The sequence below is a fragment of the Pelobates fuscus genome, chromosome 8 (assembly GCF_036172605.1).
Source record: "Pelobates fuscus isolate aPelFus1 chromosome 8, aPelFus1.pri, whole genome shotgun sequence".
Taxonomy (NCBI): Eukaryota; Metazoa; Chordata; class Amphibia; order Anura; family Pelobatidae; genus Pelobates; species Pelobates fuscus.
This window is the reverse complement of record NC_086324.1, coordinates 162704722-162846602: the sequence shown is the minus strand read 5'-3', so window position 1 is coordinate 162846602 and position 141881 is coordinate 162704722. Positions and strand designations below refer to the sequence as shown.

At 42.1% G+C, this 141881-nt stretch overlaps 3 protein-coding genes across 4 annotated transcripts; 1 reads left to right on the top strand and 2 right to left on the bottom strand.

Annotated features, from left to right (window-relative positions):
* The first annotated feature begins 35845 nt into the window (after window positions 1-35845).
* Window positions 35846-110943, top strand: IFT140 (intraflagellar transport 140). Its single transcript, XM_063430603.1, has 30 exons — window positions 35846-35958; window positions 38228-38401; window positions 40793-41017; window positions 42556-42677; window positions 42906-43048; window positions 44531-44706; window positions 46007-46098; window positions 47251-47357; window positions 48031-48179; window positions 49468-49671; window positions 50681-50753; window positions 52344-52435; window positions 52626-52753; window positions 54171-54288; window positions 57504-57625; window positions 58100-58268; window positions 60416-60547; window positions 63043-63242; window positions 89019-89196; window positions 92730-92920; window positions 94037-94132; window positions 94375-94507; window positions 94726-94869; window positions 95010-95138; window positions 96034-96216; window positions 96308-96514; window positions 96755-96967; window positions 97358-97524; window positions 109491-109632; window positions 110174-110943. The coding sequence occupies exons 2-30, from the start codon at window positions 38258-38260 to the stop codon at window positions 110375-110377; spliced, it is 4383 nt and encodes a 1460-aa protein (XP_063286673.1). The 5' UTR covers window positions 35846-35958; window positions 38228-38257; the 3' UTR covers window positions 110378-110943.
* Window positions 69234-78113, bottom strand: TMEM204 (transmembrane protein 204). Its single transcript, XM_063430601.1, has 3 exons — window positions 77208-78113; window positions 72773-72928; window positions 69234-71603 (listed from the first exon to the last, which is right to left on the bottom strand). The coding sequence occupies exons 1-3, from the start codon at window positions 77476-77478 to the stop codon at window positions 71359-71361; spliced, it is 672 nt and encodes a 223-aa protein (XP_063286671.1). The 5' UTR covers window positions 77479-78113; the 3' UTR covers window positions 69234-71358.
* A 3749-nt stretch (window positions 110944-114692) lies between the features above and the next one.
* On the bottom strand, window positions 114693-134907 carry TELO2 (telomere maintenance 2). Of its 2 annotated transcripts, XM_063430599.1 has the most exons (21): window positions 134801-134907; window positions 130635-130968; window positions 122951-123231; window positions 122445-122513; window positions 122192-122339; window positions 121947-122049; window positions 121763-121831; window positions 121480-121621; window positions 121235-121365; window positions 120672-120772; window positions 120291-120383; window positions 119825-119913; window positions 119236-119324; window positions 118998-119111; window positions 118750-118821; window positions 118430-118609; window positions 117722-117813; window positions 117006-117105; window positions 116359-116423; window positions 116146-116261; window positions 114693-115259 (listed from the first exon to the last, which is right to left on the bottom strand). In XM_063430599.1, exons 1-21 carry the CDS (start codon window positions 134835-134837, stop codon window positions 115153-115155), a joined length of 2532 nt encoding a protein of 843 aa, XP_063286669.1. In that variant the 5' UTR covers window positions 134838-134907; the 3' UTR covers window positions 114693-115152. The 2 variants fall into 2 exon arrangements, with proteins under 2 accessions (XP_063286669.1, XP_063286670.1); XM_063430600.1 differs by lacking the exon at window positions 120291-120383.
* Window positions 134908-141881: the final 6974 nt, after the last annotated feature.

Below are 141881 nucleotides of genomic sequence, written 5' to 3'. Positions count from 1 at the left end.
ATTACTGACACAATTTGTGATGTTTTGACCAGGGCTGCCATCAGAAATTTTGGGGCCCCTGACACAGCTCAAGGTCTGGGCCCCCTGGCGCCTGCACCCGAGTCCCCCCCCCCGAGTCTGCCCACAGGGATGCAGTGTCTGCAGGGCCGGTGCAAGGATTTTTGCCGCCCTAGGCAAAAGTAAAGTTTGCCGGCCCCCATGTGACATCAGTGCCCCACCCATATGATCTGCCATGTTAACTAACACAGTGCTGCAGTGCCGCCGTGTTTACAATAAAAGGCCTGCAGGGACAGGCTATAGACACCAGAACCACTACATTAAGATGCAGTGGTTCTGGGGACTATAGTGTCCCTTTAATGTGAGGTAAATTAAAGATTAGTGCCACGAATAATATACTAGATTGCCTACTTACAACCAGATGAGGATGATGATGGGCTTCAGCTGCCGTCTGGCTCCACTGGTCTGGTGTAGAACAGGCTCTCTGGAGGCGGTTTGTAACTGTGGTCACAAAAATCAATGTTCTGGGAGAACGGGAAGCAGCTCCATTTTTTGAGGGCCCTTTACACAGCTCAAGGTCTGGGTCCCAGGGTCCACCTTCATGTTCCACGAATGGGTTTGTTCACAGGGGTGTGTGGGGGGGGGGGGGGGGGGATGTCCTGATGTGTGTAAGGAATGCATTGTGTGAATCTGTGTTTGTATGTGTAAGGGCTGCAAGGTGAGTTTGTGTATGTGATGTGGAATTATTAAAAATCTTTATTGTGCTTGTATTGAATTATTGTACTAACTCCATTTTAACTTTATACTGTGACTTCGTCCTCCATTTTGTCCTCCTAACCTGACTTCTTCAATCCTCCATTTTGTCCTCATGACTTAACTTGTTCATTTTAAAACTACATTACGTGACTGAACTTCTCAACCCAATTAATACAGTAGACAAAGACCGTGTTTCCTTCAAGGACAAGTACCAGGAGGTGCTGGCTACTCCTTAAGACTTGCTGGCTACTCCTTAAGAGCTTGTAAGATAGTATAGTTTGAAGGCCACAGAACACAGTAGTAATGAAATGTTCTATTCATAAGAGACCTTGCACCTGGACATAAAGCCTGATATCACTGACCGTGTAAAATGACGCTTAGGACCCCCTTGTCCCCCACCCGTGTCCAGAATAATCCCACCTCTGATGGGTGGGCACGGGACTAACCTCTTAATTTTACTAACCAATAGGTAAGACACTAACTCCGTCACTTAACAATTAATCCAATTGATGATGTCTATTTGCTGATATTCTAATAATCAATGATGACGCAAAATGCCTCTTAAAAGGGCCTGCGCGCCCGCTTTTACTCACTTGCCAATAAACTTTCTCGAAGTTATTTTAACCTGAACCTCGTGTGTCAGACTTAATTACTTCAGCGTATATACGCAATTTAATTTTATTGATTTGGACAGGAACAGATAGACTCTGAACATTTTGGTTTACTTTCAAAAAGTACCATAACAACTTGGCGCCCAACGTGGGGCACCGGGCTATGTCTGGCCGGTGAGCCGTCCTAAGGAAGACAAGGGTGGACGGAGGAATCCAGGGGGAAGGAAGGGAGACTGATCACCTCCAGATACACGGTAGAGACTTCTGCAGAGCCACCGGTACGTTCCAGCCCCTTTGATTGACCCGTCCACGTGTCTGTGACTGCTTCCCGGGAGGACATCAAAGACAGGTAATATCTTGCCCGGTGTCTCGTTACTCACTTGTTTACCTGCATTTTAGTCTATCTGTTGCCTGGGTGTGTTTGAATTGTTTGCCTGTTTCCCCATTTTGAGATAAAGGGGGGGTGGACCTGCAGGGGATTTGCCTGGGGTTCTGTCTTGCTTGTTTTCCCCTTTTTGGGATAAAGGGGGGTGGACCTGAGGGGACTTGCCTGGGTCTTCAGTGTGTCTGTCTGTTTGTATTTTACCTCTTTTGGGATAAAGGGGGGTTGACCCGTGGATGTGTTCCTGGGGGGTCTTCTGTTGCCTGTTTTACCTCTTTTAGGAACCACGGTGCTGTGGTTGTAAGGAAAAAGAGGGGTTGACCCGTGGATGTGTTCCTGGGGGGTCTTCTTTGCCTGTTTACTTCTTTTAGGAGCCTCGTGGCTGTGGCTGTAAGGAAAAAGAAGTTTGTGGAACTGTGGGATCTGTGTAGAATCACAGTTTCCCTGTGATCCCGTTTTGTGTCACTTTGATAGCCTAGCTAGCTTCACTGTGCGCGTTCGGACTATCCAGCTCTGGTTGAGTTGGGGACGTCCTGACCCGGACCATCCAGCTCTAGTTGAGTTGGGGACGTCCTGACCCGGACCCTTCGGCTCTAGTTGAGCTGAGGGCCCACCGATTATTTAATTGTGGTAGGAGACCTAGCCTTGTGGCAGGGGACTTTGTTTCCTGGGGGAATTCAGGCAGGTATTGCTTGTTTTTCGCATCACGTAGTAGTGAGACTTATAAAGTGGGATTTATAGGGGCACTACGGGAGTGAGGATAGACGTGGCCACATTCTTGTGGACTGCAGAGTAGAGGGAGGCTGGAAAGGATTTCGGACCGGTGTTAGCTGTTATCCTTGGCCGCTGGTAGTGAGACTTATGAAAGTCGTTCTCCGAGCGGGGACACTACGAGGTTGAGAAAGGTGACTTTGGAGTAAGCACATGTAGAAGGAAAGGGATTATTGCTGATTTTATTTGAACTGTAATGCATGCACTGTATTTCAATTGTATTGTTGTCTTGTCTGTTTTATTAGGAGTCTCATGAACTCCTGTGTCTGTCTCTAAGGATTTTTCCTTACCTTTCATCTTTTCTAAACTTCCTATATTATTATACTGTCCACTCCCATTTCTCTTGAAAGAGAAGTGATTGGTCACACACTTCTCACCTCGCTCCAATCCGTGTCTACCACCCCGGGTAGGCGGATTCAGTGACTAGTCTACGTTTTGGGAAGACGCACCTGAGAAAATCCCACGATTCTCGGGTGGCAGTCGAGCATTGTAGACGTTCTTGTTCAGTTTTCCTTCTCTCTCCCTATATCTAGGACGCTGGTATAGGGGTAAAGGGATTATGGGACAGGATTTAAACAAGCCCAGTAAGGGCTGGTTAGCATGTGATTTAGTCGAAGACAGAGAGGGTGAGGAAATGGTTAAAGGTGTTGAAAAGATTGCAAAAGTATGTAAAATTGCTGTACCGACATGTGGAAGATTGCAACCAGAAAGTTGGCGTAGGTTACTGACAGAAAAGAAAGGCAAGCTTACAGATAATGGTTTATTAAAAACTGCTGAAGCATGGTATAGAGTAGCGAAGGCTATTCAGCTAGAAGGTTGGGTTGAGGAAGAGATAAATCACAAAGGTGTGAAATTGTTTGTGTATCATAATAATTGTGTTGCTGGGGTCTACCCTCAGCCAGCGCCCAAAACCGGCGCCCAGGGAATGTCTATCCCCAAGGTTCAGTCAGCCATAAGTGATAGCCAGCTGACTATGTTCCCCACTCCCAATCCTCCTAACACCCATCCCATTACCTCCCCTGTCTGCCCGGTCCTGAATTCTGATGGATCTTTCTTTTCCCCTTCCCCATCTTTGACATTCCCATCATCCTCATCCATCCCTACGCTACCTGCTATACCTTCCCCTACCATTTCATCTGCCATCCCTTCCCTACAATCCCTCTCCATTAATGATCCCCTCCCCTCTGCATCCGCCCAGCCAACCACCTCGTCCACCCTCACCCCGGCTCCTCCCTCTACACCCACCCCTACCAATCCCTCTCCGTCCCCTCCCATCTCCGCCCCAGCCCAATACCCCACCTCCTTTCCCTCCCCAGCCTGGCCCTACCCCTTCCCTTATCCCATGGCCCTGCCCTATCCCGGATATCCACTACCCCTTCCACAAGCCACTCCCCAAGTTCCGGTTATGCCCAGTCCGGCACAGGTTGCTCCGGGTGTGCCCACATCTAACATGGCCGCCACTCCTTCCCTTAACCCTAATGTAACACCTTTTCCGGCCACCAATATGGCGGCCCCCAGTTCGGCCCTGATGCCGGTAATTCCCGGTGACTACCTATCCCCAGGTTATGACTCGCTAGCCACCCCTGCATCCGGGGCTCGTTCCCAACCACCGACCCTTTCACCTCATGCGGGCCCTGCACCGCGTAAAAGAGCCAATATCATAGAATTCGATGATGACGAGATGGACAGGGTGTCCCATGTCTCATCGGAACTTGCCGCGGGAGCCCCAACTCATCGTTCTATCGATGACCCCTTTGGCCACAAGGGTCGGGGAGAACAGGCCCCTCCTAAATATGTTGCTTTTAATCCCACTCAAGCTAGTGCTCTAATGAAATCACTCCCTGACCCAGAAAAGCAGCCTATGCCCTTCTACCGAGGGATAGTTCAAATTCAAAAGACTTATTCCGCCGCATGGCGTGATTTACTGAGCATTTGTGCTATCAAAGCAGGGGATGCGTATTGGCCAAGTATGGCCCGACACCTCAGTACAGATCTGCTCAGCAGTGATGTTGATTACCCCTCTGGAGTAACTTTTTGCACCCAATTAAGAGAATGGGCTAAGGACAAACTTGCAGATCAGGCTGCTGGCCTTACTGATGTTATTCAAGATAAAGGAGAATCAGTGGAAAGGTTTCATGCAAGACTGTATCAAATGTTCACAGATTTGGGGTTTGATCTTACAGATAAGATTCATTCACAAATGCTGTCAGGTGCGTTTGTCCAAGGTGTTAAAGACTCTATACGCAAAGGAATCATTGCTGCACGTCCTGAATACAAGGTTGTTCCCTTGGATACCCTGCTTTTAGTTGCTAGAGGTCTGGAATCTGTTCAGACCCCAAGAAGACCCAATCCAGCTCCACTCATGGTGGCCCGCGCTACCCCCATCACCTCTGGCACCAGGGGTGCCAGGTTAGAGGATGTAACTTGTTTTAATTGTGGGGCTCAGGGACACTACAGAAGTGATTGTCCGGAACCTAAAAAGGAACCCGGGGCACCCAGAAAGTTCTCTAAGCCTGCCCCAGGCCCCAAGACCGAGAAAAAGATTCCAATTATTGAAGAACCAGATGATTAGGAAACTGGCAAGCCTGTGTCTGTAACCCCTATAATGGCAGCGTCTATAGGGGATAAGGGAGGGCCACTTGCCACAGTGACTTTGCCCATTGAAGACCATCCTACTACATTTCTAGTTGACACAGGTGCAGCCCGTAGTGTTCTACGAGAACAAGACCTGCCAGACCCATCCTTCCTGTCCAGTATTGATGTCTCTTGTGTTGGAGTGGATGGCCAGCCAAGACGTAGCCCTTTAACAACTCCACTACGAGTTGGCTCTAGCCTGCTTGCTCGCTTTGTAGTATCCTCCACATGCCCCATTAACCTGTTAGGTGCTGATGTTCTCTCACGCCTGCAAGCATCCATCACTTTTACCCCGGATGGGCAGGTAGAAATGTTTACACCTCTGTCTGTATCAGACACTTCAGCCCTATGCTCTTTGCCTCTGATGCTGCATTTAGAAAAGCCCCGTGAGGAGGCAGCAGAATTAAGGTCTAATTTCCCAGAGGAATTAAAAACACAGGTGCCCGCTAAGTTATGGTCCTCAGGCCCAGAGGACATAGGTCACCTAAATGTTCCCCCTGTAGTGGTAAAGCTTATTTCAGGAGCTAAGTTACCAAGGAAACCACAATATCCATTAAAACCAGCACAGTCCGCTGCAATTTCTGTCCACATCAAGGCACTCTTGGAGAAGGGTGCCCTGGTAAAATGTAAATCTGAATGCAATACCCCGTTATTTCCTGTGAAAAAGAAAACTCCAAAGGGTGAACCAGAGAAGTACAGGATGGTCCAGGACCTCCGTGCTGTTAATGAAGCTACCGTCCTGGACACCCCTCTTGTACCAAATCCTCATACTCTGCTCTCTGGAGTCCCACCATCTGCAAAATTCTTTACAGTTATTGACCTGGCCAATGCCTTTTTCAGTGTCCCACTGGACCCATCCTGTCAATACCTGTTTGCTTTCACTCATGAAATGCAACAGTATACCTGGACTGTCATGCCCCAAGGGGCACAAAATTCTCCAAGTCAGTTTGCTAAGGCCATGGGCACCATCCTTGACCCATGGCAAGCTGAGCACCCAGAAGTTGTCCTGCTTCAGTATGTGGATGATCTCTTGCTATGTGGAGATGATGTACCCACTACTGAAAGGTGTTCACTTAGTCTCCTTTGCTATTTGGCAGAACAAGGATGCAAAGCTTCACTCATCAAGCTACAATTCTGTCAATCTTCAGTGATCTTCCTTGGACATTGCCTATCCCAAGGTACCAGACATCTTACTCGGGACCGGGTGAGAGCTGTTTTGGACATTCCACCTCCAAGGACTTCAAAGTCTCTTCATGCCTTCCTAGGCCTCATTTCCTACTGCAGAGCATGGATCCCTGAAGCCTCTCTGCTTATGCAACCTCTCTATGATGCTCTTAAGTCTGACCCGTTCTGTCTGACCAATGAAGCCCTGGCCAATTTCGATGCTTTAAAACGGGCCATTGCTTCTGCTCCTGCCTTGGGCCTACCTGACTACTCCAAACCCTTTAAATTGTTTGTCTCTGAAAGACAAGGCCACGCAACAGGAGTACTCACCCAAACTAATGACTTAAGAGGTCGCCAGAGGCCTATTGGATATTTCTCATGTCAACTGGACATTGTGGCCAGAGGGACTCCTTCCTGTCTCAGGGCTGTTTTTGCTGCAAGAGAACTCATTGAAAGGACCTCAGACCTGGTCCTTGGCCACCCTCTGGTTGTTTTGGCCCCTCATGACATCTCTGCCATCGTCAACCAAGTCCAGCTCAAGCACGTGTCTCCAGCCAGACATCTGCGCTTACAGTGTCATCTTCTTTTGCCTGACAACATTTCCATCCAAAGATGTCAAGTGCTTAATCCGTCCACTCTTCTTCCACTCCCTGAGGGGGGTATCTATTATGGATTTATCACGGATGAAACCTACATTCACCTGCTCTGTGGATGTATCAAGAAAGTCATGCATCCACATTTGACATTTTATGAAGGCGAAAAACCTCTCTGTGAAGGCCCGGATTACGCCTTCTGCACCATGTGGTACAAACCGAACATTACTCCTGAACCTTGCTATGAAGATGAGCTTTACCACCGGACCGATGTAAAGCTCACTGCACAAGACTTCTATTGTGACTCTGAAGGCAATAGCATGGTCTTGATCCAGCTACCTCAACAACTTAACTACCTTTACCGTCATTGGGATACTGCTATCCCACATATTCCTGTTACCAAGTTGAAGACAAGGTCATGGAATGATCTTGGGCCTATGGCAAAACTATGGGCCACCATGAACGAAGAACAGCTACAGGAAAATGGTATTGTCAAATACCCAACAACTGACCTTCTAGAAGCATGGCCACGCCATTTCCTGGAGAAGGAATTCCAAGATCTAGTCATAAAGAATGATTATGACCCAGAAACACCTCATGACTGTTTTGAACAGATGAAAATGGAAACAGTGCACTTACCAACTGTGCATGAGAACCCATTACCAGATCCGGATTTTACCCTGTTTGTGGACGGATCGAGATATGCCGATGAAGGAGGAACATATCACACAGGATATGCCGTAACCACAACAGATGAAGTCATTAAATCATCATCCTTACCGCCAGCAATGTCTGCGCAAGAAGCTGAATTACAGGCTCTGACTTCAGCATGCAAAATTTCCGAAGGAAAACGTGCTAACATCTATACAGATTCAAGATATGCTCTGGGTGTGGCACATGACTTCGGCCTTATTTGGAAGACTAGAGGATTTCTTACCACCGCCGGTACACCAGTCAAACACTGCACTGCAATCAAGGAGCTAATGGATGCCCTCCTACTCCCCAAAGAGGTGGCCGTTTTGAAAGTCAAGGCCCATGGGAAATTGGATACAGATGAAGCAAAGGGCAACCATTTGGCTGATCAAGCTGCTAAGTTAGCGGCCAGGGATTTGCAGGAAGTGGATGAAGAAGTGTCCGGACAGGAAGAAGAAGAAGAAGAAGAAGAAGTCCCTATTTTTGCTTTGCAAACTCTTCCTACTGATTTGCGAATCTTACAAGAACAACAAGCTGCAGTCACTCCTGAGGAAATCCAGAAATGGAAAAAGAAAGGAGCTGTCCAAAAGGACGGAATATATTACAACAACTTCAAATTTTGTCTTCCCAGAAATTTATACCCAGCAGTGGTCCAATGGGCACATGGGCCTGCGCACCTGTCAAAAGAATTGATGGCCGCCCTCATACAGAAGTATTATGAAGCACCTGGAATCACAACATTGATCAATAGCTTTTGCAAGGCCTGTGTCATCTGTGCAAAATGCAATCCAGGAAGACCAATTAAGGTGCCTGCGAAACACCTGGCAAAGCCCATGTACCCCTTCCAACGAATTCAAATTGACCACATCCAAATGCCCAAGAGTGGGCCCCATGAATATGCACTAGTCATAGTGGACATGTTCTCAGGATGGCCAGAGGCATACCCAGTGGCCAATATCACTGCAAAAACAACCGCAAAGCGCCTACTTACAGATATTGTATGTAGATTCGGACTCCCAGAAGTTATTGAGAGTGATCAAGGCCCAGCCTTTACAGCAACTGTGACTAAAGAAATTTGGACTGCTCTAGGGGTGACTCTAGCCTTCCATACCCCTTACCACCCACAAAGTAGTGGTAAAGTGGAGCGCATGAATGGCACTCTAAAAACCAGAATGTTAAAAATGTCACAAGAAACAAAGATGCCCTGGCCAGAAAGCCTACCAATAGCTCTATTTAGTGTTAGACACACACCTAGAGGGAAGCATTCACTGTCCCCATATGAGGTTCTATTTGGGACAGCACCCAGACTAGGTTGTTATTATCCGCAGCAGTTGCAACTCCAATCAGATGTTTTAGTAGACTATGTAACTGAACTTGCAAATGTCCTAAACAAAATACATGCCCAAGTTTTCTCTTCAATTCCAGATCCCGAATTGGATACAGGTTCCCATAACCTACTCCCCGGAGATTGGGTCCTGGTTAAGAAGTTTGTGCGGAAAAATACCCTAGAACCGAGATTTGACGGTCCATTCCAAGTTCTCCTGATTACCGCAACCTCCGTCAAATTGGCCGGTAGGCCAAATTGGATCCACGCTTCCCACTGCAAGAAATCTCCTGCCCCAGAGGAAGCGAATATCGCACAAACATGTATCTCTGGTACATCTTCTCCTTAATTAGCCTCATGAAAGCCCAGCAAGTAGCCATTACCAAAGACATTAGTGGGTACACCTTCTGGTATAATTCATCATGCACCCAGGTGGCTACTTATACCTTTGACTATTGTGATATTGTAGAATGCCCATTTCCCACACCACAAATCCAGAGCATCTATAGAGATATCCCTCATTCGAAAGACCCATATGTTTGTGTAGTTGACAAACAATGGGGGCACAATTGTGACCATTGGGGGGCGGCGGGGTGGAATGCCGGGCCTGCCTGGGGTTACAAACCAAAAAGTGCCGTAGCTAAAGTAGATGATCATGGTAGATCGCTCCTCCAGAGAATGACTTTGAGAAAGCCTGGGGGGAGTACACCAATGAAATTAATCCTTAACATTGAGCATCCAAGTCCAACAGATGCAGACCAGTATGTGATGGGAATGTATTGGAAAAAGGGTTCCTACCAAAAGTTAGGGCATTTCTACCTTAAAGATATGTGCAACTCTTCTGAGTGGCAAGGGGCCACCCATATGGTCCCTAACCCATTAAAACCTCATATCCAGACCTTTCAAGACATGATGGCCATTGCTAACCCCACTTTTGAAGATACCATGGCCGCTGAAACAGGTTTTAATGATGTAAATTTATGGTTAGAATGGATGAAATATAACGCTAATAAGCATAATAGAACTGCATGTTACGTGTGTGGAGGTGCCCGGCCTCACCTGGGTACCGTACCTTTAATCCTACCTGTAGATATAGAAGAATGTATTTTAAGCCTTTTTGCCTATCACTATAATTTTAACAGGTCCATATGTATTGCATGGACAAAGGAGTATCCTCTCCTAGCCAACGATGTCAAACCCCCTGATGGTATTACCGTATATAAAGGTAATTACACTTGCTATGCCATGTACGATGGTATTGGTAAATTTGTGGGTAACTTTTCCAAAGGCTATTGTGCTACATACAGAACTGTCCCTGTACGTCTGCTGCAACATCACACTAGGTCACTAGGGGACATTTATTGGTTGTGTGGGGATTTACAGCTAAGATCCAGAATGGACACAGAATGGTGGGGAGAGTGTACTTTGACTAAGGCCATTATGCCTATACATATTATTTCTGACACACACCTCAACACCCATGAGTTCAGCCACACTAAGGTTAAACGTGACGCCCCAGTGAAAGGAAGTTTTGATCCTCATGTATATATTGATGCCATTGGAGTGCCCAGGGGGGTGCCCAATGAGTTTAAAGCTGGGGATGAAGTTGCTGCAGGATTTGAATCAATTTTTACCATAGTTACCGCAAACAAGAATCTAAATTGGATAAATTACATTTATTATAATCAACAGCGTTTTGTCAATTACACCAGAGACGCCCTCCAGGGGTTGGCCGAACAGTTGCAGGCCACATCCCAAATGACTTTCCAGAATAGAATGGCCCTAGATATGATCTTAGCCGAAAAAGGAGGGGTTTGTAAGATTTTACCCGACACTATGACATGTTGTACCTACATCCCAGAAAACACAGGCCCTAATGGTAAAGTCACACTAGCTATAGAAAAATTAAATGACTTGTCTGAAGAGTTAAAAAGGAATTCTGGGATAAAAGATCCCTGGGAAAGATGGTTTGGTTGGATGACAGGATGGCAAAAGGCTTTAATGCAGATTGGTATGGCTATACTAATTTTTCTTTTTATTTTTGCTCTTCTCTTTTGTTGTGTCCTCCCATGTCTGAGAAAATCCCTCATGAAGACTGTTGACCAAGCAGCACCCACTTTGACCCATCTCGAAGTTGATGACCAAGAATTCCAAGACATCAACTCACCCTGTCTGCCGCTGCAAACATTCCCTTTTGTCGATAAAGTGCAGGAATTCTAGGAAGGGACTAGCTCAGGGACAGCATCTGTCAGTGAATGGTAAAGGCCCCATGTGGAGAAGTGGTGGGTTAGCTGCCATGGGATACCCTTGGGTGTGAAGCGTTCGAGAGCCATACTGACGGATGGTTAGCCTATTAGGGTCAGACCTAGGGACAGCCTTGCACTTTGCATTAACACCTAGCTAGCGGCCACGGGGTTTCTGTGCCTTTGGGTTAACACGTCTTCTGATACTAATATAATAAAGTTTTATCTCTTAGAATCTAACATTTCATAGGGGGGACTGATGTGGAATTATTAAAAATCTTTATTGTGCTTGTATTGAATTATTGTACTAACTCCATTTTAACTTTATACTGTGACTGCGTCCTCCATTTTGTCCTCCTAACCTGACTTCTTCAATCCTCCATTTTGTCCTCATGACTTAACTTGTTCATTTTAAAACTACATTACGTGACTGAACTTCTCAACCCAATTAATACAGTAGACAAAGACCGTGTTTCCTTCAAGGACAAGTACCAGGAGGTGCTGGCTACTCCTTAAGACTTGCTGGCTACTCCTTAAGAGCTTGTAAGATAGTATAGTTTGAAGGCCACAGAACACAGTAGTAATGAAATGTTCTATTCATAAGAGACCTTGCACCTGGACATAAAGCCTGATATCACTGACCGTGTAAAATGACGCTTAGGACCCCCTTGTCCCCCACCCGTGTCCAGAATAATCCCACCTCTGATGGGTGGGCACGGGACTAACCTCTTAATTTTACTAACCAATAGGTAAGACACTAACTCCGTCACTTAACAATTAATCCAATTGATGATGTCTATTTGCTGATATTCTAATAATCAATGATGACGCAAAATGCCTCTTAAAAGGGCCTGCGCGCCCGCTTTTACTCACTTGCCAATAAACTTTCTCGAAGTTATTTTAACCTGAACCTCGTGTGTCAGACTTAATTACTTCAGCGTATATACGCAATTTAATTTTATTGATTTGGACAGGAACAGATAGACTCTGAACATTTTGGTTTACTTTCAAAAAGTACCATAACATATGTATGGGATGCAGTGTGTGTGTCTGTAAGGGATGCACTGAGTGTGTGGAAGGGGTGCATTGTGTGTTGCTGTGTGTAAGGGATGCATTGCTTGTGTATGTGTGTTTTTCTGTGTGCAAGGGGTGCATTGTGTGTGTGTGTGTGATGGATGTCAATCTCTCCCCCTACCCCCGTTGTTATGTATTGAGGTTTATGCAGTCCACCTTCCAGTAGATGGCAGCATAGTGAAGTTATGCACTTGTTCTGTTGTGTTTAGTCTCTCTTGTGTTATGTCATTATGTGCGTGTACTGAAGTAAAGAGAAGTTCTATTTTACTACAATGTCTGAGAGGCATTTGTGAATATATAACATGCTAATACACTAAACTGGCGACGAGGATGGGATCATAATAAATGGACACTGCAGAATATATATAAAGGAAATGAAATCAGCCTGAGTGAGGAAGTAAAACTTTTTTTTTGGAATTCTTTTATCTACAAATATTTCCAGCATGGCTTCTCTGGGACACATGGAGGAATTTGATCTGGCTAATCCAGCCTCATGGGACTCATATGCTGACAGGTTAGTGTTTTTCCTGGAAGCTAATAAGGTGGTGGATGCTATTCAGAAGAGAGCTGTGTTACTGAGTGTTATTGGATCCAAAACATTTGATATTGTCCGCTCACTGATATCTCCTGCTAAACCACAAGACTACTCATTTGAAGAAATACTGGCACTGTTAAAACATCATTTAGCACCCACCCCATCTGAAACAGTGAGGCGTTTCAATAGAAGAAATCAGAAACCAGGTGAAAGCATTGCAGCATACATTGCAGGACTGCGCAGGCTGTCTGAAAATTGCAATTTTGGTACCAGCTTAGAATCCTTGTTAAGGGACAGGCTTGTGTGTGGGGTGCAAGATGAAGCACTGCAGAGGAGACTGCTTGCAAGACAGAATTTAACTTTTATTATTGCACAAGAGGAAGCGCTCGCAAATGAGGCTGCATATGTCCATTCAAAAGAGATACAATTCTCCAGCAAAGATAACTCACCTGAAGTAAATCTAGTGAAGAAGACTGATGTTAAATCAAAACCCTGTTCACCACACACTGATGTCACAGCTCCATTTAAAGGAACTTGTTATAGTTGCGGTGGAAAACACAGGCGTAATACATGTCGTTTTCGAAATGCAGTTTGCCACACATGTAAACGTACAGGTCACATACAGACAGTTTGCCAAAGTCAAGCCAGTGGAATTCAGACCAAATATAAGAATGTGAATAAAATACAAACCACAGCGCACTCTTTTAATACTCCACAAACTGTTTCAGATAGTGAAATGACTGCAGGTGTTTACTCAAATGACTATGTGAATAAAGTGGAAAATTCACCATCAGGACTGAAGATTTACACTGAAATTGTGCTTCAAGATGTTCTGTGCAAAATGGAAGTAGATTCTGGGTGCGCATATTCTTTGATTTCAGAAGAGACATTTACATTGTTATGGCCTCATAATTCTCCTTCAATAGTACCTTGTGATATTCATCTCGTGGACTACAACAAACAGGCTGTGGATGTTAAAGGGGTTTGTTTTATACCAGTAAAATATGGTAAATTCAGAGGACATTTACGTTTAATAATTACTAAGGGACAAAGAGCAAGTTTGCTAGGTAGAGAGTGGTTTGAACCCTTAGGAATTTCATTAACTGGAGTTAATAATGTATCCACAGATATTCTACAGAATGTGATTGATAAATTTAGTGCAGTTTTTGAAGAAGGTCTTGGCATGTTTAAAGGCCCTCCTGTTTATTTTGTATTAGATTCAAAAGTACCCCCAATTCGTATGAAGCCTCGCAAAATTGCATTAGCTCTCAGACCAAAAATAGATGCTGAGATTACACGTCTTGTGGAACAAGGCATACTTGAACCCATAACACACCCAAAGTGGTGTACACCCATAGTTCCGGTCATGAAACCAAATGGGGATGTCAGAATCTGTGCTGACTACAAATGTACAATAAATAAAGCGTTGCAAGAGCATCCCTATCAAATTCCAGCTGTTAATCAAATTCTTACTACTTTGGCAAAAGGAAAAGTATTTGCCAAGTTGGATATGGCTCAAGCCTACCAGCAGTTACCTGTGGATGATGAGGCTGCTGATGCACAAACGATAATAACACACAAAGGAGCTTTCCGAGCAAGACGTTTGCAGTTTGGAGTTTCCATTGCTCCTGGCATATTCCAGAATTTAATGGAGGACCTCTTAAATGGACTTCCAGGTGTAGTGCCTTATTTTGATGACGTTCTTATTGGAGCAGATTCTATACAGTCATTGGCTGCACAGCTACAACTTGTTTTACAACGTTTTCTTGATGCTGGTCTAAAACTTAAAAAAGAAAAGTGTGTTTTTGGTGTAAGCAGCGTGGATTTCCTTGGTTACCGAGTTGACGCACAGGGCATTCATCCAACTGATTCTAAGGTTGAAGCTATCCATAGAGCTCCGGTTCCAACAAACAAACAAGAACTGCAAGCTTTCCTAGGGTTGCTTAATTTTTACCATTCTTTTCTGCCTGATAAAGCCACTGTTGCTGAACCTCTGCATCGTCTACTAGATAAAGATGCTCCATGGAAGTGGACTGACGTTCATACTACCGCTTTCAGCGCTGCTAAAAAACTGTTGTCTTCTGACAGTTTGCTTGTACACTATGATTTGGAGAAACCGCTCAACCTCACCTGCGATGCTTCTCCATATGGCATAGGGGCAGTATTGAGCCACACTTTGAGAAATGGGGTTGAGGCTCCTATTGCATTTTATTCACGGACTTTATCTACTACAGAGAGGAATTACGCCCAAATTGACAAGGAGGCTTTAGCTATTGTGTCCGGTGTAAAAAAGTTTCATGACTATTTGTATGGGCGGAGGTTTACTATTATAACAGATCATAAACCTTTACTGGGTCTGTTCACCAGCAATACTCCCACTCCTCAAATAATTTCACCACGCATGCTCATGTGGTCCCTTCTGCTGAATGCCTATGATTGTGAGTTCAAGTATCGTCCTGGCAAGGATATCACACATGCTGATGGATTAAGCCGATTACCTTTGCCTTCTCCTGACTTCCTTGTTCCTCCTATGTCTGAGGTCCTCATGTTGGAATCCATTCCAAACCCTCCGTTACATGCAAGTGACATTGCTTGTATGTCTGCCAAGGATCCTTTGCTGTCCCGTGTGCTCAACTGGGTTTGGAGGGGGTGGCCAAAATCAAAAGTAGAAGACAAGTTCAAACCATTTGTAGTGCACCAACATGAACTATCTGCCTATAAAGGGTGCCTATTATGGGGAAACAGAGTGGTAATTCCAAATGCAGGACAAGCTCGAGTATTGCATGCTCTTCATGAAGGACATCCTGGAATAGTTCGCATGAAAGCTTTAGCCAGAAGTTATGTTTGGTGGCCTAAAATGGATGAAGTTATTGAAAAGTGGGTGAAGAACTGTGTACCATGCCAATCTACTCGTCATGCTCCACCTAAAGCCTCAGTACATCCTTGGGAAGTGACTAGGTCACCTTGGTCCCGTTTACAGATAGATTTTGCTGGCCCTTTTCACGGACAGATGTTTTTTTTAGTTGTTGACTCCTTTTCAAAATGGTTAGAAGTTGTTCCAGTTACATCTGCTACCTCAGTCACAGTCATAAAGATTCTAAGGAGGTTGTTTGCTACACATGGGTTGCCAGATACAATTGTGTCTGATAATGGAACACAATTTACCTCATCAGAATTCAAGATGTTCATGGCAAGTAATCTTATTCGACATGTTACTATTGCACCATTTCACCCATCATCAAATGGTCAAGCTGAGCGTATGGTTCAGACTACCAAAGACTCATTAAAGAGAATTATTGAAGGAGATTGGAATCGTAGACTTGCAAATTTCCTTCTGCAACAACATGTGACACCTTGCTCAAGCACCGGTAGTAGTCCAGCAGAGCTCCTTATGAACCGGCGTCTTAAAACTTGTTTGGATCGTTTACATCCTGATTTGACAACTGAGTTACAAGAGAAGCAAGAATTGCAATTCAATAAGAACTATAATGCTTCTACTGTCAGAGTATTTGCACCTGACAGTGATGTCTATGTCAGGAACTATGTTTCTGGGCCTAAATGGATACCTGCAAAAGTACTTATGGCCACAGGACCTTTGTCATACAAAGTACGAATTCCTGATGGTAGAATATTACGAAGGCATGTCGATCAGATTCGGGAACGGAGTGATGAGATTGTGCCTGCTGCCGGTCCCAGTCATACTGGGTTTTCTGTGATACCAAATGATGTGGAACCACTGGATGATACAGGTCTCAGTTCTCCAGGAGTTGTTATTGAAGAACCAGTTCTGTGTGGTCCATCTGACAGAGCACAGGAAGAAGGGATGGGCACAACTGAAGGTCCAGGTGAAGCAGTTCCAAACACGGTTTTGGGGCGCCCAAGACGAAATATTAAGCCTCCCAGTTATCTCAAAGACTTTGAGGTCTAGGGGGGAGGAGTGTTATGTATTGAGGTTTATGCAGTCCACCTTCCAGTAGATGGCAGCATAGTGAAGTTATGCACTTGTTCTGTTGTGTTTAGTCTCTCTTGTGTTATGTCATTATGTGCGTGTACTGAAGTAAAGAGAAGTTCTATTTTACTACAATGTCTGAGAGGCATTTGTGAATATATAACATGCTAATACACTAAACCCGTCAATTTCCTTCTTCCCCCCCCCTCCAATTTCCTTCTTTTCCCCCTCCCTCTCATTGCCTTCTCCCTCCTCCAATTTTCTTCCTTCTCCCCCTCCAATTTCCTTCCTTCTCCCCCCTCCAATTTCCTTCCTCTCCCCCCTCCAATTTCCTTCCTCTCCCCCCTCTAATTTCCTCCCTCCCCCCTCAAATTTCCTTCCTCCCTCCCCCCTCAAATTTCCTTCCTCCCTCCCCCCTCAAATTTCCTTCCTCCCTCCCCCCTCAAATTTCCTTCCTCCCTCCCCCCTCAAATTTCCTTCCTCTCCCCCTCCCTCAAATTTCCTTCCTCTCCCCCCTCCCTCAAATTTCCTTCCTCTCCCCCCTCCTTCAAATTTCCTTCCTCTCCCCCCTCCTTCAAATTTCCTTCCTCTCCCCCTCCCTCAAATTTCCTTCCTCTCCCCCTCCCTCAAATTTCCTTCCTCTCCCCCCTCCCTCAAATTTCCTTCCTCTCCCCCTCCCCTCAAATTTCCTTCCTCTCCCCCTCCCCTCAAATTTCCTTCCTCTCCCCCTCCCCTCAAATTTCCTTCCTCTCCCCCTCCCCTCAAATTTCCTTCCTCTCCCCCTCCCTCAAATTTCCTTCCTCTCCCCCCTCCCTCAAATTTCCTTCCTCTCCCCCCTCCCTCAAATTTCCTTCCTCCCCCCCATCAAATTTCCTCCCTTCCTCTCCCCCCCCTCAAATGTCCTCCCTTCCTCTCCCCCTCCCTCAAATTTCCTTCCTCTCCCCCCTCCCTCAAATTTCCTTCCTCTCCCCCCTCCATCAAATTTCCTTCCTCTCCCCCCCCTGAAATTTCCTTCCTCTCCCCCTCCCTCAAATTTCCTTCCTCTCCCCCTCCCTCAAATTTCCTTCCTCTCCCCCTCCCTCAAATTTCCTTCCTCTCCCCCCCCTCAAATTTCCTTCCTCTCCCCCTGTCACGTCTAAACATTTGTTATGAAGGAACATAACTGCAGATTTCGTATAGTTTGAATATTTATTATAAAAAGTAAAAGGTATTGACTTTAATTCCAATTTACAGGTACTGTAGTTTTAAGTAATAAACGATAACTGAAGTCCACAATTATGAGCACTGTAGCTTTAAGTAGTAAATGATAACTGAAGTCCACAATTACAGGCACTGTAGCTTTAAGTAGTAAATGATAACTGAAGTCCACAATTACAGGCACTGTAGCTTTAAGTAGTAAATGATAACTGAAGTCCACAATTACAGGCACTGTAGCTTTAAGTAGTAAATGATAACTGAAGTCCACAATTACAGGCACTGTAGCTTTAAGGAGTAAACGATAGTAAATTGCAGACACTGAATCAATAAAGAGTCTCTTAGTAGAATCAACGGTTTAGGTGATAAGCAGTCACAATAGCTGTTCCATAGACTTTAACCGAAGCAAGACAGATGCAGCTAACTGAGATAAAGTATGAGTTGAAGTTAGCTGTAACGGTTTTGTATTATCGAAGGATTTTGGAGACAGGAAATAACAGCTTGAGATGCAATGCTTATCACAGAGGTTTTACTTAGCTTCCGGCACATAGAACACTGGTTCCCGAGATCTCCTCAGAGACGTTTATCCTGGATGGAGAGTGTTAAGCTTTTAGTTATGGATTAGGAGAGGTGAAGGGAACTTGCAGAGTCTTTCAGTCCGGTCTGGTAACAGAGGTTGTCACAACGAAGTTGTAGCCGGGTTGTGAGTAAGGAACGTAGTTCAATAATCCAGCCTAGATCAGCTGGTGCAGTCAGATTAAATAGGCAGACCGTGTCATAAAGGGGTGTGGCTAGGCTCCGTGGAACCAGGAAGTAAGAGGATACCATAGTTAAGGCATGACACCCCCCCCAAATTTCCTTCCTCTCCCCCCCATCAAATTTCCTCCCTTCCTCTCCCCCCCCACACCCTCAAATTTCCTCCCTTCCCTCCCTCTCCCCCCCACTCATTCAAATCCCCCCCCCCAACCCCCACTCCCTCAAATTTCCTCCCTCTCCCCCCACTCATTCATATTTCCTCCCTCCCCCCCTCCCTCTTTCCTCCCTTCCCTCTCCCCCCCACCCCACCCCCACTCACTCAAATTTCCTGACACCCGGCGGGCGCGCGAGGGAGCACTCTCCTCTGAGTGCTTCCTCTTCAGCTCCCTCGCGCGCCGCGTACTGATGCCGGAGCCGGAAGATGACGTCATCTTCCGGCTCCGGCATCAGTACGGTGCGCGAGGGAGCTGAAGAGGAAGCACTCAGAGGAGAGTGCTCCCTCGCGCGCCCGCCGGGTGTCAGCAGGGCCAGCCTCTGGGGGGCCCTGAGGTGACCGGCTGCTGGGCCCCCCAGGAGAAGAGGCTGGCCCAGTGGGAACATACCGGGGTCGCAGGGCCCCCTGCGACCCGGTATGTTCCCACTGAATGTGGGGCCCGGACGACCTGAGCAGTCCGGGCCCCCCAGGACCGCCGGGCCCATGACAACCGTTGCGGTTGTCATGCCCTGATGGCGGCCCTGGTTTTGACCACTTGCATGAATGGGATACCCTAATACACAAACCTAAAGGAAATAGTTAAGGAACACGTTCCGGTCCTTAAAGTGGCCGAGCTAGTGCCTAAGACAGATTAAGGAAATGTCCGCCAGCAGACAGAGAATAAACGAGAGACAGGCTGAGGTCTAGGATAACAGAGATACACAGAATTGATAGTGTGGCCAAGGTCAGGAAAACAGAGAGCAAGAATGGTCAAACTTGCCGAGGTCAGAAAACAGTACATCCAATAAACATTATAAATGTGCGTTTCCCTCCAGCACCACAGCTATCAAATACATGACGCTTGGGAAGTATGACTGTTTTCGTGTTTTCTGTCGATAAGAAATTTGTAATTAGGTCCTATTGCAATTGTCAGCATCAAGCCCAATGACTTCTTAATCCGTCCCTGCAACATGAAGTAATAATAATAATTGAAAGGCATTAATTGGCTAAGTTGGTCCGATGACATGCTCAACCAATGAATGGCTTTGAAATGTGAACAAAATTAATGTTTCTTATTTAACAGGAGATCAGGCTGTGAGCTCCTCAGGGATCCCCAGTATTGGACAAAAATCAGTAAGACCAGGGGGGCGGGGCCTGAGCTTCATGGCGGCTGGATGTGCCTCGTGCGAGCTCCGTGCTCAACACACTTTCCAAGCCAGCAAAACCTATCCTAGCCAGCCGAAAATCTACCACAAACACCGGAACTTTAAGCAGACAAACCCCAGAAGCCAAATAGGAATAAGAGCTGCGCCTAATAAAAATAAATAAGATAATAAACAGATAGTCCAAATATAAAATAAAAAATAAAAAATAAATATATATAGATATATAAAAAAAAAAAAAGTCTTAGCTAAATCGATCTGATGTGGTCGTCTGGTACATCAATGTTCAGTCCGTAATATTATTCCTTGTTTAATTCTTCCTTGTGGATCCACTCATATGTAAAAGACAAAGGGTATATAAAGGAAGCCAGATAGTGTAGTATTGTTAAAAATAAAGGGAATAAAAATGGATAAAACTCTAGAATGCAAACTCACATTTAAAAGAGCAAAAACCTGCTCTGGTGTAGAGGGCGTGCAGCGGTTTGGATCCCCGCTTGTGGGATATGCAGTAGGTGTCCTCCGTCTTAGGTGTGTTTTCTTCGCCCTTTGTATGGCAAACACTCGGGTAGAGAGAGACAACCAATAGTGTACACTGGATATAAAACTATGGTTAAATGAAAGAAATAAAATGGGTACTCACAATGGGGGAGCAGGTACACTGCTCCTTTAAAATAGCGCTGGTGGTATTATCCCCACCTAGGATTTCTTGGAGTCCGAAGTGATGATAAAATGCCAGGTAAGGAAATAATAAATGTATATAAAAAATACAGTAAAAAGTGATAAAATATACTTTAATATTAAAAAATACACAATATTATAACCATAAACGCGTTTCGCCAATACGGCGTTATCAATATGGGGAAAGCCAGCTGAGGTGCCCCGAGCCTGCCGCCCGTGGGTGCACGAAGTGACCATCGGGAGTGAGGCCTAGCAGTATCGCCGGACGGGTGAGGCGGCCAATCCCCTGATCCGTGCGACCTAGTGCCCTCCCAAGTGAGTTACACAGCCCTGTCCCCCCCCCCCCTCTGGACCGGTGGGGGAGATCCCGGTCCACCCCAGCTTGTAACTGGCACCTCATGAAGGCCATCTCACAGCCTTAACCAACCGAGCCTCTGCCCCAGCAGCCACACACAAGATGGCGGCCCGACTTACCCTGCAAGACAACCATTCCCAGCATCCCGAGCCTGAACCACTGAGCCCAGCACAGATCACTCACAGGAGGCTGGATGAAATTTTTAACCGCTTCTGGGCCGAGCTGGAGGCACGCCAATCAGCGGCTGAGAGCACCGTGAGAGCACAACGTCCCAGACACCCTCCGCAGAAGCGGTGGAGCGGGCCTCACACAAACCGACCGACCGCCAAGAGCCTCTCGGATTCCCCGGAGGCCGCAACCAATGGCCGTCCCACATGCCTTCCTAGGCCGAAGACCACCCGGAGCAAAACTCCGAGACACCGACCACAACGCCGAAGGCTTGGCCGCTGCGGGCAGCGGCAGAACACCCAAGCTACTATCGGCGCCCAAAGAAGGGAAGACCCGGCCTCGTTGAGACACCGAGTCAGTGGAAAGCAGGTGCAGGCCTTCACAACGACCTGGGACTGGCTGATGGCCATCAAACACCGGCATCCCGCTACCACCCTGTGGACTCACCCGGATGAGGGTATCACCTTACCTAGCAAGGGCATCGGCTGATCATGGACTCTCAGCCCCAAGGGCACTAAACGGTTAGACCGGCAGAGATCAAACCGTCCTACCGAGCGTGTAACTTACTGTATGGACTTAACCCTATGCTCTTATATCTAGATTGTATTACCAGTTTTAAGACCGTGCCTGCTTACGACCCTTATGCATGTTATTTTACGCACTTGCAGCACCGGGCATGGCTTGCATATTCCAGCCATACTAACTGGCTTTACATAGCTACCCCTTTTGCACCACATAAGTTTGAATGCTGTTATAATGTTGGCTAGGCCTTGCACCACGGATATAAGCGGGGTATGTACTGGTACGTTATTTTATTGTCTTATTACGCTCGCATATACTGCCCTTGATACATAGCCTGTTAATGACCAACACGTTAAACCCACGAACACGCCATGTTGACCACAGAATAGCCTTAACTTCCCAGCCGCCCTACCTGGGCTAGGCTGAAAAGCCACTGAAACTACTATAAATAAGCTGATCTTGTTAATAATCGTCTAGTTTGTTCACATGGTACCACATGAGACAGCCCTGCATAGAAGACGTTATACTGTGTCACTGTTCAGCTTGTGTATTTTGCCTTTACTCAACTCTGTTACCTTAGCATAGTCCTAGCATGTGTTTAAATATTCTGCAACTGATTAACCGTCTGACACAACCTTACTACTATAAACATAAAATGAGGCTAGCACCATCTAGAGATGATTTAACTTGCATTGTATTACTCCCGACTTGTTTGAAACTTTATTGTCTCCCTTCTTACATTCTGTATCCACATACCTTTATGCCTCAATAAAAAAGAGATTTACAAAAAAAAAAAAAAATCAGTAAGACCAAGAACCGGAGGACGAGGGCTGAAGTTTAATGGCACCATGACCACTACACTGGCATGTGTAATGCTCAATAGTGTAAATCAGTCCATTCACTACTTCCTACTACTGGTGATTGAAAGGACTTGCTGCAATTATGTACTATTTGGCCACTTCCCTAACAATTTGTTCAGATTCTCATTATAACTGTGTGTATTTATTGTGGAGTGTGAGTTTAAACAAAATTCATCGCTCCAAAGAGCAGTGTTAGGAGAATATTGCTTTGACGTTCATTTCCCAGAAGAGTTCGCTGCGCCTGCAGCTCTTATATTTCTTTAGTTTCCTCCTTAGAGGATACTATCTGTTATCTGCTTAGGTAATCATGGCTCAAAGGATAAATAGATCAATACATAGAGAAAGGATAGATAGATAGATAGATAGACAGAGAAAGGATAGATTGATAGACAGATAGATAGATAGATACATACATACATGCATACATACATAGAGAAAGGATGAATAGATAGATAGATAGATAGATAGACAGAGAAAGGATAGCTTGATAGACAGATAGATAGATACATACTGTTGCGGTCACCGGCCCGCCGAGCCTCACGGTCGTGCCCGACCGGCACGACCGCTCCGACTACACGAGCTTACCTGCTCGTCGGCGAGCCGGGAACCGCGCGTGTAGTTCTTCTGGGCATCACGCCCGAATCCAATATGGCGCCGACCACGTGGTCGCGTCTATGGATAGCCCCGCCCCCGAGAATTATACTAACGTGTGCGTGACGTCACGACGTCAACGCACACGTACGTTCTGGGGTCAGAGGTCGCCCTCTGACCAATCATAGCTTAGAGAGGGGTATTTAAACCCCTAATTCACCCTAGTACTTTGCCATGTCGTGGTTTCAGTTTCCTGGTTTCCTGAAAGTGCTAGTTTCGTGTTTCTGATTTCCTGGTATCCTGATCCTTGGCGTTTCCCTGGTTATTCTGATCTCTGGTTTCCCTGACTTGGCTTGTCTTATCGGTATTGAGTATTTTCTGGCTTCCTTGACCTCGGCTTTCCCTTTGACCATTCTCTGTCTCTAGCGTATTAGTCCGGCCATTCTAAGGTCCGGTTTACGCTCTGTCCTGTTATTTTTCCTTTTCTGACTTGTATATGTTTACATAGATTCTGCGTGCTGGACCACATTACTAGTCGTGACATTACGACATGGCCATGGATCCTGCAGAACTATGCAAACATATGATCGCCTGTGAAAATAGGGTGGAGGATATGGACCACAGGTTAGACCAATTTGCTCAGGCATTTCAGACCTTGCTCCAGAGGACTGCCTATTTAGAGGTCCCTCCTGTACCACCTGTGGTTCCGCCACCTGTAGTGGTTCCCGTACCACATAAACCACCGTCCATAACTTTGTCACCACCCCCTCGTTATGGAGGTGATTCTAAGGAATTTAGAGGTTTTTTAAACCAAATAGAATACCACTTTGAGGCCTCCCCAGGTTCATTCCCAACAGATAGATCTAAAATAGGCTATCTGATGAACCAATTAACTGGAAAAGCCTTGACTTGGGCTAACCCCTTATGGGAAAGTGGTGACGCAATAGCCCGTGATTACAGTACCTTTCTTACGGCCTTTAAGGCTACATTTGAACCTAAAGGCAGGGAGAAGAACGCTGCCAAAGCCCTTATGAGAATCAGGCAAGGCAATCGTTCTGTAGCCGATTATGCAATAGAGTTCAGGACATTAGCGTCTGAGGTTGATTGGACCAATAGCGGTCTGGTGGCTGCTTTCTCTGAAGGTTTAGCTGAGAATATACAAGATGAAACTGCAGCTAGAGACCTTCCGGTTAGTCTTAATGAGTTTATTGCCTACATGATAAACATTGATAACCGGCTCAGAGAGAGAGAGAAAAACAAACAACGTAACAGACGTTCTAATTTGTCCATAGCTCCTCGTTTCTCTAACCCAGTGGTGAGTAGCCAAACGCCTCTTCCAGAACCTGAACCCATGCAATTGGGTAGTGCTAAACTCACTGAGGCAGAGAGACAACACAGACGTAACGAGGGGTTATGTATGTATTGTGGCAAGAAGGGACATCTAAGATCGTCATGCCCGGTTCGGCCGGAAAACTTGCACACCTAAAGCACGTACGGGGACCGACCTTAGGTGTGATGTATATGTCCCCTAAATTGACTAAGAACCGTTTCCTGGTCAAAGTAACCTTATCTTTCGAGAACACTACTGTTCAGTGTGAGGCTATGATTGACTCTGGGGCAGCGGAGAATTTCCTAGACAAAGAGTTCTCTGCTAAACATCTCCTGCCCTTAAGACATAAAGAGAAACCTATAGCAGTCGAGGCCATTGATGGAAGGCCTCTTACCCAGCCTTTCATCACACACAAAACTCTGCCAATCACTGTTTCAGTGGGTATTCTCCACTCTGAAGAAATTACCTTTCAAATCATATCTTCACCTACAGTTCCGATAATACTCGGTTTCCCTTGGCTCCTGAAACACAATCCACGTTTAGATTGGATTGAAGGAGAGATTGTGAGTTGGGGTGAGAGATGCAAAGGTGTTTGCTTTAAGCAAATCCCACAACCTATTGGCACCATTAATGTTCCTGTTACACCTCCCTTGACCACACAAATTCCTCAGCAGTATATGGATTTGAAAGAGGTATTTAACAAGGTCCAGTCAGAAGGGTTACCTCCTCATAGACCTTATGACTGTACTATAAACTTATTACCAGGGACTATGCCTCCCAAGGGAGGAGTCTATGCCTTGTCCCCCCAGGAAAATCTTTGTTTGGAGGAATATATTAAGGATGCTCTCAGAAAGGGTCATATCCGTAGGTCCTCCTCACCAGCCGGGGCTGGATTCTTCTTTGTCTCTAAAAAAGAAGGAGACCTACGCCCTTGTATTGATTATAGGGGTTTGAATAGGATTACCATAAAAAATGCCTACCCTATTCCCCTTATATCAGAGCTATTCGACAGATTAAAGGGAGCTCGAGTCTTTACCAAGCTCGATCTCCGAAGTGCCTACAATCTAGTCAGAATTAAGGACGGTCACGAATGGAAGACCGCATTTAACACCAGAATGGGACATTACGAATACCTGGTTATGCCGTTTGGATTATGTAACGCTCCAGCGGTATTCCAGGATTTTATCAACGATGTCCTAAGAGAGTACCTTCACATGTTCGTTCTAGTGTATTTGGACGACATTCTCATCTATTCCCCAGACCTAGAGACACATCACGAACATGTGAGAATTGTACTGAAAACCCTGTTACAGAACGGCCTTTACTGTAAACTGGAGAAATGCCAGTTTGACCAAACGGAGATACAATTCCTTGGATACGTTATATCTCCGTCTGGTTTCCAGATGGATCCTCGTAAACTGGAGGCAGTCTTACAGTGGCCATTACCCAAGGGCCTTAAAGCTACTCAACGCTTTATAGGTTTTGCGAATTACTACCGCAAATTCATAAGGGGATTTTCCTCCGTGATTTCCCCTATAACCAATTTAACAAAAAAAGGAGCAAATTGTATATCTTGGCCCAAAGAAGCAAGAGAGGCATTTGAACGATTAAAATCTTTATTTTCCTCAGCACCTGTCCTGACCCATCCTGATCCATCCAAACCATTTATCCTAGAGGTGGATGCATCAGAGACAGGAGTTGGAGCCATTCTGTCTCAAAGAGAGAGTCCTGATACGCCTTTACATCCCTGTGGATTTTACTCTCGCAAACTCACACCTGCAGAGAGGAATTACGACATAGGGAATAGGGAACTTTTGGCCATTGTACTTGCCCTTAAGGAATGGAGGCATCTCTTGGAAGGTTCCAAAGAGCCACTTTTGATCTTTACTGATCATAAGAATTTGGCTTATATTGGGGACGCTAAGAGACTGTCCTCTCGTCAGGCTAGGTGGTCATTGTTCCTCTCCCGATTCAATTTCGTAATTACATACAGACCTGGTACTAAAAACACCAAGGCAGATGCACTTTCTCGGCAGTTTGAGACAGATGAAGTTCCGGAACAGGTGATATATCCTATTGTACCTCCTGAATGCCTCATTGCCACTACAGTTTCCGAAGTGTCTTCTCCACTCTTCTGTGCCATAATAGCAGATCAAACTCAGGCACCTGTGGGAAAACCTCCGGACAAACTGTATGTGTCACCTCAGTTTCAAAAGAAGGTACTAGATTTGTTCCATGACAGCCTCACAGCGGGCCATCCTGGAGTCCATAAAACTCTCTCTGCCATCTCCAGGAGATTTTGGTGGCCTGCTCTTAGAAACGATGTCAAAGATTATGTTGGGGCATGTCAAATATGTGCTGTTTCTAAAGTTCCTCCCAGGTCACCTCCTGGACTATTACAACCACTGCCCATACCTAGTGCTCCATGGACCCACTTGGCCATGGATTTCATTGTGGATCTACCCAGTTCAAACGGGTTTAATACAGTCCTTATGGTCATTGATAGATTCACGAAGATGGCACATTTCGTCCCACTTAAAAAATTACCATCTGCTCAAGATCTAGTTCAAATATTCTTGAGAGAGATCTTTCGGTTGCACGGTGTACCCAAAAGCATAGTATCTGACAGAGGTACCCAGTTTGTTTCTAGGTTTTGGCGTTCCTTTTGCAAACAATTGGGCATCGAACTCTCCTTTTCGTCAGCATATCACCCTCAAACAAATGGAGCAGCAGAGAGGGCGAATCAGTCTTTAGAAGCCTATTTACGTTGCTTTATAAATGCCAATCAATCTAACTGGTACGAGCTCTTACCCATGGCTGAGTTCGCCAGAAACAACGCCACTCATGAATCTTCTAATCACAGTCCATTCTTTGTTAATCAGGGTTATCACCCCACTGTTTTTCCTTCTGCATTCTCAGACACAGAAATCCCCGCTTTGAACACCCGTTTAGATTCGATTCATGATACTTGGGATTCCGTCCATTCAGCTCTGCAAAAAGCCTCATTACGAGCGAAGGTCCAAGCTGACAAGAAACGGGGCGCTAATCCTGTCTATATTCCAGGTGACAGGGTGTGGCTCTCCACAAGACATATCAAGCTTAAGGTCCCGTCCATGAAATTTGCCCCTCGGTACATTGGTCCCTTTCGAGTTACCCAACGTATTAATCCAGTGACCTATACTTTGGCACTACCGGCTCATATGAGAATAGCGAATACTTTCCATGTGTCTCTGCTCAAGCCCCTTACTTGCAATCGCTACACAAGGGTATCCACTCCTCCTCCGCCCTTGGTAGTGGGTGATCAAGAGGAATACGAAGTCCGTTCTATCATGGACTCCAAATTATCCAGAGGTGTCTTGTCCTATCTCGTTGACTGGAAGGGTTATGGTCCCGAGGAACGTTGTTGGGTTCCTGCTGACCGGGTCCATGCGCCCCGTCTTATCCGGTCATTTCACAACCGCTTTCCTCTTAAGCCGGGTCCTTCCCGCTCGGTGCGCGGTCTTCGAGTGGGGGGTACTGTTGCGGTCACCGGCCCGCCGAGCCTCACGGTCGTGCCCGACCGGCACGACCGCTCCGACTACACGAGCTTACCTGCTCGTCGGCGAGCCGGGAACCGCGCGTGTAGTTCTTCCGGGCATCACGCCCGAATCCAATATGGCGCCGACCACGTGGTCGCGTCTATGGATAGCCCCGCCCCCGAGAATTATACTAACGTGTGCGTGACGTCACGACGTCAACGCACACGTACGTTCTGGGGTCAGAGGTCGCCCTCTGACCAATCATAGCTTAGAGAGGGGTATTTAAACCCCTAATTCACCCTAGTACTTTGCCATGTCGTGGTTTCAGTTTCCTGGTTTCCTGAAAGTGCTAGTTTCGTGTTTCTGATTTCCTGGTATCCTGATCCTTGGCGTTTCCCTGGTTATTCTGATCTCTGGTTTCCCTGACTTGGCTTGTCTTATCGGTATTGAGTATTTTCTGGCTTCCTTGACCTCGGCTTTCCCTTTGACCATTCTCTGTCTCTAGCGTATTAGTCCGGCCATTCTAAGGTCCGGTTTACGCTCTGTCCTGTTATTTTTCCTTTTCTGACTTGTATATGTTTACATAGATTCTGCGTGCTGGACCACATTACTAGTCGTGACACATACATAGAGAAAGGATAGATCGATAGATAGATAGAGAAAGGATAGATAGATTGATACATACACACATACATAGAGAAAGGATGAATAGATAGAGTGCACCTGTCCCGTTTTCCCTTCTCTTCCTTTCATCAGTCCCCCACTCATCAGTCCCTTTCATCAGTCCCTTTCTTCTTCATTTCTTCCTCTTTTTATACCTAAAAACTGCACTGGACATACAAAAAGCACCACCAGCACCCATTCATACATATGTACTCACTCTTTGAACTCTGGCCCTGAACCCATTCAATGTAGAATCCAAAAAGAATAATGTCCAACACGCATCAATGGGTGGAAAGCACTCACGATTTATTGAGGTCCCCATTGCTAGCTGGACAATGTTTTCACTAAACAAAATATGTCTTTCTATTGAGAAATGTTGTGCATCCTGCTCTGGGGACCTCATCCAATCTGGAGTGCTTTTTCACCCATTGATGTGAGCTGGACATTTTTTTTCTGGATTCTAAAACTTGCACTGATTGGCTCAGCAGAGCGATTCTGTACTTTACATGATCACAGAGTTGCTATGACTCACCTCACATATTTTACGGAATTTGTTTTGTTAATTTATATTTTATTTCTAAACTTCTATGGAGTCATATTTGCCCATCGTCACTTTTTTTGTTGTATATATAAAAAAAATAATAATAAAAAAATTAAAAAAAATAAAGATTGTCAACAAAACAAAACCCAAACAAACCGAAAAAACAACAACCCACACATACTTCCACGGTAGATGTGTACCCCATGATGCTCTGGCACACTCACTTGCCATTTAGGCATCACCCCCCCCAAAAAAAGCTTCCTTTACAGATGAGTCCACTGAGTTGGCCTTGCTACATCCTGACCAGGGGCAGAGCTGTTCTTAGGTGATAATCACAACTTAGACAACTAAAATGTAATGTAAAGAGCAATGTATGCTATTTACACAGACTGATTTCTAAATACATTTATTGTAGTTTAAAGACACATTACTGGGAGTATTATTACTGTGGATCTCTGTTATACACTCAGACACATTACTGGGAGTATTATTGCTGTGGATCTCTGTTATACACCCAGACACATTACTGGGAGTATTATTACTGTGGATCTCTGTGATACACTCAGACACATTACTGGGAGTATTATTGCTGTGGATCTCTGTTATACACCCAGACACATTACTGGGAGTATTATTGCTGTGGGGCTCTGTTATACGCTCAGACACATTACTGGGACTATTATTGCTGTAGAGCTCTGTTATACACTCAGACACATTACTGGGAATATTATTGCTGTGGAGCTCTGCTATACACTCAGACACATTACTGGGAGTATTATTGCTGTGGGGCTCTGTTATACACTCAGACACATTACTGGGAGTATTATTGCTGTGGGGCTCTGTTATACGCTCAGACACATTACTGGGAATATTATTGCTGTGGAGCTCTGCTATACACTCAGACACATTACTGGGAGTATTATTGTTGTGGAGCTCTGTTATACACTCAGACACATTACTGGGAGTATTATTGCTGTGGGGCTCTGTTATACGCTCAGACACATTACTGGGAGTATTATTGCTGTGGGGCTCTGTTATACGCTCAGACACATTACTGGGAGTATTATTGCTGTGGGGCTCTGTTATACACTCAGGCACATTACTGGGAGTATTATTGCTGTGGAGCTCTGTTATACACTCACACACATTGCTGGGAGTATTATTACTGTGTAGCTCTGTTATACACTCAGACACATTACTGGGAATATTATTGCTGTGGAGCTCTGTTATACACTCAGACACATTACTGGGAGTATTATTGCTGTGGAGCTCTGCTATACACTCAGACACATTACTGGGAGTATTATTGCTGTGGAGCTCTGTTATACACTCACACACATTGCTGGGAGTATTATTACTGTGTAGCTCTGTTATACACTCAGACACATTACTGGGAATATTATTGCTGTGGAGCTCTGTTATACACTCAGACACATTACTGGGAGTATTATTGCTGTGGAGCTCTGCTATACACTCAGACACATTACTGGGAGTATTATTGCTGTGGAGCTCTGTTATACACTCACACACATTGCTGGGAGTATTATTACTGTGTAGCTCTGTTATACACTCAGACACATTACTGGGAATATTATTGCTGTGGAGCTCTGTTATACACTCAGACACATTACTGGGAGTATTATTGCTGTGGAGCTCTGTTATACACTCAGACACATTACTGGGAGTATTATTGCTGTGGAGCTCTGTTATACACTCACACACATTGCTGGGAGTATTATTGCTGTGGAGCTCTGTTATACACTCAGACACATTACTGGGAGTATTATTACTGTGTAGCTCTGTTATACACTCAGACACATTACTGGGAATATTATTGCTGTGGAGCTCTGTTATACACTCAGACACATTACTGGGAGTATTATTGCTGTGGAGCTCTGCTATACACTCAGACACATTACTGGGAGTATTATTGCTGTGGAGCTCCGTTATACACTCAGACACATTACTGGGAGTAATATTGCTGTGGAGCTCTGTTATACACTCAGACACATTACTGGGAGTATTATTGATGTGGAGCTCCGTTATACACTCAGACACATTACTGGGAGTAATATTGCTGTGGAGCTCTGTTATACACTCAGACACATTACTGGGAGTATTATTGCTGGGAGCCCTGTTATACACTCAGGCACATTACTGGGAGTATTATTGCTGTGGAGCTCTGTTATACACTCAGACACATTACTGGGAGTATTATTGCTGTGGAGCTCTGTTATACACTCAGACACATTACTGGGAGTATTATTGCTGTGGAGCTCTGTTATACACTCAGACACATTACTGGGAGTATTATTGATGTGGAGCTCTGTTATACACTCAGACACCAACAATATGGAGCTCCTAGAAAAGAGGGAGTGTTAGGATAGAAAAGAAGGACAGAGAGATTTGGGTTCAAAATAGGGACTGTTCCTCCTAAATAAGGGCACTTGAGAGCTTTACATCCTCCAGCAGCGGTTCGCTTTTTCCTAGTGTACCCACAGCAATAGCCCTTTTCTCTGATCAAAACGTAACAGATATCTATAGTAACTGAACAGAAACCATTGTGTGTTGGCTCTGCCTGCATCACCTTTTACCAGTATCAATGAGCGCATAGCTTAAAGGAAGACTCTATAAATGTTAAAAAATAAATATAATGTGTTACTTATATTTTCAACTTTCGATAATTGGTCGATAATTGGTGAATCCAACTCTGAGCTTGTGGCATTTAGCGTCATCATGCTGTACGCAATGACCCTAAATGCAAAGATCTTAAAAAATCTCTGACAGACACAAAGTCCATGTTTCCCCCATCTTTCAGGTGATCCCATGCAGTACCTTATTTCTTATTACCTTAAAATTAACATAAACAGGGTTTACTTGAGGATCAAAGAAGAATTAGTCACCATATGCTCATTTTATTGCAGGAAACTTTTCACAGTGATGAAAGGAATGACCGTCCCACCCTCCTCCCCCGTCTCACGTTATAAGTTGTCATACTCAGTCATAGGAGTACCTAAAAGAAAGCTCACACTTGATTATTCACACACATAACACCATCCTTAAATATTGCCTTGATTTCCAACACCAAGATTGAACCCCAATAATCTTGATTACTTTCGGGGTCTTGTTATGTTATGTGCAGACCTTGCATATCCCACTAGGGATGTCATATGTTCTGGTACTGGTGGGGGTCAATAGGGGTGTTACACCATGAGTCCCTGCACCAGGTGACACCAACCCTAGTGTCGGCACTGCTTACATGTAGGCGTTACAAAATAACAAACACACAGATGCTATATTATATGTAATCATATTTCATCATTATTAATTATTGAACACAAGGACAGTTTTCTTTTATAGTTTATTGATGTTTAAAAGAAAAACTGCAATTTTTCTTTTGGGGACAGTTTAATTTCTCTTAACCACGGTGATTGCAATTAAATGGTTTATGGAGTTAAGGTGTCATACATTCCTACTGTACAAAACTGGAAGATTTATTATTCCTCCATCCTGGGTCAACTTGTAGTGCCATATCCTTGAAATACTGTGTACAAAGAACATCATTATCCCATGACTACCTCTACATCTAGAGTTACAGGCCATGTGGAAAGAATCATGGGACATTTTTTTTAATTTGCATGGTATGCCATGCCGTGCCTACATAACTGGTTGTTCTTTTCAGATCAAAATATAATACTGACATATTTTTTGTAAGTAAAAGCAAAACTAATAGCTAAATTGAAGTAAACTATTACAATGTGCCTGTACTAACGACGTAACAGGCCCGGTTCAAAGGGATTGACAACACAATAAATAAAATAGCTTATTATAGTGGTTATGGTGCTAAAACACTATGGGTACAGAATCTTTCAGCGCTGAGGTTTTCCAGCATTTTGCCAAATCCACATCACCAAAACTCTACTGCCCTAACCGCCTCTGCTGAAAAGCAAAAGTCTGAATTCCCCATTAACCCTTACAGATTCCTGTTCATCAAGGGCAGTCAGTGTAAGTCAGTCTAATGGACTTGCTGGGGATTTGCCCGCCCGCTAGATTCGCCCCTCTTTAATTCAGCCAACGTAATATGAAAGAATCCATTGTTAAAGTGAACATCATGAAGACATTATCTGGAGCCACAAGATTTGCAATAACATTCCATCTATACATTTGACTAGCCAAATATTACTGGTATGCACCCTGAATTTTGTATTATTATTTATTTTATATAAAAAGCAAACTATCATTGTATGCTCGATCATACGAGTCCTATGAGTCCTATTCAGAAAGTAATATACAGCTGTTCTTATTAATTTTAATTACTTTTTTAAATGTTCTAAAAATTAAAATGGTAAAGTGGCACAGTTAAAAATGAAGAAGAAACAAATATATTATTGCAGTTACAGGGCAGGGGCAGAGAGGTGCCTACTCAGCATACCTCCCAACATTTCAAATGGACAAAGACGGACACGTTCATTTTAAGGGTGTGATTGGGGGTGTGACCAGAGGCGGGGCTGTTACGTGATGCTTAAGTGACTTGCTAATAACAATTTACGCAACTAAAATGTAATTTAGAACAATAACTATGTATCTTATTTACACAGACTGATTTCTAAACACAGTTATTGTAGTTTAAAGACACATTACTGGGAGTATTATTGCTGTGGAGCTCTGTTATACACTCAGACACATTACTGGGAGTATTGTTGCTGTGGAGCTCTGTTATACACCCAGACACATTACTGGGAGTATTATTACTGTGGATCTCTGTGATACACTCAGACACATTACTGGGAGTATTATTGCTGTGGAGCTCTGTTATACACTCAGACACATTACTGGGAGTATTATTGCTGTGGAGCTCTGTTATACACTCAGACATAAATTAAAATAGAAACAAGGGATTTGGGTCCAGAATAGGGACTGTCCCTCCTAAAAAGGGTCACTGGGGAGGTATGCTATTGGCAAATCCAGTCTTCAATTATGCTCACTATTCCTTAACTGTACATCTATAGATGCGAGACATAAAATGCGCCAGAACTCAGATATTTTAACTGGTATCTCAGACTAGAGCAGGAAGGGACGGGGGCTGGCTTTTTGATCAAACTGTATTTTGTGCTGATAAAATGGACCTTGATCTCAAGATTAAAAAAACTGCAGTACCAGACCCTGTCACTGACAAGGCAGTTGAATAAGTAGTTACTTCAGTTTCCTACACCTATGTACCACCGATGACTTAGTCTGGGAGGAATCCATGGAGAAGCTGTCTATTGCCAGATTCGATAGAGTGGGAATCTGGATTCTCCTGAAAATGATTAACGTCACAATTTATAAAACAATCTTATACTAGTCATGATAACGATATGCATTAGGGCCGTAACCCTATGAAATCTTTCTTTATTTGCCCATGTCCCTGAAAATTTAATTTCCCCTTGAAGGGCCATTTAGCTGTAATGGATTTCCCAAATGAGCCACATTCTAGTCATTTGTTCTATGTGCTGTTGGTAGGCGCAGGAATAGTTCTACTTGGCTGTATGTAGAATTAATACGATGCCAGTAGAATACAAGAATACAGCTATTTTAATATGGTTGTCTCTACAGTGAATTAATTGGCATGTGGAATTTGAGCTATCCTGGGCATGGTGAAATTTTAACGTGGAACTGTCTAACAAAGCCTAGTCTGTTTTATGATTTGTATGTACACATTCTCTTGTCAAGCATTCCAGCCCTAATACTAAAAGTTTTTTTTTTTTTTATGTATTTGAGAGAATGGGTGTAGAGGAGACAACAATAAAAAATGATTTACATAGCGCCAACAGTTCTGGTTTATTTACTGACGGGATTATTTCCTATAGTGATCGTTCAAAGTGAATTTCAAATCTAAGTCCAAAGTAGCCGGACTACCAGACTAGCTTATTTAGAGAAAGTTTACGGTTTGATTAATTTGAACTTAAATTTGAAATTCACTTTGGAATCTGACTTTAGCGAATAACCCTGTAAATATAAAACTGTATTGAATACAAAAAAAAAAAAACCTTGCAAATGCAAATTATCGGTAGACCGATAATGTAAATATAAATTATTTGGAGAACTTTTCAAAAATCAGATTTTTCTTTTTTAAATCTCATTTTTGCCAATTCTGTGAAGTGTGAATTGTGAGGAATTGAAAGTAAAATGACTTCATACATGCAGCCTAAATGTGTCTGGATAAAGTGCTCCCTCTATACAGTTTTTGTTCAGCAAACCAGCAATAAAACAGTTAATGTAATGATATTAGTATAATTTGATAATTAGCATTCAGTGCTATTTCTTATTATACAAACAGCAGGGTGTGGTGGTTGTTTATGTACAATTAACCCTTGCAGGACCATATCCCATTGAGGACTTAAGGGGAACTTTCACAGCTGGGCATTTATTTATTTTTAAAAACATTAGCTGCGGTCTGGGCTTTCTATGGTGTAATTAAGAAAACACACAATAGTCTGGATGAGGATCATGGGAAACGTAGTCCATTGCTGCGTTTCACATGGTATTTTCGGAAACATTCGGCAGTTTCCGGAGTGCACTCGGCTCTCCCTCGGCCGCTGTTGGCGAAGGGTTGTCACGTGATGCTCCCGGCCCGTTGTCAGGGGTAACGGGAAGCGAAGCGGCCTGCGGTGCAGCTTGGAGCCTCACCAGAGCAGCCAAGGGGGATTAACGGAGGAGGGTAAGACCAGACCCGGACTAACCGAGGGGTTACACGGGGAGAGCCTAGCTGGAGGGGTACAGGGGCCGGTACTAGACATGCATTGAGCCCACCCATGGCACAGTCAGTGATCTCAGCCATGGCTGCCATTGGGATGCTGTGTTCAGGAGAAGAGATACCCCCCCCTAAGGTTGCAGGTCCACCATGTTCCCCTGGACACATCTCACTCTTACTGTTGATGTGCAGAACATGACAAGTGTATTCCTGCAGTATGCACTGTTCATATGCTGCATCCTTGCTCAATGACATGGGTTTCATCCAGCAGCATATTTATTCTACATACTGCCCACCCTACATAGCGCCCACCCTACATAGCGCCCACCTTACATACCGCCCACCTTACATACCGCCCACCCTACATACCGCCCGTCATACATACTGCCCACTCTACATACTGCCCACCCTACATACCGCCCGTCATACATACTGCCCACTTTACATACTGCCCATCCTATAAACTGCCCACTCTACATACTGCCCGTCATACATACTGCCCACCCTACATACCGCCCGTCATACATACTGCCCACCCTACATACCGCCCGTCGTACATACTGCCCACCCTACATACCGCCCGTCGTACATACTGCCCACCCTACATACCGCCCGTCATACATACTGCCCACCCTACATACTGCCCATCCTATATACTGCCCACTCTACATACTGCCCGTCATACATGCTGCCCACCCTACATACTGCCAATCCTATATAATGTCCATCCTACGTACTGCCCACTCTACATACTGCCCACCCTACATACCACCCATCCAACACACCACCCACCTTACATTCCGCCCACCCTACATACCGCCCATCCTACATACCGCCCATCCTACATGCCGCCCATTCTACATGCTGCCCATCATACATACTGCCCATCTTATATACTGCCCATTCTACAAGCTGCCCATCTTATATACCATCCTAGATGCTGCCCATTCTACATACTGCCCATCCTACATATCACTCATTCTACATACCGCCTATCCTACAAACTGCCCATCCTACATATTATTATTATTATTATAATGATTAGTATTTATATAGCGCCAGCTTATTCTGCAGCGCTTTACAATAAGAGGGGGATTTACCAAATGAGACAATAACAAAATGTAACAGGAACAATAGGTAGTTGAGGACCCTGCTGAAATGAGCTTACAGTCTAGAGGAGACTGCCCATCCTACAGACTGCCCATCCTACAGACTGCCCATCCTACAGACTGCCCATCCTACAGACTGCCCATCCTACAGACTGCCCATCTTACATACTGCCCATCTTACATACTGCCCATCTTACATACTGCCCATCTTACATACTGCCCATCTTACATACTGCCCATCTTACATACTGCCCATCTTACATACTGTACATTTTACATGTGCTGCCCCTCTATGTGTATAAGTGCTGGGTGTCCAGGATAACATGATGGGTCTAGCTGCCCTAACTAGGCTAGGGATGGCCAATTGGTAACCGCCCCCTGCTGTCTTAGAATTACAACCCTATGATACTCCGCCAGTCAAACGTCCTATAGTGTCTTCAAGGGGGCAAACTGATCTGAAACCGAAAATTAATAGGGGCGGACCTCGTTTACGCTATCCTCACCACTAAAATAAGGCTTGGTCATTTTGTATAATCTGTCACCACCATCTGCCACTACCATCTAAAAACAATGCATGGATCACATAAAGAAAATACGTTTTATCTCTTGTTGTGCTGCTGCAGAAATAAAAACCCTGATAAACTGCTAAATTGTTTGTATTACGTTTTTATCACAGTCTGATATTCAATACAAATCCAGGTTAATAAGATTAAATTAAATACATCTCTAACTGTGATGCTATCTAACATGAGTGCTTAATTCGTAGTCCTTTCCTGACAGTTCTTCTGGGATTCCCCTATCAGTAATGGACTCCTATACACATGTTCTGCCATAAAAAAATATCCAGAAGCACTTTGTCAGCAAGTATGCACACAGATGTCCACAGATACACAGAGATATATGCACACTGACAGATATACACACACACAAATAAAGAATGAAAACACATATTTCTAGGCACCTTTCTGTGGGCCCTGGACCAGTGACATTGGCTGTACCCCTGGCTGCTGGGACATGAACCCAAAACATGGAACTGTCACAGCAAATTTGAGACAGTTATGAATTATGCAAATATAGAACAGAAGAATATTCAAACAATGATAACTGATTTCTGTTTGTAAAAAAAGGTTGGTCCATGATAGAGAGAGCATCTCACAATGGCTGTGTACTTTGACCATCGAATAGAGCCTCAGGATGCTGAATCATCTCCATCCAATATCTCCTGGCACCGTCACCACGCAATGCTGGCTGTGGCCTCCAGTTCAACAGCCGGGGGCCGTGTGGATATATACAGTGAATTGGTAAGATGCTTTCACATTTCCAAGATAGAGCTTAACCCCTTAAGGACCAAACTTCTGGAATAAAAGGGAATCATGATAAAAACTATGTGTATTTCTACATTTTAATTGTATTTTGTCATACCTCACAAACACATATTTGCTAAATATAGGAGATAAGTAAATATACTATTTCCCCCTTTGAGTTGCAATAAAGACTACCCCCCCCCCCCCCCCCTTTACTAGAAATTAGCTTTAATCTAGATTATGATGTTCCACCGCACCATCTCCAGTAGCTTACACCTGGCTTTCAGAGACCACGCACACTTGTGCATCCTAATCTCTCAGTGTGCCATGACATTTGGAAATCAATAAACATATCTAATTTTCTTTGTAAGGTTTGACCTATTTATAGCTTCATAGAAAACAGTATATTTTTAATGATCCTTACCTCCAAGGAATCACATTCCTGCTTTGGGACCCCCTTCCTACTTTGGCGCCCTCTAAGACCTTTTAGAATTTTTAAAGGGGAGCTCTAAGTGATATAACCACTACAGTTCATTGCGCATGGTATAGTTTGAAGAGCCTTTAGGTTTCTTGTTTATTTTTCTCCCACCCAGCACCTAAAGACCAGCCTCTCACATGGAGATCTGATAATGTGGACGTTATTCTTCTGCATTACCGTTCCAACTTGGATGGCTATGGTTGGCTGCAAGTGTTGGGTGGGATTTGCTTACTCATATTATTGTGCACTGTTTATCAGTATCACCTTAGTAACCAGCAATGTTTACGGGTATATAACATATTCACGGCAATATAGCTCACAATATGTGTTTCAACTGTAACAATAATGTTTATTTTGTATAAATAAAAAATGTTTCATATTTCCATGAATGCTAGGTACCAGGAAATATCCCTTAAAGCGGCACTGTCATGGCCGAATCCCATTTTTTTTAACCCCCCTCCCGACTCCACTACATCTAACTGACCCCCTAGTCGCCCCAAATGCCCCATAAGTCCCCCATATTACCTATTTTTAAACTTTATTTTCTGCCCCGATCTATATTCTGGGCGCCACCATCTTTGTGTGGGTAGAGGAAGTCCCTGTGGGACACGTCATCTGCCCACACTAGATAACGCTGTGAGATTCCCACACATGCCCAGTGAAATATTTGGGCATGCGAATGGGAATTTAATCTATTCATTCTTTCGTCAGAATAGTTTTTAAAAAAAAAAAATTTACATTTTTTTTTCTGTTTACTAGACATGTCCCTACTCGCGGTATAGCGAGTAGGGGCTGAATTTACTAATACTAAGTAATCTTTACTTAGTATTAGTAAATGTGGCTGAAAGACCAATTTAGGTCTTTCAGCCTTTTGGTAGATAGCTCCCTAATACTGTGGGAATTAGGGAGTTATCTACTAAGTGGCTGCAAGATGCAGCCACAGCACGAATAGGATCGGAGTTTCATTCATTCAAATGAAATTGCGATCCGAACAAAGTCCCGAATTGCGTTCTAACACGAATGGAGAAACTGTTCTCATTCTGTTAGGACGCAATTCAGCAGTTTTGCCGGCGTTATGTCTAAGTGACAGGACGTTCGGCAATACTGACAGGGAGGAAAGCTAAGGATTATGGGAAAATTGCTCTGACCACCGGAAACGAAGCACACTTTGCTCCTCCGCTGGCCATAGCTGGTCATGGTGTAGGAAACCTCCAGAAGAGAAATAGTCCCTACTTTGTCTTAATTTTTAAAGAAAGCTAGAGCAGACAGGAAGAAATGAAGAACAGATCCTGAGAGAGGGAAAGAAGAGGAATCGATTAAGGAAAGGTAAATTCGGCATTACAGTGCCGCTTTAATAGTTAGAGATGCTGATATTGACAAACTCAAGAAGTCTTTTGTAACAGTTTAATTATTGTGTCACAATTGTCACTGCATTCTTTTTATTGCAAAGTATTTCTTCAAACCATCAATAAAAAACTGGTTTATGTAAAAAAAGGACAAATTTGTCTAATTGATAAGTTCCGTTCACAGTATAATTTATATAGGCTGAAAAAGCGTCAAAAGAGGCTTTTTTATTTTTTTATTTTTTAAATTGAAGCGATACTGTTTTGTTTCTAAAAGAGAAAAAAAAAATCCTCCTTGAGTCCTGCCTATCAAATGTTTCCTTGGATCAACTAACTGTTTATAATGTCTTTCATGTTTATTTACTAATGTGAAAATTTCAAGATTTTTCAGATTGAAGGCCAGACTAGCCAAACTAAAAGCAAAGCTGAATTTTTAAGTTTTGGCTATTTTAAATGTGATTTACCCCATTTATAATAATGACCGCCTCAATAAGTTAGTGCCATAAAGCTTTGCTAAGAATCTTTTTTATTTAAATCTGTTACTAAACCTTTTTTTGTCTCGTGCAGGGTGAACATAGAAATGACGCACATATTGAAAGGTCCTATCAGCCTACCATACTCAGCTGGCATCCAACGAGATGTATCCTGGCTGTGGGCTGGTATACAGGAGAATTGGTGGTTTTCAATGAACAGGAGAAGGAGCAGTATGCTATGCCACCCTTACATGGGGCCGAGGTCACCATGCTCGAATGGAGTAATAATAACAACAACCACTTAATCTCAGGAGACCAGGTAACTGCATATGATGTGTCTCACCTAACACTGCTGCTGGGAGTCTTACAGAGAGATTCTTGGTGGGCAGTGGGCATGTCCTGCATTTTAGAAACATGAGTACGTGATGGAGAAGAAAATTCAACGTTTCTTTTATTCCAAGCTCCAGTTTAATTCACTTATTATCAAGAAAGAAAAAAGTTACCGGCGCTCTTTCCACATCCCTATGTATTTTTAAACAAATGGAGGTTTTTAGTTATTTACTTATTATCATGATCAGCATTTGACATGGTCATTACTATTAGTTTAATGCTGTTTTTTTTTTTTTTTCTTTTCCAAACATGGAAAATTGCGGTCTAAGGAGCGTACACCCTCAGTGTGGTGGTAAAAGATAATAGGTGAATTCAAGGTTCCCTAGTCAATGCAGTGGAGTTTATAACTGATACTGCAAGTGCACTTTGGGGGATCCATAGAAACATAGAATGTGACGGCAGATAAGAACCATTCGGCCCATCTAGTCTTCCCAATTTTCTAAATACTTTCATTAGTCTCTGGCCTTATCTTATAGTTAGGATAGCCTTATGCCTATCCCACGCATGCTTAAACTCCTTTACTGTGTTAACCTCTACCACTTCAGCTGGAAGGCTTTTCCATGCATCCACTACCCTCTCAGTAAAGTAATACTTCCTGATATTATTTTTAAACCTTTGTCCCTCTAATTTTAGACTATGTCCTCTGGTTGTGGTAGTTTTTCTTATTTTAAATATAGTCTCCTCCTTTACTGTGTTGATTCCCTTTATGTATTTAAATGTTTCTATCATATCCCCCCTGTCTCGTCTTTCCTCCAAGCTATACATGTTAAGATCCTTTAACCTTTCCTGGTAAGTTTTATCCTGCACTCCATGAACCAGTTTAGTAGCCCTTCTCTGAACTCTCTCTAAGGTATCAATATCCTTCTGAAGATACGGTCTCCAGTACTGTGTACAGTACTCCAAGTGAGGTCTCACCAGTGTTCTGTACAATGGCATGTGCACTTCCCTCTTTCTACTGCTAATACCTCTCCCTATACAATCCACTGACTAACTATGTGTTTCAAGAGTGAGACCAAAAATAATAAAACAGAGTTGATGTTCAAGGTTTAGGGCAAGCAACAAAGATATCTTGGTTAAGGTCAGGGCAGCAAACATATTCAGGAATGGTGTAAAAACCAAAAGGTCAGGGAAGGAAGAGCAAATTAAGGAACAAACAAAACACAAGACGATATAGGGAGGGGAAGTGTGACAATTATGGAAAAATGGTTAAATAAAAGTCTAGCACAATGTTGAAGAAATATACTTTGTGTTTCATTGTAGCAAGATAGTTCCATTGTCACTGGACTTGAATCTACTTGTTTTTTTTTTTTAAATTTTCACGTAATCTTTAAGTATCGCACATTACTCACTAACCATTCATTATGGTTGTCTTTCAATAATTACTGAATAACTTGAAAGATCGTTCTTTATTGTGTTTCCTTTTCTGCGTTGGGTGGATACTTTATTTTATTTCTTGTATTGTTATAGCTTGGCGTGTTAGTGGTATGGAAGTTGGACCAGCGTGGACGTGTTCAAGGGATGCCTTTATTGAAGCATGAGTATCGCAAACCTCTGACTCACTGCCTTTTCAAACCTTTAGCTCCTGATGAGTAAGTGCCAGTTGTTCGGTTTATGACCTAAACAGATTTCAACCTACAACAATAGTATGTTTCCATTTCCATGCATCTTTTTCTTGTTTTGCATCGACCAGTGGAAATTATAATTTTTTTAATGTGGACTTAATGGCCATAACATTATCACTTCCTTGGAAGTCTTCCATAATTATATTTCTCATAGTTATTTTTCACCTCTTAATTTGCTCCCTCCTCCTTGTGCAGGGACCTGGCTCAGTTAGCCAAGGCAGCAGTCAGTGGGGATGAGCGAGCTCTGGACATGTTTAACTGGAAGAGATCTGAAAAGGGTTCTCCCTCTAAGGCAAGATCTCAACAGGAGTTCTCCTTTTTTGTCACAACAGGAGATGGTAAGATGGATTCTGAGCTGTGCATGTGTGTATACTTGCTCTGTAATGGCTATATACACCGATCAGTCACAACATTAAAACCACTGACAGGTGAAGTGAATAACATTATTATATTGTTACAATTGCACCTGTCAAGGGATGGGGGATATATTAGGCCGCAAGTGAACAGCCAGTTCTTGAATCTCATGTGTTGGAACTAGGAAAAATGGGTGTAAAGATCTGAGTGATTTTGACTAGATAACTGGGTCAGTGCATCTCCAAAACGACAAGTCTTGTGGGGTTTTCCCAGTTTGCAGTGGTTAGTATCTACCAAAAGTGGTGCAAGGAAGGACAACCAATGAACAGACTTCAGGATCATGTGTGCCTTGGGGAGCAAAGGCTAGCCGGTCAAAGGGATCCACTGCCCACCATTGATAGTGCCTCCAGTGGGGACGTGAGCTTCAGAACTGGACCATGGAGCAATGGAAGAAGGTTCTCTGGTCTGATGAATCACATTTTCTTTTAAATCAGGTAGATGGCTGTGTGTGTGTGTGTGTGTCATTTGCCTGGGGAAGAGATTGCAGCAGGATTCACTATGGGAAAAAAGCAGGTTGGCAGAGGCAGTGTTATACTCTGAGTAATGTTCTGCTGGGATACCTTGGATTCCACCATTTATGTGGATGTTACCTTGACACGTATCACCTACATAGAGATTGTTGCAGCCCAAGTACACCACTTCATGGCAATGGTGTTCCCTGATGGCACTGGCTTCTTCCAGCAGGGATGAATATTAATAATGAAGTTTCAGTTTGAAGACATTTTTTTTCCCTAGAGCTGAGAGGATAAAAGTCACTGTTTTAATTGTGCAATCAAATTCCCAGTGTATCTCCACAATTAAAGAAAATACCGTAAATAACATACGTTGACCCTAAACACAAATACCGTTTACCATTAACACACATTCAGAACATTATTCTGAAACCAGCAAGTTATATACAAATGGCTAAAATACCTGAGCAGCAACCATAGCCGACGTTGATATTTCTTTCTCAATCCGTTATTTTAGTCTTGAGTTTGCCATTTGGGTTTAAGTCACTAAAATGTGGTATTTAGTAAATAAACCACTGACACAATTAAAAAAAACAAAACTAAAGGCAGTTCAAGTTTGAGTAGGTGAGCAAGTTTTAGACCATTCTAGTTAAAAGTGAAATATTAAACCTTGCTCCAGAACAGTGGTTCGCAACTCAGTACCTCAAGGTACAGCAACGGGTCCAGGTTTTGTTAGTATGCCCGTTGGAACTGAATTGAGAAATAACTAAATACTGAATTGTGGATGTTCTTAGAAGACTGTGTAGGGGATCACTGCTGTAAAAAGACAAAGCAGATGCTCCCCCCCTCTTATTGCCTGCAGTTTGCTCTTTTAAAGGCACACATCATCACATAATGTGGCAAAACATGTGCTTTTGTTTCTTTTCTTATGGTAGTTACCTTTTTTGGTTGTAGGTTCAGTGTATTGGGTGAATGAGCAAGGAAAAAGCAGTCAAGTAGTGAGCATGGACAGTCCAATACAAAAGCTGATCTTTGTAGAGAAGAAATCCATACTAGTGGTGATCACTGAGAACCTAGTGCTATCACAATTTTTTGTCGGCCCAGAAGCCGAAGCTGATGAGACCTCAAAGGTAAGACGTGGAAAGAGAATGTATGAGTCCTCAGAATTGTTGATATTTTGTGTTTCTGCATTAAGTTGACCTAAACATTGATAATAGATTGTGAAAGTCTGATAAAACAAATATTTTAAGTCCGCAAACTTATCCCAAATTTACTGTCTCTTTTGAAATCGTACGGGACCCTCTGACAATCATTCAGCATTAAGTGGTTATTTAAATCCGATGTTCCTTTCAAGGAGCTGACAATCAGGTGTGTGTGTGTTTGAGGGACCCTTCTCCTTAAAATATGTATACAAATGTTGAATGCTGACATCAGAATCTTTCTCGCATGACTCATGTTTTTGTGCAATAAATTATATCCTTGTTAAAGGAACTCTTTAAACATCTCAAGTAGTTTAGCTTGCTGAAGTGCTTTATGTGTGAATTGTATGTCCTTTTTTTCATTTTACAAAAAGTGAAGATTTCAATAGAAATTTGCATTTTTATACATTAACCTTGTTACACCTCCCTAGCTGTCAGATCAGACAACAGGCCCTGTTACATCCTGGTTTGCTTATCTAAGTGGAGCAAGAGGTAGCTCAAGAGGCAGCAATTGTCCAGAGCACCTGTCTTGGAAAGACTTATCACTGTGCTGCATTGGGATGTCTGTGATTGGACATCCACAAAAAGTCTGGACGGGGAAAGAAGGGGAGGGCTTGTAAAGGCTGCAGATACTTGGATCTGCACCTTTTGCAAACCACGATTTTATATACCCACAAAGAAAATATACTGAACAAAATGCATGCATATGTTCTTTAGGGGTATATCAATTAAATTTTTATTTTTTATTTATTTTAATGGTGTGTTTCTTTAAAAGTAGGATCTCATAAATGAGACTGTATTATGAAGCTGGAAAAGGTTATAAAACTATTACTTTTACTTCCATAAACCTACAATAAAGCAAATACTCAGAGGAAATTCCACAGAAGTAATGTTTAAACTGAAATCCTACCAAGAATCACTGTAGGTCAAACGTTACGGTAGATGCATAGGGTGTGCTGCCATCTCCTACATAGCCAATGTCAGAGTTCATGAATTAACCATAAGATATACTGAACAGGAGTTATGGATCACAGTACAAAAATAACACTGATCACATTTAGAAATTGTACCAGTTGCAGGGACATGGGCTTGAAAATTGCCCACATATCTACCACTAGGGGGTGACCTGTTATTCTAGTAAGGCTGTTATGCAGCGCGGTGCAGCTGTATGTTGTAGTTCAATGTGTACATAACGTATTGAATTAATTTCATACATTGTTTGTTTGAACAGGTGAAACTAACTGGGAAGACTGGTCAAGCAGCCGACATCCTCTGGGTTGACAGCAGCCTCTTGATTACAGCCACCGGGGAAAGTGTTATACGGTAAATTATCCCATCATCCAGCTACGTATGAGTGGGTTTATTCATGCTCCAACTCGTACTACAATATTTTCCATCTCAATTAATGGTGGTAGCAGACACCGTGTTGTTTATAATTTATCAGTGTGAAATATTATGGTTCGCTATTTAAGACTTGTACTATAGTATATGTTATTGTGTAATAACACTGGATTTCGTGCTGTTCACCATGGAGGGAGAGAATGCTCACCTATTTACATGTAGCTGCTTTTCTACCAACAATCCAACTATAGATGTGATAGCTGTCTCTTTTATTCTTTGTTGTTTGCCTTCACCTCTGCTCCAGCTAGAGACTAATAAAGATGTCACTGTGCCGTGGAGCTAAATATGAGTGTGTGTCAGTGTGCTGGCGAAGTAAAAAATCAGTGTAAAGATTGGTTTTAAACCTACGGGTACATCCACGGCCGCTATCTGGCATCTGGGGTGGGAGTAATCATGATGTCCACGGATGCTATCTGGGGTGGGAGTAATCATGATACCGACGGCCGCTATCTGGGGTGGGATTAATAATGATATCCACGGCCGCTATCTGGCATCTGGGGTGGGAGTAATCATGATGTCCACGGCTGCTATCTGGGGTGGGAGTAATCATGATGTCCACGGCTGCTATCTGGGGTGGGAGTAATCATGATGTCCACGGCTGCTATCTGGGGTGGGAGTAATCATGATGTCCACGGCTGCTATCTGGGGTGGGAGTAATCATGATGTCCACGGCTGCTATCTGGGGTGGGAGTAATCATGATGTCCACGGCTGCTATCTGGGGTGGGAGTAATCATGATGTCCACGGCTGCTATCTGGGGTGGGAGTAATCATGATGTCCACGGCTGCTATCTGGGGTGGGAGTAATCATGATGTCCACGGCTGCTATCTGGGGTGGGAGTAATCATGATGTCCACGGCTGCTATCTGGGGTGGGAGTAATCATGATGTCCACGGCTGCTATCTGGGGTGGGAGTAATCATGATGTCCACGGCTGCTATCTGGGGTGGGAGTAATCATGATGTCCACGGCTGCTATCTGGGGTGGGAGTAATCATGATGTCCACGGCTGCTATCTGGAGTGGGAGTAATCATGATATCGACGGCCGCTATCTTTCTAATATTAGTTTCTCTTTAGGTTCTGGGATCTGGAGCGGGATGACAATTATGTGCTTTTCCTGGACGAGCAATTGGGATATGAATCTGGAGAAAACCTCAATTGCATTTCTTACTGCAGAGCTAAAGGTAGAGTCACATGCAGTCACCCCAGGGCTCTATTGTATTAAATGATATGGGGTGTAACTGTAAAAACAGTCACCACTATTAAGGGAACACACCCAGCTTATTGTGTGGGTCAAGGAGTTTTGATAAACCTTCCCAGCACCCAAAGCTTGGCCTCTCTGCTGATGACACGATTTCCGGTCTGCCTGTCTTTCTCTCTATATCCCCCTCTCTCACTCCTATCTTGGGGATTTGGAAACTCATTAAATATTAAAGAAACACAATAGAATCCCCCTTACTACCAAGCCAAACACAAATAACATTTTATTTAACTTTTAGCCCTCGCCACGCCAGCCTCCATGCTGCTCTTTATAATTTAAGCCAAACCAATTCTTCCTCATAGGGGAACATTGGGAGGCTAATGCACATATGCGGCAAATCGCCAGTCTGCGCTAATCGGCAGCTCCTCATTGAGAAACTTTGACTCAATGTATCTCAATGTGGAAACAGCCACTAGAGGTGAACTTAGGCCACAGTGTAAAAACAGCCTTTTCTCTGAGAAAGCGCGGTTTACATTCCTGACCTTGCAGGGACATATCGTATGCCCCAGAGCCACTACTTCAAGCTTTAGTGGGTTTGGTGACTATAGTGCCCCTCTAAGGTTAAATTTTTAACACGTTTTGTTTTGCCCATGTAGGTATATTGGCAGCTGGAACCAATAAGGGCAGAATAGCTATGTGGGGAAAAGCGCCATCTACTGGACAGAAATCTTCTAGGACAGATGGAAAGGAGAGTTGGAAACTTAAACCGCCAGCAGAGCTTGAGGGGACCATCACTCAGATTAAGGTGAGAAAATATAAAATGCTAACTTAACAGAGTTATATATTGCCATTATTCACAGCCTTTATTTGTCCTCAGTGCCACTTTGCTTATGAATGTAGTGAATTGTTTTTTGCTTAACTGATAAAAGATCATTAAATATTTTTTACAGAGGAATCATCACTAATTTTGAAAATCCCCCCATGTAATAAATAATTGAAAATCACCTATACCTTGTATTAGCTGTGTATTCTTTCCATGCTCTGTTTTCATTTAATGGTAAATTTAACAATAGATAAGGATTACAAAATGCATTACTTTTTTTCTTCTTTCTTTTCAATTTGTCAAATTTTATTGAATTGAAGTGAGTCTTGCATTGCACATAAAATATACCAATTTCAAAGGTTGATCATATGATTGTCATCTATTGAGTATAGAAACATCTACTATGGTAGAACGGGAAAACCAAACAGAGAATATTTGCATATTATACATTTCAATGGGCTGAAATTAATCCAGTGCTGACCATAGAAAGCCTCATGGCTATTTCTTTTGTAGTCAATAGTACAAACAATCTGGCCCTCTCCTGGAGGTTGTACCTGTTCTCCTGGAGGTTGTACCTGCATATTCATCATCGTATCATATGAGAGAAATTCAGTGAATAAATTTCCCTTCTAGTGAGATGTGGGAGGATTTCCATGATCAAGCTATTACAGTATTTGCTGTGATCAAAACATGAAATGTTTTTTTGAGTTCTGTTTTCGGCAGATCCTGTTGCCACATAAATAGACAGGTTTCCAGTGAGGGTCTAAACTTTATACGAAGTAGTGAGTCATCCCATGAGCCAATATGTGTAAATTAAAATGCAAATGAACAATGCAGTTAAAAAAATATACATGCATTTACTGTTTTTCATAAAGCTATTTCCAGGCTGCCTAAAATGTGGCCATTTCTTAGCCACAACACTTGCTTCTGCTGCTAAGCTGATTTGCCTCTTTTTTTTCAGTGAACTTCCTTCTTTGTAAAGGGCAATGTCCAATCAAATACTTCCCGTGAAGAAGCATTGTGGACATAGGGAGACTTATAGAGCATATTATAAATGCTTAACACACACACACAACTATTGGGAAGCCAATAGTTAATATAGCCCAAAAACATTTGGAAGCTATGAAAATACATGGGAAAAAAATTATATAACCTTATTAAATAATACATTGTGTGTATGTGTCTACGGCATGGAGTATCTGTGTGAGTGTGAATGTATACAACTGTTTTATAGTTGATGACTCTTCTGACCATTTCTATCTCCATGCAGTGGGGCTCCTCCAAGAACCTCCTCGCAGTCAACAATGTGAGCTCCGTAGTGATTCTCAGCGAACATGTCATGTGCTCTCACTTCCACCAGCAAGTTGCGGCTATACAAGTTGCTCCCTCTCAGCTCAATGTGACCTACTTCAACACCGGAGCAACACATAACTTGAGAACCGATATGCACATTAAAGGAGTCTTTGTCACTAAGGTGAGCAATCCAACCCTAGAGTTAAAGTAAACCTCTCCCAAAGAGGTTCATTCACTAAACTGGGAATTATGGAGAAAGTGTCTATTATTAAATATATATATGATTCTGTGGCACTTTATACACTATAATTTATATAATATTATATAGAGAAAAATATACTTCCCTTTAAAGTCCCTGCAGCTGCTACAAAGCAGTAAACATGTACAAAACGAATATAGATAAAGTTATACTGTGTAGAGTCAAGAAGCAGCTGGGGGACCTGGGTAAATAAAACTGTTTGCAAACTTGTTTTCACTTTGTCAGGGAACGGTGCCTGGAGACTTCTGACACCATATCCACTGCAGTGAGCCATTGTGATAAGTTCCCCTTTAGAAAGGCACTGTCACTTATATCAATACAAATTAGCTATGGGATTGCTATTCGCATTACACCCTTCCAATAAGGAGGCATTGGATTGGCTGAGATCATCACTAATGATGATCTCCGCCAGGTGAGACCAGCGTGGCGTGGGAATAAAGGTCAGTACAGTTTGTTCCCCGTTTTTATTACAAGAAATTCAAACGTCTAAATCAGCAGGAGTATACTCTAAAGTTGTATTTCCAAAATTAGAGTGCTACTTTCATTATCCTCTTACAACATACATTGGTCTGTTTGTGCTGCTCATAATATGAAGGTGAGAGATCTTTGTAGAGGTTACAGAACTTGCTCCAAATGATTTCAAGAAATAATGTTATGACATTTGCTCAATAATTTGCATTTAATTATAGTAATAAATTGTTTTAAGTGAAAGTGAATAAAGATTTTTTTCTGTAGTTTATCTATAATTAAACCAATAAATCTGCCTTAGAGATGGGCTCCTTTAAATATTTCACTTAGGGCCCTAAAACCAGAGCAACACCTTATAGTATGCTCAGAGTTATAAACGTGGCAGGTCCGTTTCTTTCTAGATATGCGGTTCTTTTAAGTGGTTTATTGTTGCATTTCTGATTTATGTCTGTATTATTTGCAGGAATCAATCGCAGTATGGAACCGGAAGCAAGTCACGGTGTATGAACTGTCAGGAGCAACATTGAGAAATACAGGTAAGATGGTTAGATGTGTCCCCGAGGGGTCTATTAGATGTGTCGCCGAGGGGTCTACTGGATGTGTCCCCGAGGGGTCTATTGGATGTGTCCCCGAGGGGTCTATTGGATGTGTCCCCGAGGGGTCTATTAGATGTGTCCCCGAGGGGTCTGTTAGATGTGTCCCCGAGGGGTCTGTTAGATGTGTCCCCGAGGGGTCTGTTAGATGTGTCCCCGAGGGGTCTGTTAGATGTGTCCCCGAGGGGTCTGTTAGATGTGTCCCCGAGGGGTCTGTTAGATGTGTCCCCGAGGGGTCTGTTAGATGTGTCCCCGAGGGGTCTGTTAGATGTGTCCCCGAGGGGTCTGTTAGATGTGTCCCCGAGGGGTCTGTTAGATGTGCCCCTGAGGGGTCTGTTAGATGTGCCTCGGAGGGGTCTGTTAGATGTGCCTCGGAGGGGTCTGTTAGATGTGCCTCGGAGGGGTCTGTTAGATGTGCCTCGGAGGGGTCTGTTAGATGTGCCTCGGAGGGGTCTGTCAGATGTGCCTCGGAGGGGTCTGTCAGATGTGCCTCGGAGGGGTCTGTCAGATGTGCCTCGGAGGGGTCTGTCAGATGTGCCTCGGAGGGGTCTGTCAGATGTGCCTCGGAGGGGTCTGTCAGATGTGCCTCGGAGGGGTCTGTCAGATGTGCCTCGGAGGGGTCTGTCAGATGTGCCTCGGAGGGGTCTGTCAGATGTGCCTCGGAGGGGTCTGTCAGATGTGCCTCGGAGGGGTCTGTCAGATGTGCCTCGGAGGGGTCTGTCAGATGTGCCTCGGAGGGGTCTGTCAGATGTGCCTCGGAGGGGTCTGTCAGATGTGCCTCGGAGGCGTCTGTCAGATGTGCCTCGGAGGGGTCTGTCGGATGTGCCTCGGAGGGGTCTGTTGGATGTGCCTCGGAGGGGTCTGTTGGATGTGCCTCGGAGGGGTCTGTTGGATGTGCCTCGGAGGGGTCTGTTGGATGTGCCTCGGAGGGGTCTGTTAGATGTGCCTCGGAGGGGTCTGTTAGATGTGCCTCGGAGGGGTCTGTTAGATGTGCCTCGGAGGGGTCTGTTAGATGTGCCTCGGAGGGGTCTGTTAGATGTGCCTCGGAGGGGTCTGTTAGATGTGCCTCGGAGGGGTCTGTTAGATAAGCCTCTGAAGTGTTCTACTTACTGAAAAGGCAAACCTTTGTTTCCGCAGGGATTTGGGGTTCTTGCAGTGAACACTTCTAGAACTAGTAAATGGCTGATGTCTGTCAGCCAATCATGTGACACAAGTTGGTGGTTTGGCCAGCAAAAGGGGTGGTTTCGCCCAAAAAGAGGATGCTGTAGCCTCGGTTGAATGCTCGGTTCCAAACCCATAAATGTGTGACATGAGCCTAAAGTCCGTACTTTCCCGCAGACTCCAGAACTGTCAGGAGTTATGTTTCCCAGTCAGTTCTGAATGCAAGCTAGCCAACACATTGCTAACATCCAATATCTGTGAATACTTGAATTGTCCCTTTACTGTTAGCAATCTGTACATATCTCATCCATTATATGTACTTCCAGGTTACTGAATACCCAATGCGTGACTTTTTCATTTTGTTTGGTTAAGGTTCCTTTGCCAGTGACTCACCAGTGCTTGCAATGCACGAGGAGAACATTTATACAGTAGAACCTAATAGAGTTCAGATTCGCACACTGCAGGTGAGCCTGAAACCCTGTATTTTTACAATTCGAAAAGTCTATTGCCGTGTTTTCTTATCTTCGTTATTTCTTATAATGTCCCACAACATTCATACGTGACTGATTCCAAAGGCTGAGCTGAAATCATATTGTAATGGTAGCGTGTGAATCACCCTTTTCACTTCTTTTGTTGTAATATTCTTTTAATCAGGGTACAGTGAAACAGCTGCTGTCGTTCTCCAAACCGGAGGGGAACCCGTTCATGTTGGACATTTGTGGGAGCTTCCTGGTGGTAGCCACAGACACTGCTTACTTCAAAGTCTTTGATCTCTCAAGAAGGTAAAGTCGCGGTTGCATGCAGCTTCACGAACACTTAAGCCTTGTTCATTTACATCTGGTTTCACTGAGGAACATATAAGCATAACAGACCACAAGATTTTGGCTAGAGCGGCCCTGGCACACCCTAATACAGAGTCAACTCAATTTGCAGATAATCTGTTTAGGTCTCACTTTTGTGTGAGCTCAGGATAGCTTATTATAGAACGTTCAACTTGGGCAGGACTAATATCGAGAGGGGGCAAGTGGCTGGGGCTATGTGAACGACATAATTAGTTTCATGGACAACCTTCCTGGTTGGATTAACTCTTAAAATCAAAAATAGCCAAACTGGTACCAATGCTGACTCTTGAGATTTTTATCCAGTTTGCTTTATTGGCCTTAAATATGAAATTCTCTTTGAATTCACTTTGAATTCCTGATAATTCATACTTTGGTGAATATCCCTATATATGTTTAATATTACAACCCCTGACTGATGTCCCAGAACTGGATCCGGCTATCTGCTTGTCTTTCCACCGTATGACTTGGCAGATCTATTGTAATGTTTTCGAAGAGATCATGGTTATCTCTGTCTCCCCCTGGTCCATAGTCCCCCCCAAAATATTGTCTACCTTATTTTTAAAATATTTTTTTGTTGTTGTAAGTATGATTAATTAAATATAGACAAGTTAAAAACATACCGGTATATAAAGTTATCTTTTTTGTTTGTTTATAGATTTAAGAGATTGATCCTTGGGACTTTAATAAAACCTTGTAACCGTTTAATAAAACCATTTAATAAACCCCCCTCCCCAAAAGAAAAAAAATATATATAAAAACAAGAAAGTGAAATGGCATGAGACCAAAGAGAAAGTTTGATACAAATGGTTGGAGAGAGGGAAAACACGCTCCAATAAATAAGAAAGTGTAACACACTTGTATTGCAAAAAAATGTAAAGCAATCATACTGTTAACAACCTGAATGTAAAAAATTGTAAAGACTGTGCAAAAGTTAATTTAAAAGGACACTCCCAGCTGAATTTGAGCACATCCATCCAATACATTATATAGATCATTTAAAAAGGTAAAAATAGCCACTTTTACATTTCCTGCATTTGCTTAAAATCCCCAGGGTTTCTAGCTTCCTGCAGCAAACTTTGCACAAACTAGGAACTAGCCGACACCTCTCACCAAACTTAACACGTCCATTCTAAGCAGATCAGTATAGAGCAGCAGTTACAATCATGAGGTTAATAAAGTGCTGTTTAAACTGATGCAAGGAGATAAGATCTTTTGGTGCATGAAGTGTCCCTTTATTTTGATAGAATTCTGAAATATCCTCTTTAAAATCCGATGCATTAACATTGAAATGCCAGTGTCTGCCAGAGCAGGTTAAGATGTCAGGGTTTGAATCATGTCATTGTGTTTTCATTCAAAGGGAAGCCAAATCTCACAGCAACTGCAAAAACCTGTGTGAGCTGGTACCAGCGGTGGGAAGCATTGTATCGGTCAAGTGTAACTCCAACGGCAGCAAAGTCAGCATTCTAGCAAACCGGGTACGTGTTATCAGTTCTCAGGCCTCCCTCCTGGTGTCTGTATTCATTGCAAAGAGAATGTCTACTGGCAAAGTTTAGACCTTTCTCTTTCCCGTGTAAAAGGACATCAATATCTATGGTACAGGGTTAATTTTGTCAGCAAATCTCAATTTAGTTTTAGTCCTAGTCTTTTAACTAAAACACCGTTTTAGATGTATTTTAGTCATCTGAATTGTTTTATTTTTAGTTGACTAAATCTCCAGTGGACTTTAGGCCTCTATCTGTCTCTTTTGCCCCCTTCCCCAGCACCACATGTGTCTCATTTTTTCTCCTCCCTCCTCCGTGTTTCTTACCCGCCAAGGTTAATTTTAGGTGCAAATTTATATCAAGTTAAGTTATGGTCTTTTGACTAAAAAGCCATTTTAGTTTTAGTCATATTTTAGTCATCTAAATTGATTTAGTTTTAGTCGACTAAAATCTGGCTAACCTTGTTAGTTGACAAAAGTAACACTGCTATGGTACTAGTCAGTTGGTCACTGCACGATCACTCTGCGTCAGCTAATACTCGCATTCTGATAGATACACACACGCACAATGCAACACATCATACACTCCCATTTATACCGTATAATAACCCTCATTATATATTCGCTGGTAGCTGCGAGTTTATAGGAATGTAGATCCGCACCCAGGGCTCACAAACAGTCTCGGTGTTGCTGATGTTTCTGATCTGAACAAAATGTGACACATTTCCATTTTCCACATGCACAAAGCCCATTAATTCATGATTTTCATGGGAAACACGCAATGCTACCGACACGCATATTGCAAGACACGATTCACTCCCTTCGCACAGAAACACGCAGATATGAAAAACACAATCAGGGTGATTTACTGAAGTCAGAATTTTTGAGAATTCAAATTTAAATCCAAAATAACTAAAATGGGAAAAAATCAGTTATGCTTCCAGTTCAGCTGCTTTTGCCTTTAACCCCTTAAGGACACATGACGTGTGACAAGGGGGGCGGGGCCTGACTGCCATGGAGGGAAGACCTGCCTAGCTAGAGCTCCTCACTGGAAACAGCTAAAACGGCACTTCTCACCCACAAAACGCACTAAAGCATGATTTCAAGCGACCCACCTGTTATCAATCCCCACGGGGAACCGGTAATGCGGCCCATGAGCGGACATCGGACAGTCAGCACTACCCACGAGGGCAAAAGGCCCGGTGAGTACAGTACGGGAGAGGCGGCCGACCTCCCAACCTGGAGCTCCCCGGAGACCGGCTGCTACAAATGGGTAACCCGCAACCCCCCCCCCCCCTTGGACCGGCGGGGGTGATCCCGGTCCACCTCGGAGGACCCTCTACAACACGGCAGTACCCTTGGGGGGGGCGAGCCGTAGAGCCGCAGGGCCTACCTAAGATGGCGGAGACCACGCAGGTCCCAAACAGCCACGAGACGCAACATGACCCAAAGTCCAGCCTGGACCGAATCTTTGCAGACTTTTGGCGTAAACTCGAGAGCAAACTGCACCAAGGGGTCCTAAAAGCAACGGAAAACCACTTACCTCGACAACCTCCACACGCCCCGCAGCACAAGTCAGCTACTCCAGCAACCAAAGTCACAAGATGGCGGCACAGGGCTCGACACTCACCTCGCGTACGCAAAACAGCACAGCGGAGAGGCCTGCTGAAACCAGGCATAAAACCCCCACAAGCACCCACCACATCGGGGGTGACCCTGCTCCAGCAACCCGATCCAGCTATCCGACCCCACCAGCACCTGTCAGTGAGCGGCACCACAACGAGGCAACAAGAGCACTCGCAGCAGAGAACGACGACCAAAGCAGCTCCCAGCCAGCATCATGGTCCCTCGGTGCCAGCCTGGCGACAGGGTATCGGCTAAATGAACTGCCACGCATGGGGCCCTCTGCATCCATATTACAACTTTGGGACAAACGCTGCCTTCCTGAACCCCTATTTTCAGGGTTTCAGTTTCCCAGACGTTGGAATCGGCTGACTGTGCTCAGGTCTCTGACTGGTAAAGCTCCAACTAACCTGGAGTTTACACTAAGCAAGTTTAGATATTACTGTTTTCTTGTGTTAATACAAGCGGACGTTTTCTTGTTTTATCCAGCACTATCTACTGCATTTATACGGCACTAAACATAAATATGTCCTAGCGTTAATGTACCCAAACTCGTTATACTCAGGATACAATGCACAAAATAAGATGTCATTTAAAATCGCTGCCTAGCCTGCCGTCACTGGCAATTGCCATGTAATGAACCTCTTGCATGCAACTACAATATCATAACGCTTAAATTGAGTTAATGCTTTGTTTACCTAAATTACTAAGGCTAAACGATAAATGTACCACAGGCGATAACAGCATAACCATACTTATCTATAGAAAAATGTGCGACCATGCAAACCACTGTCATACTCCTTATCTATGTTCATATATGTTAATATACGCTGTTGTGGGGTTTGTGAAAACGTTGCTGTTTTATTTTATTTTATTCAAGTTCAACATATTTCGACGACATAACCGTTTAGTCATGCATGATATACAACAAAATATGTGCGAATTACTATGCCACTACGTAACTACTGCTAATCTTGAAATACGCTGTTGTGGCGTCTGTTAATACTAAGGCTAAACGATAAATGTACCACAGGCGATAACAGCATAACCATACTTATCTATAGAAAAATGTGCGAACATGCAAACCATTGTCATACTCCTCATCTATGTTGATATATGTTAATATGTGCTGTTGTGGTGTTTGTGGAAACATTGCTGTTTTATTTTATTTTATTCGAGCTAAACATATTTCGACGACATAACTGTTTAGTCATACATGATATACAACTAAAAAAAAAAAATGTGCGAATTTCTATGCCACTACGTAACTACTGTTAATCTTGAAATACGCTGTTGTGGCGTCCGTTAATAACCTGTAACCACATGCACAACCAAAATAAAGAATTAAAAAAAAAAAAAAAAAAAATGACATGTGTGACATGTCATGATTCCCTCTTATTCCAGAGGTTTGGTCCTTAAGGGGTTAAACTTGAAATTAACTTTGACTTCCCCACAATTCTCTCTTCAGTAAATAACACACTGAATTGCTGAAAATGGTCTTTACCCAACTCTCTGTGTAGTTTGTCTATATTACCACTAGATGGCACACAATTATCTTTAAAGTGTTTCTAACCATTTTCTCTGTAGACTGATGGTCACCTGGACTCCAAAATATACTTCTACGACGTTGAGCTGGATACGGTGACATTTTTTGACTTTTGGAATGGGCAGGCAGAAGTGGAGACCCCGTCTATCCAGGATTCCGATACGTAAGACAAGCAGGGTTGCTGACCAACGTCTGTCTGTCACGTTGCACCAGTTTGCTTGTTGTTGCATGACAATTTGGGAGCGTGGGAGAAGCTGTCTCATTGTTATCAATGTTTACATGGAGTGTACCAGCACTTTTATCTGTTTCTAATTTAAAAAGGTTACTTTTTACTTTCATTATGCTTAGCATAGTGTTGACAGAAAATGTGGCTGAAGCACCCCAAATCCCAATATTATGACTTTCAAATCACAAATTCTTTAAATTTAACAGATGACTCGAGAATCATGGGAGTTGTAGTAAAGCAAAATTCCATTATGTGTAAAGTATGTATTTATCTTCTTTCTTGGACCACTTTAAAGCTATGATCAGGTCACTCCTGAGATGAGTTGTACATGTTCTATCTTGTATTACAGTTATGGTATTTCCAGTTGTTTGGGGATTAACCAGTTTTGTCTGTGCCTTAATATCCTGGCAGGAATCTCACTGAAAACACCAAGCTCCTAAACCGGACCCCAATCAGTCACTTCTGGGACCAGAGTGAATCTCGACTGCTTGTATGTGAGGCCATTCTGACCATTCCAGATTCCACAAATATGTCACCGAAGAACCAAGTTTACAGTCCTGTCGATGCTTCTCATGGGAAGGTATGACTATGGCCTTAGCAGGTAGAAAGTTATAAAATGGTCAGCTAAAAAGTATTCTTCCATGTTAGTGTTCTGCCATTTTAATCCCAAATGAGATACTCTATTTTTGCTACCCAATCATGGATATTTAGTAAATGGAGAATTCAAAGGGGATTTCAAATTTAGGTCCTGAAATTTAAGCATAGATGACTTAGAGAATTTTTCCAGTTTGGCAGTTTTGACCTTAAATGGACACTATAGGCACCCAGACCACTTCAGCTCATTGAAGTCGTCTGGGTGCATAGTCCCAGGTCCCTGAACCCTAGAAAGGTAATTATTGCAATTTTCAATAAACTGCAATAATTACCTTTGTGGGTTAACTCCATCTCTAGTGGATATTTAGTAAATGGAGAATTCAAAGGGGATTTCAAGTTTAGGGCCTGAAATGTAAGCATAGATGACTTAGAGAATTTTTCCAGTTTGGCAGTTTTGACCTTAAATGGACACTGTAGGCACACAGACCACTTCAGCTCATTGAAGTGGTCTGGGTGCATAGTCCCAGGTCCCTTAACCCTGGAAAGGTAATTATTGCAATTTTCAATAAACTGCAATAATTACCTTTGTGGGTTAACTCCACGTCTAGTGGCTGTCTACCAGACAGCCACTAGAGGGACTTCAGGGCCGTTAGGCAAGTTTTGGTCTCCTAACTGATGCTGGACATCATCATGCTATGTATGAGGACATCCAGCGTCACCCGAAACCCCATAGGAAAGCATTGTATAATGCTTTCCTATGGGGCTGTTCTAACGCGAGTGCGGCCACTTCCATGCATGTGCATTAAGTCTTCCCCGCCGGCTGATGTCCGCAGGGGTGGAGGGAAGGTGGGCCATGAGCCAGCGCCTAGGGACATCTCAATTTCAGAATGCCGCTGGGGGAACCGCAGAACCGGCACTGGAGGTAGATGTTGGGGTTAAAGCGTTCAAGAATGGTTTAACCCCTTAAGGTAAGAAAGCACATGAAGGCCTACTGGCACCGTAAGAACTTAATTTTGATGTTGGTGACCAGAGTGTTCCTTTAAATATGTCTTGGAACCATACTTATGCAAAAAGAAAGCACTGGCTCTGTTATAGTACATCAGTGGTGTAGGTTATGATTTTTCTGTATGGTATAGTAATTACAGACTCAAATATTTTTATTCCCTGAATTTTAGTTCAGTGCAACCTTTTGGGCCACGTCTATTAATATGGAAAGTTACACATCGAAATGTCAAATACCAAATACCTCTTCTGCTGTCTGTCTGTGACAAGTCTATGGGATGAACTATTAGGCTTCACTGAAATTCTGATATGTTCATGGCCCCTTACTGAGGCAGTTTTAATTAAATTCTGTTTGCCGAGCAACTCTGAATCCCATATTGAGTTACCATTGACTTCTTTAAAAAGGTGCGGGTATGCAATAATCATTTTATAAAAGTTCCAATTTCAAGAGAAGTCAGCACTTTTATACTTTCCCCCAGCAGCACCTCCTGTCTGCCAAGTAGAAGTGTCAAGTGAGTGTTTCTCCTGGAGAAGCATTGGTTTAACATCTTCTCTGTGAGAATCATTGTTGGTGTATCTGAGTGCTTCTCCTGGAGAACCATTGGTTTAACATCTTCTCTGTGAGAATCATTGTTGGTGTATCTGAGTGCTTCTCCTGGAGAAGCATTGGTTTAACATCTTCTCTGTGAGAATCATTGTTGGTGTATCTGAGTGCTTCTCCTGGAGAAGCATTGGTTTAACATCTTCTCTGTGAGAATCATTGTTGGTGTATCTGAGTGCTTCTCCTGGAGAACCATTGGTTTAACATCTTCTCTGTGAGAATCATTGTTGGTGTATCTGAGTGTTTCTCCTGGAGAAGCATTGGTTTAACATCTTCTCTGTGAGAATCATTGTTGGTGTATCTGAGTGCTTCTCCTGGAGAAGCATTGGTTTAACATCTTCTCTGTGAGAATCATTGTTGGTGTATCTGAGTGTTTCTCTGTGAATGTTGGAGTGTTCCTGAAATTACAAGACTAAACTCAAATCAAATGACTCCCACCTTTCCATGCCGAGTCCTCCCATATAGAGTTACGGTATGTTTTCTTTACATTTCTTTCAATCCTTTTGAACAGACTCATGCTTTGTTTGCAGGAGGATGTATTGGTCATGTCTTTTTTCAGCACTCAGGAGCATGGACTACTGCTTCAGGAGAGCTTCCCGCGTCCCGATGTCCTCCAGTCCCTTCTTGGCATTGAAGTTCCAAACTATTACTTTACTAAGAAGGTTAGCATGAATCCGCCTGTGCCACTCGCTCTGTTAGCACGCTACTGCCATAGAATTGTGTGCTGGAATGTAGAGATTTTATTAACATATTGTCACACAGATGCCATGATGTGATGAAACCTTTATTCCCAAAGTTAATGTGTTTACCTATGCCTTTTATTTGATCAGCTTTCAATGTGTAACTGATGCAACTAGTTTTTTAATATCGGAGAGAAATCTGTAACTGTTTTCAATCCTCCAGGTTATAGTACATACAGCTCTGTTTACAAGCCAGGAGTGCCTGCGCGACCACTCCTTGGGCGTTATAGAAACATTTGGAAGTTATTTATTGTATCAACATTCTGTTTTTTTTCTTTTCCTTCATTAAAGGCACACTATACAGTTAAGAATACAAACATGTGTAAGGGAATGGGGCGCTGTATGATTCTATAGTGCCAGGAAAACAGATTTGTTTTCCTGGCATTAAAGAATCCCTTTAACCCCTTAAGGACACATGACATGTGTGACATGTCATGATTCCCTTTTATTCCAGAAGTTTGGTCCTTAAGGGGTTAAAGTGTGCCACAAACACAATCCCCACATGGTTGTTCTAATAGGTCACTTTAGCTAAAACTGTGTAAATCTCTCTGCTAGGGTTTCAAGCTAATATAATATTTATACATTTCAAAATGAAGGTATAACCCAGCCCCCCCTGCCCCCCCTCCCCATATAAAAAAAGTAAAAACAGTAGATGTGCCTTTTCTGTAATTGAAGTGTGTCTTTGATATTTAAAAAAATAATAATAAATGTAACTTCCCTTGGGAGATTTTTCTATCTGTTCTATCAGTGTGTATGTGTGTGTCAGCATTCTAAATAAAGATATCTTATCGCCAATCAGTAGGAAAGATGATGGGCAGAATTCTCCTTCCTATTGGCTGCACAAGGTTCTGCTGGTATTCTAGCCCAGGTCTGCATTTTTCAAACCCTATCATATAATGTTTATTTTTCTAGATGACCGTAGCATCACTGAGTAACATACTACGTGACCTGGACAGGGTGCTACTAACTGTGCTTGCCTTTATCTAGCTCGGATCATGTAGTTTCCAAGGATACCTGCTGTATTCATGATTTACTCGATTGCTTCCTCACATATCATAATTCCATGCTTTCTTTGGTCCCATCAATGTTTGCCTTATTGTTTTCATTTATTATATTACTATTCATTTATGTGTTTGCTGCTTTTCCTTGTGCATGTTTTTTTTCTGTTATTTTGATTTATTATTATTTTTATTTTTTTGTTGCTTTATTTTTCCGTCTGCCTTCAGTTGTTGTATCGGAGGGGCTGTGCTTATCAGCCTGTTGTAAGTATGTTTGCTATTCATACACGGCTTCTCTGCATGTTTCCACAGCCAGTGTAATAAGTAATGATGTGATCCGTACACTAGTTGAAAACCTAGATTTTCATTAAACTGAATATTTGCCGGTTTTGTGTTGACCCACAGGAAGTAAAGAATGACGACCAAATAAGCCATCTGTAAAATAAGAACCCAGTACTTCCTGCTCCTTTAGATGACATATTGATTGCTTCCTAGTTAGTCTTAGTAATAGTATTACAATGTAGTGTTCTAGATTTGTAGGGACAGTGATCATACCTGCTACCCATTTCCTGGATTCAATAACAATTTAATCACAAATGCAACACATATCGGCTTTAAAGGAACATTAAAACGTTAGGAATACCAACCTGTTTTGCTAACGCTATAAGACCCCTGTTCCTAGCTAAATACAGGTGTCGCCCCACACACCCTTTGCCAAAAAATGAATAAAATCAATTATTTACTTACCTTTTCCAGTGCAGAGGCTCATCTCATGGAGGAGGTATGGCCTGTCCCACGATGATCCAATCCAATGCTCTTAACAGAGGAACATTGGGGACCTGATACGCATATCCAGTGAGAAATATTTGCACGTCCTAGCTTCCCCACAAATAGCATTGTATATAACCTTGTATTTACTATGTATTACAATGCAGGATCAAAAGGACAGTGTCACTGCACCTAGACCACCTAACAGAATTCCTTATGTTACCAGATCTGTGCTTTATCTCAGATGTTTAATAAAAAAGATAAAATAAATATTTAACAGCATGCCTCTCTTATCTGAGAAATGAAGCTGGAGCAAAAAATAAAATGTTGCCCAAAACACAGATTCTGGTTGATAATCTCAATGCTACCTGTTCTGCTTTCCTCCATACACTGTCCGTTGGATAATTATAGACCATCCATCGTTACACACGAGCCCCCTCCAGCAGAGGTAATTTGAGAAGTAGACATTAAAAGCAATAAATAAAGTGATATACCTGATGAAGGAAGTGAAGAACTATTAATTACTGCTGCGTGACACGCAAGAGATTTTGGACAGCAACAGAAGCAAATCACAGATAATTTGTTCTTTGAAGTAATGGTTTCAAAATGAATTCTATCATTCTCAGACGTTTTCTGTCTTGTATCTTGCAGCCTGGGGAAGAGGAGAGGTCTGCTGAGGTAGAAAGTGTGACACAGCGAATCCCCCAGATGGTGTCAAAAAGACCCCTGCGTGACTTTATTGGGCTCGAAGAGTGTGATAAGACCACACGGGAAGCCATGCTTAATTTCAGTTTCTTCCTTACTGTAGGAGATATGGACGAAGCTTTTAAATCTATCAAACTCATCAAAAGGTAGGACATGCTTTCTTAATTGACGGTATGCTTGGGGTACAATATAAAATAGCAATCGTGAAAGGGGGGTGACTCATAGGGGAAAACAAGGTAAATGCTATACTACTTCACACAAAACACCATTTAACAGTGTGTTCAGTTCTTTATTGTCCTATTACACGTTCTGTATAATCAATTAAAGACATCATTTTATCTTATCTACCTGCCATGACGGGTTCAGAATGGAATATATATTTTTGTTTGTTTTTTTGTTTATTTTGCAGCCAGACTGTAGCCATGTTACAACCAAAAAGGTTTGAGCGCACACACACACCAAACAGGAGTGATTACCTGGGGTATAGCAAATAGGTATCTCCTCCTTAGTACACAATGATAGGGTTTGACAAATGGAAAATCCCTATATAAAAAATATAAATACAGAGAAGGACATAGTGCAACCTGTATAGTATATACACTTAAAAGTGAAAATTTGAGATGGAATCACTCACACTTTTTTGAGCCGTTTAGAAGTAGGCTCAGGACTTATACAGCTTTCATGTCACTTAAATGGGACATGCACATTTACTGGAATCCTCAGGCCAGTTCCCCTTAGGTCCCAATGATCATCAAGTTTGGAGTCAGGAGTCAGGAACCAGGAGCCAGGAGCCAGGAGTATCAGGATAGTAATTTATTTTAACGGATAGTTAAAAGATAAGTTATAAAAAGCAATATTGCACACACAACGCGTTTCAACCAACTAGATGTGGTCTTCCTCAGGTGCTCTTCTAAGTTACAATAGATAAACCACAGTTTATATAGGGGAATCATTACCTGCTTAATTAAACAAATTCACAGCACTTGTATATGTAATTGCCCTTATATGGTCCGGACCGGATGTGATCTGCCACCTCCAATATGGCTGCACATCCGGTTCGGAAGGGCATATAAACAGATTCAATATACCATATACAAAAAACAATCACCAGAGACAGTCAATACATCCTATCCCCATCACAGTCAGCTACCATGATATGATAAAATCATGTGTGACTGTGAAAATAGGTATATCTAGGGTTCTTTCGATGTTCCGTTTCGTCACTTCCGGTGACGTATCCGAAAATGGAGTCCGCCCGTCGCGTCACTTCCGGTGACGCATACATTAGCCGAGCCCATCAATCTTGCTTCTGGTATCATAATGGGGAGGCGGAAACACTCTCTTCGTTCTCCTGGGAGTATAGGAGTGTCCATTTTTGCTTTGAAGATAAGGTGGCCATCTTAAGAGTGGGCAAACAGTCCTCTTATGAATGATTTCACACGCAAGGCACATATTGCGTATAAATAAAAGAAAAACACAAAATATACATGTATTAATACCAACATCCACTATACACATATAAATGCAACCCATTTTATAACTCTTTAATGCAGATAATAAATGCACTGCATTATTTAGGGGTGCATCAATGTAACAGTGTTAAATAAACCATATATAAAAATTCCTGTACTAGGAAAACTAAAATATAAAAAATAGCTGTCTATTAATAACCTGATCTCAACCGACTAGACCAGAAATGATATAGAATAAAATAATTATATTAAATAAAACATCCTAAAAAGGACCATATTAAAAATAAAAAAGATATAAATACTATAAAAATTCTTCGTAAATGAGTTCTCAGATACCATCAATTATAACAGCTTATTGATCTCAAAATCAATTTTGAGATCAATAAGCTGTTATAATTGATGGTATCTGAGAACTCATTTACGAAGAATTTTTATAGTATTTATATCTTTTTTATTTTTAATATGGTCCTTTTTAGGATGTTTTATTTAATATAATTATTTTATTCTATATCATTTCTGGTCTAGTCGGTTGAGATCAGGTTATTAATAGACAGCTATTTTTTATATTTTAGTTTTCCTAGTACAGGAATTTTTATATATGGTTTATTTAACACTGTTACATTGATGCACCCCTAAATAATGCAGTGCATTTATTATCTGCATTAAAGAGTTATAAAATGGGTTGCATTTATATGTGTATAGTGGATGTTGGTATTAATACATGTATATTTTGTGTTTTTCTTTTATTTATACGCAATATGTGCCTTGCGTGTGAAATCATTCATAAGAGGACTGTTTGCCCACTCTTAAGATGGCCACCTTATCTTCAAAGCAAAAATGGACACTCCTATACTCCCAGGAGAACGAAGAGAGTGTTTCCGCCTCCCCATTATGATACCAGAAGCAAGATTGATGGGCTCGGCTAATGTATGCGTCACCGGAAGTGACGCGACGGGCGGACTCCATTTTCGGATACGTCACCGGAAGTGACGAAACGGAACATCGAAAGAACCCTAGATATACCTATTTTCACAGTCACACATGATTTTATCATATCATGGTAGCTGACTGTGATGGGGATAGGATGTATTGACTGTCTCTGGTGATTGTTTTTTGTATATGGTATATTGAATCTGTTTATATGCCCTTCCGAACCGGATGTGCAGCCATATTGGAGGTGGCAGATCACATCCGGTCCGGACCATATAAGGGCAATTACATATACAAGTGCTGTGAATTTGTTTAATTAAGCAGGTAATGATTCCCCTATATAAACTGTGGTTTATCTATTGTAACTTAGAAGAGCACCTGAGGAAGACCACATCTAGTTGGTTGAAACGCGTTGTGTGTGCAATATTGCTTTTTATAACTTATCTTTTAACTATCCGTTAAAATAAATTACTATCCTGATACTCCTGGCTCCTGGCTCCTGGTTCCTGACTCCTGACTCCAAACTTGATGATCATTGGGACCTAAGGGGAACTGGCCTGAGGATTCCAGTAAATGTGCATGTCCCATTTAAGTGACATGAAAGCTGTATAAGTCCTGAGCCTACTTCTAAACGGCTCAAAAAAGTGTGAGTGATTCCATCTCAAATTTTCACTTTTAAGTGTATATACTATACAGGTTGCACTATGTCCTTCTCTGTATTTATATTTTTTATATAGGGATTTTCCATTTGTCAAACCCTATCATTGTGTACTAAGGAGGAGATACCTATTTGCTATACCCCAGGTAATCACTCCTGTTTGGTGTGTGTGTGCGCTCAAACCTTTTTGGTTGTACATGTTTCTTTAAGTATATTTAGTGGTGATATACTTGGTTTTGGCTGCACCATCCACCGATTTGACCCTTTAGCGCCACTTCTATACTATTCACTGTTACTTGTAGCCATGTTACGTTTATCCCTTCTTATCTACTGTTTGTACTAACGCTTTTGTTTTCTACTTTTGAAGAGAAGTATTTTATCCATTAATAATGAAAACATAGCTTTTGTTTAAAACCAGTTTTCTCTCTAAAGACTCACTGGCGAGTGCTCATATTCCTACTTGGTATGGTTTGGTTCCTCTTGCACATAGATCTTCAACATAAAGTAAAATAAGTTAATTTCTAACATCAATATAAATTATAAGAAAATGCTTCCCTGATTGTATTGGCTGTAAAGAGCTGTAAATGGTAAATATTGTTTCTTATATTATGCAATATGCTGCTAAAATCATCAGGGGTATGAATCACCATTCTCTAAAACCTCCTTTCAGTATACCATCAGCCCAGTTTGAATATGGTAGAAAGTCTTGTAAAGGCTTTTCTCTTGTTGTAAATCTTGTCAACTGATTCTAAGTGGGTGATGCCTGTGTTCCCATCCGCCTTGTTCTGCCTGGTTCTTACTTTTCCGATTCTATTATAAAAGACAGCTATGTCTCTAATATGTTTATTGACATCTTTATATGAAGTCAATAAATTGGCTGAATGATTTCAGTTTAGGAAAAGGTTTGTTTTCTGTCCGTATAAAAAATCTGAAACAAAGCTGATGTTTACAAAGGTTTTGTCCATCAATCATGGTTGTCTGTTTGATACGTGCATTTTTCAGTATGTGCAGTATTTATTTATGTTCATCACTAACTGTCTATGTTCTGAATTAGCAACTCTTATCTCCACTTATGTGCGATAAGCTGCGTCCATTACCGTTTAAGTGGAGTAGCACTTCCTTACCTCTGTGTCTGTTCTTTTCGAGTGTTTTCGAGTGTTGACCCTCGCAGAAGTGGTGCGACAGGAGGTTAGGCTCTGGAGATAAAAATTGGCAAGATAACAGGAAATATGAGAGGGTACTATTACAAGAAAGCCCATGTCCCAAATTGCATATTTCCATTATGTAGAAGCCCGTGCTATTTGGAATTTCATTAATTTTATTTAAAAACACGGCATTACCTTTTAAACCGCCAACCTAGTACCCGAGCAAACTTTTGTCTCATTGCGTTTTTCTATTGCTTCAATAGATTGTTAGTTCCTTTGCGCAGAGCCCCGGTATTAAAGCATCACAGGGCTGTACGTATAATTTGAAGCTGTATACTCTGCGTGGTTTATTCATGGAACTGATATGACAGATTGCAAATTTGAGGCCAAAGTGTCAAGTTTGGGGAAAAAAAAAACGTTTATTAAATTGTCTTGTTGATTTCCCACAGGTTGTGAATAAAACCGCTGTGTGTCAAAAGTAATAATCTAAACACCCAATAATTAGAGTCGATAGGCGGAATTTTACCAATCACAATTGCTAGATTTTCATCTTCCGTAGTGTAGCGTTACAGCAAGCTCAGCTGATTGATGATATGCATTAAAACAGGATAAATAAATGAGTGGATAGTACAGGCCAGTTTACTTGCGCTGTTGGCTGCACAATTGTGAGGAAGGCATCCAGTAATCTTTTTCCATTTTTTTTTTTTTTTTTTTTAAATATTGCTTCCACCTAGAAATTCTTTGAGAAACAAAATTCAGTCCAAGGTCAGTTTGGCAAACAATCCGTTTTTGATTACTGATGCTCTGGATGTTTCGGAAGTGCACACAGGGCAGAGGTCGTGTTTGCGAGGAAGTCTAATTCCTGCTGATTCCAGCATTTCCTTCATATCAAAAAGGGAAATAGCCTCGGACACAGTCCCTTTAAGAGCCATTCTTAAAGCCAAGGGAGATGGAAATGTCTTTGTCACTGACTAATGAATAGTACGTTAACCCTTTAAGGAACAATGCATAGACAAATCCCTTAAAGCCATAATGTGCCTGGTATTTCATTACATTCTGGTGTTTAGATGCTAATAATGTAGGCTTATGTAGAGTGCAAAAAAGAACGAATGAGAACTCTGAGAACGGACAAAACCTTAGAGTAAACTCAATAGCTTGCCCTTCGGTACATCCCCACTCAGGTTTTAAAACATTTTTTACTCACTTGTGCCATTACTGAGAGAACATCTCTGAAGCAAATCAGACTTGTCCCACCTGTACGGGCAGTCCAGATCTGAAATGCCAGCAAGTTCCCTCTGCACAAGAGATACAGCAACCCCAGACGATCGTTTCGGCCTTCTTTGGGCCTCGTCAGCGAGGTGTAGCTGATACCCCTCTAGGCACAGTGAGCACGGGTCCATGTCTGGATTATCCTTTTAACTTGAGGTGAGCCAAGTTAATGCATTAAAGCAAAAAAGAAAGAATGAGAATGCCTATTAATTTTTACTCCGATTCACATTCCAAGCTCTCGTGAATGCCTTCATCGAGTTATAATGTGCTACTTCCACTGGAAGGCTATTCCAGGTATATACTACTCTTCCCGTAAAATAGTATTCCCTCATTTCCCATCTTCCGATTTTAGATAACACCCAGTAATTCTATTAATTTTATAATTGATGCTTTAACGATGAAATGCCTCATGTGATATTATGGTTTGTAATCCCCAGTAAACACAAAAATAGATAACATGAACCTGCTTTTGTGGATAAATGTAGAAACTGAGAATCTCTCTATTTACAGTTACTTGGTTTTGGATTGCAATTTAGTAGGTAACTCGATTTGACTTTTTTAGAGTGCTTGCATTTGCTTTTTCTAAAACCATGTGACTGCTCCTTTCTATATAATGTAAATATGCATGTAGATGTGCGTGCAGAGGATTATGGGAATTATGGGAAAATTATGCCGGGTGCACATATGAATGCTGAGTTTCTGATTAACATGGCGGCACTGCTGCAAAAGGGGTTTGCAGGCCTCCCAAGCTTGGCGGCATTGAAAGCCTCAGTACACTTTGCACTCCCTGTACCTGAGCTTGTGAGACAGAACTGTATTATGGGATACCGCTACAGATGACATTGTGGTACCCAGGTGTAGAAAACCACATAAGCATCTTCACATAAATTAAAATCCATGCACATAAGACTTGCTTTTCTTTATTACATTTAATTTTACAAAAAACACGATAAATAATTATATAAAAATTGAAATATAATGATATCTGATATTAATATACATTGTTGGTTATAAAGTGGGTGCACTTTTACTTTTGTTTTAAATATATTTCTATTTATCCAGTGAAACGTTGTTAACATGGATAAACCGAACAAAAACATAGGGAAATTGGCGTAAACAATGTCCTTTTGTCTACAGACAGGTTTATGTGAATTATTAGTGCACACAATTCTATGTAATGTTTTAATATTTTATATTTCCTATAGCAGGGAGTGACAAAAAGACAGATCCAGCTGGTGTAGAACTTCAAGTCCCATGATGCTGTGCAGCATCATGTGAGCTGTAATTCTGCATTAACTTTAAGGTTAGAATTGCATCATGGAAGTTGTAGTTCTGTAACAACTAGAACATTCCTGATTTAGGGCATTTTTGGTAACATTAACATTCAAGTCACTGGTCTCTGAGTTTCCAGCTGTTTATACAGATTGCATCTGGTACTATAATCGTTAATATCTGCACATATGGCCTTTGCAATATTCCCTCTTTTTTAGGAGCTACATTCACCTCCGTTTACTGAGGGAATAGTTCCTTTCTATCACTTCTAACCATAACTGTAAATCTCAGGTTTTTGTCAATATTTGAGTGAATTTGTCTTCTTGACAAGTGCAAATAGCTGACGTTCGGCTTTTTAAAGTGCTCCTGTCATGACTGACAGAACTTGGTAAAATAATTCAAACGATGTGCCTAACGTTGTGGAAAGATGGAGGTCTCATGTGCGGCTCCATTGCTTTCAAGTGACACTGCAACAACCCACAACTTGCACACAAGGAATTTTATAAACACTTCAGCCATCATTTAGGGGCCTGACATTGGTATGTGCCACATTCATTCCAGGACGCCATGATGGGTCAGTGGTCTGGTTATTATATGTTTTAGTCTCCACATTTGCTGGTGATTTCACCGGCACAATGTGTAGATTAAATCTGCATCTACTCAAAGGCAATCTTGTTATTCACACACCTTAAATAGACTTTAGAATTATATCTGCAGGGAGTGAATGGACACACAAAAATACTGCACACGAAAGAAAAAAGTTAACATGACAGAAATTGTTAATCTCCGTTCTGACTGCATTCAACAGGCCTATGGTCTGAATTGGGATTGAATGTTGAAGGGCCATGTAACATTTTTACATATGAATTGCGTACATCATTTTACACACTGAATTTTCACTTAAGTTAAGTAAGAGAAGGAAGAACTGCCATTCACGCTCAATGGTGTGGTCTTGTATTTTTCTTCTTCGGTCCTTATTTCTAAGAGTACTCAGTGGAGTTTGCCATCCCAACATAAAAATGGACAAAACCTAACTACCTTCCCTCTGACTATGTCAAGTACCAAATGCAATCAGAGAAGACCTCAAGATGTCCACGATTTTGTATCCAAACAGACAGAAACAATGTAGATAGCTCCAAAGGTTAACTCATTTTGTCGTTGGTATTATCTCGGCATTTGATGTAGGTGAAAATCTGTTTAAGCTGCAAATATCCTCAGTTTGGGTTGTTTCATAAACCCTCCATTGAGATATATTGTAAGCGATTGCTGTTTTGGGTAACTTTGGCCTATTGGACTGAAGAGTTTGAAAACATTGCACATTCCATCAAAGCAGCTTCCAACTTCTCCTCTCGCAATTAAGAATGTTATAATACACAGTGGTATATTTAATAGTAAAATCTTATTGCTGTTTCCCCATGTTCCCTTGATATTTGACTTTGATTGCTTCTCTTGATGGATAAAGCTATATTTTTGGCCATACTGATCCACTGACAATGTTTGTGGTCCTAAGCCAATATCAGCATGGTGACTCGACATAGTCATTATCCAACCCTCGACGAAACCGAGCTGTAAGAGTGCGGCTAATGACAATGACGCGGGGTGCCATACAGTCTTCCCGCCGGTGAAGAATGTTCCAGATGAGGATAGCAGCTGCTAGTGTCGCCAGCAGACAGGCAATGATGTCCAAGTAGCAAGACCAGGACAAGTTGGTGTAAGGACCAATGCGATAAAACGTCACCAGCCCAATGACCAAAACGAAACCTGCCAGGAAATATAAAATATGATGGGTTATACCCTGATTTTGCATCTTAAATAGCAAAATTTACACTTACAGTTGGGCACATTAGGGATGTCATGATCAATGTGGAACATGCTAACTTTCTATAGACCATTTTTTGTTTGATATAAAGTCATATCCAGAATAACTGAGCATTAACTGTTAGGGGACCAGGTACATTTTTTTGGGTCTGTAAAATTCGGAGAGGCAACTGAGTAGTGGTGTGTATACAGAAAATTTCATTAAAGCAAACTTTAGTTATTCTTTTATTTTAAACCATTAGTGATGACTGAATAGAGTCCTCTAAGTTGTTATTGCAATGGCAAGACATAAATTGTCCTTGCTTTGTTCCTGTGTACGGCACAGACGCCATTCAATGCTAAGGTGAGATCTAGTGGAAGTGCCCAGTATCACAGCGTAGCCGCTGAATTACAGCCTGTTTTGTGGGAAGGAACGTCTCTCAGTTTGTTGTTTTGTCTCGTGTTGGTATACAGTGGCCTGCACACTCCCCATGTCTATAATTAGGCTGCCCCTTGCTTCCTCTTTTTTGTGCTGCAGTCTGCGCTGTACGCCGGGCCGAGGGACACAGACTGGAGGGCGCCAGGATGTCCCTACACAGGAGGAGGAAATGCCTGTTACTACCTGTTATGCAAACTGGGCCTTGAAAGCCTGGGACATGAAACAAAATGGGAGGAGGTTGCTTAATAGAGAAAAGCATGGAGGAAGCAACTTAAAGGAGTAGTTCCTTTAAAAACAAAAAAACAAAATTCAATCATGGAACCAACATGTTCAAACTTGTCCGCCACTGATAGCTCCTACATGGATAATATGTTATTTAGTAACTGCTATTTGATAATGTCGATTTAATTATTAAATATAAGGGGAAAAATGTAATGTCTTTATTTTCAAGCCGTGGCTAGTAGCTAATGTAGTTTAGGAGTCTTGGATGTTTTAGGACTGTTGTGTTCCTGATTTTGCCCCCTCTGGATTTTAATGAAGAACTATAAAAAGAATGAGTAGCAGTTATAAGAACTCCATTTACAATGTAGTTATGGATTGCCGTTGAGCAGTTCAGACTTGTGTTTAGGTCCAGACTACACAGCGTCTGTCCATTTTACTCCATTCTACAACAATGACTGAGTGGCTCACTTACTAGCCAACTGGAATACTGCAGTAATGGCTTCTTCCCACCACTGGGAATCCTTGGAGATAATCGGTAGACCCACCAGGCCCATCAGGAAAATCAGTTGGCCAGCTGTAAGAGCTACCGTGGCAATAAGGTTACAGGCCCTCATCATGTCAAACTGCACTGGAGAGGGAAACAAAATAATTGGACACAATCAAATCACACACAACACAATGCGATGTTCTATATATTTACTCTGTTTCGTTTATGCTTCTTAAATTTTGCAACTTGATGGTTATTCATATCTAGAACTTATAAAAAAAATATATATATATTTGGAATATGCTTTATTTAAAATCAAATCTCTTAAATTTTTCCATGCCGTGCTATGATAATATGACTGGTGCCCTGAATATACCAGGGACTGGCCTGCTAAGCTGACAGTTACACCAAGATGGTGCTGGAACATTGATTGCATTGTGTGGTTGGAAGTGATGGACCTTCTGTTACATCAAGGACCATAGGTGGAACCGTAATTCTGCATCTCTGATAATGCTTCATAATCCCGTGGCACGTTGGAGGTTGTTTTTAAACATTGACATTAAGATAATTTCTTGTAAGACTTCATCTTGCTATCAGAACATATACTTGGGTGCCACACAAACATACATACCTGCATACTCACTTGATTAATTCATGTCCATGATTTAATGGGATATTATTATTATTATTTATATGGCGCCAACAAATTCCACAGCGCTGTACAATGGGACATGAATAAGGACTTCTAACAGCGGTATTACAGCAGATAGAGTGATCATTGAAGCAGACCAGGTTTTTGAGAAGGTATAGGCCTGTGTGGCACTATTTATGAATATTTGCTGTATTCTGTAGATTTGGGTTGACTCATCCATTGTGTTTTCCTGGGCACACATCACTTCTATGTGTTAAGCAGCACATGAAAAGTGATGCCCAATAGTACGCAATTTGTTTATGCTACAGGAAAGAAATGGAATATTCAATTTCTCTCCTCCATCATGTGAAAGCTGACAATCGCACCATAATGAGACAGTTGAACGATGTTGCTTTTCATGCATTGTCATTTGTGTGCAGGAATGCAGGTTAGGATCTGTCACCCGGTTTTAGAGCCTCTGTCAGAGGCCGGAATGGAGAGGCCTGTGCAAGTGTAGTACAGAATTTTCATACCTTTAAAGAAAACCTGACGCTTTCCAGGACATTTAATATTATGTTTAGTTATCCTCCATATTTAACAGATATATGTAAAATTGTGAAATAAGTCAAATTAAATGACAAAATCCACACCTCTTTATCCTGCAAATGGTCACCTCCATCTTGGCTCCCTGTCAATCATTGTTATACTATGATCAGGCACAACATTAACACCACCTGCCTAATATCATGTTGGTCCCCCTGTGCTGCCAAAACAGCTCTGATGCGTTGAGGCATGGACTCCACAAGACATCTGGACATGTCCTGAGTATGAGGCACCAAGATATTAGCAGCAGATCCTGCAAGTTATGAAGTGGGGCCTCAGTGGATCGGATTTGTTATTACAGCTCATCCTACAGATCGAAATCTGGGGAATTTGGAAGCCAAGGCAACACCTTGAACTCTTTGTCATGTTCCTCAAACCATTACTGAACAACTTTTGCAGTGTGACAAGGTGCATTATCCTGCTGATAGAGGCCTCTGCCATCAGGGAACACCATTGCCATGAAGGCAATGTCTGCAGCAATCTCTAGGTAGATGGTACGTGTCATATAACATCCATGTGAATGCCAAGACCCAAGGTATCCCAGCAGAACATTGCCAAACAAAATACAACATTGCCTCTGCCAGCTTTCCCATAGTGCATCCTGCTGCTATCTCTTCTCTAGGTAAACTACACACCCAGCCATCCACCTGATCTTAAAGAAAATGTGATTCATCAGACCATCCATTGCTTCATAGTCCAGCTCTGACACTCATGTTCTGATTGAAGATGTTTTGTGGACAAGGGTCATGCCCACTCTGATCAGTCTGCGGCAACACCGGCCCATATGCAGCAAACTGCAAGGCACTGTGTTCTGACAACTTTCTATCGTGGCCAGCATTAAAGGAACACTATAGTGTCAAGAATACAAAAATGTGTAGGTTATCCGATCCCCCTCTCCATGAAGATTAAAAGTTCAAAAACGTACCTTTTCTCCAAAACTGTGCCGATCTCGTCGCGGCTGGCTCCACCTCCGTGGCTGAGAGCATGGAGACTCTGAACGTAGGTGCTGCACAGTGTGCAGCACTGAGATAGGAAGCACCTCTAGTGGTCGCCTGAGTGACTGCATCTTTTCTCTGAAAAGGCAGTATTTGCATTGCTGAACCTGCCGGGAAAGGCTATAGACAATAGAGCCACTACATTAAGCTTTAGTAGTGGTTCCTGTGACTAAAGTGTCCTTTTAAGTTTTTCAGCAATTTGAGCTACAGACGGGCTAGCCTTTGCTCCCCAATGGCATCATTGATCCGTGGGCACCCATGACCCTGATGCCGGTTCACCGGTTGTCCTTCCTTGCACCCCTTTGGATGGGTACTAACCACTGTATACTGTGAACGCCCCACAAGATTTGCTGTTTTGGAGATGCTCCGACCCAGTTGTCTAGGCATCACTAATTGGCCCTTGCCAAAGTCACTCAGATCTTTTCGCTTGCCCTTTTTTCCTGCTTCCTACACATAAAATTCAAGAACTTGGAGTGCCCTTTTTTGTCAAGGTTATGTACTGTGTGAGTTTTCAGGAATTGAGAGTAAATTTAAAATAATTTAACATTATAGGCAGACTAAATGTGGAATTCCTTAGTAAATACGCCTGCCACTTTATATAAAGATCTTACATTCATGGTTTTTCACCCTTGCATTTTATGGACTTTTAAAGAATCTCTTGGAGATGATGGATGTGGACCCTAAACAGTACAAGATCTACAAGATTGAATGGTTGGGAGGAATGCTATAAATATAATTTTGTTTCTAAAACACACATGTATTGCATGCCTTTGTATAATTAAAGGGATACCTACAAAATATTAATGCGGTTTTCATCTAATAATTCTCTCTCACCTACTGGCAGTTTGGCACCGTCCCTCCATAACATGACATTTTACAAAGCTGCAAAGTGTTTAAAAAGTCTGCATGTGGTGTTTGACCTGTGAGGGAACCGAGGTGGGGGGAAGGAAAATGAACGATGAATCTTTTATGACCAATGAGCTCATGGGTGTTTTAACTGGTTTTCATTTTACTCTTTCGCTGCTGGTAGTAACATGATAGCAATGCGAGTCTCAATATCGCCCCATTGCAGGCCTTGGCCATGTAAGTGTTAACCATTAAATGTCATGGATACAAAATGACCCTGCAGATTAGGACCACACATGCCTGATTCTTCTTGTGCTAGGTGTACTTATTGCATTCTACAAAGGGGAGGTTTAGAGGCGTGGGCCATAGATGGGAAGCTGCCACGCTCAATGTTTAGAATAATTATAATTCCGTATAGAGAATACTGGCAGTAATTTAATAAAACACATGTTAGCCTATTGTATTATGCTTTGCAGAGCCTTCTGGCACCAACGTAGTTATACAAGCCCATTAAAATGTGGATAAATTCATGATGCTTCACTGGCTGGCTGTATTTTCTGGGCTAGAATCCCTTTGGGTATAAATAGATCTTACAGGGTAATTCACCAGAATTAGAATTCAGAGTGAATTTAAAATGAATTTCAAATTTAAGGTCGGAATAACCAGACTGGAATAAAAAGTCAGATATGTTTCTATGGCTTGAGATTTGAAATTCACTTTCAATCCTCACGTTCGTGAATAACCCTGTTAGTGTTTTGGAGTGTATATGTCACAGATCAGAAATATGCAAACATAGGAACTCGAGAGAATTTGGTACAACCCGAAATCAAAAATGGAAGATAACAAACGTTTGTGCTTACAACCAATTTTCTATAACAGACTGACATCCATACACATCTCAGTTTTCATCATGCATTTTCTTTTTTTAAACAAAGTTTTTTATAAACCTCTCTTTTCTGATTCGACCATGTTTAAGCACAAGGAAACAAACTCTTTTATAGAAAAGCTACCAATGTGGCTTGATGGAAATCATTAGAACATTTCAAGGTTAAACTTCTTATTCAGTGTTTTTGAGAAGCTTTCCAGCTACTGATGTTTCTCTGCAATCAATGAGTTTGATGAAAAGTAAATAGCAAAGTGTGGATGAACGGTGAACTGTATCAGGAAGAACATATTAACAAGAGGTAACACATACTTATAAAGCGTATAATTTACTAGAGAATGGAAGCTGTGCATCAGAGAAAATGTACAGACAGCATAGAGTACTACTAGACACAATGAACGTGTAGATATAGTTTATGTGAACCCATGGAAGATGTATGTACTAATGATAGCAGATACTCACGTTTGACAGTGTGACGGGATTCTTGTAACCCTGAGGGCTCCGAACCCCAGCCAATTGATTGGCACTCCTGTTCTTCCACCTGTCCTGGTCGATTGCTAGATCCTGAAGCCACTTTTCCAGCCATGCACATCTTCCACAGCCCCACGCTGCGCTTGCGTCCCTCATCCAGCGTCTGGTACACCCAGTTTGGGGTGAATGCAGCCATGTTGTTGAGAATCAGTGACACTAAAGCCACTGCTACAGCCACTGCCACAAATCTCTGCATGCCCATCGCCCGTTACCAACAAACTGCCCGCTTTTGTTAAACGGGGCCCCTGTTGCACGGCACAGGGTCAGGGGCAGCTAGAGGACATCTCCACTCATTCTGAGAGTTGAAAGACCCCCGGGAATTGGACAGCCAGTCCAGCTGGCTTGGAAGTCCCATGAAAAGATGGTAACAAGTCAGAGAATCTAACAATTTTTAACAAGCCTCTATCCACACTCCTGTAAGGCAACCTCTACCTCCTCTTCACCAGGATGCAACAACATTCCCGTCTGGACCCCAACGAACTTAGGCCCCCAACGAACCGATGAAATTAGACTCTCTCTTATTCCCACGCCCCAAGGAGACAGATGTATTCCAGATGTTACGTCTCTCTTACAACCAAATTGGGCGTTTTTTAAAAAGTCACTCTTAGGACAGAGGTGCTGCGCTTTCCATATCTGATGATGAAAAAGGAGAGTCTCTCTGCTGCCTTGACAAGGAGCTAATGTAAATTAGAGAAACTCTAAGAATGCTTTATCCCAGACCAGCTGCTGGTGGAACAGAAAAGCCTGATATCCTATGTCTGTGAAGGATTGTGGGGAGAGAGGGGTTGGGGTGGTAGCAGCTGGTAGGAAGGGTTTTTTGTGTTTTTTTTTGGATATAAATATTTTTGGCATGGAATTCTGTTAATTTGTTTCCTCTCTGTCTCTCTCAAAGGAAATGGTTGTTTTCGTGTCGTTGTGTTTCCCACCCCCCTTTCCTTTTTTTTTCACCCATCTATCCCCCCCCCTTACATTTTTCGATTGAGCTTTGGGGCGTAGATAGAAGCTCTGAATTGAAATTCTAGCAGGATGTATTTCCTGGAAGGCAGAGTCCACTCTTGTAGCTTTCATCCTCCTCCTCCCAACTCGGTTACTATTTATTTCTTGTTAACCAGCATTACAAGGAATGGGGGCTGTGGGATAAAGAAGGGTCACAGCCTCCCAATGAAGTCATGAGGATGGAACGACTGTCAGATATTAGCAGCCTAGAGCTGGGCTCTCCAATCCTTTCATGTGTTCCTAACGCAAGACATCTGATCTGTGGAACAATGCAATTTGAGACCAAGTAAAAAGAGCAATTCTAGGACAAAGATCTAATTGTGGTGCAGTTGCTAGCAGCATTTCTGTTGGTTTCCATGGTGACTGCAATCACTTGTAGAACTTTGCGATAGAATTGCTGTTTTGTACATAATGCGTAGTAGCCATCCCATGTATGGTAGAGTTTAGACAGTACAACACAGCACGTCACCTATGGAATCAGGTGGGGAATATAAGCAGTCTTTCACCCTTTGCATTAAGGGCCCCAAACAATGGAAACCAATGGAATGCACCTCCTTTTATTCCAATTTTCAGGACTTGTTTTAGGGGTGTGCAGTTAACACACAAACCGGAGGCACTGCTGCACTGCCTGCGGCAGCGATAGACCATCTAGATATACAACCGGTTTGCAAACAATATAGGGGGCACATCCACTCGTACACGTGAATCTTGTAGCGCGGCAGAGTGGTGAGCACTTTAATGAGCCACTTGTCATCAAGTTCAGCTTTAAATGTAAACCCTGAGTGACCGGCAGCTCCATTGTGATGCATGAGATGAGGATTTGATATAAACAGACACCGTAGGCACCCAGGCGACTTCAGCTCATAGAAGTGGTCTGGGTGCTGTGTCCCTTTTGCACTTAGTGCTGCAGTGTTAAACATTGCAGTTCCAGAGTAACTGCAGCTCTAAGTCTGCCCTCAGTGGCTGTCTGGTCCGTTATCTGACGCTGGACATCCTCACACTCTGCATTGATGAATGCTTTCCTATGGGGAAATCTTAATGCGTCTGCAGTCATTGCCATGCATGCGCATTAGAATTCCCCCGCCGGCTGATGTCGGAGGACCGTGGGAGGGGCCTGACCCAGCACCGAGGAACATCGGCTCTGGATAAAAGTAAGTGACTGAAGGGGTATTCAGCACCAAGGGAGGGGGGGATCTGAGTGCCAGGAAAATGGCTTTGTTTTCCTGGCACTATCGGATCCCTTTAAGTCTTCTCCATATTTTCCCATGTCCAGACTGCCACCAGTTTTGTTGGGTTTACTGTTAATGGAACACTATAGGCACCCAGACCACATCATCTGATTGAAGTGGTCTGGGTGCAGTGTCCCTGTCCCCCTAACCCTACAATGTAAAACATTGGCCAGACCGCCAAGAGAGGTGATTCCTGCAATTTAACGAAGTTTTACTCCGTGAAATGATACTCAACGTCACTCTTTGCATTCCTCTCCCCTCTTGCTGATGCTGGAGGAGGCAGGGCCAGTGCCAAGAGACCTCTGCGCTTGTAAATGGTAAGTGCTTAAAGGTTGTTGTTTTTTAACCCTTTATTTGTTCTGCTGAGTATAACCATTGCCTTCAGGCATTTTCCTAAATCGGGACTGTTGGAAGACCTGGTCCTCTTTTACAGGTTTTTGAAAACTTCTATTCCCTTAATGCTCATAAAGCTTAAAGGCTTCCTTGTCAATCACAGGTATTTTTAGGGGGTGACACCTACGTTTTGCACAGGGATAATGAAGGCCTAAAGCTGACCCTGACACGGTTTCCCCAGAATAGCTTTTATTTCAGTTCCTGAAATTACTGGGCATATTCATTAAATAGAAAATTGTAGTCTGTTTAAACAGCAACTGTTAGAAACATTACAAACTACAGTATCACCTCAAAATGTACAACTGTTTTACTGTATTCTGAAAAAAACTGAACAAGAAAAATGACTGACATGACCAGTAGAGGGCGCAGCTGACACAATAGCTTCTCTCATTACAGAGCTAGTCTCTAGGCATTTTTTCCCCAGAAATCTGCCATTTTTCATACTGTACTGTATCTTGTTTTTTCTTGAATAATGAAAGCATTTCCAACCCGCTAATTCCTGCTCTATCTCACATTGTTTTTCTGCAGTCGAATTTCTAAACAATAATTTAAGAAAAGAAAAATGTTCCCAGTTTCCTCCCATTCAGTGCTAGGCTGCGGACTGGCAATGTAAGAGTTAAATGCCATTATACTATTAACGGTAAAAGGTACTGTGTCTAGTTAGGTCCCATTTAACAACCCGTCCAAACCCAAACAACCAGCAAACATAAAGGAAGAAAAAGGGGGTATGTGTGCGAAGCAGCACCTACCAGCAGGAATCAAATCTGCCTGTATGTAGCCATAATGTTTTAATAATAGCTGTAATCCAATGTAGTGCAATGTGAAAAAGGGGTGAGCATCTAAAACAGAGCTGACGCGTTTTAAGGCCTAATGGCCATTCACAAAAGTAAGAATTGAAAGTGAAGTTTAAAATGTAACGCCAACGTAGCCATTCTGATAGCGTAGCAGACTTAGAGATTGTTTTTCAGTTTCGCTATTTTGGTCTTAAATTTTAAATTCACTTTGAATTCTCAGTTTAGGAAAAAGCCTTTTTAGCCTATATTCTGTGATTGAACCTTATTGATTAACTTAAAGGAACACTATAGTCACCTAAGTTACTTTAGCTAAATAAAGCAGTTTTAGTGTATAAATCATTCCCCTGCAATTTCACTGCTCACTTCACTGTCATTTAGGAGTTAAATCACTTTGTTTCTGTTTATGCAGCCCTAGCCACACCTCCCCTGGCTATGATTGACAGAGCCTGCATGAAAAAAAAACTGGTTTCACTTTCAAACAGATGTAATTTACCTTAAATAATTGTATCTCAATCTCTAAATTGAACTTTAATCACATACAGGAGGCTCTTGCAGGGTCTAGCAAGGTATTAACATAGCAGGGGATAAGAAAATCTTAATTAAACAGAACTTGCAATAAAGAAAGCCTAAATAGGGCTCTCTTTACAGGAAGTGTTTATGGAAGGCTGTGCAAGTCACATGCAGGGAGGTGTGACTAGGGTTCATAAACAAAGGGATTTAACTCCTAAATGGCAGAGGATTGAGCAGTGAGGCTGCAGTAGCATGTTCTATATACCAAAACTGCTTCATTAAGCTAAACTTGTTCAGGTGACTATAGTGTCCCTTTAACTGTTAACTTAACCCCTTAAGGACACACGACATGTGTGACATGTCATGATTCCCTTTTATTCCAGAAGTTTGGTCCTTAAGGGGTTAAAGGAACACTGTAGGCACTTTATCTGCTTCATCTAATTTAACTGATTATGGTGTCTGGAGTCCCCTGGTGCTATCCTTTCTTTTAGTGTGAAACAGTTTTTAATGTTTTTTTTATTATTTAAACTGGAGTACTGAGCAGCCCATCCCCTCTAAGCTGCTTGGGCTAATGTGGAAGTATCCGCCTGAGCAGCATTGGGTGCCTGAGATTGGCTGAGAGTGTCAGCTGACTGCTTTTAGCCCATCACACCACCCATTGCTGGTATGAATGAGTATGACAACAAGGAAGTACTATATGTAATCTTCACTGTAGTCAAACTTGGCTGTCTGTGGCCAAGAGCCCTTATGCAGTGTTAACCTGCTTGAAAAGGAATGGAGGGACCATGCCAGGGGACTCCAGACACTATAACCAATTCATAGTTACATAGTTACATAGCTGAAAAGAGACTTGCGTCCATCAAGTTCAGCCTTACATTAACGGTGATAAAATAGTTATAGTGACTACAGTGTCCCTTTAACTCTGCTTATTTGCAGACTGTAAACGCTGTTTAGTACGTGCCCCCTCGTTTACTTTTTTGGCTGCTATAATCCATGCCCTCTTTGTGCATGAATGAAATAAAGATGTCTAAACTCGTATTATTTGATATTTATTGATAAAGTATACACAGTAAATTTGTGAATCTGTTTGTTTGGCTTGTCTACTAAATAAAGGAAACAAAAAAACATTACAGATTAAATCTTTCCAGAAATAGTGGAAATGAGTATCCTTCCAAAAAGGAATATGGTAACAAAATTAATAAGAACAGACCCTCACAGAACGGCGACGGCTGTCTAACTAAATGGCGAAATATAGAACGCACAAAACCGAAACAAGAACAGGAACTCTTTCTAGGCAGATGGGAAATAGTTATAAAATGACTTCCCCGAATTACCATTCAGGAAGTTCTCAGACCTCTTCCAAAGTAATTCCTTGGAAGGCCACTTTAAAGGTGAACGGGAAAGATTAGTTTAAATATACTCCAGCAGATTTATTGTTTTTTATTAGGTCACTTGCTTGTGCGCCCACTCTGGCGTGGCATGGAAAGGGTTACTATCGCTTTAATCTGCGCAGTATGAATAGCATGCATTATGTTAGCCATTTTTCACAGTCGTTCACTGTCTTGTAGCTATTTCATGACTTACGGTATTTATTTATTATTATTTTTTTTTTTTTACCTCGTACCCACTTAAACTACCCCCAGTCTTTGGGTGATTAATGTGACCCCACTGTTTCTGTATCCTTGATCACAATTCCACATTCCTTCCAAAATGTCAAATGGAAAAAGAGGGACATTGTCATTTTAGGAGTGTGAGTGGGGGTGTAGCCAGGGGCAGGGCTGTTCTGAGAAATTTTAGCTGACTTACTTATAGCAATTTCTGTATTTAAAATATAATTTGTAACAAGGACAATATATTGTATTTGCACAGGCTGATTTTTAAAGATATCTTTTTTTGTCAGTCTCTCTGTTTTCGTTGTGGCATGAAGATTATACATGCCAATAATAATACAGCAAAAATAAACTAAATTTTAAATATGAATATATGACATCAAGTACCAGCATTAATGGATAATAAACAGATAGTGAGTAGCTTAATCATCATTAGGCTTAGATTATAAGGATTATGTTTAATTAACACATTTATTGTAGTTTAAAGACATAATACTGTGAGTATTACTGCTGTGGAGCTCTGTTATACACACCAACAATATGGATCTCCTAAAAAAGAGGGACGGGGGGGATTTGGGCCAAAAATAGGGACTATCTCTCCTAAATAGGGACACTTGGAAAGTATGCATCAATTCTCTCCTCCACCGTATGCTTGGGATGTTATGAGTCCAAAAAGAACACTTTAAGCTAATCGGAGGCACTGACTTGTTAACGCACTGTTCTATTAATCCACACAGGTGTGTGATAAAAGGTTTTTGCCAAACCAGTTTGTGTATGCAAGTAAAAATTCGGCATATAAATAGAGGGAATAGCAGAGTCTTTGCTTCTAATATGCAGTTTCAGAATGTAATGGTCATCTTCACTGCAGGTGATTAGCTCTATGGTGTGACAAGCTTTGGTATTTAGATTTCTGCCAAATGTTTTGTCTTATAAGAATAGGTTGGGGAGATAACCACACACAACATGAATGCATTTTGGTATGGTATAAGCTGACAATGTGTTGCTTTGAGATGTGAATATACACTCTCCTGAACAAGCTACAATTCTAATGAATACCATGGCTGGAGCCTTCTAGGACCCAGATAGTACGAGGCCTGTAACCCGTGTTGCTCGCCATGTGCTGTGATTGAAAACATATTAAAGCTTTGTTGTACTCAAGAGATGCCCTCAAAGGCCTCCTTATTTCTTTTTAAAATGTAGCTTTTAATCTGATTTGGTTTTAGAAAAACATTTATCAGGACAATCTTAATGATATATTTGTACAATAAAATACATATATATATATATAGAGAGAGAGAGAGAGAGAGAGAGAGAGAGAGAGAGAGAGAGAGAGAGAGAGAGAGAGAGAGAGAGAGAGAGAGAGAGAGAGAGAGAGAGAGCGCGTGAGAGAAAGGACTGAAATGTTGATACTTTGTTTAAAGTTACTATGTTGCAATAATGTGCATTTTTGAAAAGTCTTGTGAGTGCTCTGTTTTTCGCAAACGTGTGTGTGTGTGTGTGTGTGTGTGTGCGTGTATATTCCATACAGCATTGCGCTGTCAATTAAAGATTATACTAGCTTTAGTGTACTAATAATCTTAATTTTAGTAATGACAAGAGGCGCGTATTTTGCATAATCTCTCTTTACTAGCTCCACAAAAGCAAAGAAACACATACATAGGATGTAAATGAGGTATATGACCTAATCACTTCCTCTTTCAGAAAGCGACATCAAGCAGAAGCAAACATATTACAAGCAAAAACAAGAACTCCTAAATCCAACATCCGAAGGAGCAAACTTTCACACGAACAACCAAAACGTCTTCAGGGACGAATCAAACTGAAAAGAGAATGTGTGACAGGTTTAGATAGTAAGACGTAGTAATGAACGTGGAAACCCAAGTAGCACACAGTATACATAATTTCATAGTAGGAACGGATAAACTACAATCTGATAACTGAACAACAATCACATAAAACTCCAATGGAAATAAAACCATCAATCTATACACAAAGCAATAAGAGCCCAACCTACCTTAGACCCATGAGACAGAAAGGATGGGATAGCAAAGCAGGGTGGGATAATACATTACAAGTACATTAAAGCTACAACATGACAGGAAGCTTCATATTTTGCAATTTTATCACAAAGAAAGGAGAAAAAAAGCAGCATTAGAAGAAGGGCGAAAATAGAAAGTCTGGAAAGTCTTTTCTCAAGACCAATCTTCCGATCATAAGATATCCGAAAGTGAGGCACCTACCGAAAAGGCCTAAGAAGCCACCGCCTCGCGTATTGATTGCACACCGAACGAGGGGCTCACGTCAGCAAGGAATAGGATTCAAGGAACCCATCTTGCGAACATTGTAACCGACACAGCTTTATGAGGGCTCACGCAGTAGACAAGCAATTGTCCGGTAGGTGAACGTCGAGGAGGTGAGCTCGATATACCAACGCAAGGCTGAAACCATGCACAACTGCAAAAAGGAAAAGGAATAGAAAAACCAAGAACACATCATCTGCCAGGTATTTTGTCCTTAAGAGAGGGGGCCGATAGAGTCCAGCAATTTGTCTTGGGCGCCTCTGAATCCTCTCTCGACTCCCTTGCGGGGTGATGGCCACCCCTTGCCATGAAGGTCATTATCAGCTGATCAAACTCAGGTGTCTGAGCCACTTTGTCTGGGCGAGAAGGGCTTGGCCATTTTGACTGCAAGCGGTTACGGACATCTTTATCCAGAGGCTTGCAAAACCACAGGTGCATAAAGTTGGCCAGATGTTCAGGAGGGGACCAGTCCCTGGAAAATGGGTGACGGATGTTGCGTGGATCAAATTGCTTTTGACCAGTAGGATCCAAGATCGCTTCCACATCCGCTGTAGCATGTAAGGTACCGTCACCCTCGGCTCACCCAGAAAAGTCTGGCGCACGAATTTGGAGCCAGACGTGGATTCCCAATCCCAGTTGTCGTCTGATTCCAACACCTTTTCTATCTGTTTCTTTGCTGCTGTGGAGCTAGTAAAGAGAGATTATGCAAAATATGAAGCCTCCTGTCATGTTGTAAAATTCCCACTCTCCCCTCTTTAACATAACGTTCCTTTTATTACATGAAGTGCTCCTCCTAGTAGCTGCGTCACAGCAATCGTAGGAAAAGAGCCAGCACGTGTATCCCCCGCAGCAGCCGCTGATGTGATGACTGCCCAAGGAGGAAGGCTTCGGGCACACACCTTATCCTTTGTGTGATATCGTACAGAGACCTATGAATCTCTGGTTAAAGGATTGAGCACTGTAGTACCCTATATGGTTTACAGCAGCTTTCTTTTATTTCCTCATATTTTTAGTATAATCTTTTAATTGAAACATTTGTAACATTATGTCAAATATCTAAAAACAAGAGTGTTAGGTACTATAAATCTGTATAACATCTGTAATGCTCTGAGGAAGCAATCATGGATTTCCAACCACTGACCAGCAGTAAATTGTATCGCATGAGGCTGGATTTAACGCTAGCTGTTGAGATAAAGTTCTCTGGATGATATCAAGCTTCTCTTACAATGTAATGATTTTACTCCTATGATGTTTTCTGTTCTTTGTCACCTGAAAACCTAAAAATAATGTTATGTTTGAAAGCCTCAACCCCCATGCCATGCTGGAGAAACTAATTGCCAAGGAGAGTACATGGAATTGATGGACAGATCTCTCCCCCTGCTTTAAATTAAGTATACAAGATAAATTGCTGGGAATTCAGGAATACCATATAAACCCCTTTGTGTAGCAACTTCCACAAGGTGATTCTTATTGATAAACCCTGCTCCTCCCTCACATCGGGTGCACATGTCTCGTGGATCTTATAGGGTTTCTCCACCCCCTTTTCAGTGAATAATTTAAAAAAAAAATGTATAATGCCTTATTGATATTAGTGGTTCGTGTGTATCCCTCTATAAAACCTATTAAATACATTGTAAACTTCCCTGGAATCCAGCACTGAGCGAAGCTCCTAGCCTTGGCTTCCATGCCTCCGTCCAACGTCCCAGGCTTCCTCGCAAGGTCCAATCAATGCTTCTCACAGAAGCATTTGACTGAACCATTCTGACTTGCTCAGAGCAAGTGTACACTCTGAGCCAGGGTGTGGATAGTAAAACACAACATAAATCAGTCGTCAGCGTGCAGACATATGTTTTGCACAGAATTGATATTACGCTGACTGTAACACCGTTCTGGGCTACTTAAGTGTAACTTGGTCCTGGCACAAAAGTACAAATATCTCTGTAAATGTAACATTTCAAGTAGAAACGCAAAACATACAGATTCCTACCACCATGAACTCTTCTAAAGGCAGAAGTGGTCATCGTGGTTGGAGTAACCCTTTAACAAACTAAATGAGATTATGTTCTGAGTCCTGTGATCTTTCTCCATTACACAATCTAGAGGATAGAAGTTATATAATGATGGCAGCCGTTAGTATTAAGCTTCAAATATTTTATCATGAAAAGTTATTTACCCCCTTCTTTCCCCACTCAAAATATAAATGTTGGAAATATTTTATCCACCACCCCCCTCAAAAAAAGAATATTGTATTTTGAATAGATGAATAGCAGATACTGCTGAGGATAATGCAATGTAGCTTTATTACATGAAAAAGTTTTAAAAACCCCACAACAAATCCATGTGTAAATAATGGTTGGTGCTATTTAGTTTATTGCTATGTAGTTATTGATTACGTTATTTTATTGTTAATGAAGAATGTAATATAAATCCTGGTTAAAGAGAATGAATTTGTTGATACCTATATTTTACAAGTAATATTGGTAAATTCATAATATCCAATTACTTAATAAATCAAGTTTATCATCTAATAGAAATAACAGATTCATTGTTCCAACTTCAAAGTGCAGGACTCATGTTCTTTTGATAAGTCTGTCTGTCTTACTCGTCTATACATTTTGTAGGCTTCTTAAATTCGTACAATATTATCTTATTATTATATTCTTTTTGAGGGACTCATTTAGAAGTCATTGGATAAAGTCTTCTACCATGAGAGTATCACCCCTCGACTCCTGGTACACATTTTCCATTTCTTGGCTTCTTTACTCTATCACCTAATCATTATGTATGTTTAAATCGGTACCGATCCATGCATTTCTCATTACACCTCCATTAAATATTTTCCATGTCTCATCTCCAGCTTAATTATAACATTCAAATGGTAAACTGTAACTAAATATGTCAAGTTTCACAATGAATCAATCTCTCATCTATGTCTACCTCCCATTTGCTCAATGTCTAAGTAGCTATAGTCATGGCCTTCCTTGATCGTTCTGGACAGGAAATCCTCTGTCCACAGGATGGTGGGAAAAGGAAGGTGTTCATTGATGGGAAGAGCCCCTGTGTACGTGTTCTCGTGTTCAGCAAGTGTTTGTACTTTGCTTCATGTTGCACTTATAAACCTTCATCACTGTCCATTAAACATCCCCGAAGGAAGCATAAATATGCCTGCATGCCAAGTTCCAAGAGGCTGATAACACAATTCTCCTAAAAGCGGCTCTGTAACCGAAAATAAACTTGCTTAATATGCTTCTATATAGCTCCCTGTGTCAGAATCTCTTTTTATTTTTTTCCCAGAATTGTGTAGTTTCCAAAAATACATATGAAAGGTAGGGGCCACTTTTCCTTCTGCCTAGTAGTCAAGTTGACAAAACTTGATAATGGGCTGGGCTTCTTTGTCAATTGCCAATCACATCTACCCACAATCCATCAGTTAAATGAATCCCAGAGAATGGCAGACAGCAGGCATAGTGGCAGAGGGAAACAAACTGAGAGCTGGCTAAAGAAAAAAATTATAATATAAATAAAGGCAAGTAGAAGGGAGGGGAGTATAATCATTAATATAAAAGGGGTAAAAAAATAAACAAAACAAAAACCCGGACAGGTCTGTTGTAGAGGTACCACTTCTCTTACGTGTGGGTCATCTGTAGCTCAAACTTTTTATGATCGAGTGACGAACGATGGGAAGAGAAGAACAGCCATACAGTGAAATGTATTTTTTATAACTCGGCAATAGTGTGTGCGTGTGTGTACAGATATTTTGCAATACATTTTTAAATCACTTTCTGGCAATTCTCCCTCTAGTAAATAATCATGTACAATATTAAGGTTGTATTTAGTATGACATTCATCATTTCGGTATGTTATGATATTTTACTATTAGTGACAAAATGCTTTATTTTTTAACCTGCAGTGAAACAGTCTGGGAGAACATGGCACGAATGTGCGTGAAGACAAGGAGACTAGATGTGGCCAAAGTGTGCCTGGGTAAAATGGGTCATGCCAGGGGTGCCAAGGCACTGCGAGAAGCTGAGAAGGAGCCAGAGGTGGAGGCCAGTGTCGCTATGCTGGCCATACAGCTAGACATGATGGTAGGTGATAATTCTATCAAGACATGGGACACGGGATCCGCTGTTCTTTACTAGTTACTGCAGGTACTGTCTGCTGTGCCTTTACTTTGCCTTGGAAGGAAAATCCTGTTTGCTGTGCCTTTACTTTGCCTTGGAAGGAAAATCCTTTTTGTGGATATCATTCACCTTTGTGTCCTGACGTGTGGAAGCGAGAGGGACGTGTCCTGGTGTCTGTGTATTAGGAGGAGGTGAGAGATATGTGTCCCGGTGTCTGTGTATTAGGAGGTGGTGAGAGGGATGTGTCCCGGTGTCTGTGTATTAGGAGGAGGTGAGAGGGATGTGTCCCGGTGTCTGTGTATTAGGAGGAGGTGAGAGGGATGTGTCCCGGTGTCTGTGTATTAGGAGGAGGTGAGAGGGATGTGTCCCGGTGTCTGTGTATTAGGAGGAGGTGAGAGGGATGTGTCCCGGTGTCTGTGTATTAGGAGGAGGTGAGAGGGATGTGTCCCGGTGTCTGTGTATTAGGAGGAGGTGAGAGGGATGTGTCCCGGTGTCTGTGTATTAGGAGGAGGTGAGAGGGATGTGTCCTGGTGTCTGTTTATTAGGAGGAGGTGAGAGTGAGAGGGATGTGTCCCGGTATCTGTGTATTAGGAGGTGAGAAGGATGTGTCCCGGTGTCTGTGTATTAGGAGGTGAGAGGGATGTGTCCCGGTGTCTGTGTATTAGGAGGTGAGAGGGATGTGGACCGATGTCTGTGTATTAGGAGGAGGTGAGAGGGATGTGTCCCGGTGTCTGTGTATTAGAAGGTGAGTGGAATGTGCGTTGTAGGGTATATCCTGTGTAACAGGAGTTTCATCAGTTGTATTCCTAAGTACCTGACATTTTGCATTTCTACGGTGCTCTTACTCTCTTTATGAGTATAATATACTATATCTCCAAACCCAGCAGGATTCCTATATCATTGGTTGATAAAGTGCTCTGTACATTGAGTCTAGATGGAAGTGTCTTATTGGTTTTGACTATAAATCCGCAATCTCTCGAGATGCAGTTCCAAAGATATAAAACATACATTGATATGCATCGACTATGTGCCATAACTCCATTCTCTATGTTTACTTAAACATACGAGGAAGTTTATTTTTCATAGTTATTTCCTGTGTCTCTTAAATGATTGCAGACTTCAGCAAGTGACATTGTGTTTTAGGTTTATTTCCCACCAAAGAACGTGCTGTTTAAAGTTATTTTGGGAATTCGAGCAGAAATGCTCCTGTCAGCCCCATTAGCGTAGCGTGCAAAAAAAAAAAAAAGGATACTTTTAAAGGGACGCTAACTGTAATCCCCATAGCCAAATATACTGTTTGACTACATAATGGAGCAATAAACTCCTGTGTCCCAGCATCCTGCTAATTAAGGTCCCCCTTCACCCCCTGCTTGGTATGTGCCGTACACATTCCAGTAACACATATGGGTTCTTTTGTAACTCTCAACAAGCTTTCTATGGGAGAGCCTGCCTGGAGCCTCATGTAAAAACGTCCACAAATATATATAACTTGAAAGTAATATAATTGTTATTATAGTACAGCGCTTTGGAATCTGATGGCACTATATAAAAAAATAAAAATAATAATTATTGTAAAAGGCCAATCATGGTTACAAACTGGGCACTGCATGGATGCTGACATCATCTGTTTAATAAGCGGATAATAATTCAAAGATCATCTCTTTACAGTCTGAGGGTCCTAATCTCGGGCAGAACCAAGACGAACATGTTCAGGGTTGTCCGAGATTAGTAGGAGTAACTGTAACGGATCGCCTGGCACCCCGACCGGGTACCTCCGTTAATGGATGCTCCTAGCGTTTCCTGAGGACTCCAAGCACTCTGGCAGACACCACAATCACCGTATCAGAGAAGCATATAAATCCTCTCAAGCCTCTGAATGCTGTAGACAGTTGAATAGGAACCATACGAATAGGTTTTCAATCCTAGCAGTCAAACTGGAACAGCATGCAATAAATCCTTCCCCCAATAATGAGACGACACTTCACTTTGAGGGTAAAACAGGAACTCTGGACTGGCTCATCCAGCCTGGCTTTTATTACACTTGTACACTTAAAGGCCACACCCAGGGGGAGGCATAAAATAACCAATCACATACATGGTTCAACCCACACATCCCCTCCCCTCAGATAACAGTAAACCCAATTATACGGTACACATTTTGGATGTACCCCAAAAACAGGGGGTACACCTTTAAATCCAGCATCCCAGGATAGCCCTTATTCAGGGGGACAACATATCCAAAAATCAGGTCATTCGGATAAACGGTTTGGGAGATATATGGTTCCAAAGATTTGACCGACCGCATGGGTAAAATATCCGAAAACAGTTCCATGCATTTTGGCCCTGCAGTCGGTCACAGACAAGGGAATGAAAACAGACGAATTGCCTGGGTTATGGAGCCTAAGGGGGATTCAAATGAATTCCCTAGTTCGTGGGGTTCTTTCTACCGAACGGCGGGCCGTTCTGTAGTTCCCATACGAACTTCTGGAAGTATGGAGGTCTCAGCGGTGTTTGCCTAGTCGAGTGTCCGATTTTAGTTCCAGACACTCGACGGCAAAACACCGCTGTTCGGGAGTTTAAGATGGCCGCCGCCACGTGTTCGTTTCCCGAATGGCGGCCACCCAGAGGACAAAGAATACATTACACTGATTGCCAATTACCCGTTTGCAACATTGTTGCAAACGGTAATTGGAGGCATACTTATTCCTGGGTGGTCTGGTTGTTCGGTAGTTTCACTCAGTATAATGAATGGAGTGATTCTACCGAACAATCAGATGAATGCTGCATACATATAACCCAGGTTAACTGAACACATTATAACATATGTAATATTAAAGGCAGTATACTGTAATATGCTCCACAGTCTTAAAGGGACAGTAGTCCCAAAAGTCCCAATATGTCCACAGATGATTTTAAAAGGGCCAGCAGCAGCAATATAAAGTACAATATGCCCAAATATAGTTCTTTAAACGTACCAATTTTCCAGGGGCCATAGTCAGCCGGTAGGAGGCAGGCAGCCAGGCCCCTCCAATGTCCAGTGGCGAGGCGGGTTCCGCCACAGTAACACTTCCGAGTGTTGTTTTTATTTTTAATGATGGCATATGAAATAGCTGCTACCCAGGACTGTAACTTTCACTAATCTCAGACAGCAATGGGACATGTATGTGAAGACGGTGAATAGTGATGTATGTATTTGGTCAAATTAATGGTATCTCTGGATTTTGGAGACATTTATTGATCTCGTGGTATATAATGATGTCTCCATAACCCCTATGTGGCATTATTTCACCGCTCTCCAGCCCCCCTTCTTTCCACATCCTGCATCACAGCCTACTCTTGTTAGATTAGGATTTCCTCTTGGTGCTGGGTCACCTGTCATTAGGGGTACTTATGTGAATATTCTGTATTTACTGGTTAATCCAAGAACCGTCAGATTGCATGTTCACTTTGTTTTACTCTCATCTTATCTTTTATATTGTCTTTACTGTCTCACACAGGAAGAGGCAGAACAACTGTACAAAACCTGCAAGCGTTATGATCTGCTGAATAGATTCTACCAAGCTTGGGGCAAGTGGCAGAAGGCCATTGAAACAGCAGAGAGTCACGACCGAGTCCACTTGCGCACCACCTATTATAACTATGCCAAACACCTGGAGGCCATAGGAGACCGTGGCGGATCACTTGGCTAGTAAGCAGCTGCTAAATTATCAGTAGTCACAGCAGGTTTTCAGCTGCAAGGATAGAGTACGGTTCAATCTGGGGATTTTATTTATAGAATCTTATAGATAGTGAATAGGTTCAGCAGGGTAACATCATGTATCATCTATCAATCCAACTCCTATATAGAAAACTGACACTATGATAATGCTGAAATGCGATCCATTATCTTTTTAAATTTGGAATCAAAGACGGCAATGAAAATAAACAGGATGGAATCACAGACATAAACCACAATTCACATAAAGAGCATACACTCACAGTCCTAGGTAATTTCGAGAAAAGGCCAGGCACCCAAACCTTTAAGAGGAACAAACCAAAAGACAACATTTTGATTCCAAAAAGTGACTTGCCAAAGACTCTGGGGTGGATTTGAAATGTTGTCTTTTGGTTTTGTTCCTATTGAAGGCTGCTTTAATCCACAGCTTGTGTGCCCAGACTTTTATTGAATGACCGTGATAGGCTGGACGGCTGTTCAGCCCAGCTGTGGCATCCGATCATTATCTTTCATATTTTGATGGATAACACAGAAGTAAATGTCTGCATTATCTCAGACGAGCCAGGCTTTGGCTGCCGAAGGAAATTTACTTTGTGCAGTAAAATCTGAAAGAACTGCACCCAAAGACTTATTGCACCATAAGTATTTTAATGAGCTGTAGTGGTTATGGTGCGGCCAATCACTGTCCTCTAATTCTGATTCTTCCATAGAAACCACTTTATAACATTACCTGGGTATCCCAAGGTTTTCTGGCATTGTATGTTGATGTTAACCATCAGTGTGTGATTGTAAATGTCATATCGGGCTTTATAAATATGTCATTTATTATTTATGTCTCAAATAAATACTTTTTTTTGTCACTTCAGTATTTGGTGTATTTAGATCTGTCTAAAATAAAAGACCATTGCGAAGGATGTGTACAAAAATCACAGCACTGTTTGTATTTTTTATCTAAATCCTACTATCCCTGTGTTCTTCTGGAAATATTAATATTTAATTAAATGTTCTCCTTATCTCATATTTGAAAAATGAGTTCAACTTTTGTGGGGTCATAATCTCCATTCACGGAATCTTTCCCTTTCTGCGCAGTTATGAGAGGTCCGACACTCACCGGTTTGAGATTCCGAGAGTGCTTCAGGAGGATCCTCAGGAATTACAGAACTATATCAACAAGAAGAAAGACAAGTGAGAAGCCTTATTTCTCCCCCTTGTATGTGATCCCTGCTGCTTAGATCGCATGTCAATCAGAAATGACAGGGTGACATTTTCTATAGACTTTAAAATCATAAAATGATGTGTGTAGGTGGACATTAATTCCGTGTTGAAAATTCAGGTTTAGAACTCCATGTTGTTGTTGTTTTCTCTGTGTGTTAAGATGTCTGAAGATGGCTTGTCCAATGTAGCTTCTTCTTTGGTTCCCTCTGCAGGAGTCTCTGGAAATGGTGGGCACAATATTTAGAGAGTCAGTCAGATCTGGACACAGCATTAAAATACTATGAGATGTCACAAGATTACCTGTCACTGGTCCGAGTGCACTGCTACCTAAAGAACATTGAAAAGGTGAATACCTCCTGTATTAGGTTGTAGATTATCACAGTTTATATGTTTTGGTAATATTTGCTTCATTTTCCTTTCTTCCTATTTCATTGTGACTCCTCTGTCTTATATCCATCAAAGCTTAGTTGGGGGAATTTTGACAGAATATGAGTCTTCTTTTTGGAGAAAAGCGAGATGGACATCCCTAATGACTCATGTTTCTTGATGTTTTGGCTTTCTAGGCATCAGAAATAGCCAACGAGACAGGAAACTTGGCTGCATCTTACCACCTGGCAAGGAAGTATGAGAGCCAAGGGGATATGAAGCAGGCAGTGCACTTTTACACCAGGGCCCAGGCATACAACAATGCCATTAGGCTTTGCAAGGTATGTTATGTTATGGCATTTATAATTCCTCAAACAATTTTCACATTTTTAATTAGTTGTATTATGCCAAGATCTGGCTACTGCGTAATGACTGATCTTCACCATGAACTAAACCGTTAAACATGGTCCTTTTTATCTAGGAAAACAACATGGATGACCATCTCATGAATCTGGCCTTGCTCAGCACTCCAGAGGATATGATGGATGCAGCTTGCTACTATGAGGAGAAGGGAGAGCAGATGGATAGGGCAGTAATGCTTTACCAGAAGGTCAGTAGAGAATACATTAATAAATGTGGATAGACTAAGAAAACAAAGTGTCGGAGACAGTTACCGACAATAGACCAAAAGCTTGGTAGAGTGATGTGTGGTTGAGTCTCACTCAGGTCTCAAACGTGGTTCAGCTCAACTATGCCATTACATAGGGAATCACTTGTAGGGCTCAATATTTCCACTCTCAACAAGCCATTGATGAGTGAGAATTTAGTTCTGGTGAGTTGCATTGGCGAGTAACTTATAAAGCCTTGCTAGGAGCATTTTATGTTCTGCCATTAGCATATCACACTTATCCCACCCCCACAAGTTTCTACATGAGAGATTCTGCCACTTCAGAATATTGTCTGCGAGCGATGTTCATCTATCTGTGGATAGACTGGCTCTGGAATTCTTGTAGATCCCTTAGGGATATATTACCCACTGCAAGGTCTTACTATATAAATGTTTCAAATCTGTAGATTAAATTGAGTAATTATTTTCAGATGGAGGAATTTTTCCCAGACCAGCGGGAGTCTTAGCATTCTTCTGTCCAGCCATTATGTTTAAAAGAAAGTGTCTAATGCTTTAACACTTTGTTTTTTAAAACAGCTGGTGACTTATGGTAGTTGAAGCGTTAACTACAAATATAGGTTTATAATCACAATAAAATACAAATATAAAGGAAATTAACATTTAAGTTGGGAGATTGATTTATGATACAAAGGCAGTCATGCGGCTGTGAGCTCAATCAAAAGTAACGTTTGCACAGGCTGTAGTATGCTATAGAGCAGTGCTAGCTTCCTATGAACGTCCATGTGTTTTGGCCACTTGGCTGGCTGGAGAAGCTGTCAAGGCTATTATCTGTAGAGGCAATGTCATTAAATGATCTTCATGTTATTTTTTCTCTCAGGCCGGCCACCTTTCCAAGGCTCTTGAGTTGGCATTTGCTACAGAGCAGTTTGGGGCTCTACAGTTGATTGCCGATGACCTGGATGAGAAGTCTGACCCAGCGCTGCTCGCTCGCTGCTCAGATTTTTTCATTGAGCACAGACAGTTCGAGAAGGCAGTGGAATTGCTCTTGGCAGCTAAAAAGGTAGAGTTCTGGTCTATAAAGGGTATAGTAATGTTGATTGTATCAATGTCTTCCTCTGTTCTCCTCATTGGCTTTAAAATTTGCTTTGTAGTACAATGATGCTCTTCAGCTGTGCCTGGAGCAGAACTTGGTCATCACGGAAGACATGGCTGAAAAGATGACCGTGTCGAAGGACTCCAAAGAGCTGAGTGAAGAGGCTCGAAGGGAGCTACTAGAACGTATTGCTGACTGTTGCATGCGGCAAGGCAGTTATCATCTTGCTACAAAAAAATACACCCAGGCTGGAAATAAAGTAAAGGTAAGTGCCTAGCAGGTCTCACAGATCAAAATCCTTGTCAGAGTCACAAGAAACATGGCCATGGTTTCATGTAGGTAGGAGACAACCAAATAGGTGAAAATGTTGAAACATCAGTCTGTGGGTAGGTTTACCATGTCCTAGTTATCTTTGGAGAATCAGGAAGCTACTATATTCACTCATACAAGACCTTTCCAAATATTTTTTAAAAAATTATTAATCACTGAAATACTCCTTCTCCAGGCAATGAGATCCTTACTGAAATCAGGAGACACAGAGAAAATAGTTTTCTTTGCTGGGGTATCGCGACAAAGGGAAATCTACATCATGGCAGCCAACTACCTGCAGTCACTGGACTGGCGCAAGGACCCAGACATCTTGAAAAATATCATCACCTTCTATAATAAGGGAAGGGCACTGGATCTCTTAGCTGGCTTCTATGATGCTTGCGCTCAGGTGAGTGTTGCATTGTTGGGATTGTTTCTCCCATGCCGTCGACAAGCAGAACTCCTAGAAGTCTCTACTTCTCCTCCCAAAGTCCCCGTTTTATCTTTAGCTACTTTCAATGTTTATAATGATTTCTCCAGACCCTTTCAGTAGATTTTGATTGGTTTTGATCACTTATATGCTCGTATTGGGAAGGCGAGCAAAGCCGCAAAGGAAGGAATGCGGGCAGAACTGTTTGGTTTTTGTTGTCTAATCCTTATTAGACCATTAAAAAAAAAAAAAGGTTTTAACAGAAAGAAAACGAAATTTACTGACACTGATTGAACAAAGTAGTTGAAATAAATCGGTCAAATGATGGACACTGTGGCATGACGACTTAAGGTGGATCTTCTTCTTTAGATGGAGATTGATGAGTATCAGAACTATGAGAAAGCCCTGGGAGCTCTAACAGAGGCGTACAAGTGTCTGTCTAAGGCAAAGCTGAGAAGCCCTGAGGAGCAGGAGAGGAAACTCGCAGACATGCAGAGAAAGATTACTCTTGTAAAGAGATTCATCCAGGCACGCAGGTAAAGCAATGCATTTTTTTTATTCATAAATATTAGACACGTGCATTAGTTTTTGGAGGAACTGGAAAATTATTTTAAAATGTTGGTTTTCGTTAATTTTGCCCAAGAACAAATATCCATCGATAACTCCAACGAATGGCCGCATTGAACATTGTACCATTCGCACATTCGTTGACCAGCTGCTGCTGCTGCCGCTTCTTTTTTGGGTACATGAATATGTTCTCTATTTTTTTTATGAACACATTTTTCCTGATTTTCTGTTGAAACTGAATTGATATTTGAACAAATTTTGGCCAAATTGAAAAGTATTGAAAACGAAATTCTCTAATATGTTTACATAATAACTGTTCTCTCCTGTTCCATTCGGTAGAAGAAACTAAGTTTTACTAATTTCGTTATTTTATTCACTAAAGAGCCAATTTTGTAGAATTGACCAGAGAATTGGACATATTAGGCCAAAGTTGCCAAAATAGTCACCCGCTGACCAAGGGATGTTGAACATATATTAGTACCATTTTCAGAATGAGGTCTACTAAGCCCTAACCACAGATCCATTCTAAAACGAAAAACAGAACAGCCTTCCCCTGAGTTCAGGATAAATAAAGTAGAATAGATAATAGAATAGTTAAGTTCCCAAACAGAAAGCACTTGTTGACGTTTTTGTCAGTTGTCTCCTCCATTTTTGACAGTGGGTACAATTCAGTAGTAACACAAACCTATACTTTGAACCCCAGTTGAACCCGAGCCACTTTGAGCATCTTCGCTAGCAGTCAAACTCCTTCACAAAGTCCAAAATTAAATCAGACATAATCAGGCAGCTTTTATAGAAATTAAAGAATATAATTAATCTTTCTTCAGCTGTGTCCTTGTATGTCTTTGTTATTCTCTACTGAGCTGCTGATTCAGTCATCTCGTTAACCTCTGTTAGGAAAATCTCTTGTAACTGTGACATGTCACTGGTCCTGAAAGAGTTAATTGAGGAATGCATTGCTTCTAAAATTGGTAGACCAAAATTCCTCTTTATGTCTAAAAATGTCAAAGCTAAAGGGTGGCTGTAAAATGAATGATACCCTATAGTGATGTCCCGAACAGTTCGCCGGGAACCGTTCGCTGGCGAACATAGCGTGTTCGCAGTCGCGAACACGCGCAATGTTCGGTCCGCCCCCTATTCGTCATGGAGGTGGGAGAGTCTGGGAGGGAGGGTCTGCTGACTGTGAGGTTCAGGGTCAAAGTTTACTCAATGATGACGAATAGGGGGCGGACCGAAAAAATTGCGCGTGTTTGCGACCGCGAACACGCTATGTTCGCCGGCAAACGGTTCCCGGCGAACTGTTCGGGACATCACTAATACCCTAGAAGGTGATTGTGTGTATGGGTGTTGCTTTTTTGTGTAGTATGTGTGTGGGGGGCTAATACATTTAAAGTATGTATACAGCCCATAATACAGGGCCACTTATAAAATGGAGGATTGCTCTTAGCACCTAATGCAAACTGCTCACTGTGAGTTTAACTTGACCTTTGTGATCTAGTATGCTATTGGACTATTCACCTAAGAGTTAACATTGGTTCCTGGTCAGGGCCGGATTAACATAGGGGCTGATGGAGCTGCAGCTCCAGGCCCAGGCCCATGGAATAGGCCCATTCAGGGCCGGATTAACATAGGGGCTGATGGAGCTGCAGCTCCAGGCCCAGGCCCATGGAATAGGCCCATTGAAAAAAAAACAAAAAACATTTTTTTAATTTTTTTTTTTTTTTTTACACACACACTACTCTTAGGTTTGCCACCTGACTGGTATTTTACTGGCACAGCCGGTATTTGAGACTGCCTGGCCGTGCCGGTATTGCAGTAATACTGGCAATACAAATGCAGGTATTTTTCTCAGAATAAGTGGAGATTACTCTGCAATACCAGCACCGGCCAGTAGGGGTCACTGTGTGGAGAGAGGCAGGGATAGGAAGTTACAGCATATCCCCATAGACATATAATACCTAGACGCCGCATTGACCTTGGGGGGCCATGAAATGTGGGCGCCATTTTGGGCCGGTCACCCGGTCTGGTATTATATGTCTATATATTAGGACTTCTGTCCCTAATTTTTTTAATTTACTTTGACTTAGTGACAAATCTCACTTTAGTAAATAGTAATGTGATTGAGTTCTCCTATTCTCTTTATGCTATCTCCATGCGGACTTCAAAGTGCAAAAGACAGAGCTCTCAATAATAAAGAGTTGTAGATATCTACATTTTATTTTGCATAGTTCCAAAATCCATATTAGTTAAAAATAGGTGAAAAGTAAATACATTACAAATCAGGCAAAGATCCAGTCCCAGTTTAAAACATGTATATTAAGATGATAGATTGTTGGTGTTAGTTCACTAAACTTATAATTTTAGCAAACCTAAATCCAAATGCAACGCATAGTTTCAATCTGGAAATTAAAATAATTTCAATGTATTGAGTAAATTTAGTCGATAACGTAAATAACCACAGAGGTCTTAAAGCAGCAAATGTCAGTTAATGTTATTTAATATCCCAGGATTAAACATCATGCTACTGGATCTATACACCCTCCAGGTGGATTTTAACACTAACCATGTTTACTTTGAGGACCTTGCTCTGCAGATCATAGACATATATATTCTATATATGTCTATGCTGCAGATCACACTGTGACCGATCCAAGATGGCGGCCCCGCGGCTCATCAGCGCCAATAGGAAGTAGCAGTCAATGCGGCGTCTAGTATTTTATGTCTATGCATATCCCTGCCTCTCTCTACTACTCACTGATCCGTGGGGACCAGCAACACAGCACAGAGTCCAGACAGCAGCTCTAGAGCTTATATAAGTGAGGGATGGGGGGGGGGGAAAGGCAGCAGGGACACATGGGGACACTGAGACACTAGGGGACACATGTGGACACTGAGACACTAGGGGACACTGAGACACTAGGGAACATATGGGGACACTGAGACACTAGGAGACACATGGGGACACAGACACTAGGACACATGGGGACACAGACACTGGGAGACCTGGGAACACTGAGACACTTGGGGACACTGAGACACTTGGGGACACTGAGACACATGGGGATGCTGAGACACATGGGGACGCTGTTTATCCCAGTGTCCCCCATCCAGTGTCGCTAGTGTCTCAGTGTCCCCAAGTCTCCCAGTGTCTGTGTCCCATGTCTCTGTGTGCCTAGTGTCACCATGTCTATGTCCACAACTGTCCCCATGTCTCCCAGTGTCCCCAAGTGTCTGTCTCCCAGCCAGAGTCCCCTAGTCTCCCAGTGTCCCATAGTCTCCCAGTGTCTGTGTTCCCATGTCTCTGTGTCCCTAGTGTCTTAGTGTCCCCAAATGTTTCAATGTCCCCATGTCTCCCAGGGTCTGTGTCCCTAGTGTCTGTGTCCCCATTTCTCCCAGTTTCCCTAAATGTCTGTGTCCCCATGTCTCCCAGTGTCCCCGGGTCTCTCAGTGTCCTCAGGTCTCAGTGTCCCCATGTCTCTCAGTGTCCTAGTGACATGGGGACACACTGAGACACTGGGAGAAATGGGGACACTGAGACACTGGGAGACTAGGGGACTGGGCGACATGGGGACACTGACACTGTGATACATAGGGACACTGAGACACTGGGTGACTTGCGAGACTGAGACACTGGGAGCAATCCATCTATACAGCAGAATCAAACTGTGAGTAGTTTGTTGGTGATTTTACAGAATTTTCTCTGATGTCACTCCTTGTGATTATACAAAGGATTAAGGCTGGTATTTTGTTCCAAGAAAGGTGGCAACCTTAACTACTCTTCACATACTCTTGCTTAAAGTAGCACTATAGGGTCAGGAACACAATCATGTATTTCTGACCCTATTATGTTAAAACCACCACCCTGCCCCCTTCTTGCCTCCCTAAGTATAGTACAATATAACTTGTATTCAAGTCTGCAGCTGCTGGCTCTGCCTCTGAACTGACTGTCTGCTGACATCATCAGAAGTGGTGGTCTGAGCAAATTACTATACTTCCCCATAGGATTGTCTGAGAGTGTCAACTAGGCAGAGCAGGGGCAGAGCCAGCACAAGTCATAGCCCTGGCCAATCAGCATCTCCACATAAAGATAAATTGAATCAATGCATCTCTATGAGGAAAGCTCAGTGTCTGCATGCCGAGGGTGGAGACATTGAATGGCAGTGCTGCACACTAGGCAGTACTTCCCCAGGAAGCACCTCTAGCAGCCATCTAAGGAGTGGCCAGTGGAGTTATTTTCTCTGAAAAGACAGTGTTTACTGCAAAAGGCCTGAATGGAATGATTCTACTAACCAGAACAAATACAATAAGCTGTAGTTGTTCTGGTGACTATAGTGTCCCTTTAAGTTTGGAAGCTTAAGAGGGATGTATGGGAACAAAACTTGTGTGGACTGGCTGACAATAAAATTAGTTTAGGTAATGCAGATGTTGGTCTCTTTAACACTGTGGCATGTCCCCATTCATCTACACTCACTACATACACCTTTTATCTGTCTCAGACTATATACCAGGAACTTCTGCCTGCTAGTAAGAAGGTAAGGAGACAAGTGGACCAGCGAGTGCTAGGGGACAGTCCTTAGAAAGCATTGAGTGAGCGCATCATTAGACGCATTTATGTCAAGCTCGGGGTGCTGCCTGCATAGTATGCCCTTAGTTGGACAGCCTGCATGATTGGCGGGCAGCCTGACATGCATTCATGCCAGGCTGTCCTTCAAATACTTTTGACAGACATGCCCCTTTTTTGGGCATGTTCTCCCCTTTTGGCAGGTCTGGTCACGTGTGTCGCACCAGTGGCCACCCTTTTACCCCGCCCATTGACTGCCTGCTTCACTGGACACTGCTGTTAAGGGTTATGGATTTAATTGAAAGATGAAAGATATAAATTAGAGAGAGATTAGCATAGAGTATGTGTTTTCTTATAGCTGCATCCTATGAGTTTCCCTCCAACACCATCTCCATCAGATACATGACGCTTGGGAGGTATGATTTTAATGTTTTTGGTCGATAAGATTCCGTAATTAGGCCCATCGTAATTGTCAGCACCAGGCCCAGTGTGCTCTTAATCCGGCCCTGGGCCCATTGAAAAAAAAACAAAAAACATTTTTTTAATTTTTTTTTTTTTTTTTACACACACACTACTCTTAGGTTTGCCACCTGACTGGTATTTTACTGGCACAGCCGGTATTTGAGACTGCCTGGCCGTGCCGGTATTGCAGTAATACTGGCAATACAAATGCAGGTATTTTTCTCAGAATAAGTGGAGATTACTCTGCAATACCAGCACCGGCCAGTAGGGGTCACTGTGTGGAGAGAGGCAGGGATAGGAAGTTACAGCATATCCCCATAGACATATAATACCTAGACGCCGCATTGACCTTGGGGGGCCATGAAATGTGGGCGCCATTTTGGGCCGGTCACCCGGTCTGGTATTATATGTCTATATATTAGGACTTCTGTCCCTAATTTTTTTAATTTACTTTGACTTAGTGACAAATCTCACTTTAGTAAATAGTAATGTGATTGAGTTCTCCTATTCTCTTTATGCTATCTCCATGCGGACTTCAAAGTGCAAAAGACAGAGCTCTCAATAATAAAGAGTTGTAGATATCTACATTTTATTTTGCATAGTTCCAAAATCCATATTAGTTAAAAATAGGTGAAAAGTAAATACATTACAAATCAGGCAAAGATCCAGTCCCAGTTTAAAACATGTATATTAAGATGATAGATTGTTGGTGTTAGTTCACTAAACTTATAATTTTAGCAAACCTAAATCCAAATGCAACGCATAGTTTCAATCTGGAAATTAAAATAATTTCAATGTATTGAGTAAATTTAGTCGATAACGTAAATAACCACAGAGGTCTTAAAGCAGCAAATGTCAGTTAATGTTATTTAATATCCCAGGATTAAACATCATGCTACTGGATCTATACACCCTCCAGGTGGATTTTAACACTAACCATGTTTACTTTGAGGACCTTGCTCTGCAGATCATAGACATATATATTCTATATATGTCTATGCTGCAGATCACACTGTGACCGATCCAAGATGGCGGCCCCGCGGCTCATCAGCGCCAATAGGAAGTAGCAGTCAATGCGGCGTCTAGTATTTTATGTCTATGCATATCCCTGCCTCTCTCTACTACTCACTGATCCGTGGGGACCAGCAACACAGCACAGAGTCCAGACAGCAGCTCTAGAGCTTATATAAGTGAGGGATGGGGGGGGGGGAAAGGCAGCAGGGACACATGGGGACACTGAGACACTAGGGGACACATGTGGACACTGAGACACTAGGGGACACTGAGACACTAGGGAACATATGGGGACACTGAGACACTAGGAGACACATGGGGACACAGACACTAGGACACATGGGGACACAGACACTGGGAGACCTGGGAACACTGAGACACTTGGGGACACTGAGACACTTGGGGACACTGAGACACATGGGGATGCTGAGACACATGGGGACGCTGTTTATCCCAGTGTCCCCCATCCAGTGTCGCTAGTGTCTGTGTCCCCAAGTCTCCCAGTGTCTGTGTCCCATGTCTCTGTGTGCCTAGTGTCACCATGTCTATGTCCACAACTGTCCCCATGTCTCCCAGTGTCCCCAAGTGTCTGTCTCCCAGCCAGAGTCCCCTAGTCTCCCAGTGTCCCATAGTCTCCCAGTGTCTGTGTTCCCATGTCTCTGTGTCCCTAGTGTCTTAGTGTCCCCAAATGTTTCAATGTCCCCATGTCTCCCAGGGTCTGTGTCCCTAGTGTCTGTGTCCCCATTTCTCCCAGTTTCCCTAAATGTCTGTGTCCCCATGTCTCCCAGTGTCCCCGGGTCTCTCAGTGTCCTCAGGTCTCAGTGTCCCCATGTCTCTCAGTGTCCTAGTGACATGGGGACACACTGAGACACTGGGAGAAATGGGGACACTGAGACACTGGGAGACTAGGGGACTGGGCGACATGGGGACACTGACACTGTGATACATAGGGACACTGAGACACTGGGTGACTTGCGAGACTGAGACACTGGGAGCAATCCATCTATACAGCAGAATCAAACTGTGAGTAGTTTGTTGGTGATTTTACAGAATTTTCTCTGATGTCACTCCTTGTGATTATACAAAGGATTAAGGCTGGTATTTTGTTCCAAGAAAGGTGGCAACCTTAACTACTCTTCACATACTCTTGCTTAAAGTAGCACTATAGGGTCAGGAACACAATCATGTATTTCTGACCCTATTATGTTAAAACCACCACCCTGCCCCCTTCTTGCCTCCCTAAGTATAGTACAATATAACTTGTATTCAAGTCTGCAGCTGCTGGCTCTGCCTCTGAACTGACTGTCTGCTGACATCATCAGAAGTGGTGGTCTGAGCAAATTACTATACTTCCCCATAGGATTGTCTGAGAGTGTCAACTAGGCAGAGCAGGGGCAGAGCCAGCACAAGTCATAGCCCTGGCCAATCAGCATCTCCACATAAAGATAAATTGAATCAATGCATCTCTATGAGGAAAGCTCAGTGTCTGCATGCCGAGGGTGGAGACATTGAATGGCAGTGCTGCACACTAGGCAGTACTTCCCCAGGAAGCACCTCTAGCAGCCATCTAAGGAGTGGCCAGTGGAGTTATTTTCTCTGAAAAGACAGTGTTTACTGCAAAAGGCCTGAATGGAATGATTCTACTAACCAGAACAAATACAATAAGCTGTAGTTGTTCTGGTGACTATAGTGTCCCTTTAAGTTTGGAAGCTTAAGAGGGATGTATGGGAACAAAACTTGTGTGGACTGGCTGACAATAAAATTAGTTTAGGTAATGCAGATGTTGGTCTCTTTAACACTGTGGCATGTCCCCATTCATCTACACTCACTACATACACCTTTTATCTGTCTCAGACTATATACCAGGAACTTCTGCCTGCTAGTAAGAAGGTAAGGAGACAAGTGGACCAGCGAGTGCTAGGGGACAGTCCTTAGAAAGCATTGAGTGAGCGCATCATTAGACGCATTTATGTCAAGCTCGGGGTGCTGCCTGCATAGTATGCCCTTAGTTGGACAGCCTGCATGATTGGCGGGCAGCCTGACATGCATTCATGCCAGGCTGTCCTTCAAATACTTTTGACAGACATGCCCCTTTTTTGGGCATGTTCTCCCCTTTTGGCAGGTCTGGTCACGTGTGTCGCACCAGTGGCCACCCTTTTACCCCGCCCATTGACTGCCTGCTTCACTGGACACTGCTGTTAAGGGTTATGGATTTAATTGAAAGATGAAAGATATAAATTAGAGAGAGATTAGCATAGAGTATGTGTTTTCTTATAGCTGCATCCTATGAGTTTCCCTCCAACACCATCTCCATCAGATACATGACGCTTGGGAGGTATGATTTTAATGTTTTTGGTCGATAAGATTCCGTAATTAGGCCCATCGTAATTGTCAGCACCAGGCCCAGTGTGCTCTTAATCCGGCCCTGGGCCCATTGAAAAAAAAACAAAAAACATTTTTTTAATTTTTTTTTTTTTTTTTACACACACACTACTCTTAGGTTTGCCACCTGACTGGTATTTTACTGGCACAGCCGGTATTTGAGACTGCCTGGCCGTGCCGGTATTGCAGTAATACTGGCAATACAAATGCAGGTATTTTTCTCAGAATAAGTGGAGATTACTCTGCAATACCAGCACCGGCCAGTAGGGGTCACTGTGTGGAGAGAGGCAGGGATAGGAAGTTACAGCATATCCCCATAGACATATAATACCTAGACGCCGCATTGACCTTGGGGGGCCATGAAATGTGGGCGCCATTTTGGGCCGGTCACCCAGTCTGGTATTATATGTCTATATATTAGGACTTCTGTCCCTAATTTTTTTAATTTACTTTGACTTAGTGACAAATCTCACTTTAGTAAATAGTAATGTGATTGAGTTCTCCTATTCTCTTTATGCTATCTCCATGCGGACTTCAAAGTGCAAAAGACAGAGCTCTCAATAATAAAGAGTTGTAGATATCTACATTTTATTTTGCATAGTTCCAAAATCCATATTAGTTAAAAATAGGTGAAAAGTAAATACATTACAAATCAGGCAAAGATCCAGTCCCAGTTTAAAACATGTATATTAAGATGATAGATTGTTGGTGTTAGTTCACTAAACTTATAATTTTAGCAAACCTAAATCCAAATGCAACGCATAGTTTCAATCTGGAAATTAAAATAATTTCAATGTATTGAGTAAATTTAGTCGATAACGTAAATAACCACATAGGTCTTAAAGCAGCAAATGTCAGTTAATGTTATTTAATATCCCAGGATTAAACATCATGCTACTGGATCTATACACCCTCCAGGTGGATTTTAACACTAACCATGTTTACTTTGAGGACCTTGCTCTGCAGATCATAGACATATATATTCTATATATGTCTATGCTGCAGATCACACTGTGACCGATCCAAGATGGCGGCCCCGCGGCTCATCAGCGCCAATAGGAAGTAGCAGTCAATGCGGCGTCTAGTATTTTATGTCTATGCATATCCCTGCCTCTCTCTACTACTCACTGATCCGTGGGGACCAGCAACACAGCACAGAGTCCAGACTGCAGCTCTAGAGCTTATATAAGTGAGGGATGGGGGGGGGGGAAAGGCAGCAGGGACACATGGGGACACTGAGACACTAGGGGACACATGTGGACACTGAGACACTAGGGGACACTGAGACACTAGGGAACATATGGGGACACTGAGACACTAGGAGACACATGGGGACACAGACACTAGGACACATGGGGACACAGACACTGGGAGACCTGGGAACACTGAGACACTTGGGGACACTGAGACACTTGGGGACACTGAGACACATGGGGATGCTGAGACACATGGGGACGCTGTTTATCCCAGTGTCCCCCATCCAGTGTCGCTAGTGTCTCAGTGTCCCCAAGTCTCCCAGTGTCTGTGTCCCATGTCTCTGTGTGCCTAGTGTCACCATGTCTATGTCCACAACTGTCCCCATGTCTCCCAGTGTCCCCAAGTGTCTGTCTCCCAGCCAGAGTCCCCTAGTCTCCCAGTGTCCCATAGTCTCCCAGTGTCTGTGTTCCCATGTCTCTGTGTCCCTAGTGTCTTAGTGTCCCCAAATGTTTCAATGTCCCCATGTCTCCCAGGGTCTGTGTCCCTAGTGTCTGTGTCCCCATTTCTCCCAGTTTCCCTAAATGTCTGTGTCCCCATGTCTCCCAGTGTCCCCGGGTCTCTCAGTGTCCTCAGGTCTCAGTGTCCCCATGTCTCTCAGTGTCCTAGTGACATGGGGACACACTGAGACACTGGGAGAAATGGGGACACTGAGACACTGGGAGACTAGGGGACTGGGCGACATGGGGACACTGACACTGTGATACATAGGGACACTGAGACACTGGGTGACTTGCGAGACTGAGACACTGGGAGCAATCCATCTATACAGCAGAATCAAACTGTGAGTAGTTTGTTGGTGATTTTACAGAATTTTCTCTGATGTCACTCCTTGTGATTATACAAAGGATTAAGGCTGGTATTTTGTTCCAAGAAAGGTGGCAACCTTAACTACTCTTCACATACTCTTGCTTAAAGTAGCACTATAGGGTCAGGAACACAATCATGTATTTCTGACCCTATTATGTTAAAACCACCACCCTGCCCCCTTCTTGCCTCCCTAAGTATAGTACAATATAACTTGTATTCAAGTCTGCAGCTGCTGGCTCTGCCTCTGAACTGACTGTCTGCTGACATCATCAGAAGTGGTGGTCTGAGCAAATTACTATACTTCCCCATAGGATTGTCTGAGAGTGTCAACTAGGCAGAGCAGGGGCAGAGCCAGCACAAGTCATAGCCCTGGCCAATCAGCATCTCCACATAAAGATAAATTGAATCAATGCATCTCTATGAGGAAAGCTCAGTGTCTGCATGCCGAGGGTGGAGACATTGAATGGCAGTGCTGCACACTAGGCAGTACTTCCCCAGGAAGCACCTCTAGCAGCCATCTAAGGAGTGGCCAGTGGAGTTATTTTCTCTGAAAAGACAGTGTTTACTGCAAAAGGCCTGAATGGAATGATTCTACTAACCAGAACAAATACAATAAGCTGTAGTTGTTCTGGTGACTATAGTGTCCCTTTAAGTTTGGAAGCTTAAGAGGGATGTATGGGAACAAAACTTGTGTGGACTGGCTGACAATAAAATTAGTTTAGGTAATGCAGATGTTGGTCTCTTTAACACTGTGGCATGTCCCCATTCATCTACACTCACTACATACACCTTTTATCTGTCTCAGACTATATACCAGGAACTTCTGCCTGCTAGTAAGAAGGTAAGGAGACAAGTGGACCAGCGAGTGCTAGGGGACAGTCCTTAGAAAGCATTGAGTGAGCGCATCATTAGACGCATTTATGTCAAGCTCGGGGTGCTGCCTGCATAGTATGCCCTTAGTTGGACAGCCTGCATGATTGGCGGGCAGCCTGACATGCATTCATGCCAGGCTGTCCTTCAAATACTTTTGACAGACATGCCCCTTTTTTGGGCATGTTCTCCCCTTTTGGCAGGTCTGGTCACGTGTGTCGCACCAGTGGCCACCCTTTTACCCCGCCCATTGACTGCCTGCTTCACTGGACACTGCTGTTAAGGGTTATGGATTTAATTGAAAGATGAAAGATATAAATTAGAGAGAGATTAGCATAGAGTATGTGTTTTCTTATAGCTGCATCCTATGAGTTTCCCTCCAACACCATCTCCATCAGATACATGACGCTTGGGAGGTATGATTTTAATGTTTTTGGTCGATAAGATTCCGTAATTAGGCCCATCGTAATTGTCAGCACCAGGCCCAGTGTGCTCTTAATCCGGCCCTGTTCCTGGTGCTTCTTTCTAATACTGTCAGACATAGAGCAACTTCTCTGTTTTAAATGTTCATTGTTCACATAGGATGTACTCCGCAGACAGCCAGGAAGCTGTCAAGCAGTTTGAGCTGCTGTTGGATGAGCCAGATCTAGACAGTGCAGTCCGCGTTGGTGATGTATATAGGCTACTAGTGGAGCACTACACACAGCAACAAGACTTCCAGAAGGTATGTTGTAGAAGCAGAGGGTTCTGGGAGTATATGTTATATTTTAATTAATGAAGGTCACAGGTACCAAAAACAACTGTTCCTTAAAGTGAACACACCATCCTAAAACTTGTACATTGTGGACACAATATCAGCAACAAACGCATTATGTAAAAGCTATACCTCTCTGAAGCTTTATTTTGCCTCCTCCAACATGGATGGTCAGCCCAGTGGAGACATTTTTTTCAAATAATCCTGTTTCTGGACCTCATAGAGACCTATTTGAATATAGCTTCTCAGCTGGAAAATGAATTGAATTCAGACCCCAACAGATTCCATTTTAGCTTCTGAAGGTCCAGTTATTACACTTTGCTTTGATCACAGACTGGTTCCAACCAGCTAACTTAATTTTCACACCTGCAGAAAAATATTGATTACCAGTCTTTGGTCCTTGAAGGGTTAACATGACTGCTGTCACTGACAGGCGGTGTAACTCTGCTTACAGATGATAAATATGTATCGTGTAAGTGTGTTTATTTATAACATTTCTTCATTTAATTAGGCATATCGTTCCCTGGAGGAAATGCGGTCCAAGATTCCCTCTGTCAACCTGACATATTATGTATCACAGAGTACTGTGGAGGCGGTACACCGCGCCCTAGCCATACCACTCCCACGGCACAGCGCACCCGAACATATCCGTCACAACAGCGTGGAGGACAGTGAAGAGGTGGAAGAGATGCCAGATATTGGTTATGACGATTAACGCTTACTTGTCAACCTTCTGATCATTGGCCCCTGTCTAAAAATTATCCATTGGATTTAAATGGCAATACAAAGTGTCCTACTTCAAATCTAAGTGTGCCTACCCAGATGACATCAACCCGAGTTACAGCTGGGGGTTAGAAGGAATAAAAAGCTGTGCCTCTGTAGTAAGACATCTCAGCACCACTTAACAAGCATGGGCCTTTACCTTTTTACAACGTACAGGGGCCTTCATCTGCAATGCAATACATGTAGCCCAAAATGATTTCACAATACAGACTTTTAAGGAAACCCACCCACCCTTTACCCTTGAAGGTAATTGGATGTTTGGTACATTGGTTGTGGAGAGTTTTATTAGATCACAATATTAGCAATACCTTCTTCCATCTCCAGCACAGATCCATTTAACAAGATGCTCATCTGGCTGTTATTTTTATACGGGAAAATGACTTGGTAGCACTTTTTTTCTCCCAAGAACTTTACTCAATTAAATTATTTTTTATTGTCAGTTTCTACATTAAAATGTTATTACATTTTGTCTATTTCATGAAAAGCTTGTCAATTCTACACTTCTGCTATAACAGGACTTATTAATTTAACAAGTGATCCGGTGATGTTTTATGTTTAGCACAATGTTAGAACAGTATAAACTAAGCACCCATTGGAAGATTTAAAGGACCACTATAGGCACCCAGACCACTTCAGCTCAATGAAGTTGTCTGGGTGCTATGTCCATGTAGTGTTAACCCTGCAGCTGTAAACATAGCGGGTTAATCCATAGCAGTTTAATCCATCTAGGGTAATCCAGCCTCTAGTGGCTGTCTCACTGACAGCTGCTAGAGGCGCTACCGCGCTTCTCACTTTGAAAATCATAGTGAGAAGAGGCTTGACGTCCATAGGAAAGCATTGAGAAATGCTTTCCTATGGACTGTCTGAATGCTCGCACGGCTCTTGCCATGCATTCGGCACTGACGTCGGAAGAGGGAAGAGAGCTCCCCAGCACAAAGGGAGCCAGGCACTGGAGTTTAACCCCTTTCGTTTGGCAAGAGTGGGACCCTGAGGGTGGGGGACCTAAAGTTTGTTTTCCTGGCACTAAAGTGGTCCTTTAAGAGATACATATCGGTTTAGGTTAGAGGGCATATTTTTCATTTATTTAAATCTGATTACAGACAAGTATATAAATAGTCTAGAACATGGGTTCCTAGCACAGTCCTCGAGTACCCCCTACCAGTCCATGCTTTTTTTTTTCCTTTCTAAAAACACCTTAGTCACAACTGAGTAATCCCTAAATCCTGGACTGTTAGGGGGTACTTGAGGACTGGGTTGGGAACCCCTGGTCTAGACAAAGGGTGATATTTCCCCATATGTTACTAGTGCAACCAAATTAGAGTATATGGGACACAAAGGAGATTCTTTTTTGTCCCTCCTCACTGATGGGTATAGTGTGTCATTTCTCTCTGTAGCCAGTACCTTAGTTTCCTGTGCCTGTAGCAGCGTGAGGAAATACCCCTTCTCTTCAAATTTACAATAAGTGAAATCTAAACTTGTGACATTCCTCTGACTCTCGAAAGCTGTCAAATGTTAAGAGATGTCTATCTTGGTTTGGTATAAATGTTACTATGAAATCTCTCTCCCTGGTGATTTGTTTGAGGAATGGTACAGTATACCTATCACAGGTCACTAAAAATGTATTGCCTGGTCCCCATGCGTATAGTTGTTCAAATAAATCACCCAGCTGTGGTTTTGTGCTGACCAAACACATGAAAATCTACAAAATCAAAAAAATCATAACCTGCATCCATAAGAGGTGCTTCTCGTGCTATCTTTTAATAGTTTATAAATCATATTCTAGAGAGTGCGGTATCAGAATATTTAAAGGGCACCATACGAAGGTTGACCCCGATACCAGCACCTTGCAGTTGAGGGCCGGCAGTATAAATGTATTTTATTTACAGACAGTCTTATATCCATTGTGGTGCAATCTGATAGAAGTGGTTTGCAAAGGACAGAACTATTTACTGAAGTGAGAATTGAAAGTGAATTTCACATTTTTTAGAATAGTCAAACTGAAAGCATAGCCGGCTTAGAGAATTGTTCCAGATCCGCTAGATTTCGACCTTAGGTTTGAAATTCAATCTACCCCTTGGAGTACCCAATTAGCTGGCATTCTGGCTCCAATGACACGTGGGCTATATTTAACTTATCTGATTTCTGCTTGAACATCTACAGAATGGACTGGGGATTTTTTTAATATCCTCCCTTTTGAAGGATAATAACACACAGCTAATCGGATTTCCACCAGCCCATTTCCCAGCAACACTGTCATCTCCCTCCCACTGACTGCAAGAGCTGGAGACGCCCGTGGTCCAGAGAAGTCAAAGTCGTGGGAAGATGATCTTATGATGTATTTTTAGCTTCTTTTTTGCATGGGATCAGCGTGGATTAATATAGTGTGCCCTCTACCTGACTCCGCGTCTGCCAGTCCCTCTGCTTCCTTCCCTGGGACTCTATGTACAGGATGGAACAAGCCAAAATAAAGAGGAACAAAAATCAGGATTTCCCTCCCCTCTCCAGTGCTATCCAAAGTCATGTTTAAACAAGGCACTTTACGTTTAGATTAATCATCTTCTAGATTATCACTGTATTTTGCAGGTTGCATTTACTTTCAGGAACGAATGTAATCCACCGAATACCATATTTTTCCCTTTACTTAAATGTTTTCCCCTCTGGTTTTTAGCGCATTGGGGACAAATTGCATGCTTGTTCACTGTTCTCGAACGCCAGGAAAGTGTTAGCTGTAAATGGAAACAAGCAAACGCTGTGAATTTTGGCATTACCCAGACATTGCTGCGATACTCTACATCAGAATGAGGTCAGTCTGTTTCTGAATAATGCTGGGATAATAGCAGGGTAAAAGGAAAACGCCAGACTCCTGACATTTTGTTTTCTATTCGAATCTGCAGTTTTGGTAAAATTACAAAATAAATATAAAACAAGATAAAAGTGAGTGTATAACATACAAGATCCAGCACACTCATTCATTCACTACATTTTAAACCTCACAGAATACAATAGTTTGTTTTTTGTTTTACTTATAGAACCATTTAACCTAGGCAATGTACTCCATTCTTGGCAGATCCCATCCTAGCAACCTAATGCATGATATAGATTTTTATTTTATTTTATTATTTATTAATCTTTATTTAGGTTTCACATATCAAGATAAGAAAAACTTGACACAAAAAAAAATTACAAAAAGTGTACACAAAACACGTACACATAGCAATGGATTGATAAAATCGGTAAGATACAGGTAGCATCCCTGTACATACAGCAATGTGAAGTCAATTGTTACAGCGGATACAACTGTCAATACTGCCGTCATCGAAATCTAAGGACCCGAACGTATCTGAAGTGAGAAACTAATCCCAAGGATCCCATATAGGAGCCATCTTATCTGACCTGCCACCAACACCTCCGACGATTTTAATCTGCTAAACCATCCGCCAGTAGATGGTATGGTGCCCTGTCTCAAGTGAAGTAATATAAAATATTTATCCTCATCAACCAAGTGTTTCACAACGAACGGTTCTATTTCTTGTCTGATAAGAGTGTATGGTAATCCTTAGATTGTCCTGTCAACACTACCAGTAAATATATGGGTTCAGTGATTATTTACTTTTCAGACTGAAATCAAATTAGCCAAAATGAATGTATAGCCGACTCTAGATCCCAGTTTGGGCTTCAAATGTGAAAATCACTTTGAATTCTCAACAGTTGACACTTTAGTGAATATTCCAATTAGCGTTATGGGAAGAGACAGGTGGAATTTATTTATTTTTCTTCTTTAGTACTTCTGGTGTTTTTGCAACACAAACAGGAGACAGAGAATCTGGTCAGCAACGACTTCATGTTTGTGTTCCCCCTCCTACTCTTACTAGATAGTTAGGGAGACACATTCCATTTGAAATAATCCTAACCAGATAACCAAGTGCAGATACTGAAAGTTGAAAAGCACAGGATTTGTAAAAGTTCCATAAAATTCTTAAAATTAAGCTGAAACAGCTGCCTACTGACAATGTTGTGCATCAAAAAGTAAAGGAAGAATTTTTATTTAAGTATTTACATATTGATTGTGGAATGATTTAAAAAAAAATATTATTATTATATAGAACACTTTGAACAGGACATATGTCAATGGTGCGGGAAGCAGGAGGCTATCTAAAAAGGATGCTAGGCTTATGTCAACAAATTTTCACTTCTCTCTCTTTTTTTTTTTTTTTTTTTTTCTTTAACGGTTCGTCACATTTTATTACTTTTACTTTTATTTTATGATGATTGCTTTTATAGAAGATTTCACTTTATCTGCCTGAGCAGACATGTTTGATCAGATTCGGTTATCTGGCAAACTGCGGCAGCTTAAGTCGAGAAGCAGTTGGTCAGCTTTCAGTAGAATCTAGACACAGGGAAAAAAATCTTTTAAACCGGTTCGTCTGAATAAAATTCCGAATGGATTGGTTCTGGTATCGCAGCAGGCATTTTATTTAGACTAATAACAGATTTTTACACAGATCTAGTAGAATCTGACCCAACACGGCTGCTCAATCACATAAAGTGAAAAATATATAAAGTGAAATAAATAAATAAATCAATATACACCATTAAAACCAAAAAATAAAAACATTAATTTTCAATAAAAGTAAAAAAAAAAAAAAAAAAAAAAAAAAAAGATAAATTTGTGATGAGAGTTGTACTTTAAAAAGATCATTTTCAGGTTTATTTCTTATTTCTGCTGTGAAGATTTTTCTTTAATTTCTCCATCAGTACAAGGCCGTTCAAAGCTATGCGTCTGCAGTCATCATCCACGTCTCGCTCAGTTACATCTAAAAACAAGAGCAGGAGAAATGTAATGCATTGCAAAAACAAAGAACCCCAAAACGGTAGGTGTATATTCCATATTCAATAATTTACTGGAAATTTAAAGAAACACTCGCCCCAGGTGCACTGTAGTGACTATGGTGCCAGGAATGCCCTGGAGCCTGCCCCCCAATGATGTATGTATTTTAGAATAACCATTCTGCTTACCTGGAATTCACCCATCCAGGCTTCCCGCCTCCAATGTACTAGCATTGCAGGTCTGAGCTCAGGAGTTCCTAATCAGTAGCCTCCATCTTTGTTGGCTGTAGTATAGACAGTGGTCAACACCTTGGGGGCCCATGTAATGAGTTAAACTGTTTTTATTTGACTACATACAATGGGGGATGCCATGGCAGTCCTGGCACTATAAGCACTACAGACAGCGGTTATAATATTTAGAGTTTTCCTTGGCAGGAGAGGGCATGTGCTTATCGGAGACCTTAGGCCCCCTAGTGAGAGTTGCAGAGCCAAGATTATCAGCTTTGCAGTTGTCCTGGAAATTGCTTGATAATGACCAAGATGCTCATTGCTGCATTGAGTTGCTGAGAATTACCGCAATCAACTTTCCTTATGTGAAATCCCGAGTTTTCGGTGACATTTCCAAACAATTTGCCAATGTCACTGGAATGATAACGGTCAGATCTCAGAATAAATGAACATAACTTACATTAACCTCAATTACACCCATCACACTAAGGCATATAGGAAAGTAGGTGTACACCAACAATTTATTTTGAGTGATAAGGAGGAATTTAGGGCAAGACAATTCATGGAGAATATGTTGATTAATAAAATAGCAGGGAGGATCAGGAGAGTTTATTGAAAGAAAGACAATTTTTTGCAGATATTTACCTGCCAGCCAGCGTTGTGTCTCAATGACCTCTTCTGCCATGTCAGTCATCAGTCGCTCCCAGGGGACACTGAGTAGAATGGTGGAGACACAGAAGAGGAGTCCCTGTCTCACATACCTGAAAGGAAATCCATCAATAAACAAGTCGTGTCAGCTTTCTGGTAATCCAAGTCTGACCCCAACCAACCATAATTTTCTGGTGATTATATACTTACGGGTCCAAATGGAAGCGAAGAACCCAAACAAACTCCAGAAGGGCCTTCCCCATTTGTGAAGCAACCTGTAAAGAACCGAGAGAAAACACATTAAATTAACACGAACCGTTTGCAGAATATAGACCAGTTCCAACACAGAAACACAAGGCCACGAGGATTGTTAATTCAAGTCATCCTAACATGGGGGCAAAGCCATTATATTTATGATGTCTGTTAAATAGAATATCCCCCCCTTAAGGACCAAGCTTCTGAAATAAAAGGGAATCATGACATGTCACACATGTCATGTGTCCTTAAGGGGTTAAAAGTATGGGTTACCAAAGAGATGACTGGTGTTTTTGCACCGGACTATGAAATGTATTCCGAACCACTTTGTAAAACAGTTCTATACAGCATCCAGAGAACTCAGGCATTCTATCCCTCCTGCAAGATGCATCTTTGGTGAGAACATCAGTAGATGCAAAATTTCCCATCACAGTCAGGAATGTATGAAGTCAAATTTAGCAAAAATGGATCATTGGCTTAAATCTCAAGTGCATGTATACCACAATGAACACTAAGTGTTCAGATAGACGTAAAACCGTTTTTCCAACCCGATAAAACTGCAGTGCCAGTTACCCTTCCACAGCCATACAGCCATTCATTACCGAGGCATTTGTAGAAAGGTGCATCAGGCAGGCGAGTGTGTGCACCAACTTCCCAAGTACCAGACGATCCTCGCCCAAAAGATCAAATGTCACGACAGGTCTTCGAAAAAAGAAAAAAAAAAATATTGCTGGTCATTATGCATGCAGAGTAAACCATGAGAAGGAAAACAACCTAAAGCAAAATGAAAAAAACGTCCATGCTTTATCATGCTGAAGTGGTCATGGTGCGTGGAGTCTGTGTGCACAGTGTTTTCCTATGAAACCCTGCACACACAACGATATTTAATGATGCTCCCAGAAGTGTAACCCTCACTCCTCCCCCCCTCTCCCTGCTCTGCAAAAGGTAGATATTAAGTCACCATTGTGGGTTTTAAACACAATGTAAAAATGCATGGTTTATTCTCATTACAATAACTGAAATCAGGAGAATTATGCAGAGAATAGAATGACACATACATAGAGGAGTTCAGGAAAGATTTGGTGTCAATTTTCAGTCCTTAAAGCTGCACGATAACTATTTGTGCCAATAATCAGTTTAGAACTTGGCTCATCATGGACTAATTTGCTGAGAGCATTTTAAAAGCTGAGAGATCTTAAAAAAAATTTAATGTCTGTGTTTCCATGGGTGACAGCCATACAGAACTGACCAAAGATCTGTTTATTATTTCCCAGTACAAACCCATGTGCACAGATTTACCTATTCGGTGCACGCTTACCTGTCAAAGTTTTGAATAAGTGGAAAAAAGAAGTGTCCGGCTACTACATGAAAACTGTTTGGGACTGAGACCGGTTCAGGAGCAGATTGTCCCTAAGGAAAAGAGAAAAATATAAATATAAAAGAAAGCAGAACTTCAGGAGAACGAAACAATAATTGTTGAGAGAAAAAAAAAAAAAAAAAAAGGGCAAGCCGTCCATTTTATAGCTGATAATACAAACACACACGCGCATCTGCTTTACACGATGTAGGACAGGACAAGCTTGCATTACTGGCAAACAGTAAGGTGCCAGTGTATGGCCACCTTCCAGTGTTATCTAGCCATCAGTACAGCTGCTCAAATACCGGCTGTAGAAGGACTACGGCGAGGCAAGAATGGCCTCCAGGGGACGCTGCACTACATCACCCATGATTCTCTGCCACAGTTGTTTTGAAAGCACATTGATTGAAGATACACATTGGGGAAAATTTGGTAACCTTAATTCAAAGCCAGCTACTACATGAATTATATCAAGTTGCTGAAGGCGTGTGAATTGTAATGAGAGAATAATTTAGGTTAAAAATGGATGAAAAAAAAATATATATATAGAAAAGCTATTCATGTGACTGATGCTGCCACCCATTCTATTGCAGCCTCTGATCCAGACTACAGTGGTGATTCCGATTCTCAGCTGTTTGGGATATAGTTACTTTGCTTCCCAGTGTATACCTTGCCAAACCTCCTGGTCTTCATTGCGATCCTCTCCTCCACTATCTTCTTCCAGTCAGCAGTAGCAGCAGTAGCAGCAGTGTTTGGGGTGCCTGATTTGTTAGCAGGCTGAGGTTTGGGTTTCACAGATTTTGTCGGAGCCACCAGTTTTGAAAGGTCTTTTGCTGCAGATGCCAAAACCTGAAAACAGAGGTTCCAGTGTGTAAATAGAAGATAAGTGGGCAAAGGCAAAAACACGTTAAAGCAAGCTTGACACCCAACGGCATTCCCCTCTGCCAGGGTCTTTATGGATGGATCCTCAGTGAAAACAATGTACCTACATCTAAAATATCCATCCGCTGCCGCAGGTTGTAGTTTAAGGAGTAAAATTCACCAGTAAGATACTTTGACGCCTGTGAAAACACAAAAAGCTTAATATGAAAACCAGTTACATTGTGAGAAGAGTACAATTGGTCTTACGAGATTCCAGTTAAATCACCATTCTAAACAGGAGAAGAAAAAACCAACCATCTATAGCTTCGACCACAGACATAAGCCGTCATGAACCCTCTGCTCAAGCCACACTTACCAATATAGGATCCACAACGGTTGAAGCCACTAGAGCTTCGTGCCGCAGTTCTTCAAAATGCTCAATGCCAGGTTGGTCAATATGCAGGAGCATCTTCACCAGTTCAACACTGACCTGCAGCGTGGGAAAAGATAGAAAAAAATCAGTAACATGTGAATATCCGTGGGGCCATCTGTAGAAGGATCCTGGTAATATAAAATTGGACACCCCATTAATCTCAGCAGTACCCAATTTATACCTCTTTGGAGGCGGCTGTGTTTGCACGAATCAAGGGAGCCAGCGCTCTCATGGTCACCTCCACCTTTTCAAGGTCATCCGATAGCAGCACTGAGAGAAAAAGAAAAAAAAAAAAAGACCTCAATAAGTCAGAAGAAAGGTATAAAGTTTAGAGCTACTTTAATAAAAAATTTAAAATGGGGGGTGGGGGGTGGAGAGAATAAGCAGCGCACTAAGCAAAAGGAACTAAACTGTGAGTTGTGAAGAGTTACAGTAATTGCTCATTTTAGGCCGAAACAGGTGAGCTAGTAAAATTCTCCACCTCATCTATTTTGGGTTAAATATGTCATATATCAGGACTGAGAATTCTGCACACAGGAATGAGAGTCTCTAGATTGGTAGAATATTTCCCTGATCTGGGAAGGTGCTCTCTCTACAACTGCAGGAACTTTGAGCATATCTATTTCCACCCCCACCTATTTTCCACCACACATTTTTAATTGTGTAGAGGAATAGCCAGACAATACGTGCAACCCCTTCTTCATTTTAAGTTGCAGGCTCCACAATTTAAAGTTGTGGTACTCGGACACAATAATTAGCCCCCATCCCACCTTCCATGCAATCTCGGATGTAGGCTGGAGCACTACTCTTCTTTAACTCTGTGTCTTCACTCATGTCATATGGTACAAGGTCATCATCACTGTTAGGAATTAAACGACACAAGATTTTAAAAGGGACAGCAAGGGGATAGGAGACAAAAACACACACTGAGCTTTCTGTACAGTGTAAATGCACGATTAACAATCTGTAAAGGTTCCTCTTCGACCAGGCAAGCTCAGCTCAGTCTGGCTAGATTTTGGCATCGCAGCCGCTCTGGAGTACATCCCATGATGGATGTGGACATTTAATCTTCCTCTGCTGCCATTACCACTACTATTACAAGTCACACACAGTTCTTAAAAACACTTCAGTCTCTTAGTAAAATCTTGTCTGTGCTGCCGGAGCTCCCCCTGCTGGGAATGCTCACCATTTACTAGTGAAACTCAATAGGAAATGGGATGACCATGCACCACTCACCTGTCCAGTTCAGAATCAGATCTGCTGGCAGACCTAGAGCCCTCCTCAGGCTTTACATCATCATTTCTGGGAGGTGACACATTGGAAGGGGAACTGTGAGAGGAACATAGGCTGTAAATAAAGTGGTTTCTCCCCTTCCCTAAAATTCAACCCAGGATGAGCAAACTGAGGCTTTCTAGCCTTTGACGAGTCAAACTTTCCATGATTCGCTGCAAGGCAAAGTCTACCACCCCACCCCCACCCATTGAACCTTCTCCAGGTAAATATCTTTATTTCGAAGGATGCCGTTGTCTAGAATAGATAAATCCGATTAGTACCGGTAGGAATAACATATTGGTCCCACTTTACTGACCAGCTCCTCAGCCTAATGCACCTACATACCTTTCTCCAGGGATCTTCACTGACTCTTCTACGTTTGAAGGACAAATACATGGCGGAGACAAAAGTGACTTTAGTTCTTTTATCTCCTCGTCCTCTTCATACTGAAAGAGAAATCATTTTACCTTCACGTGGGGCTATAGTAAAAACATATGTGATAGTAAGCTCAGGGGGCTTTCTTTCGTAGTACTTTGTTGAGAAGCAGCAGGCATTGGGCTGAAGCAGACAAGAAGGGGCCTCTCTACCCGTTTCCATCAGTGTGTCTAATTACAGGACCATATGTGAATTTTTTTACCTAATTTGTAAAGCACCGTACAAGAACCGCGAAGTAAATGTCATGGCTTAGTTTACATGTCAGCAACCAAACCTGCAACATACTGCAGCTGGAGACTTATCCACTCAGCTATCTCACAGGCTAGAATACACATTAACGTTGCGGTCTATGATGGAGTACGTCAAGTATATAGCATGGTTGTCAATTTTGACAGTAAGAAAAAATAAATAAATAAATAAATAAAAACTTTAAGAAGAAAAGTATCCACACAATGAGGATAACGAAAGAGTACCTCAAAATGTAGTGGCTCAGGGTTAAGATATTTGCTCAAAGCTTCCGAGACTAGCATCCCCAACCGCCTGGTGTTCAGAATTGAATTATCCAGGTAGACATGCGTACCATTAACCAGTGCAAATTTTATCTCTGAGGAACAGAATAACCAGCAAGGAGTCAGTGTTAGAAGTAACGTGATCAAAGATAACAAGCTAGCAAAAGACAACAAATTGTCCGAAGCTTTGACTCCTTGTTCTCACTCACCTTCTTTGCAGGATTGTATCTCATCATCATTCATAAGACTCGAACAAATGAGGATTGAACGGCTCAAATGCAGCAATTGAGCGTGAGGGGAGTGCTTGACCACACTAGCAGATGACCACACTTCCAGAAGCTCCCGTAGCACCTGTCAAAGAAAGAGACCCGACTTACTCAGTGCTTACCCTCACCCTCTAACAAAAACATATTACTTGAAATCCCTCACAAGAACGTTTGCAGATTCTTTGGATGTTTTTAAACCAATTCCCACCAAAACACCAAAACCCACCTTAACCATTAAAGGTCGGCGACTCTTCTCCAAGGACAGGTATCCCAGAATGCATTGTAGTTTCTCTTTCTGCAACAAAAAAACGATATTCAATGTTCAAGAAACCAAACATGATAGTTATCTGAAAAAGTAGTCCACATAATGAATATTCAAACTTTGGAGGATCTCCAATTTTCATTCTCACCTGGACACAGTACTGCAGAAATAGCATCTTCTGGGTAAACAAATATTCCACCTTCTTGTTCTTCAAGACCAAATCACCCAATAACTTGGATACATCGGCTGGCCTGCAAAAGACATTTTTGTACGGTATGCAGTGGACATGTTCTTGTTTAAATGTTTTAAAGGCAAAACAAGGGTACACGAGCTCTAGTAGTCTGTGTAGGGGTTGTGAAAAAATAAATAAAAAGGCAGATGGACGTCGCTTACCCCCGTGCCACTTGAAGAATACCAGTGATTAGGGCATCCATCCATCTCTCAGGCACTGACTCCACCAATCGCCAAGAGAGTCTCTGATAGATGCAATCTGACTTTAGTAGGGTGAGCAGGTGAGGGACCAACACAGAAAGCAGCTCAACTGGAGATAAAAGCAAACAGTGTCAAGATTCCCCTTGGATCCACCCACTGGACCTGCCAATCAGAACCTTGTAAATGTGGCATCTATAACCTAGATCATACTTACTCTGATGGCCCTGCATGCAGACTTTTCCCATGACTTGAGATACAAAGGAGATTGAACATCCTTTCCCTTCTGTAGAGGAAAATATAATATGTGATTATGAGATGGGAAACACTGGCTCTCACTTTTAAAAGAAAATACTATTAACTACTAATATTAGATAAATACTATCAACTACTGTAATTTAAGATAAATACTATTAACTGCTAACATTTAAGATGTTCTAACGTGTTCATTTCAGCCCTTTGTGAACATAACAATTAATCTTCTTGGTCTCTATAACATTACCAGTCTGTAGAAATGCATATTACCATACATTTTAAAATGGAGATTCAAAAGCAAAATCCACATTTTAAGCTCATTATTTCTATGGATCCTGAATAACAAATTGGTGTTTGTGTTCCAGGGGAAGCTTAGGGGTTTCTACCTGTCCTTATATTCACCCCTCAGCCATTTAATTCCCTTTAACAATAGAAAAACGTTTGGCAATTTCACGAGGAAGTGCATACCTCTCAATGAATCAGAGATCATACGAAGCACACGCAGGATGGCGCCCGCCACACGGGGGTAGTAGTTCTTTGGGTAGAAGAGGGGTTTGTTTCGTTTTTGGAGGGAATTGGCTAGATGGTCCGGCAAGCTGCAGATTCTTCCGAGAATAACCTCATGCAAAACTGGTGTGGGGGTAGGTTCCAGCTGCTGTTGACAAATTTCCCATATGAGGTCAGCCAGTGCCCCCCGCTGCAGGAATCGCTCTAGAACATGCACACATCGGTCCAGGCAGATGCTGGGTCTGGAGTAAGAAGGAAAACAAGTTATTCCCCACTGCACCCCCGGGGGCTCCACTGCACACTCGCCAGGCCTATATTTCCACTCTCCAATGGCTAGCAGAAAGTTTGACTATATATTTGAAGGCTTGGCCTGTAGTTGTGGGAGGGGCTTGAATTCCCTTTAAAAGGGCTGCCAATCCACTCCCACCTTACCGTTACAGGTCTGGCGAGTCAACCCACCCACCACTCCCTCTATTTATAAACACCCTCTTAGGTAGGCCCACTTTTATTACAGGCCTACTGCTTTGTTGGTTCCGGCACACCACAACCGACTGGTTCCAACTCATTGATGTTATGGTTATTATATGCTAGGTTTCTGTATACGGCTATATTGCCCCGACTACACATACATACATACATACATATATATATATATATATATATATATATATAATAAAATAATCCAAAAATAAAGGCTTGCACTCACGGTCTGTAGTTAGGGTTAAACCATTTCTTCTTTATTCCATATTGTTAAAATATAGTTGCTGTCATCTTTGTCAACGTTTCAGCCACATCAGTGGCTTTCATCAGGACCAACTCAGCTCACAAAACTATTACATATACAAAAAAACGCTTATATATAGCTAAACAGACTTGTTAAACAAATTAAAAACACTTACCACCTGTGTATTCAGGCGCCCGGCGTCTCCCGCTTCCGTGTGCGCATGTGCGAACATGCCGAAACCGGAAGTAGCGTGTCCGCGTCATTGTGCCGTTGCCAGGGTAACCCGAAATGTAAACAAGGCACCCGGCAATGAAACACTCCTACACACTGCCCGGGCGCCTGTTGGGTGGATTGAACAGATAAAACATCATGTGTACACATCTTATTAACCCCCCTGCAGCACAAACCTTATGTGGCTAGCTGTTGCTATGTCATCTCGGACACCCTTTTAAATATGTCAGCCGCTCACTTTCATTTTCTAAATTCAAATGTTTTATAATTATATTATAGTGAAATTTTAATAGGAGTAAATATTAGTGAGATTCTAACATACTTTTGTATATATCGGATAGGACCGTCTTCGAAGCCATTTTTAAAGATATACCACCCCTCTCAGCTATATTAGTCATCTCTCTCTAATATAAAGGGGGGTGCTGCCTTTCCTATTAACTCTTAAAGTGTTAAAGAGTTTGTTCACATTTTTACAACTATACCCTTTCAAAGTGTTAAACATTATGTTTAAAGTGATACTCGGTGCTTACTTATATAAATGTTTGCTTTAGATAGTGCCGTTATACTTGTCACTAATGTCTAAATAGTTAAAGTGATACTATGTTGCATTTATATACAATAAAGTGATATCATTTAATATTAAAGTGATACTCTGTGCTATTTATGTACATTTTAAAGTGATACTACTTGCGTTTATGTACATTAAAGTGCTCTCTGTTACTTATTACAATAATGCCTTGTGTTATCTATGTGAATCATTAAAGTGATACTGATTACATTTTATGTACAATAAAGTGCTCACCTAGTTTATTAAAGTGAAACTTTGTGCCGCTTACGTATGTTGTTAAAGTGATACCTCTTGCATTTATATACATTAAAGTGCTTATATTAAACATTAAAGTGATACAATGTGCTATCTATTTACAGATACTAAGGTAATATGGATATCCCTCCTTCTAAAGTATATATAATTAGGTCAGATCTCCTTTCTCTCTCATCTAATATCTAATAGGTCCTATATGTAAAGACCTATGTTGTGCTGCAATGGGGGGTAATTCTATTTTTAAAAACAAAACTTTGCTCAAGAGGATTGACATATAGTTTAAATCAAATGAAAGGGGCATATGATAACTGCTCATTTAAACCCCTGGGTGCAACTGTGTCCAGTTCAAAAATCTAGAACGCCTCCCTGCGTAGTAATATATTGCCTCTATTCCCGCCCGAAATTTAAAAGACATGTTAATAAAAACGGATCCAGCTGAAAGTTACATCAAATCCCAGCCGTCACAGATACGAGGATGTGTGACGTGCGGCCATATGGTGCCAGCACGCACATTCTCTCATCCACATAGAAACAAGATCTACAGGATCAGATATACAATTACATGCAAATCTACGTATATCATTTACAAATTATCATGTCCGTGTGGTTTATGTTACGTCGGCAAGACGGAAACACAAATATGCGAACGGATCAGGGGACACAGGTCCAATATCAGAACGGCATTCAGGGATGGAGTCACGGATAAACCGGTTGCGAAGCATTTCTTGGAATACAAACACTCTCTGGCCACCCTAAAATTTGTGGCAATCGACCATGTTCCACTCCCAAGAAGAGGCGGGAATAGAGGCAATATATTACTACGCAGGGAGGCGTTCTGGATTTTTGAACTGGACACTGTTGCACCCAGGGGTTTAAATGAGCAGTTATCATATGCCCCTTTCATTTGATTTAAACTATATGTCAATCCTCTTGAGCAAAGTTTTGTTTTTAAAAATAGAATTACCCCCCATTGCAGCACAACATAGGTCTTTACATATAGGACCTATTAGATATTAGATGAGAGAGAAAGGAGATCTGACCTAATTATATATACTTTAGAAGGAGGGATATCCATATTACCTTAGTATCTGTAAATAGATAGCACATTGTATCACTTTAATGTTTAATATAAGCACTTTAATGTATATAAATGCAAGAGGTATCACTTTAACAACATACGTAAGCGGCACAAAGTTTCACTTTAATAAACTAGGTGAGGGGGCGGAGCTAAGCTACTGAAGAAGAAGGTCGCATGGCCGCGAGGCTCCCGACATTAGCCGCCTTAAAAGACCATTATCCGCGCCCAACCACGAGCCAGCCTCACCTCAAAACAACCTGTACTTACCTAAGGGCACGATGGGCCGAAAACTGAAAAAACAGAGAGCGGACAAGCCCCGGCTGGGCATGAACATAGGGGAACTCTGGCGGCAGGCCCACGAGGCCACAGACGCCAAGATGGCGTCCCTGCACGGAGGCTGCACGGATTTCTCAGATGAGAACTCCGACGACGCTAGCGAAGTCCTGATACCAGCCTCGGCACTGCCACCGCCGATACGGGCACAGACCCAGCCGGTAGGAACAAACCCCAACCCAGTGACCATGGAGGCCTTGAGCACGCTCATGGCGGAACACCACGGCAAGATAGCCGCGGATGTGGCCCTAATCCGGGGAGACCTCAAACTCATCGCAACACGGCTGGGAACAGTGGAAGAGACAACCACCAAACACGCTTGCCAAATCAAGGAGCTCCAGACAGCCGTGCATAATCTGCAACAACAAACCCTGCAGCACGAATACCAACTCTCAACGATGGAAGATAAACGGCGCCAGACTCACCTAAAGGTCAGAGGGATAGCAGACACGGTACCTGAGGCGGAGCTCCCACACCTCATTAGGAGACTGCTCACCGCACTGCTAAACCCAAAGACAGCCAAAGCCATCCTTATCGATGGGATCTTTCGGGTGCCTCGACCAGCAAATGCACCGCCTAACACCACCAGAGATGTGGTGATCCGTTTCCAAACCCTTAAAGACAAGGCAGCGGTACTGGAAGCTACTAGGGGCCACACCACCTACTCTTTCGAGGACATGAACCTGTCCTTCTACGCGGATCTCTCCAGCGGGACGCTGGCGTGGAGAAGGTCCTTGCGTCAATTTACAGCTGAACTGCGACAACACCAAATTAAATACCGGTGGGGACCAGGCCGCACTTTACAAGTCACCGCCGGGCAAACCTCACATGTCATTCGGGACCCACGCGAGGCCGCGGAGGCCCTGCACAAACTTAATCTCCCAGGGAACTCACCTACAGAATCGGGGACCACGTCCGGACAAGGACATTCCTTTAGCAGAGTTGCAGCTGAAGCCCCAGAGTTCGTGCCACTTCGCCCACCAGCAGCATCCTACGCGACAATCACGACCTGAACCCCAACCCAGGGACACTGCTATCCTGGCACACGTCACTGCCCCTCAGCCCCCTGGACACAGCCTGATAGTGGTGACTTCTTTCACTCAACTTTGCCGCAGAAGCCGGATTGAGGACCGGACTCCCCACACACATTATCAGTACCTTGCTTACCACATTGAGGGACTGTTTGTTGTCAAATTGGGGGGGCAGCTCGGAGTCCATCGGCTCCATAATGTTATATGCCAACCTGAACGTACCCTAGCTTTATTACCCCCATATAAGGTACCACTGCCTAACACTACACAAGGCTACAGGAGCAGCAGAGTTCAGTTCCACTCATTGTATATGCATTAACCATTCAACATTGTCCCTAAGACACTGTGTTTAACAGTTAGTACCCCGATAAGGGAAATTGTTTATCTTATATTACTGGCTTCCATAACTATAATTTCCTCCACCGTATGACGCTTTAATCTGACAGCCAATTGTATGACCATTACAGGTTGATCCTGCATGTTATCTACTTACATAATACAATGTACAACAAATGCATGTAACACTGTGTTTTACCACGCGACTCCACGTCACGAAACGTGCCGCAGGTCCGACAAGTTAGAGCTCTCCTCTTTGGAGGTGTCCTCATATATTGTTTGTCCTGCCTAGCCTGACTTCTCCTATTTTGCACACGCACTGACGAATGTCACTGACTGTCCAATATCGCTGACTGTCATAATATTGATTATACTACCTCTGACCCCCCGCCGTTGTTTCTATTGTAGGTAGTACTGGGCTAAACGTTATGACACCACTTGCCCGGGGAGACAGCTAAACGTAAAAGGGGAATGTCGGCCCCACTTATCTTAGATGTAAATATTGAAATAAATTGCCCAGGGAACGACCAGAATATTAAGCGACCGCTAGTCGCCCCATGCCGGTCTTAGCAGACACAATACTGGTATGCCGGTGCACAAACACAAATCGCCACTACCTACCTCTTTGGGTTAAATCTTTAGACACACAAGGCCAATCTACTGGAGATCCTTATCGCAGGCCACATTCAATAGCAATACAACAACTCTAGCTACCGGGGTCTGCTCCACCAAGACATCGGGTCCCATCTTCACTCACTCAGCTAATATGTACCATGTTTTTTTTTTTTGTTTTTTTTTGTCATCAACCGTTTAGATAATTCTGTTATGTTCCTATTCATAAAATAGAAAATGCGCAAATGTTTCTGCCACTGTATAACTTGTTACTGACTACGTGTACGCTGTTGTGGCGTTTAATAGATATGTTTGTACTCACCTGCGCAAAAAAATAAAGAATTAAAAAAAAAATAAACTAGGTGAGCACTTTATTGTACATAAAATGTAATCAGTATCACTTTAATGATTCACATAGATAACACAAGGCATTATTGTAATAAGTAACAGAGAGCACTTTAATGTACATAAACGCAAGTAGTATCACTTTAAAATGTACATAAATAGCACAGAGTATCACTTTAATATTAAATGATATCACTTTATTGTATATAAATGCAACATAGTATCACTTTAACTATTTAGACATTAGTGACAAGTATAACGGCACTATCTAAAGCAAACATTTATATAAGTAAGCACCGAGTATCACTTTAAACATAATGTTTAACACTTTGAAAGGGTATAGTTGTAAAAATGTGAACAAACTCTTTAACACTTTAAGAGTTAATAGGAAAGGCAGCACCCCCCTTTATATTAGAGAGAGATGACTAATATAGCTGAGAGGGGTGGTATATCTTTAAAAATGGCTTCGAAGACGGTCCTATCCGATATATACAAAAGTATGTTAGAATCTCACTAATATTTACTCCTATTAAAATTTCACTATAATATAATTATAAAACATTTGAATTTAGAAAATGAAAGTGAGCGGCTGACATATTTAAAAGGGTGTCCGAGATGACATAGCAACAGCTAGCCACATAAGGTTTGTGCTGCAGGGGGGTTAATAAGATGTGTACACATGATGTTTTATCTGTTCAATCCACCCAACAGGCGCCCGGGCAGTGTGTAGGAGTGTTTCATTGCCGGGTGCCTTGTTTACATTTCGGGTTACCCTGGCAACGGCACAATGACGCGGACACGCTACTTCCGGTTTCGGCATGTTCGCACATGCGCACACGGAAGCGGGAGACGCCGGGCGCCTGAATACACAGGTGGTAAGTGTTTTTAATTTGTTTAACAAGTCTGTTTAGCTATATATAAGCGTTTTTTTGTATATGTAATAGTTTTGTGAGCTGAGTTGGTCCTGATGAAAGCCACTGATGTGGCTGAAACGTTGACAAAGATGACAGCAACTATATTTTAACAATATGGAATAAAGAAGAAATGGTTTAACCCTAACTACAGACCGTGAGTGCAAGCCTTTATTTTTGGATTATTTTATATGTTTTTGGCTATGGCTTAAATGCACCCGGCATTTTTTGACAACCGTTGAGTGTGTGTGCTGGGTACAATTGGATAATATATATATATATATATATATATATAAATAAAATCATTTTTGCACATACACTAAACCCTGATTCACTACAGCTCACAAATACTTTACCAAAGTGAACCACAGAGAATACACATAATGCAACCACAAGACACCTTGGATTCTCATCAATATCAAGAAAAGGTAGATTACCACCAGGTCAGTTACAGCAACTCCCTGCTCATAAATATTAGAAGAGGTAAGAGGATGGTCGAGGCACTTGATCACAATACAATTAGTGTCATGGACAACACGCCCATCCATAAAGGTGCTGTCTCAACTCAGGGAGCATTTGCTACGGGACCACAGACTTGCTGCCAAGGCAGTCAATCATGGCTGCCTATATGTTGTGTCCTGAAGTGCTCGCTTATTGGCTGAAAAGCCCTGAAATCATCATAAATGCAGTGTAAGCATCTTTAACATGTGCTCACACTGCACTTTACAACAGTCCTCCCAGCACTGGGTGACAGAACTGGTCTGACTGGAGGGATCATCAGAACTGTGTGCAGACCATGTATCACACGGCTCTGGAACTATGGCTTAGCCAATGTTCTAGACAGAACTGAAAACAAACAGTGTTTCACTTAACTGAGTGATCAAAGTGAATTTCAAATTTAAGGACAAACTAGAAGCCAGAGAATTGTTCTAGTTCTGCTATTTTAACATTAAATTTAGTGAATAATCCTGAAAGCTCTTTGATGGAGCCTCTCCATATCAGTACGGAGTACTCTCAGGTGCCCCTCCTTGTCCATTTCTATATTCTCATTTATACTCCCTTACCAACTTTCATCTTTATTACATCAGGCTCCACGCATATACAGAGCTTGCCTGATGAATACACTATATCATTCCTAACACATCATGTATCCTTCCTCGAAAACAAACAAAACACATGTAAATTGCTCTTGTAAATGTCTTGTTCCAAAACAGAACTTACTTTGTTCGTTCCACACTGTCAAGAAGGACCAGGAATGCCTGATCAGGAGGTCCTTCTAGGAAGAAACTGTCCCACAATTCAAGCCTCTCAGGTGTCAGTAGATCCACCCACCGTGGTCCCATGTTGTTCACTAAAAGCCTAAGGAAAGGGGTGTAATGTACCCTTTTGAACTCTGCCTTTTCTTTGAGTGGAGCAGAATCCTCATCCACGTCCATGTATTTTTTTATATTCATAAACACCTGGACCAGTTTATCGCCATCATTAATTTTTGAGAGTTCGGATGAGGTCTCGTGGAGGACACTTCGGACATCCATTGCAGAGTTATTTACTAATCCTACAAACACAAAAGAAGGAAAAAAGTATAATCCAGGGAAGCTGCATTGGGGACGAAAACAGTTACTGTACATAAACGAAAAATATAATTATGGACAAAACAACATTTCTGTTACAATTTGTAAACTGGGTTTTTCTTTAAGCAGATTTCTACAAAAATCACAAATATCAACTTAACCTACTATACCCCCTTCAATTAATGATTAAATATGAAACATCCTCAAATGGCCACTGCAGACACCGTGACTGCTTCATTTCATTGAAGTGGCTACAGTGTCTGGAGTGCATGGCGCCATCCTCCCATTACGTGCTAAACTGTTTTTTTTTTTTATTATTTTGTTAAAAAAAAAAAGAAGCTCATCCCCTCTGTGCTGCTTGGGCTAATGAGTAAGCTACAGCCTAAACAGCAATGGACGACTGTGATTGGCTGAGAGTCTCAGCTGATCGTTTTCAACCTAGCACAGTACCCATTCAGGTACGAACAGCTATGGCTAGAAAGAAGTGCGTAATCTCAGCTTTAGCCATACGTCCAGTCGGGGAAGGGCTATGGGGAACCAAGGAATTCTCATTCAGTCTTAAACTGCTTAATAATGGAGTGGACAATGAATGGAGGGATAATGCTTTGGGATTCCAGACACAATAACCAGTTTTTAGGAGACGACATGGTTATAGTTGCTTACAGTGTCCCTTTAACTTCTGAAAGGACAAAAATGTGATTCTTTGTTGAACTAATTTGCATATGCCCACCCAGAATCCCTTACAGCAGTAACATTGCTGCAAATTTGAGATTTCTATGGGAAAAGCAAGTCTTATGGCTTGACTGGTGTGCAGATCTGTGTTTAACAATGTATTGACATATATATATATTTATTTATTAATATTTTACCAGGATGGATACATTGAGATTTCTCTAGTTTTCAAGTACCGTATAAGCCGATTTTTTCAGCACATTTTTTTATGCTGAAAAAGCCCCCCTCGGCTTATACTCGAGTGAGGGTCTGTATTATGGCAACTTACATTGCCATAATACAGACCAGGACCGCCGGGCTATGGGGGGGGAGATCCTGCAGAAGCTCTTACTTACCTTACCAGCAGCTCCCTTCAGCTCTCCTGTCTAAATCTCGTGGCTACTGTGGCAACCCTCTGCGCGGCACACTGGCCGCGAGATTTACACAGGGAGCTGCTGGGAAGGTAAGTAAGAGCTTCTGCAAGCCCCCACTGCACAGCTCATGCCACCGGATTGACATATCCCCCTCCCTGGCCAAGTAGGAAGCAGGGAGGGGGGGCTAAAAAAAAAAGTTCACAAATTAAATATTTAAAGAATACATAAAAAAAAATGTAATCATAAAAATGCCCTTCCACCACCCAGTTTACACACACTACACAAACAGACACACACACTCTGCATTATATACACACACACACTATACACACACACTGTAAATAAATATTCAAAACACTGATGCCTCAATTAATGTAATTTTATTGGTATCTATTTTTATTTTGAAATTTACCAGTAGCTGCTGCATTTCCCACCCTAGGCTTATACTCAAATCAATAAGTTTTCCTAGTTTTGTTGTGGTAAAATTAGGTGCCTCCGCTTATATTCAAGTATACACGGTATGTCCTGGGTCCACAAAACATTGCATTGTTACAATAGGATATAATATTACAAAAAATACAATATACAAACTATAATATATATATATATATATTATTTATAAAAGTCGATAGTGGTGTGCCGGAACCGACGAGTGGTTAGGCCTGTAATAAAGAGGGTCCCACCTGATTAGAGTGATGCTATTTAAAAATATTTACCAAAAGGGTGAGAAGGGAGGGCAACGCTGGAACTCGAGTACAGGTAAGAGTAGGAGGTCTGGGCTTAAAATTAAATGATCTTATGCACAAGACTGGAAAGATGAAGAGTGCGTTGGGATTCCAGCGACAGCCAGTTTAGTTCTTTTAGCATGACACAGTGGTGGGTAAAGTAATTACATTCTAGTACAAAGCGGCAGAATGAATTATATAACATATTAAGTTTATTAACGTGGGTTTGCGATGCAGGTGCATACACTACATCCCCATAATCAATGATCAGCATCTGTTGCACTGTTTTCTTACAGTAGGGCAGAGGTAGGCAACCTACGGCACTAGTGCCGTGCACGGCACTCGAGGTGTCTTTGCACGGCACTCAAGGCTGCTAGAGCCAAACAGGCTCTGGCCTATCAGGAGTCCCAGTAAAACTTCAAATATCTGCTAATACGAAAAGATGGTGAAGGACAATCCACAACATAGTAGAGCAACCTGCAGCTGCTGTTGCAGCTCCTGTCTTTGACCTGTACCAGGCCAGCCTGGTCCCCACTGGAACCCAGGGAAGCCAACCATACTGCTAGATATACACAGATATTGTGGATCAAACCAAGTGTTTATCTGAGTATCTGCTCCTTTCCAAATTGTTAAAATAAATGCATGCACGCTCTGAAGTAAATTACACAGGTATCAGGTTAATAAAAAACTTCAGAATGTTTACTCAGGGGGCGGCAAGCCCCTTATAAAGGCAAAAATACATCATATGCAAAAATGTAGTATGTAATACCCCAAACAGCTCACACACACTACCAAACACACAATGTGACATATCCATCCACACACAATTCCACAAGCAGCCCTCATACACAGCCCACATTCATATGTATCATACACAATACCATAAACTACTAATGAACATATACAATATAATAGCTCATATACGCACAAATACAATGATGCAAAGCAACTGCAGTAAAAATAACACAAACGGAATACGGCAGCATACACGCCTAAATTTAAAAAAATAGGACCGCCACGCTACGGGACATCACAATCCTATATCGGCACAGTGCTGCTAAAAGGTTGCCTACCCCTGCAGTAGGGCTTAGGCATGAGATTATATATATATAGATAGATAGATATAGAGAGTAGTAGTAGAAATTGCAGCAATCACAGTCTCCAATAAAATTCTTTGATTGATCCTGATGAAAGTCCCATACAGGGACTGAAACGTTGATCCCATGTTTTAAATCTTGCAAATAAATAAGAATTTTATTGGAGACCGTGATTGCTGCCATTTCTACTACTATCTGGATATTAAAGTCCCAGGCTGAGCACCCGGCAAATATATATTCATATAGCCTGAGTGCAAGGATTTTTTTATATATATATACATATATACATATACACACACACACCAAAAAACACAAGTGGTTCCTGCACTCACGCTTTAGTGTCCCTTAATGGCCGGGTGCCAACCATCAATAGCTGTAATATCCAAAAAATCCAAATGTGTGGCTGCACTCACGGTTTAAAAGTCCAAAGTTTAATGGAAAAACGATTTAAAACATCAGTAGATCAACGTTTCAGTCATGTAAGACTTTCATCATGATCCTGATGAAAGTCTTACATGACTGAAACGTTGATCTACTGATGTTTTAAATCGTTTTTCCATTAAACTTTGGACTTTTAAACCGTGAGTGCAGCCACACATTTGGATTTTTTATATATATATATATATATATATATATTAGAGATTGTAGCCGTATTATTCCTGTGATGCACATATAAAATAACAAATGAGATTCGTAACTTGTACCTTTTTTTTTTTAATTGGATGAACAGAATGTTCAAATGACAAGCTTTTTTAGAAAAATCTTCCTTTTTGCAAGTCTAGGCATTTCTTGTTAGTCCAATAAAAATGGTATTGCAAGATACAAATTTCATCTGCTGTGTGCCCTGTGAATTTAAAGCATACATACCATATACATATACATCATATTTACATGGTTGGTCCAGCTCACCCTTTGCTTGGTGTGTACTCAGTATGCACGCAGCCATCTTGCTCCTCTCACCGGAAGTAAGCAGCAGTCACCTTCCTACACCCAACTTCGGCTTGGTAACCACGCCCACTCTGTATCCTTCGCTCTATGGTCTCTGCATGACCACGCCCATTCCTTATATGGGCAGCAGCCACGCCCACTGTTTGCAGGGTATTGTACAGGGAGATCCACGTGGTCACAGCTTGCTCTATGTAATTAACAGCTGGGGTTCTGTATAGGAATCTTCATTACAGGAGGGGAGGCTGGGAACACCTCTACACTGACTGCATGTCCCCTTCAATGTGTGGATTAATTTATATTATATTATTAAAGTCCAAAAACACTATATATATATATATTTCTATTATATTATTATAGTCTAAAAACATTATATATATTTCTATTATATTATTATAGTCTAAAACATTATATATATTTATATTATTATAGTCTAAAAACATATATATATATATATTAATACTATATTATTATAGTCTAAAAGCATTATATATATATTAATACTATATTATTATAGTCTAAAAGCATTATATATATTTATATTATTATAGTCTAAAAACATTATATATATATATATTTATACTATATTATTATAGTCTGAAAACATTATATATATATATTTATATTAGTGCATTCAGTGATGGAACTAACATACAGAGGGCCCTGGTGCAAGAATTTCACTGCAGGGGTGCCCAAAGGGTAGTTCCCCATTGTGGTACAGGTTAACAATGTTGGGGATTTACCATTTGCCCACATTGCAGGGTTGTATTTAGGCTGAGCAGTGTTTGTGTGCTTGAATGAAAGTCTGTCTTTGTATGGAGTATGTGTGTGTGGTTGTAGGGATGTGTTTGTATGTAGTGTTGGCGTTTGAATGCTGAAATGTATACACTGACACACATGCAGATATACAGAAACATAAATACAAACACTGACATACATGCAGATATACAGAAACATAAATACAAACACTGACATACATGCAGATACACAGACACAGAGATACAAACACTGACATACATGCAGATATACAGACTCAGAGATACAAACACTGACATACATGCAGATATACAGACGCAGAGATACAAACACTGACATACATGCAGATATACAGACGCAGAGATACAAACACTGACATACATGCAGATATACAGACGCAGAGATACAAACACTGATATACATGCAGATATACAGACGCAGATATACAAACACTGATATACATGCAGATATACAGACACAAAGATACAAACACTGACATACATGCAGATATACAGACACAGAGTTGCAAACACTGACATACATGCAGATATACAGAAACATAAATACAAACACTGACATACATGCAGATACACAGAGATACAAACACTGACATACATGCAGATATACAGACTCAGAGATACAAACACTGACATACATGCAGATATACAGACGCAGAGATACAAACACTGACATACATGCAGATATACAGACGCAGAGATACAAACACTGACATACATGCAGATATACAGACGCAGAGATACAAACACTGATATACATGCAGATATACAGACGCAGAGATACAAACACTGATATACATGCAGATATACAGACACAAAGATACAAACAGACATACATGCAGATATACAGACACAGAGTTGCAAACACTGACATACATGCAGATATACAGAAACATAAATACAAACACTGACATACATGCAGATATACAGACTCAGAGATACAAACACTGACATACATGCAGATATACAGACACAGAGTTGCAAACACTGACATACATGCAGATATACAGAAACATAAATACAAACACTGACATACATGCAGATATACAGACTCAAAGATACAAACACTGACATACATGCAGATATACAGACACAGAGTTGCAAACACTGACATACATGCAGATATACAGAAACATAAATACAAACACTGACATACATGCAGATATACAGACACAAAGATACAAACACTGACATACATGCAGATATACAGACACAGAGTTGCAAACACTGACATACATGCAGATATACAGAAACATAAATACAAACACTGACATACATGCAGATACACAGAGATACAAACACTGACATACATGCAGATATACAGACTCAGAGATACAAACACTGACATACATGCAGATATACAGACGCAGAGATACAAACACTGACATACATGCAGATATACAGACGCAGAGATACAAACACTGACATACATGCAGATATACAGACGCAGAGATACAAACACTGATATACATGCAGATATACAGACGCAGAGATACAAACACTGATATACATGCAGATATACAGACACAAAGATACAAACAGACATACATGCAGATATACAGACACAGAGTTGCAAACACTGACATACATGCAGATATACAGAAACATAAATACAAACACTGACATACATGCAGATATACAGACTCAGAGATACAAACACTGACATACATGCAGATATACAGACACAGAGTTGCAAACACTGACATACATGCAGATATACAGAAACATAAATACAAACACTGACATACATGCAGATATACAGACTCAAAGATACAAACACTGACATACATGCAGATATACAGACACAGAGTTGCAAACACTGACATACATGCAGATATACAGAAACATAAATACAAACACTGACATACATGCAGATATACAGACTCAAAGATACAAACACTGACATACATGCAGATATACAGAAACATAAACACAAACACTGACATACATGCAGATATACAGACTCAGAGATACAAACACTGACATACATGCAGATACACAGACATAGAGATACAAACACTGACACATATGCAGATTCACAGTCAGTCACACTGACACATGCAGATATATAGATACACAGACTGACAAACATACAGATACACACATACACAGATATAAACACTGACACAGATACAGGCACACACAATGGCAATCATACAGTCACACATGCTGGTCAACTTTTAGCCATCCTCCTGTTTACTACCTTTTGGGTGCTGGAGATGTTGAAAGTCAGTTGCCTCCTCACAGCATTGGCTGCAGATGTTAGAGGGGTCGTCTTGCTGTTAAATGGTCACAGTGCGGGGGGCGGAGCCTGGACAGTAGGCAGGCAAGACGTGCATCACACGAGCTCCTGCTGGCAATGCCAAATACGCAGTGATATCCTGGGCTGGCAACCTGGTGACCTCGACCGAAGGTGCTTTCCAAGCTGGGGGCACCAAACCCTACCAGTGGATACCTGAATCGACGCCCTGAGGCAACGGGAACCGCAACGGCAGGTTGAGGCCTACTGGACTCAGACCGGGGGAGAGACGGCCGCTCTCCTCCAGCTGAACAAAGCTAAGTCAAGCACGACTCCACACCATCCCCCCTCTGGACCGGCGGGGGATATCCCGGTCTCCCCCTGGAGTGCAAGTAGCTACACCTGTAGCCCGCTAAGCAGATCGCACAAACACTCATATCCCTACAATGGCGGACGAAGCCCGCACGATAACACATGGCACAGCTACAACAGAGGGAACACCCAGCAATGCCTATACCTACTCAATGAGGCAGCTGGATCAAATTTTCCAGGCCTTTTGGCTTAAACTACAAGCCCGTCTGCAAGCCACAGGTACTCACAGCTCAGTGCCACGGAAGGGAAGCGAGAAAAAAAGACACTCCAGCGTGGTTAAGCCTCCTCAGAGCAGCAAACCTAAAACAACGCTCCCAAGAGCTCACAACCGCTCACCCAGACAGAGAGCCACACGAGGCAAGTCCTGAGATGGGGAAAGACTTGGTCCCTCACAGAATCCAAGTCTGTGGTTCAAAGATGCCGGCCTCCCTGCAAACCTGGGGCAGAGGCGACAACGCACATCACAGTGCTACCAATCCCAGCGACCCAGCTACCTTGCCACCTGACGAAATTGGCTAAGCTAACTTACGGGACTGACACCGGGCTGGACTTTCCATCTAACGATCTGAGCGGCTGCTCTTGCCTTTAAACGCCATGCACCGTATCCTGAGTTTTATGTACTTTTATAATTTGACTTTCATTTCTGCTGTCTCTCCTTATGCGGTCTCATGATGCTGCAATGCAATTTGCTATTAACACTGCGACCAGGGGTACACTAACTCGATAACATGCCTACTGATAATCACACTTGGATATACCAATATGCATAGCTAGATGTCTTGCTGATATATTGTACTAGACCCTCCATGCATAAGAGTAAATGCCTGGACCCCCTCATACAGGTCATGATTAAATATTGTCCTGCGCTTATACAAAAACCTGTACACCCACTAATCACCTCACCACTATACAAGCATGCAAAGGAAGATTAACTACACTACTATATTCTTATTCAAGCATTCCTAGCCTGATTTCTCTCACAAACATAAAAAAGATGTGCTGTATCACTCTGCCATGACAATGTTTGCTGTTGAAATGCCTGTATTAGTTGTCGTGGCTCTACAGGCCTATCTGTTATGTTTTCGTATGCACAAAAAAATAAAATAAAATGGTCACAGTGCATGTCCATCCCCTGAGGACAAATGCCTATCAAGTGGCCCTAAGCCCTTCCCCCCTACCCTCCTCCTCCAATGAGTCCCCTCAGTGTGCGAGTCCCAGTTCAGTAGCACCAGTGATAGTTCCGCTGCTAAGTTCTGTACCTTCGACAGTCATAGATGTGATGTAGATTAATTTAGAAATAAACAAATATGTTTAAATGTCTATCTGTTCCTGTCCAAATCTGAGATGATTAAATTGCGTATACGCAGAAGTAAGTTCACACTGACACATGGAGTTCAGGTTAAAAGCACTTCAGAAAATTTAATGGCATCTGGGTTAGAAAACGGGTATGCAGACCCTTTTAAAGGCAAAATGACATCATCATTGAATATCAGATAATAACAAATAAACATCATTAATTGGATTAAATGTTAAGTGTCTGGGTTAGTGTCCACCTATCAATATTATTAATTGGCTCAGGGATTTGAGTGACTAGCTAGGTGTCCTCCCACCGGGAGGTGGTATTGTTCTGGACACGGGTGTGGACAGAAGGCTCAAGAGCCATCTTTCCCAGCATGAGGTTTACTCGGTGGAAAGGGGGGCTTGAGCGTCATTTTACACAGTCAGTGATGTCAGGTCTTGTGGTCAGGTGCAAGGTTCTCTTATGAATAGAACATTTCATTAGTACAGTGTTCTCATGGCCTTCAAATTATACTATGTTGCAAGTTAAAGGAAATTCAGCAGTTCCTGGGTTAGTCATGTCTTTATAGAAAATACAGTCTCTGTTCATTGTGTTAAATGTTGCTGGGAAATTCTGTCATGTAATATAGTTTAAAATGGATTAAAATGGAGGATCTGTCAGGTAATGAGGACAAAATGGAGGGTTTGTCACAGTGTGAGGTTAAAATGGAGTTAGTACAATAATTCAGTACAAGTTCAATAAAGATAATAATTCTACATCAGATGTACTTAGCGTTCACAGCAACATGGTGAATTTATGTCCCCTGTTAGGGAGCCATTGATATCTACTGCCAACACATCACAACAATAGCTCTATCCAGGGCTGCAGTAAGAAAATGATGGGCCCCTTACACAGTTTAAAGGTATGGGCCCCCCATCTTGCATGCACTTAGAGCTGCATTAGGAGATGTAATGTGTGTGTTCCTGACTTATGTATATAGGGAACCCAGTGTGTAGGAGACATAGTGTTTGTATAGTGAATACAGGGTGTGTATACAGGAGGGGTAGGATGGGGGCTGTGTTCTGTAGGAGGTGAACGTTTAGCAGTTTTATTTTTATATGTTTTTTTTTACCTCTGGCCAGGGAGGGGGCATTACATTGCTTGGTGGTCCGATGATAGGTTTAGAGCTTTCTGCTTGCACCTCCAGTGGTGTCGTATTGGGGTGGACCCCTGCCTATATATATATATACACACTAAGGTAGGGTGCAGTGGTGCACTGAAAAATATGGGGTGATCTGGCACCAATGGCCAAGGAAATGAAAGATGGCAAATCAGCTTACGTGGCATTCATGGATATGTGATATAGCATTGAATGGCAAATAAGGAGTGAAATGTGGCACGTCCCTCTACTCATCTCACCGTGTCTTTCAGGGTTATTCACTAAAGAAAGAATTGTAAGAAGTGTATTATGAATTGAAAAATAATGTCAAAGGAAAGGACAAAATAGCCGAACTGGAAAAATAAAATCTCCCAAGTCCCCTATTCTTCCAAATCAGATACTTGGACAGTAAATTTAAAATGCAAGCTGAATTCCTGAAAGTTCTTTCTCACTTTAGTTAATAAATCGGTTTTCAGGGAATGTAGTGTCAGTTAGTTAGTGGCCAACATGGCAGCATCACTAACGGGTTAAATCCCCTCTTAACAGCCAGGACAGGAAGTATCAATTAACAAATTAAAGTATTTTTTTTTTCTTCTGTCCTCCAGCAGTCAGGAAGGCGCCTATATTTTATTTAATGCTCACCAGACCGATATTGTTGAAGACTCTGTCAGAGTTCAGGCTCTTGTTCTCGAACACCCACTAAACAGAACCTATGCAAGAGGACTACCTGGGTGTACCCCTGCAGCAGCCTATCTGCCTCTACACCGGCTATTTAGGTTTGGGTTTTCCACCTCCGGTAAAGGCTTCACTCGTTTAGATTACGGACTAGTATAAGTATGGGGGTATAGATTTTCTTTAGTCCCCAATTCTTCCAGTAGGGCTTTCTTATATTAAATGGTCACATTAAGGAGGTTATCGGTGAGAATCTAGGTACGTTTTATATGTCCAGTATTGGACCTGGATAAACCAGTGCAGATAGTGGCTATACTTTATCAAAAGTCTGTCTGTGTTGAAGCTTTGAGGATAAAGCAAATGCCAATACCTGTATGTTATAGTCATTAACGCACATCTTCAACTGCTCTCTCTCTCTTCTGGCGTTGTCCCTGCTGAACTTAAACATGCCACTGTGGTACCTATCCTGAAAAAAAAATCTCTTGACCCGTCCTCCCCCTTTAACTATCGTCCCATATCCCTGCTCCCTTTTTCCTCAAAGCTTCTGGAAA

Coding starts and splice junctions, on each gene's coding strand:
- IFT140 (XM_063430603.1), top strand. CDS start 38,258: ATGGCTGTGTACTTTGACCATCGAATAGAGCCTCAGGATGCTGAATCA. Junction 43,049..44,530: donor TTTTGTCACAACAGGAGATG/GTAAGATGGATT, acceptor TTTTGGTTGTAG/GTTCAGTGTATTGGGTGAAT. Junction 50,754..52,343: donor AGCAACATTGAGAAATACAG/GTAAGATGGTTA, acceptor TGTTTGGTTAAG/GTTCCTTTGCCAGTGACTCA.
- TMEM204 (XM_063430601.1), bottom strand. CDS start 77,478: ATGGGCATGCAGAGATTTGTGGCAGTGGCTGTAGCAGTGGCTTTAGTG. Junction 72,929..77,207: donor ATCCCGTCACACTGTCAAAC/GTGAGTATCTGC, acceptor TTCCCTCTCCAG/TGCAGTTTGACATGATGAGG. Junction 71,604..72,772: donor TGCAGTATTCCAGTTGGCTA/GTAAGTGAGCCA, acceptor ATTTCCTGGCAG/GTTTCGTTTTGGTCATTGGG.
- TELO2 (XM_063430599.1), bottom strand. CDS start 134,837: ATGGCTGCGTGCATACTGAGTACACACCAAGCAAAGG. Junction 130,969..134,800: donor GAGTACACACCAAGCAAAGG/GTGAGCTGGACC, acceptor TTGTGTTTGTAG/GATTAGTAAATAACTCTGCA. Junction 117,814..118,429: donor AGACCAGGAGGTTTGGCAAG/GTATACACTGGG, acceptor TCTTTTCCTTAG/GGACAATCTGCTCCTGAACC.